We start from the raw sequence: 119,362 nt of genomic DNA, 5'->3' as shown, positions 1-119,362 counted from the left end.
GGGATGGGGGAGGGGCTGCGGGCTCTGGCCTGGGTAGGGTGACCCACTGCCCCGCTCTTGTGACCCGATATTTGGGGCTTTGTCTTATGTAGGCTCCTATTACCCCCCCACCCCCACCTTTCACCCTTGCTGTCTGGTCACCCCAGCAGGGGGTGCTGGAGCCAGGGCGGGGCCAGAAATGAGGGGTTCAGGGTGCAGGAAGTGGCTCCTGGCTGGGGCAGGGGATTGGGGTGCAGGAGCCAGTGAGGGCTCCAGGCAGCACTGACCTCAGGCAGCTCCCAGGAAGCGCGGGCATGTCCCTCCGGGCCCCGGCTCCTAGGCGGAGGGGCAACCAAGGAACTAGGCATGCTACCGCCACAGCTCCCAGCCAATGGGAGCTGCAGAGCCAGCACTCAGGGAGGCACCTGCAGGCAGGAGCAGCAAATGATGCTCCTGTGGCCACCCCTACATGTAGGAGCCAGAGGAACATGCCAGCCACTTCCCAGGAGCCCTGATGTGCCACCAGCTGGGCTTTTAACTTCCCGGTCAGCAGTGCTGACCAGAGTCACCAGGGTCCCTTTCTGACTAGGAGTTCCCGTTGAAAACCGGACACCTTGCAATCCTAGGGTGGGGCAGAGGGAGGGGCTGGGATGTGAGTGGAGTGGGAGCAGGGGGAGGGGTGTGGAAGCTGGGGTGCATTGGGCAGGGAGCTGATAGAAGTCTGGGGCAGAGGAAGGGGCAGAGGAAGGGGCTGGATAGAGCAGAGGGGAAGGGGCTGGTGGCAGGATGGGAGGGAGGTGAGGGCAGGGGATACATTGGAGAAGGCTGGGGTGATTGGATTGGGCTACAGTCTGTCTGGGAGGCAGGTTAAGTGGGGGTTGAAATGGGTCAAGGGGACAGGACTGCGTGGGGCTATGATGCAGGGGGTCTGGGGCAGGGAGAAGCAGGAGCTCAGTTGAGGTGGTGTGGAAAGCAGGAGGCTGGTTAGTGGGGGATGCTGAGTGGGGAAGGGGACAAGTTGAGGGGACTATGGGTCGGGCTAGGAAGCAGGAGCCCAGCGGCGAAATTTGTGTGGGAAGCCGGGGGCTGGGGAAGGGGACAAGCTGGGGCAGGGTGGGAAGGAGGAGCCCAATTGAGGAGATTCTGTGGGAAGCGGGGTGGGGGGGTTGGTAGTGGGGGGAAGGGGACAAGTTGGGGCAAGGCTATGGGGGTGGGGAGCTGCAGGAACCAAATGCTGTTATTGCAGGGTCACTGCTGGATCAAAATTGACACCCCCCTCCCCTGGTTCCTCTCGCCTCATGATCATTGCACCTGCCCAAGGGAGGGGCTTATAAACCCCATTTCCTCTCCCAAGTGGTCCCTGGGCCATATACACACTTGGGTCATCCCCTGGCTCTTCCCCCCACAGCCCTCTGAAGCATGTGGCTCCCTACCAGGTCCTGGCATCCCTCTGGGGCAGCCGTACTCCCACTCACCCAACCTAGCCCCTGGCTGCTACACAGCCTCATCCCAGGGCCCAGTGACAGCAGCAGTCACCAGGGCTCTGGATCCATAGGGCTAGAAGCCCCTCTGGGCAGGGACTGGGCCTTCCTTGCATCAGAACTGCACACACAAGCAGTACACCAGCCACAGCAATGCAAGGGCCGACCCCCATCTCCCCAGAGGCCACCCAGGGGAGCGGCGGCGTGAGAGCCTGGGCTGGCCAGCGATGGGACGAGATGATCACAACCATCCCGTCCAACCTTAGCACCCCTGGATCCTCAGCCCAGTGAGGACAAGGGGACAAGGGGCTGCCCAGTCAGGGCAGGGGGGGAAAAAATCACTTCATCTGCGAGCGGGGCTCCAGCACAAACAGCCCAGCGTGAGGGATAACAGGACAGCAAAGTGACACTTCCCTGCTCCTGGGCAGGAAACTGCCCTCACAGCCCCCACCCCTCCGCCTCATCCGCCAGCCCTGCTCCATGCAGAACCGAGCCCCCCGCCACCATGGCTCAGCCCCTGTGGGACATGGGGAGACAACATTTCACACTGCCTCAGGCCTGGCGACGAGGCCCGATCCCAGCTTCTTGGCAGCCTCCTTGCCACAGGGATCGCCACCCCCACCAAGTCACCCACACGGTGCTGGTTCGGCAAGGGGTCATGTCAGAGCTCAGTCCACACCCCACCAGAGAGGAGCAAAGGCAGCCCTCCAGGGTGCCTGGAAGGCGGGTCGGCAGCAGGGCCCAGAACCTGCAGGAAGCAGGTAAAGGAGCTTAGATTGCAAACATCCCCCAACCACCACCCCCTTAGTGCAGCTGGCTCCACTCTCTCCCCTCCGAGGGTGCACACAGGGGCAGAGGATCCCACAGAAGCTGCTGCAGCACCCAGGCTGCAGGTTACATGCAGACAGAACTGGCTACCACGAGCCAGGCAGCTGTAGGAACAGGCCACCCACCCGCCCTACACTTTCCTTCTGATGGGGAATTCTCCCTCCATGCTGAGCCCCAGGCAGCTCCGCAGCAGGGGAAGAGGCAACAGTGACTCAGCCAGAGGCTGGATACCCATCCCCCACTTCCAGGCAGCTGGGCCCCCTCTTGGCCACTTGAGTCTCACCCTGGCACCAGAGATCAGCCCTTCCCTTCCTAGCCAGGAGGGGGCAGCAGTTGCATCTCATGAGCCCATATTATGGCTTTACCCCTCCACCATTGCACATCTGTCCTTCTCTCAGGCCTGCTTGGGCAGCCCCGGGGCAGCGAACACCCACCAACAAGGCTTGGCGGTTTCTAAGCCAGCCGCAGAAGTGCGCAGAGAGGGAGGAGCTACCCGCTGTGCTGGGGAGCAGGGGGGGTCAACCCCACTTCTTACCCACTAGCCACTTCAAACAGCACAGCAGGCCAGAGGCCTGGGGCCCATCTTGCTGCTGGGGCTAAGTCAGCAGTGTGCCTTGGTTGCCAAGGCGGCTAACAGCATTTGGGGCTGTATAAGTAGGGGCACTGCCAGCAGATCGAGGGACGCGATCATTCCCCTCTATTCGACACTGGTGAGGCCTCATCTGGAGAACTGTGTCCAGTTTTGGGCCCCCCCACTACAAGAAGGATGTGGATAAATTGGAGAGAGTCCAGCGGAGGGCAACAAAAATGATTAGGGGGCTGGAGCACATGACTTATGAGGAGAGGCTGAGGGAACTGGGATTGTTTAGTCTGCAGAAGAGAAGAACGAGGGGGGATTTGATAGCTGCTTTCAACTACCTGAAAGGGGGTTCCAAAGAGGATGGATCTAGACTGTTCTCAGTGGTAGTAGATGACAGAACAAGGAGAAATGGTCTCAAGTTGCAGAGGGGGAGGTTTAGGTTGGATATTAGGAAAAACTTTTTCACTAGGAGGGTGGTGAAGCACTGGAATGGGTTACCTAGGGAGGTGGTGGAATCGCCTTCCCTAGAGGTTTTTAAGGTCAGGCCTGACAAAGCCCTGGCTGGGATGATTTAGTTGGGAATTGGTCCTGCTTTGAGCAGGGGGTTGGACTAGATACCTCCTGAGGTCCCTTCCAACCCCGATATTCTATGATTCTAAGCAGGGAGGGGAGGCTGGGGGGAGATATGGACTCCTGTGCCCCCTGCAGGGGCAGCTGGGTGGGCAGCCCCTCGAGGAGTGGGCGGCGGAGCAATAAGGCACAGACAGGCCCTGGGCAGTGAGGTGTGCTAACATTCCCCTTTAATAACCCGACACGCTAGAGTACAGTGGCTTCATGGCCCCGGGGCTGGCAGGAGGCCCCAGCGTGGCAAAGAACCAGTTCATTGGGGGGGTGAGGCCTGGGGCAGAAGGGGGCGGGGTTCGATCAGCCCCGGCCCCACCTCCAGCCCAGTCCCATTGGATAATCAGCCTTCGCTTTGCTGTAAGTGGGGCGCTTTGTTTTTAAAAACCAGACACAAGAGGGATGTAAAAGGGGAGGGGCGGGCCCGGCCCCCCCCACGGCAGGACTGCATGCACCCCCGGCCTGCCCTACACCCCTGCTGCAGCCCCCCGCCTAATAAATAGATGTGCTCTGCGAAGCCAGGGGGAGGAGCCAGTGCGCTCACGCTGGGCCACGGCTAGAGGGCGCTCTGCTCGGGGCCTGAGCGTGCTGGGAAACCAGCAGGAGAGCGACCAATAGGGAAGAGGGGGCTGTATGGGTGGGGCAGGGGATGCAAATGTAAGCCCTGCCCCATCCCTCAGCAGCCACCTCCCCTCCAGCGGGAGTGGGGGGAAGGCTGCCAGGGGCAGAGGCCGTGAGCAGCGAGGGGGGCCCTGCCGGTGCCAGGCTCCCATGCCCCCCGGTGGCTGAAGGCAGCGGTGTTGGCAGAGTCCCTCGTGGGAGGGGTGGGGGCGGCTGGTCAGTTCTATTTGAGGCAACGCTCGAAGTAGGTGGAGCCTATGTAGCCGCCTCGCATGGAGCGCTGCACGTTCTGCTCAAACAGGCGTCTGTTGTTCTGAAGGACCTCGGCAGCCTCTTTGTTCAGGGGGTCTTCAGGGTTTGGCTCCTGCGGGCGGGGAGGAGACAGAGTTAGAGGCTTGCCATGACCCTGATCACCACCCCCCCCTCAAGTCAGGGCTGCACCCCCCTGCCACACGCCAGCCCTACCGTCCTTCCCCGAGTTCAGCCGCAAAACAATCCTTAGTCTCACTTCCGTGGGCCCCTCGCTGCGTCCCTCACCTCCATTCACTTTAACCAAAGGAGACTCTGAGACACCTGGTTCTATTCCTGGTTCGCCATCGCCCCTGTCAGTGCCTCAGTTTCCCCACCTGTAAAATGGGGGTGGATACTGACCTCCTTTGTCAAGCTCTAGATCAGCGCTAGCGAACAACAGAAAGTTGTATCACCAACTACCCCGCTACAGTTAACGCAGTACATCACATGCAGCGGATGCCATTATAGTGGTATAGGACAGTATAACTGCAGCCAGGCTAAGGTCATACCACTGTCAGTGCGCGCATAACACGTCACTCCTCTAGCTGACGGAGTGACAGTGGTACAATCTCTGCATGTAGCCCAGGCCACAGTCAGCTTGTTTGAAATCCCTGCAGGGTTACCTCTAATTATGTTGTCAGAGACCATTCAAGGTGAAGTGGGCACTTAACACACCTCTGCAGGCGTAGGACAAAGGAGGGTTAGCGCGTCATCGGTTGCTGTAATAAGCCATAAATCCAGTGTCTTTATTGACTTTCCGTGTCTAACAAAGACACTCCTACGGCACACCCCTGGTTGTTCCTACCGCTCCAGGGTCCACACGGGATATCAGGTAACAATCACAACCCATACTGGATGGGGATCACATCCAGAAAGAAATCTTTCCCGAACCCCATCCCCTGGTCTGCAAACAGCCCCCCACATCCATCAGAAGCAGGCACCCCACCCACTCAAAGCAGCACCAGACCCTCTCAGAACAACTGATGCAAAACCTGCAGCTGTATCTTCACTGCTAGGAGGATAACTACCCCACGCAAGCACCCGCCAGTCACAGAATATCAGGGTTGGAAGGGACCTCAGCAGGTCATCTAGTCCAACCCCCTGCTCAAAGCAGGACCAATCCCCAATTAAATCATACAGGAGATGAATGTAACAATTAAGTAAGGAAACTGATGAGCAAACAAATAGGATGCCTCCCAAGGCAAATAAACCAAAACGCTTAACACACGGGCTCTTATTTGCCGGGGGGGGGGGGTGGGGGGAGGAAGGGACAGACCCCAACTAAGAAGCTGCTGAACAGAAGTGGTGGTGGTGGGGGGAATTGCCTGGCTTTTCCACAACTCCAGCACAGTACTGAGGTAAGATCGGTCCAGCTGGCGACATCAGACTGCAAGAGATGGTGACAGTGGGCCCCTCTCCCCTTCCGCCCACCTCCTTTTCCTCCAGACAGACCTGAGTAATTGCATTAGACAAAACCCGGGCGGGAGGGTGGGGGGATTTCACCCCAACCCTCCCAGCAGCAGGGACAGACATGACGGACTCAGGGGGCACCTGCAGCAGGGCCGTAGGTTCAATCGGGCCCTGGCTTGATATTCCCCCCTTCCCCTGCGCTGCCTTCCCGGTCCCCCTCGCCCACCACCAGGAGGAGCTGATGACCCAGCCCCCCTCAGCCCCGCCCCTCACCAGGTGGAGCTGGCTGATCTCGCCTTAGGAGAGGAAGCTGAGGATGCTCTCGATGGCCACGATGGGCGGCCCCACCAGCACGTTGCTCTGAGGGAGCCGCTCCAAGGGCGCCGGGGAGAGGCACGCCAAGCCCATGGCGCCTCCTTCCCCTCCGACAGGAGCCGCTCCTCCGCCACCGCCGCCATCTTGGGCCCTGTCCCATGGATTGTACACACGCCTATTACATGTGCTGTACCTCATCCAGTGCACTACACGCCCCAACAACAACTACATGGGCAAAACAGGACAATCACTATGATTGCTAATGAACTCGCACAGAAAAACGGTGAGACACAAGACCACCCTTATCTCTGAGCAAACACTTTTCACACAGCGATCACTCTGTATCTGCAGAAACAACAAGGAGTCCAGTGGCACCTTAAAGACTAAACAGATTTATTTGGGCATAAGCTTTTGTGGGTAAAAAACCCACTTCTTCAGATGCAACTGAAACCCACGAAAGCTTATGCCCAAATAAATCTGTTAGTCTTTAAGGTGCCACCGGACTCCTTGCTGTTTTTGTAGATACAGACTAACACAGCTACCTCCTGATACTTGACTCTGCATCTGGCCTCTCGATTCTCGTCCTCTAAGGAAACCTCTGCAACACCTTCAAAAGATGAGCCTGGGAGCTTAAATTCATAACTCTGCTAGACACGAAAAATCATGGACTCAAAGACACTGGATTTACGGCTCATTATAACAATCTGTTACCCACTAACCCACCTTTTTGGTCCTATAACTGCAGAGGTGTTAATAGACTACTTCACTATGAATGGGTCCCTTGTTAATTAATTCCTTATACTAAACAATCTGTTCCACCTTGTATTAAGCTGTTACACCTGAGAACCTTTCCCAGATCTGAAGAAGAGCTCTGTGTACGCTAGCAAGTTATCAGAATCATAAAATATCAGGGCTGGAAGGGACCTCAGGAGGTCATCCAGTCCAACCCCCTGCTCAAAGCAGGACCAATTCCCAGACAAATTTTTACCCCCGTTCCCTAGATGGCCCCCAACCCTGGATTTGGCAGGCCAATTTGTCTCTCTCACAGAGAAGTGGGTGCAATAAAACAATGGTTCTCAACGAGGGGTACGTGCACCCCTGGAAGTACACAGGGGTCTTCTGAGGGTACGTCAACTCATCTAGATATTTGCCTAGTTTTACAACACGCTACATAAAAAGCGCCAGCAAAGTCAGTACAAACTAAAATTTCATACAATGACTTGTTTATACTTCTCTATATACTATAAGTACAATATTTATATCCCAATTGATTTATTTTACTATGTGGTAAAAATGAAAATGAAGCAATTTGTCAGAACTATTGGCTGTGACACTTATATTTTTAGGTCTGATTCTGTAAGCAAGTCATTTTTAAGTGAGGTGAAACTTGGGGTACTCAAGACAAATCAGACTGCTGAAAGGGGTACAGTTGTCTGGAAAGGTTGAGAGCCACTGCAATAAAAGATATTACCTCACCTGCCTTGTCTCTCTGATACCCTGGACCACAACAAGGCAAACAACCCATAGTTATGTCAAATATTCAAGATCCATTTAACTCCAATGACTGAAGACCATTTTGGAGAAAGGTCAGCACTGTTAAAACATCAGCCCCCCCCACAGAAGAAACATCCCAAAAATCTTCCCATAGATTCTCCAGCCTACACCAGGAAAACCCAGATCTGACATTCCCAACCTTTTTAAGGTGGAAAAAACATGGAGAAAAATCTCCAAAATTCACTAGAAATGTGTGTGAGGGGACAAGCCCCATTTCTGGTTTTTAAACCCCTTTGTGGGTCACTTTGAAAGGGGAAGGCTCACACCCAGCCAGGCTCACACCCGGAATCAGGCTCCAAACAGCTGCTGAGGCCGAGGGGGTGCTGTGTGTGACCCATTGTGGTGCAGATTCAGAACCAAGGCCAAGCTCAGGGAAGGCTGGAGGCTGTTCCCATGGACCCCCTCCCCCAAACCATTGCACTGTGAAAAGACTAGATTCCAGCGCACACACTAAAAGGTTCTAATCTAGCAGGGAAAAGCAGAACAAGAAGGTTTGGAAGCTGAGGCCAGACAAATTCCAATTAGAAATAAAGGCACAAAACTTTAACAGTGTGAGAGCCATTAACCACTGGAACCAACTACCAAGGCAAGCGATGGATTCTCTGTCTCCTGATGGCTTCAGATCCAGCCCAGATCCCTTTCCTGGGAGATGCTTTAGCCAAACTCAGGTTATTGGGCTCAGTGCAGCAGTGAGAGGATGGAATTTAGCAGCTCGGCAGGATCACATCGCAATTGGCAAGTGTCAGTAAACGGCACTGTCGCCGCGCATCCACCAACCAATGAAAAACATTTCCATTGAGCATCAAAAATTACAGGAGGCAAAGAAAGAAAAATGTTGCTTAAGAACTCACTGGAGTTTGATTTCAGGCTATTTACTTTGTATCATTTGACATATGTGGACAACTAGGTTTTAACAGTGATAAAACTAACTTCAAATCTCAGCGTCTAAGGTCACTACATAATTGTCCGGCCCTCTCCAATCATTTTCTACACGTGTGAAAATTGTAAACAATAGAAACGCTTAAACCCCGTCATTTTGGAAAACTGTCAACACTGAAATGGATAAAAATTGAAAAAATGCGTAAAAGAAAAACCAACATGATCCATCAAAATTACAAAACACCAACAATCGAGGTCTGCCAAACCTCGCTGTATGGAGGTCAGCCCAGATTTAATGGTCTCTTCCTGGTCTTAAACTCAAGGAGAAGCATCGGTTTCTTTTTAAGGAAGTTAGAGGGTGTCTTTACAAGCTAGCACATCACGGGACTTTTATCCTGCAGCCTCCTTGGAATGCACGCGACAGGGCAGAGTTCAGACCTAATCCCCTTGCACTCTGCAGGGCCTTGGAAATCGTGCCATTGCTGTCCATTAAAGGGGCAGGATGGCCCAATGGTTAGAGAACTTGGGAGCTGCATCATCTCTTCCCTGCGCTGTCACTGCCCCTGTGTGACCAGCCATCCCCGTGCCTCACTGCCCCATCTGTACAATGGGTATAACGGCCCAGCCCTGCCCCACAAGGCTGTGTGAGGATAAATCCACGGAAGATTGTGAGGTGCTCAACTACCACAGTGATGGGGGGAGAGAGGAGGGATAGACGGGAATGTGTGTATTGATTTCCACCTGCAGGATGTATTTTAAGGTTACATTGGACTCCACTGATTCTGCCCCTGGGGATTTTAATCGACTGTAGAACTGCCTCAAGAAAGAGACAGATAAGAGGCTGTGGGGAGAAGCACATTTGCTGAACGCCTCTGCTCAAGAGAACGGCAGCGAAATATTTCACGATGCTACTATTTAAAGCTGCCTGTCATTAGGGTTCAGGGTTAACAGTCCACCAAGCTCACCCATTTCAGGCTGCTGGCAGATGCTGCTCAGCCCGTTGCCCCCTGTCCCCTTTTGGGCGGCTCTTTGCACCCATCAGGTTGACCAGAGTCTTTAGGGGAAGCTCCAGGACCCCCCAAAGCCTCCATCAATTGTGTCAGAGTCAGGCCAAGGCACCAGGGATGCAGCAGCTGAGCCAAAGGAGAGACCCCACATCCCAATGGTGCGCAATGGGCTCTTGGAAGGCTGCCCCAGGCTGGGTGGCAGCTCCGCCCCCCAAGGACACAGCAACCAGTCATGCCCGCGGGAAGAGCCACAGGGCACCCAGCCTGCGCCAGGGTGAGGGAGCCCTGGGCAGGGCCGAGCAGAGCACCAGGGACCTGAAGAGATGGAAACCCACAGGAGAGCCGGCCCCGGGGCCTTGCCAGGCAACAGGCCATGCGGAGTGGAGCATGGCACTGCAGGCAGCTCAGCACACAGCTACGCCAACCCCCCCAGCCCTGGCACAGAGTAACCTGCCAGTGCCTCCCTCGGCTCTCAGGGGACTGCCCCCACACACACACCATAGCCTGCCCAGAGACCCTAGGAAGAAATCACCCCACCGCTCCCCCAAACTGCAAGAGGACAGAGATCAGCACCCCACGACCAGCCTCCAAACACATTGCAGGAAGCAACCACGCCCCTTCCCAGCCCTGCTGAAATGCCAGGGCTACCTCCACCCCGAACAGTGCAGGGGACACCAGGTCCCTCCCGCCTCCTGCCCCACGGCCCCCACAACATGTCCCCCCCACACACACACCTGTCCCCCACCCTCCAGCGGTGCAGGTGAAACATTCACCCCCATCCGGTACTCACCAAGAAGAGGTACTGCAGACCATAAATTATAGAGTTTATTGTTAGTACGGGTTTCCAGTCCTCTCTGCGGGGCAGAAAAGAGCCATGAGTGAGGACCCTGCGGCCAAGCCCAGGAGAGGAGCGACACCACACTTGGGTGGCAGGGGATCATCCCAGGTTCTGACTGGGGAGGAGAGCCAGACAGGTGGCAAGTGGGGGGGAGGAGGTTTTGGGGTGGGGATCACATTGGAATCTGACTGGGGGGTGGGGATCATGGAGATTATGGGAGGAGGGGTTGCCCCAAAACCTGTATGTAAGGAGAAGGGCAGTACTGCTGGAGGGGAATCCCCCATATCCCTCCCCCCTCCCTGTGGGCAGACCACAGGGGATCCCCCATATCCCTCTCCCCCAGCTCCATGGGGGTGGGCCACAGGGGATTCCCCCCGTGATGCTGTAGGATTGAAGATGACCATTTGTAGCAGTTGCTACCACTGTTATACAATTGCAACAAATCTTATACCGAGTCTATCATGTGAGGTGTCAATGGAAAAGTCAAATACAATTATCCTGGTTAAATCCACGGATCACCACGGCATCTGAAGGTGTGAAGATTGGCTAGTTATCGGTATCCCACATGCGTTTGTCCTTCGGGTAACACCCACAAGGTAGTTAACATTCAGTCTCCCCAGCCCATTGTGAATGGACTACTCAGAAGAACCAACTCTCTTCCGGAGGACACCTCAGAGCGCAAGGAGCCAGTGGCCACCCCTGTGATTCAGTAAAACATGTAAGGGCAGGTGATGTGGACATGTGATCTCAGACTCCATCTTTGTCCATACACACAGGCTCTAGGCTTTGTTTGGGACAGTAACTTTCCATACACATGGCAGAGGATATAAAAGGCACCTGAGACATCTCCAGTTTGCCTCTTTCCTGTAAGAGGGAAGTGGGTAAACTACAGCCAACGGGCCACATCCGGCCCGTGGGATCGTCCTGCCCAGTCTTTGAGCTCCCGGCCGGGGAGGCTAGCCCCCAGCCCCTCTCCTGCTGTCCTCCCCCTTCCCCCACAGCCTCACCTCACCACACCACACTGCCAGCGCTCTGGCCCGCCGCAGGCTCCTGCGTGGCTGTCTCTGGCTGGGCAGCAGGGCTGCAAGCTCCTGCCGCTCTGAGCAGCATGGTAAGGGGGCAGGGAGGGGTTGGATAAGGGACAGGAAGTCCCAGGGGGCAGTCAGGGGACAGGGGCCGGTTGGGTGGGGCAGAGGTTCGGGGCGGGGGCAGGGGAGATCGGGGTGGGGGTTGATAGGCGTGAGAGTCCCAGGGGCCTCTCTGGGGGCGGGGGTGTGAATAAGAGGCAGGAAGCAAGCAGGGTTGGATGGGGGTGGGGGGGCTCCCAGGAGGGGGCAGTCAGGGGACAAGGAGCAGCAGGGGTTGGATGGGTCAGGAGTTCTGAGGGGGGCAGTCACAAGGCGAGAAGTGGGAGGGGGGCGGATGGGGGCAGGGGCCAGGCTGTTTGGGGGCACAGCCTTCCCTACCCGGCCCTCCGTACAGTTTCGCAACCCAATGTGGCCCTCGGGCCAAAAAGTTTGCCCTCCCCTGCTCTAAGAGGAGCATTTTCAACAACGGACTGAAGACCGTCCAATCTTTTGGATGTTACCAGAGAGACTTTCCAAGCCAGCCGTCTATTCCATCACTGCTACGAGCCTGTGGTCAGGACTTCGCAATCATTTGTATGTATACGATCGTTTAACCATTTATAACTATTATTTTTATTAATACATTCTCAGTTAGTTTACTAAGGATTGGCTGACAGAGTGATAGCCGGGTACGATCTGAGATACATTCTGACCCGGTGTGGGACTGGTGGAACCTCACACAGGGTGAATTGGGTTTTCAGTAACCTCTCACTATATCAGACCAGTTTGTTGGGATGGGAACCACTGGCTGGAACGCCTATAAGAGGGCTGTGTTGGGCTTCTTATTAACCGGTGTGGTATTGCAGCTCATTTGCTACTGGTTTGGTGAATCTACCTGTAGTTAAAACCACCAGTTTTTGGCGTGTGCCTGCCCTGTTTCTTGCAGTCTGCTCTGAGCGTGCACTCTCAGTGAGGTCCATTCTAGACACCGGGTCACACCCCATATCTCCCCACCCCCGATCTGTGTAGGTGGGGCAGGGAAGGATCCTGATGCTGGAGAGGGGCCACCCTCCTCCCCGATCTGCATGGATGGGGCAATCCCCCAGACCGGCCTGGGGGTAGCAGTGAGAGTGGGGCGGCCGGGTGCGCTCCCTACCTGAGGATATTTAGGCAGACGTTGCCCTCTAGGTCTATGTTGGGGTGGTACACCATGGTCTCACACTTCACCTTGGGAGGGTCATGAGGGTAGCCTTGGCCTACCTGCAGACAGACAGACAGATAGGAGAGTCATTCCCAAGGCCCCCCCACAATAGAGCAGCTGGGCCCAGACTCCCTGAACCCACCAACTCACAGGAGCTCTGAAATCCCCCCTACCCGTAGTGCTGCTCCCTCCGCAGCAGGAAGACACAAGCGGCCCGGACTCCTGGGTCCTCTTGCCAGCTCTGGGGGACTGTAGGCGTGTCCCCAGCTTCCTGAGCAGACATAGCACCTTCCTCCCTCCCAGAAGAGGGGACACCAGATTCGTGGGGCCGACACTCCCTCCTTGGCTCACACACAGCGCGAAGAGAGTCCAACACGGGGAAGCCCCAAGGGCCCCCCTTTTCCCCCCAGCCAGGCAAGGCTCCTGTGCAAATCAAGGCTCCTATGCAAATCCCCAGAGGCAGGGAAGGGACTTACCTTAAAACTGAAGACAAACTTCCCCCCTTTATAGAAACCCTGAAAGAGAAAAGACCTTCAGCAAGGGAGGATCCTCATGGGGGCCCCCCAGCACCCCAAGGGGCCTGGGCTCAGCCTGGCCCCATGGAGCCAAGTGCAGGGTAACAGAGATGCAGCAGCTAGGGGCTCTGATCACACTCCCTCCACGTGCCATTCAGCTCAGCTGGCATTGTGGGGCCTGATCCAGGGTGGGGTTGAGGGACACTGGCAGCGCTGTGGTAAGCGAGCTGGGATAGCAGTGGGGGGGGAAAGATAGTCAGGATTGAGGGACACCAGTAGGGCTGTGGTGGGCAAGCTGGGATAGCGGGGGGGTAACGGGAGGGAAATATTCAGGATTGAGGGGCGCCAGCAGCGCTGTGGTGAGCAAGCTGGGATAGCAGTGGCAGGGATAGTCAGGAATGAGGGGCACCAGCAGGGCTGGATCTGGGGCTGGGACAGCAGAGGCATGTGCAGAGCCATCGATCTTTTGCAGCCCCTGCTCCCATCTCACTCCCCGGAGTACTGGCTCGGGCTCCAGCACCCCATCACCTCATGCACACGGAGGTGCCGCCCAGCTGCCTCTCCCCCCTCCCAGGTCTGCTGTAGCACCAGCTGTGCCCCTGGCAGCCTGGGCCTGGGCCAGGGCCAGCAGGAAGCAGCAACCAGAGTCTGGGCACTGGCTGAGCCCATCAGCTGAGCAGCAGCTGGGGCTTCCCCGGGAGCAGGAAGAGAAAGTCAAGTCCCGGCATGCAGGACTCCCTGCTCCCCACCCACATGCTGGACCCCCTCACCTCGTCAGGGCAGATAACTAGCTTGAAGTTGAGGAGGTCGTCCTGGTCGGAGAAATCTATTTCGCATGTTTTCGGCAAATTCAGTTCGTTAATATCTGGGAGGCAGGAAGGAAGCAGGGAGAGATGGGTCAGTTCAGAGGATAACCCCAGATCCCTCCCGCCACGGAGGAGCCCCATGCCCACCGCACTCTCCATAGGGGGCAGATCTCTGGATCAGAAAGGGGCATTGCAACAGTGGGTGGGACAATCCTGACCTGCCCCCCAACCCGGGAGGGAGACAGACCTGGGGCCTCCTACTAACTCCTTTTCACTGGAGGTCCATGATACTCTGGCTGGGGTCAGGACACTGGCTCTCAGGGAGCAGACTGGGGGAAGTGCCATATTGAGAGCAGCCCCCGGGCACTCAGCCCTGCCCCACAGCCCTGCCCAGGCCCTACTCACACAACAGGACGAGCTAAGACTGTGTCCCAGCTCAGCCTGGCGCCGGGTCTCCAACTGCCCTCCCTCATGGGACGGGGCCCCAGCAGGATCAGGCCCATGGTGATGGGCAATGCACAGAAACGTGCCAGGGAGGGGTCACACGTTCCCAACAGGACATAGGCTGAACCTCACTGGGCACGTCCCCGGAGCACAGCCGGGATCCCCCATCAGCTCACGATGGGGCAGAGGGAGCCAAGGGCACTGACCTGCCCCCTCTGGAAGAGTGGATTGGAGCTCCAGACTGGGACACAAGCAAATGGGGATGGGCCCTGGTATCTTTCTGGGCACAGCCAGAAGTGGGGAGAACCCAGGTTTCTGCCCTTTGCAGACTCTTGCACAGCTGGCGCTGCCTGCAGGTGTGCCTGATTTGTTATGCGGTGGGGTTTGCATCAGAGACCCCCAGTGGGTTCACCCCTCCTCCCATGAACATGGGTTCCCATTGGGTGGGGCTCCCATCCCCGTCAGGGAAACCCCAGGAGACCCACACACACACAGGGGAGGTCCTCTTTCCCTGCTGAGGAACCCCGGGAGCCACACACACACACTGGGGGCCCCCGCCCCCACCGGGGAAACCCCATGAGACCCTCCATGTCTAAGGACCTCCACAAGAACGCCCCCATATTGAGTCCTGCCACACTGGCCATCCCCTCGCCTGTTCCCACCCCTCCAGTGAATATTCCTCTCCCTGTTGCATTGAGAAGCCCTCCCCAGCATGTGTGTAGGCAGGGGCATCTCAGTATGCATGTCTTGGGGAGGCTGTATGAACCCTCAGCAGTGAAGAGCATGGGCCCCATTGGGGAAGACCTCCATGGGGGGGTGGCTCTCAGAGAAAGTGGTGGAGTGGGGAGCAGAGCAGTGATCCCTTTAATTTTTCCCACCCCTGGCCGGTACCCGGGCAGATTCCCATAGTACCTGCCTGGTGCTAAATAGGCTGCTGCTCGGCCACACGGCTTACAGGGAACTTAGGAGCAGAGCCCCAGTGGGGGTAGATGAGCAGGAAGCCCTTTTGGAGGAGGAGGGATTTCCCCATTCCCCAGCAGGAGGATCACCGGGCTCATGGGATTCTGTAATGGGCAGGAGAACGTGGAGGTCTGCCCAAGATGTGAGCAGGGGATGCCGGGCCCCCACAGCATAGAGGGGCTTTCACCCATGGGGGGGGGGGGAGAGTAGCCACCTTCCAGTGTGCGTGTAGGATTGGGGGAATCTTCCCATTGTGCTCCCCCTCATTGCGAGGCATCTATGGGGTCTGAGCGCGGGTGCCTCCCAATGAGTGGATGGGGTCTCTCCCCACCAATACAGGCTCTAGGTGGGGGCACAGAGTGGAGGAAGGAGGCTGGCACCCCACTCCCAGCACCCACCTGAGCCAGGCAGTACCTTTTCGCTGAAGGTGGGGGGAATCTGTGGATTGCCCCAGGATTTGCACCAGCTAGTACGTTTCTGAGTGGGGTTTCCCTTGTGTCTGGGCGGGTCTCTCCCCTAGGAGCAGCATCAGCTGGGTTACACCTTTTGAGTTGAGGGGATCTGGGCTCATCCTAGTGGTACCAGTAGGTGGGTCTGGGCCAGATGGTGGTCAGGGAATCTGGACCAGGCCAGATGGTACCAGTGGGTTAGGGCCAGACAATATTGGGACCGGGTGGTACCAGGTCAGGTGGATAGAGAATTTGGGCCAGGGAGGGGGCTGGTACCAATCAAGATTTGGGCCAGGCCAGCCAGTACCATGCCAGGTATTGCCAGGGTCAGAGCATCCGGGCTGGATCTGAACTGGGCCGTACCGAAGTGGGGGGCGGGGCGGGGTCTAGGCCGGGCAGTTCCCCACGAGGGTCTGGTCTGGGCAGTATCGGGATGGGGGTAGAGAGATCCAGGCTGGGCGGTACCGGGGAGGAAGGAAGGGGATCTGGGCCAGTCGGTGCGGTACCGGACCGAAGTGGGAGAGGAGGGACCTGGGCCGGGCGGTACCAGGGAGGGGGGGCTGGGCTGGGCTGGGCCGGGCGGTACTGGGCCGGGCGGTACCGGGCCGGGGGGGGGGGAAGGGACCTGGGCCGGGCGGTACCAGGGACCTGGGCCGGGCGGTACCTTTCTGGATGCGGAGCTGCGCGGCCGACGCCTTCTTGCTGCTGCCCTTGGTGCCTCCGGCCGATTCCTCCTCCTTCTTCTGCTGCTTCAGCGAGAACAGCTTGATCATCCTGCCGGGCGGGCCGGGCCGGGAGCCCAGGCGGGCCCGGGGGGCGGGGCTCGGCGCGGCCTGTGCGGGGTCCCGGCGCTGGGCCGGGTCGGTCGCTCGCTGCTGCCGGGCCCGGGGGGAAGCGGAGCGGGGCCGCCCAGGCTGCTGCCGCTGCGGGTGCGTCGGCAACGGCCGGCCCGCTCGGCTCCTTCCGGAAGGGCTTCGGCACTTTCCGGAAGCGCTTCGGCTGCTTCCGCCGCCGACGGATTGGACCTGGCTGCATTCCGTCCCGGGTCTGGGCCCCGCCCACTCCCAGCCTCGCCGCTTTCCGCCACAGCATCGGCACTTTCCGCCGGACGCCCGGCATCCTACGTCAGACGCTCGGCACCGCCCACCCGGGGCTCGGCACTTTCCGCCACACGCTCGGCACTTTCCGCCAGGCCCTCGCCTTTCCGGTGCGGAGAAGACGCTGCGTTCCAAAAGGCTGGGGGCGGGGACCCGCGGGTCGGGTATGGTTCAGGGCGGAAGTCCGCGGGCCGCCATCTTTAGTGAGGGCAGAATGACTTCCGGTCCATGGGGTTTTTAGGGAGGCTGACGCTTCTGGGAGGGGAATTTGGAAGAATCCCGATCCCAAACGTGCCTCAGCCTGCTGGGAACCCAACCTCTGTATTATGGGGGATGGGGTCCTCTGGTCATTGTACTACCAAGGCTGGGGTCAGAGGTCACCAAACTCATGCCAACTGGCCGCCCATGCCAGGCCCACCGAGCTGTTACATGGCTGGAAGGCCCTGTGGCCGTCGGGGGAAGGGGGCGGCCACGGGGACGACACAGCCGGAAGGTCCTGTGGCCGTCAGGGGAAGGGGGCGGCTGGGGGGACGACACAGCCGGAAGGCCCTGTGGCCATCAGGGGAAGGGGGAGGCCACTGGGATGATACAGCCGGAAAGCCCTGTGGCTGTCGGGGGAAGGGGGCGGCCACGGGGATGACACTGCCAGAAGGCCCTGTGGCCGTCGGAAGGGGGCGGCCACGGGGACGATACAGCCAGAAGGCCCTTTGGCCGTCAGGGGAAGGGGGCGGCCATGGGGATGACACAGCCGGAAGGCCCTGTGGCCGTCGGGGGAAGGGGGCGGCCATGGGGACGATACAGCCGGAAGGCCCTGTGGCCGTCGGGGAAAGGGAGCGGCCATGGGGATGACACAGCCGGAAGACCCTGTGGTCGTCGGTGGAACGGGGTGGCCACGGGGACGATACAGCTGGAAGGCCCTGTGGCTGGCAGGGGGATGGGGAGAGAAGGGGGCAGCAGTGGGTGTCGCACAGCCACCTAGTGCCATGGCCTTTGGGGATGGCAGGAGGTGGCCACAGGGATGACCCAGGAACTGCTCTGTGCCCACTGGCAGAGGGCACAAGGGAGGCATAAAGTTTTACAGGTAAATACATAACCGTCCAACAAAGGGTGGCATGTGAAGTACCTATTGGGAGCCAGTAGGCTACTGGTCATCATAATCATTCCGAAATGTACACCAAGATGATAATTTCTGTATCTGTACTGGCAAAGATGTTCTTAAAGCCATGGAGATCAGGCAGGACACCCAGAGGTGACATCTCCCTCGCTGGGCCTTACGTCTGTTCACTTCAGAAGTGTGATCTGTTCACATTACAGAGCCTGATACCCAGCATAAGGTTGTGAGATCTGCAAGAGAGAAAATGTACAAGAGAAACAAGGGGGGTGGGGGAGTGTTTGACTAAGATGAAAAAACTAGTTGGGTATATCTGGGAATGCCGAGGTGTCCCCTAAATCCATTACCTCGTGGACAAGCTGGCAGCATATTTCATTCCATGAGAAATGCATGGCCTGGCAGAACAATGCTGGAAGGTCTTTGTGCTGCGTTGTGCTCCAAAAGACATGAAAGTATCTAGTTAAATAAGTCTAGGCTGGGGCAGATAATTATTTTTTCTCAAGGTTCACATTTCTTGGGCAAGGTATTGTCAGGGTCCGGTTCCAGAGAAACAGTTTTCACACCGCAGATGCCCCTATTCAATGAACACATACAATGCTGTGTAATATACCCAGGGTAGTCGATGGGTGGACTGCAGGCAGTGGGCAGTTAGTGCTACGGGGGTGGGGGCTAAAGCAGTGACGGGCCAGGTGCTGGCAGGTTTGGGGGAGCTGGCACCCAGGGCTGACAAATCAGGGTGGCAGGTTTACCCCATAAATGGAGCCCCACTCCTGAGAGACTGACAGTGAGAGCCCCTGCAGATGCCAGGGCTGACTTGTAACTCGGGGGGGAGGGGGGCAGATGTCCCCCCAGTCCTCCCTAAATGGAGCCCCGGCAGGTGCAGGCACACAGGGGCTCGGGGCTTCACCTCCACAGAGTGCACCAGATCTTGGGGCTTCAGCCCCATGGAGAACGGTGGGGTTCGGGCTTCAGTCCTGCAGGGCACACAGGGGCTTCAACCGTGACCCCAGCGTGCCTGGCAGGGGCTGAAGCCCCAGCACCTTCACATGCCTGACGAGGCAGCCTGGGCTCCATTTATGGAAGGCCGGGGGGACACCTTCCCCCCGGTTATGAGTTAGCCCCGGGCGCCAGCTCCCCCAAGCCTGTCAGCACGCAACTACCTGCACTAGACACCAACTTCCCTGTCCTCAGGCACTGCCCCAGCTATTGGTTCACGGCCTATAGGAGCTGCGGAGCCGGCACTGGGGGGTGGGGAGGCAGCGTGCGGAAACCCACTGACTACCCCTGTGCCTAGGAGCCGGAGGGATATGCCGGCCATTTCCAGGAGCTGCGCGGAGCCAGCCATTGCGGCCAACTGGACTTTTAACAGCCCGGTCGCCGGTGCTGACCGGAGCTGCCAGGGACCCTTTTCGACCAGGCGTTCTGGTAAAAAACCAGACACCTGGCAACCCTAGCTGTTGTCTGTGGTCGCTCAGCCCCGTTTCAATAAGAAGGCCTCGTTTAATTCCTTGTTTGTGGGTTTCAGAGTAGCAGCCGTGTTAGTCTGTATCCGCAAAAAAAAACAAGAGTACTTGTGGCACCTTAGAGACCATAACAGATTTATTTGAGCATAAGCTTTCGTGGGCTACAACCCCACTTCATCGGATGCATGCAGTGGATGTTTGTGGGTGTAACCCAAAAGCTTTGCCTTTGAACGGCTGCTGCTACTTTGCCCAGGAACAGAGTAAAACGAGGGGCTCGGTTTGAAACAAGCCCCCCGGCCTGTGTAACGCTGGTGAGGGGGAGAGTTTCCAACCCCCTTGAACCCTCTAGGCCTGTGAGATCCTCTGCAAAGTGTAGCGTTTGGGAGGACAAGCTGAGGGCGAGGCGGGAGGCGGATGGGGTTTGAGGAGAGATGGGCTGAGGCTGGGGCAGGGGGGTTGGGTAACAGGGCAGGAGCTGGGTGGGGACAGTGTTTGGAGAGGGAATGGGGTGGGGAGGGCTCCACTGTCACAGAGTCAGGGTCAGCAGATGGGGTGGGGGGTGGGTATTTGTGGTCCTGCCAAACCTCTGGCTGAGCTGGGGGTGGGGGAATGAGGAGCAGGCGCCGCCCCCCAGCACCACCCATAGCCATGGGGCAGATTCACCCTGAAATGCTCATGAGCGGGGTACCCAGGTGCTCCACAACCCCTTAGGGCAGCGTCCATTGTGCTCCTCTCCCCGCCCCGGGTCCTAACCCTTCAGCCTCAACCCCCCCGGCCCCCAATGTTCCCCCCATATTCTCCCACCCCCCATATTCCCCTGCTCCCTGCACTGCCCCCTCCATCCCAGCCCTAGTGGCCACCATTTTCCAGAGGGCAGCCTGGCACAAAGCCCGCTGGGGCCACTGAGAGATGACGGCCAACATAACTGAGGGGGGGGATGGGCATTTGAGAGGAAACAGGGCTGGGGATCAACCGATGGAGTTGTGAGGGGGGATGCTTGGGGGGGGTGAGATGGGATGGGTGGTGGTGGGGGGGGCAGGGTTTGAGGGGGTCTAGTCCAGCAGCCCCTTCCTTCCAGCCCATCACCCTATTTCACCTTCCCAACAGCCCCACCCTGGGCGGCACGGGAACCTCCTCTTCGGGGAGGCGCGTGAACCCCCCCTTTGGGGAGGCTCACCCCACCGGCCCCCACTTCCGCCTGAGGCCCCTCCGCCCTCCTCGCCCACTGGAGCCCGAGCTTCACTCCCCACCCTCCCACTATGGCTGGAGGAGCACCGCCCCCCCCCCCTCCCCAGCTGCCCTGACCCCTGGGCCGGCCCAAGCACCGGCCTGAGCTGAGCCACCGCCGGCCTCAGGGGGAGCAAGGGCGGAGCCTCAGGGCAGAGCATGGGTGGGGCCATAGCCTGGGTTAGGCCCATGATACCCTCCACCCGGAGCCCCTCCCCATCCTTTGTTCTCTCACTGGCTGGTCAGGCCACCGGGGTCCTCTCTTCTCAGCTCTTTGTCCAGAACCGGTGGCCTGCCAACCTTGGGTGGGCCGCCCCAGTCACCAGGCCATTGTCTGGGGTCCCAGCTCCTAGGCAAGCCCACACCTGGTCCTCTTCAACAACAAACTGGGAGGAGTGGTAGATATGCTGGAGGGTTGGGATAGGATCCAGAGGGGCCTAGACAAGTTAGAGGACTGGGCCAAAAGAAACCTGATGAGGTTCAACAAGGACAAGTGCAGAGTCCTGCACTTAGTACGGAAGAATCCCAGGCACTGCTACAGACTAGGGACCGAGTGGCTGGGCAGCAGTTCTGCAGAAAAGGACCTAGGGGTTACAGTGGACGAGAATCTGGATATGAGTCAACAGTGTGCCCTTGTTGCCAAGAAGGCTAACGGCATTTTGGGCTGTATAAGTAGGGGCACTGCCAGCAGATTGAGGGACGTGATCATTCCCCTCTATTCGACATTGGTGAGGCCTCATCTGGAGTACTGTGTCCAGTTTTGGGCCCCACACTACAAGAAGGATGTGGAAAAAATGTCCAGCAGAGGGCAACAAAAAGGATTAGGGGGCTGGAGCACATGACTTATGAGGAGAGGCTGAGGGAACTGGGATTGTTTAGTCTGCAGAAGAGAAGAATGAGGGGGGATTTGATAGCTGCTTTCAACTACCTGAAAGGGGGTTCCAAAGAGGATGGATCTAGACTGTTCTCAGTGGTAGAAGATGACAGAACAAGGAGTAATGGTCTCAAGTTGCAGAGGGGGAGGTTTAGGTTGGACATTAGGAAAAACTTTCACTAGTAGGGTGGTGAAGCACTGGAGTGGGTTACCTAGGGAGGTGGTGGAATCTCCTTCCTTAGAGGTTTTTAAGGTCAGGCTTGACAAAGCCCTGGCTGGGATGATTTAGTTGGGAATTGGTCCTGCTTTGAGCAGGGGATTGGACTAGATACCTCCTGAGGTCCCTTCCAATCCTGATATTCTATGATTCTATGAAACCCTCTTCCACCACCTCCTTACACACACAGCACACAGGGGAAACTGAGGCACACACCGTAGTCATGCAAACCATTAAGAAAATCCCCCCTACTTCATCACAGAGGATGACTCTGCTAGGCAGCAAATCTGCTGCTCGTCCCCCTCTTGTTCCGTGCAGCTGGACACAGCCTAGGGGGAAGGCTCCAGAGCGGTTGGGGAGCAGCAGGTGACCAGTGGGGTCAAGGATTTAAGAAGGTCCATTGGACTATCTGGCCAGGCAGCTGAAGCACCTTTAATGCTGCCCCCAAGTCGCGTTGTCCCTGGTGTTACCCAGCAGTGTGTTACCCTCACCTCCCCACTGCTCTAACCATTAGACCGCTACCTTGCCCAGGCCAGGAATAGAGTCCCCTGATCCACAGCTTTCTACTGCCCTCTAGTCATTGAATGTAAGGTACTGGGTTGTGGCGGCTCTGGTCCATACCGCGGACCAGGATGTTAAAAGTCCCATTGGTGGTGCTGCCCAGCTAAAGCAGGCTAGTTCCTACCTGTTCTGACACCGTGTTGTGCCCCGGAAGCGGCCAGCAGCAGGTCCGGCTCCTAGGCAGGGGGGCCACGGAGCTCCGCGTGCTGCCCCCAACCTGAGCACCGGCTCCGCACTCCCATTGGCTGGGAACCAGCCAATGGAAGCTGGGTGGGGGGCAGTGCATGCGGGTGAGAGCCGTGCAGAGCCGCTTGCGCACCTCTGCCTAGGAGCCGGACCTGCTGCTGGCTGCTTCTGGGGTGCAGCACGGTTCACGGTGCCAGGACAGGCAGGAAAAGACGGTTACTCACCGTAGTAACTGTTGTTCTTCGAGATGTGTTGCTCCTATCCATTCCAGTTAGGTGTGCGCGCCGCGTGTGCACGGCTCTTCGGAAGACTTTTACCCTAGCAACACTCGGTGGGTCGGCTGGGTGCCCCCTGGAGTGGCGCCGCTATAGCGCAGGATATATACCCCTGCCGACCCATCCGCTCCTCAGTTCCTTCTTGCCGGCTACTCCAACAGTGGGGAAGGAGGGCGGGTCTGGAATGGATAGGAGCAACACATCTCGAAGAACAACAGTTACTACGGTGAGTAACCATCTTTTCTTCTTCGAGTGATTGCTCCTATGCATTCCAGTTAGGTGATTCCCAAGCCTTATGTAGGCGGTGGGGTCGGAGTTAGATGCTGCAGAATGCAAACTTCTGTGCCAAAGGCTGCATCATCTCTGGACACTTGGGCCAATGAGGCAAAGGTGTGTACCAGCTGCACGACACATCCCCTGAAAGGGTATGTGGGCCAAGAAGGCAGCAGGGAAGCCTGAGCCCTGGTGGAATGTGCAGTAAGGTGGCTCCATGGAACATGGGCTAAACACAGGAGGCGCAGATGCACCAGTCATCGAAGATGAAATCCTCTAGGAGGAGACAGGTATGTCCCTCGTCCGGTATGCCAGTACGATGAAGATTCGGGGGCGTTACGCAAGGGCTTTGTCCGCTCGATATAGATTGCGGACGCCCTATGGACGTCTAGGGAGGGCAATTGTTGCTCTCCTTGCGGTGAGTGTGGCTTCGGAAAGAAGACCGGAAGGAAGCTATCCTGGATGATATGAGAGGCTGACACCACCTTTAGGGAGGAAGGCCGGACACGGTCACAACTACACTTGTCCTTGAGAGACACAGTATACCGTGGGTCCATCGCGAGCGCCTGAAGCTCGGAGACTCGTCTGGCCGATGGAAAGGCTACAAAGAAGACTGTCTTCCAGGACAGGTATGCCAGCGAGCATGTCGTCAGTGTCCCGAATGGGCAATCATAAAACTGACGAGAACCAGGTTGAAGACCCAGGTTGTGGCGGGGGCCAACCGGGGGGGGGGGGGTAATACCGCTCCAAGTCCTTGAGGAATCTAGAAACCACAAGGCGTAAGAATACGGAGTGGCCACTCCCCGCTGGGTGGAAGGGAGAGATGGCTGCCAAGAGTGCCCTTAATGAGGGCTGCGCCATGTGCTGCTGTTTGAGACCAGAGGTAGTCCAAGACGGACTGGATTGGGACCTCGGCGGGAGAAACATTGTGCGTTTCGTAGCAGCAGGAGAAACGCTTCCACTCTGCGAGATACGTTAACCGAGTGGAGGATCTCCTATCACGCAGGAGAATCCTGTAGAGCCGAGGCAGAACAATGTAATTCGGATCGGTTTAGCCACACAGCAGCCCTGCTGTGAGGTGCAGGGATTACCAGTCTGGGTGGTGAAGCTTGCTGCGATCCCGCGAAATGGGGTGTGGGCCAAGAGGTAGGGAAATAGGGTTGGCTACCGACAGGGGTAGCGACCTGCTGTACCAGTGCTGCCTGGGATACGCTGGAGCGATCATGATCAGGTGCGCTCTGCCCCTGCGGAGTTTTAGCAGGGCCCTGCAAGCCAGCAGGAACGGTGGAAATTGGACAGCCGATGGCTCATCCACGGCATCAGAAACCTCTCCAAGACTGAGCCCGGGGAGAGGTCTTGGAATGAGGAGGACTTCTCTCTGTTTTCGCTCTCGCGGGAGCGAAGAGGGCTATGCGGGGAAAGACCCACTTCCGAAAAACGGAATGGATACCGTCCGGAGGGAACGACCACTTGTGAGACCGGAAGGATCTGCTGAGGTGATCCGCCAGCTGAAAAGCCTGGCATACAAGGCAGACTGCTCCCAGCTCTCGGACACTGATGCGTAAGGCCAGCTCTTGGGCCGACCAAAGGCCGTGAGTGCGAAGCTGACCCAGGTGAGCACGCAGCCGAGAGATGGGGTGTCCGTCATGAGGACCCGAGGGGTGAATGGAACAGCATCCTGGATACACCAGGGAGGGCACTGACTCTCAGTCGAGGAGCCTAGGATGCTCAGGGGAACGAGACGACCAGGGTGGTATCTCTGCCCGGGTGGTACACCAAGGTGAGCCACGATTGGAGTGGACAGAGGCGAAGCCTGGCATGTTTCGAAACAAACGCGCAGACAGCCATGTGACTCAGGAAACCTAGGCCTGGGCGAGCCAAAGTTGTCGGGAAGGTCCGTAGACCTTGTACAATTGTTACCACCGCATGAAACCAAGGCTGAGGTAAGCAGGCTCTGGTGAGATTGGAGTCCAGGGTGGCTCCAATGAATTCTATTCCCTGTGTGGGAACCAGAGTGGATTTTATCATTGATGATCAGGCCTAGACACCGGAATAGGTCCGTGTCGATGCCCACAGGACTGGTACTTGGGCTCGGAGGTCCCTCGAACGAGCCAATGTGGAAGAGAAATGGGGACATGAAAATACGCGCCCGTCATATCGAGGGCGGCATACAATCTCCGGGATCCAAGGGTGGGATGACGGTCCCCCTGGGAACCATGCGGAACGTATCCGCAGCGTGAACTTGTTGAGGACCCGCAGGTCTAGGATAGGTCTGAGACCGCCCTTCGCCTAGGGGATTAGGTTTCGTCCCTAGGCACCTCCTGTATAGCTCCGATGAAGAGGAGCGTCCGCACCTGTTGCAAGAGGAATCGCTCATGAGAGGGGTCCCTAAGAGGGACGAGGATGGTTAGAAGGACCTTAACCTTGAGGGCCTGATTGATGCCCACGACCGCATAAGTGACGCCTGCTGGCAAAATCTTGTCTTTGTCTAGGCGCAGGGTAAGAGTGGTGAGGCTGGGGACGGAAAGGTCGGCGCTAAGCACCGGCGTGTGCATGCTAAGAGAGAGCGGAAAGTGACCCTGCTGCCCTTCAGGCTTTGCAGCCTAGGGCCAGCTTTCTCAGAGAACAGGCCTTTGCCAGTGCAGGGCAAGTCCTGTATAGTGGACAGCAGCTGCGAGGGAAGGCTCGATAACCGGAGCCAGGAAATGCGCCTCGAGGCCACACCCGAGGCCAGGGTCGTGGCAGCGAAGTCAGCTGCATCCAACTAGGCCTGGAGGGAAGCTCTATCCAGCTTCTTCCTTCGATCCAGGAGGGCATCGAACTCTTGACGTGAGTTCTGAAGAACCGACTCTGTAAAGTTGCCCACCGCCACCCGTAGTAGCGGCTAAGCAGGGCTTGCTAGTTTGCTACACAAAGTGGCAGGGCCCCCGCCGAGTACATCGTACGGCCCCGTAAGACCAGTCGCCTAGCCCCCTAGGATTTAGGAGCTGGTGCCTGCTGGCCATGGCGTTCCATCCCATTGAGGGACTGGACGACAAGGGAGCGGGGGGGGGGGGTTAGATGTACCTAGGTACTCGTACCCCCTGGATGATGCTATGCACTTGCATTCCGATCAGAGGAGGGCCCGAGGAGTATGTTCCTGCCCCCGCCTCAGCTGGGGAGGAGGAAGAAGAAAGGCCAGGGACAAGCGGGTCCTGTGTGGGCTCGCACTCCTGGACGACCTCCTGATCCGGTGGGATCTGGGAGCCCGGTGGCTGAACCGGGGCTTGCTCCGTACTGGTCGCAGGGGGACGGCTAATTGCCGCCTCTGGCACCCAGAGCTCCGACGGAACGGAGCGAGATGGGAGCACCGGTATGCCTCTGGCGTGGCAGTACGCCCATGGTGACTAGAAGGACCTCTGATAGGTCTCCTGGAAGACTCTGGAGGGCACATCGGAAAAGAGAGTACTGCGCATATGAAGTGTCCGCACGTGGCAACACTGATGCGTGACTGGGTGGCCCTGAAGGAGCTGAAGAGCCTTTGGTAGAGTCTCCTTCTCTAACTGACGTCGCTCGACTCGGCACCGGGGATCGGTACCGGGAGACATACCGGTACCGAGAACGAGACCTGCCACCGGAGCTGTGCTGGGCGGTCGACCGAGAGCGCGAGGCTCGACGTTCAGGAGTGGGTACGGGAGTCTCGGTGCCTGGGGCGGTGCCGGGAGCGGGATCGGTGCCGAATGTACCGGGCCAGCGAACGTGACGCTGGCCGGCGCCGCGAGTACTAAAGGTACTGCAATGGAGAACGGTGCCGAGACCACGAGCGGCGTCGGGACCTCGATCGGTGACGGGACCGAGAACGATTGCGGGACCGCGATCGGGGATGGTGCTGCTCTGCGGTGCCGACGCAGGGTGGCGTGAGCAAGACAGGCTCGCCAAAAGACCATATAACCCGCACCGGCGATGTCGGGGGTTAAGCAGCGCAGGCTCTGCCCTTGCCATCAACTCCCTCGCTGTGGAAATGTTCCCAGCGTGGAGGGAATAGTGAGCTCGACCACAGCTCGCACCGGGGAGCATTCAGGTGTTGGACTCGACGGCTCTTGCGAGGCCGTAGTCTATAGTGCTGATACTGTCGGTGCCGTAGCAGTCACCGGTGCCGGGCAGGCCGACGTAGTAGAGCGCTCGGGCTGCGGAGCGGGCCGCTCGGACGCAGCTTCATAACGAGCTCGACCACGGTCCATACCGGGGAGCTCTCCAGCACCGGACTCGACGGCTCTTGCCTGGCCGGAGTTAACGGCGCGGATATTGTCGGTGCCGCGGCAGACATCGGTGCCGGCGAACCGACTGAGCGTAGCGCTCGGCTGTGGAGCAGGCGGCTCGGACGCAGCGTCTTAGCGAGCTCGACCACGGTCCGTACCGGGGAGCTTTCCAGCACCGGACTCGACGGCTCTTGCCTGGCCGGAGTTAATGGTGCGGATATTGTCGGTGCCGCGGCAGACATCGGTGCCGGGCGATCCGACTGAGCATAGCGCTCGGCTGCGGAGCAGGCGGCTCGGACGCAGCGTCATAGCAAGCTCGACCACGGTCCGTACCGGGGAGCTTTCCGGCACCGGACTCGACGGCTCTTGCCTGGCTGGAGTTAATGGTGCGGATATTGTCGGTGCCGCGGCAGACATCGGTGCCGGGCGATCCGACTGAGCATAACGCTCGGCTGCGGAGCAGGTGGCTTGGACGCAGCAAGTATATTGTGCCTCTTCATCCTCCAGGAGAGGGAACCATGCCGAGTGGACGTCGGAGTCAGCGAGGGCCAGTGCCGGGAGGCCTTGGCGGCACCGGGGAACCGGTGCCGAGGGAGCGCTCCTTGAAGACTAACCAGCGCTCAGCGCCGAGAGCGGAGGAGCAAGAGCTGCCTCCCTCAGGAGCTGTTTGAGACGAAAGTCCCGCTCCCCTTTGTTCTAGGATCAAAGGCCCCGCGAATGCGGCACTTATCTGTCAGTTGAGAATCCTCGAGGCACTTAGGAGAGGATCTCTTGTCGGCAATGGCTTGTGGCCGACCGAGCATTGTAAAACCCTGTGGACCAGGCATCGGACCCGGCACCGGGTGAGGGGAAGGGGATAAACCCCGAACCCCTGAAAAGAAATCCTATACTACAAACAAACAAAGTTAACTACAACTATAAACTATACACTAAACGAGAGAAACTACGAGTAGCTAGGGAGGTGAAGGTCAGCTAAGCTGCGCTCCACTGTTCTAACGGCCGTCACGGGCGGAAAGAAGGAACTGAGGAGCGGATGGGTCGGCAGGGGTATATATCCTGCGCTATAGCGGCGCCACTCCAGGGGGCGCCCAGCCGACCCACCGAGTGTTGCTAGGGTAAAAGTCTTCCGAAGAGCAGTGCACGCGCGACGCGCGCATCTAACTGGAATGCATAGGAGCAATCACTCGAAGAAGAAGCCTGCTTTAGCACCCCCACTGCACAGCTGACCGGGAGCCACCCAAGGTAAGGCCATGCCCTAACCCTGAGCCCCAATCCCCTGCCTCAGCCCTGAGACCCCCCCAACCCCTCATCCCCAGCCCAGAGCCCCCCAAACCTGAAGCCCTTTCCTGCACCCCAAACCCCTCATCCCTGGTCTCACCCCAGGGCCTGAACCCCCAGCCCAGAGCCCTGACCCCCTCCTGCACTCCAAGCCCCTGCCCCAGCTCTGAGCCCCCACAACCCAGAGCCCCCCTCCTGCACCCCAAACTCCTCATTCCTGGCTCCACCCTGCAGCCCTCACCCCCACACCTCAACCTCTGCTCCATCCCTGAGCCACCTCCCACACCCCAAACCCCTCAGCCCCAGCTCCGTTGGGTCACGGGCATCAACCATTTTTTTCAACTGGGTCGCCAGAAAAAGAGTTTGAAAACCACTGCACTAGCCAATGGCTGTATAAACAAAGCCTGTGACATGTCCCTCTCTAGGGGCCTGGCCACATAACCACTAACAGTGTCTCCTTCAGCTCGGGGGACAGGGTCTCTGTGGGGGCATTAGAGGGTCCCTGGGTCTCTCCCGGCTGGTGACCCACTGGGGATACAGGATGGAATTCCTTTTCCTCGGCTTTTCTTTTGAACCTGATGTTGTATCCTTGGGGCAGCCGGTGTAGGAAGCAATCACTTGAGGCCAGAGAGCAGACAGCTAACCAAAACCTCCATTTTATTTTACAGAGACAGAGAGCTCACTCAGCCAGTTGAAACCGGCTGAGCTATCTCTTAATAGTCTAACTCAGTTGCCATAGTAACAAAACCCATGACAACCAAATACACAACATATTCCTCCCCCCCAATAAGAACATCCCCTAAATAAAACACACACTAAACTAGAGAAGGAGGGTAGACTGCCTCCATTCCCGGCTAAACCCTGGGGATTATTTTGCCCCATAACCGTGGGTTCGCCCTAACTAAAGATCCAGCCGATGAGGAGGCCTTCTGTCTCTAGGTAGATTACAGCGAACTTCTGGTGTTGTTGCACCCGAAAGTACTAGGGGCTCAGGGTCCGCAGCACGAATAGGTGAGGAGGTGGTATCAGCTCGTGCTGGGCAAAGGGGTATCTCAGCTGCCGGCAGTAATGGAGGAGAACAGTCAGGAACAGGCGACTCATGATTTGGTGTCTCACCAGGAGGGGTGAAGTCAGACCCCTCAACTGCAGATGGGTCCTGAAGACTGGCATGACCTGGCAACAGCTGATCTACATGTCGCCGCCAGGTAAGATTCTCTGCAGTCCGGACTGTATAGGAAACAGGTCCTGTTTGAGTGATGACTGTGGCCGGGACCCCTTTAGCTCTGGAAGTATAATTCCGAGCCAAAACTGGCTGCCCTGGGATAAAGGTTCGGTCTTTTGCTCTGGGTGCCCGTCTGATGACTTGATATTGCTGCTGATGTTGCACAGTTTGTCTGGGTTCAGACGGTTTCAGCAGATCAAAGCAAGTGCGCAGCTGTCGTCCCATCATTAGAAAGGCTGGGGAAGCCTGGGTCGTAGCATGAGGTGTGTTTCTATAGGAAAGTAAGAAGGTATCCAGACGCTTTTGAATGGAGTGTTGTCCCTTTGCTGATTTCAAAGCGTTTTTCATTGTCTGCACAAATCTTTCAGCTAATCCGTTGGTGGACGGATGATATGGTGCTGACGTGATGTGGTGTATCCCATTTGCCTTCATAAAATTTTGAAACTCCTGAGAGACGAACTGCGGTCCGTTGTCGCTCACAAGTTGTTCTGGCAGACCAAAACGACTAAAGAGTCCTCGTAGTTTTTGGATAGTACTCTCTGCAGTAGTGGACTGCATTATAGAGACTTCTGGCCATTTAGAATGGGCATCTACTGCCACCAAGAACATGCTTCCTTCAAGGGGGCCAGCAAAGTCAACGTGAATACGTTGCCACGGGTTTTCAGGCCAGTCCCATGGGTGTAGGGGTGCCCACTGGGGTGCATTTCTTACACCCTGACATGACATACAAGCTTTTGCCTTCTCTTCAATAGCACTGTCCAATCTAGGCCACCAAAAATAGCTTCGTGCAATTTCCTTCATGCGCACTATTCCACAGTGACCGGAATGTAGCTGTTCTAACATCTGTGATCTCAGGGGTGGAATAATGACACGCCTCCCCCACAACAAACAACCAGATTGGACCGATAACTCCGTCCGCCTGGACATGTAGGGAACAAGGTCGGGTGAGACCGGAGAGGTTTGTTGAGATTTTCCATGCATCACCAGGTCCATAACTTGGGATAATACTGGGTCAACGCGGGTTGCCTTCTTTATCTGAGCAGCAGTGATGGGTGTATTCTCTACCTGTTCAAAGTAGAAGATTTCCTTTTGGGCACTATCTTGATGTTTGACCGGCAAAGGCAACCTTGAGAGGCCATCTGCATTGCCGTGCAGAGTGGATTTCCGATATTTGATTTCATATGTGTGTGCAGAAAGTATCAATGCCCAACGTTGCATATGACTAGCAGCTAATGGGGGAATGCCTGTGTAGGGTCCAAAAATTGATGTCAGAGGTCGATGGTCTGTAAGAAGAGTAAACTTTCGCCCAAACAGGTACTGATGAAACTTCCTAATTCCAAAAACAATTCCTAATGCCTCACGTTCGATTTGGGCGTAGTTAGTTTCTGCTTTGCTTAGAGTGCGTGAAGCAAAAGCAATAGGTCTTTCTTCTCCCGAAGGCATAATGTGTGACACGACCGCTCCCACTCCATAAGGGGAAGCATCGCAGGCCAATTGCAGGGGTAAGGATGGATCAAAGTGCGTTAGAACTTCAGAATTTAACAATGCATCCTTAGCTTTGTTAAATGCAACATCACAGGCTTCAGTCCACTTCCAGGCCTTGTTCTGCCCAAGGAGCTCATGAAGTGGTTTTAGCAGTGTGGCTAACTGTGAGATGAACTTTCCATAATAGTTCAGTAGTCCTAGAAATGAGCGTAGCTGGCTTACATTTCGAGGTGGGGGAGCCTCCACAATAGCTTTAAATTTTGCAGGGGCCTTATGAAGACCTGCAGAATCGATGATGTGTCCCAAATATTCAACAGAGGGCTTGAAGAATTCACACTTGTCTTTGCGAACTCGTAGGCCATACTCTTCCAGTCTTTGTAGGGTAGCCTCTAAATTCTTTAAGTGATCCTCTTCATTTCTTCCAGTGACCAGGATATCATCCAGATAGCACTGAACTCCTGACAAGCCACACAAGATCTGGTCCATAGCCCTCTGGAACAGGGCGGGAGCCGATGTGATTCCGAAGGGTAGGCGACAGTATCGATAAAGCCCCTTATGAGTCACAATAGTCAACAGCTCTTGGGACTTTTCATCAACGTGCATCTGTAAATATGCTTGACTCAGATCAATCTTACTGAACTTTTGTCCCCCAGCCAGGCCTGCGAAGAGGTCATCGATGCGGGGAAGCGGGTATTGCTCTGCACACAACACTGGGTTGACAGTGACTTTAAAATCACCGCAAATCCGGAGAGAGCCATCTTTCTTCACTATTGGAACGATAGGAGTGGCCCATGAGCTATGGGTAACTGGTATTAGGACTCCATTGGTGACCAGGCGCTCCAGGTCTGCTTCAACTTTTGGCCTGATGGCATATGGCACAGTTCGGGCTTTCAGATATCTTGGTGGACTGCCAGGTTTAATGTTCAATGTCACAGTGATTCCCTTCATACTTCCCAAATCATCTCCAAAAACAGCAGCATGTTTCCTTAGTATAGGGGTTAGACTGGTTTCTTCTTTAGTCATCCGGTGCACTTCTGCCCAGTTCAGCTGAATCTTCCCAAGCCAAGACCTACCCATTAAGGCTGGGTAGTCACCTCTCACCACAAACAGTGGCAATTTAGCCGCCTGTCCATTGAGCTCCACCTTAACATCAATAGTGCCCAACATGGGCACAGCTTCACCTGTATACGTCTTCAGAACAGTTTTTGTTGCCTTAAGCGGAAGATGCTGTAGCTTTTCCTTATACACAGTCTCCGGAACCAGCGAGACAGCTGCACCGGTGTCTAGTTCCATGCGTATAGGTTTGCCCTCCAATAAGGGGGTTACCCAGTATTCATGTGAGCCCGCTGCCAAAGACAAAACATGCAGTGGCACTCCCTCTTGTGAGGAGGTGTCACCTTGATCATCCTGGGTCTGCTCTAGGGTATGCAAGGTTCCTCTTTTTGTCGGCCAGACCCCAGGCCTCTTTTTCTTTTGTTTACAGGCATACTCAATGTGTCCCTTTTTGCCACAGTGTCGACACACCAGGTCCTTACACCAGCATTCTGATGCCTGGTGACCCAGCTTACCACAGCAGTAACATTCTTGACTCTGCACCATTTTGTGGGTCAGTTCTTGTGACACTTTTTGCACCCTAGGGGATGCACCGATGTATTGTGCCTCCCTTGTAGCCAGTTCCATGGAGACAGCAATATCAACAGCCTTCTGTAATGTAAGCTGAGCCTGTCAGTAGGCGCTTCCGTATAGCTTCAGTGCAGAGGCCACACACTAACGTGTCACGCAGGGCATCATTTAACATCTCTTTAAATTCACAGTGTTCTGCTAGCTTTTTTAAAATGGCTACAAATTGTACAACTGTTTCATCTTCCTTTTGGTCTCTTTTGTGGAACCTATATCTTTCAGCAATTACCAGTGGTTTTGGGGAGAAATGAGACCCCAGGATTTCTACAATGTCACTGTAAGATTTAGTCTCAGGCTTAACAGGGTGTAGTAAGCTGCGTAGCAGAGAGTAGGTTTTAGCCCCTACAACAGTTAAGAATATTGGCACCTTCTTCGCTTCTGTAATGTCATTTGCAATACCAAAAAGCTCAAAACGCTCAGTATACACATGCCACTGCTCTGTATTCTCATCAAAAGGCTCCAGGGGCCTGGTCAGAGTAGCCATGATTTTTAGTTTCACTTTCACAGTCAGTGCAACAAGCAGCTTTTTTTCTTTGTTTGGTCTTTACCTTGACTTCTACTTCCTTCTGTTACTGGAGCAGCACCAGGATCCCACCCTCGTCGCCAGTGTTGTATCCTTGGGGCAGCCGGTGTAGGAAGCAATCACTTGAGGCCAGAGAGCAGAGAACTAACCAAAACCTCCATTTTATTTTACAGAGACAGAGAGCTCACTCAGCCGGTTGAAACCGGCTGAGCTATCCCTTAATAGTCTAACTCAGTTGCCATAGTAACAAAACCCATGACAACCAAATACACAACACCTGATTTATTCACATGCTAAGGAAAGACCCTTAAAACTTTATAGCATTAAGCCGTCATCACCACTCAGCTACAGCGCATGGGGCAGCAAACCCAGGTGTTCCCCATCGCGCCCGCGCCTCACATGGTGCAGGCTGAGCGGGAAGGCTGCAGAGTCAAAACCTCCAGCACCAGGAAATGCCACAGTTAAGGTTTCCTGAACAATCTTAACTCTGCCCCCTCGTGCACGTACATTGTGACTCCATTGTTCAATTGCATGATCACATATCAATGTTACCTCCATGGGTTGCCTGTAAAAGGTGGGGAGGGGGACTAGAATCTGCTGAAGATTGAAGACCAGACCCTGTGGCCTCTGGTGCACCTTCCCCAAGGCTGTAGGGTACATCAAGGGTGCCCAGTCTCCCCTCCCTACAGAGACACGGACAAGCTGTGAGCTGCATGATGCTTGACCAGGCTGATGGTCCCAGGGTTTTGCAGGGACCTCTGCTTACTTTGGCCATGTTGGATTTCACCTGCAGATTAGAGACATGGTGTGATGGACGCAGGAAGAGACGCGACATCATCAGCTTCCTGTAGCTGGAGCCACCAGCTGAGTTCCTTGCTCGGGGCTTGGTGGAACTGTACACCAGGGTGTTGGTGGCAGGGCTGAGGGGCCCCTTGCTGGCATCTACTCTCACCATCCTCTTCCTCAGTATCAGAGACAAATGGGGTGTGTCCATGGGAGGGGGGGTGACGATGTATCCCATAATGCTTTTTGGGACTATGGCATAACTGGAGTATGTTTTATGCTACATGTGCCATGTAACTTATCTCTGTAAAGGTTATGCTCTATCCTATTTGTACATATATATCATTTTGTACTTGAAGTTATGAATATTGGCTGCATACTGGCTTGATTTCTAGGTATGCTTTGTAAGGCATTTGGTCAGCTTCTTTAGAAAGGAATTTGCAGAAGTTAAGTGCCCAGTCAAGAAGCACTTAAGGAACAATAAAAAGAACAGGAGTACTTGTGGCACCTTAGAGACTAACAAATTTATTTGAGCATAAGCTTTTGTGGGCTACAGCTCACTTCATCGGATGCATAGAATGGAACATATATTGAGGAGCTATATATATACACATACAGAGAGCATGAAAAGGTGGGAGTTGTCTTACCAACTCTGAGAGGCCAATTAAGTAAGAGAAAAAAAACTTGCAATGGCTTCTGCCTGCAAAAACTGTGAGTCATGCATGGACATGTGACTTGCCCAGGTGACTCCAGAACTCCATCTTGGAGCTGCACTTTGCATAGGAGAGAGGGGGAGGACTCCACCCACAAGAGAAAGTCTATTTAAGCTTGTGGGAGACCTCTCCATTTGGTCTTCAGCTAGCTAAAGAGAGAGCCTCTCCACCCTAAGGATATCTGAAAGAAACTGGCACAAAGGACAGTAACTATGGGGGTGTGAGTGATTGCTGGACCCAGACTAGCAGGAGACTACTCTATTAAAAGGAAGCTTACTGGAACTGGTGAGGTGTTATCTGTATTCAGTTTCTTAGACATAGACTTACGTGTTCTATTTTATTTTACTTGGTAATTCTTTTTGTTCTGTCTGTTACTACTTGAAATCAGTTAAATCCTACTTTCTGTATTTAATAAAATCATTTTTTACTTATTAATTAACCCAGAGTATGTATTAATATCTGGGGGAGAAAACAGCTGTGCATCTCTCTCTATCAGTGTTACAGAGGGTGAACAATTTATGAGTTTAGCATTATACAGGGTAAAATGGATTTATTTGGGTTTAGACCCCCTTGGGAGCTGGGCATCTGAGTGTTAAAGAAAAGAACACTTCTGTAAGCTCCTTTCAGTCAAGCCTACAGCTGTTAGGGGACATGGCCCGGACCTGGGTCTGGGTTTGCAGCAGGCTAGCGTGTCTGGCTCAAATCAGGCAGGTCACTGAAGTCCCAAGCTGACGGGGCAGGAAAGCAGGGACAGAGGTAGTCTTGGCACATCGGTTGGTGGCTCACAAGTGGGTTTCTGTGATCTAACCCGTCACAGTGGCATAGTTGGCAGGATCTGTGCTCAAACCAGGCTGCTGGCTGGGTGGGTGGAGCAGGGTGTCGGGCCATGAATATCTGTGGGGCTGGGGAAACTTTACTGTTAAGGACAGGGTGGGTGGGAAGGAGGGGAAAAGAGGCACTGAGCCCTGAATCTTCACCCCAAAATTCACTTCAGTCTCCTGGTATTGCCTCCAGGGGGGGCTGAGATCAGAACCCAGCCCTGCCCCCAGTGCAGTCAGGGGTGACTCCGGAGTGACCCCAGGGGCTATCAGAACCCTGCGCACAGGTTCCCTGTGGATGCAGTGAGGTGTCTGTTAGCCCTGGGGCTGAGTGCTAAGGGCAGGTTACAGACACACGGGGAGGGGTTTGTGTTGCCCCAACTCACTCCTGTTTGTGTGTGAATGCAGAGCTCCCTGCGCCCGGACCCTCCATCTCCATCAGCCCCAGCAGTGTGGGGGGAGCTGTTACCCTCCGCTGTCAGCGCTGGTGCGAGGCCAGGAGGTTATTTCTGTATAAAGATGGAATCCAAATCCAGGAGCTGGATGCTGCTGGGGACAGGGGTGAATTCACCATCCCCAGCGCTAGATGTGGAGTCGGAGGGTTCTACAGCTGCCGATCTCGCTCCAGATCAGAGCCGCCCAACTGGTCGGATCCCAGTGATTCTGTGGAGATTATTGTAACAGATCTGGGGCCTGGCTCGGCATCCCCACTCCCAGCCCCACACACATCCAGACCCATAAAGGATCTCCATGCTGATGGGATACTCAGAGCCAGGCTCTGCCCTGAGCTCTGGGCCCAGCAGAGGGTTCACCCGGCCGGGAAGCAGGGATGGAGTCACTGGGGGGTTCCCAGCTGCTGGAGATTCAGGGATGGGGAGATCCCTGCTCCCAGGGGACCTTGTGGTGTCACTTAACCTGCCTGTGTCTCCATCTCCCCTTGTATGAACGGGGTATAATCATCCTCCCTGCTGCTTGTGTCTGGTTAGAGAGTCAGGGTTGGCTTTAGGCTGGAGGCTTTATCTCACCGTGTCTGTGCAGCATCCAGCACCTCTCACTCCCAGCCCCCTCTCCCCATGCTTTAACGACTAGACCCCAGTCCCATCCCAGAGCCAGAGATAGAACCCAGGAGTCCTGGCTCCCAGGCTGCAGGGTCCCATTAAGTAGATAGATGGGTACAGAGAGTGCTCTGGATTTAGGTCCTCGGGCAGTTTCGGTCATAGCTCCCAGGAATCTCTGGGATCTCAGAGAGGGTTCCTCTGGCTGGGTTTTCTCCCAGGGGCCACATCTCTGGGACCGTGCGGCAAGGACGGGGCGCAGTGACTGTGCCGGGGTCTGTCCCAGGGCCTGTCTCCTTCTCATTACAGAGCTCGGCTACCCCAAACCATGCCAGGGTATTTCTTTGGGGTACAATGTCACAACCCCCCATCCCTGGGGGATTGGGGCTGTCTGCTCAAGGGATCCCTGCCCAAGGAGCAGGGGAGGGGGGTTCTAGGGATGGGGAGGGGAACACTTGGGGGCTCTGGACCCAGTAAAACCCAGGCTGCCAGCTGGGAGCCGGGCTCGATGAGGGGCTGCCCTTGGGGACCCTGCCCACCCAGGGGATGACATCAGACCCCCGACGCACAGACGGAGATGGGAGACCTGGACGCATGGACAGAGACGTGAGGCCCCAAGATGCTCAGAAGCTTTACTGGCAGCAATTGCATGTCAGAGAAAAAAGCGTCACCCGCAGAATGGAACAACCCCAAAGCAGCCCCCACTGACAGAGCCCTGTGCTCCGAGATCCCCACTGCCCCACCGTGGCTATGGTCCATGCCTAGGAATCCTCCCACCCACCAATATCTGAGTAAGGGGCTCCCCCCTCTGATCCAGCCCCATGATACAGTCACCAGGCATAATGTGCCGTGCTCCCGTCCACTGTCCCCTCTCCGGCCTTGTGCAGGGATGGAAGCTGGGTTCTAGATCAGAATTCTGCTCTCACTGGGTGAATGTGGATTCTAGACTGCAGCTCCGAGACCACCCAGGGATGGGGGTCATGTTCTCAATTGGAGCTTGATGCACTGTGAGGGGTGAAGGTTTAGAACAGAGCTTGAGGCCCACTGTGGGGGTGGCAATTCTGGATTGGAGCACACTTGGGGAGAGGGACGGGCTTCTAGATCAAAGATTGGAGCACACCCAGGGATGGAGTTCTAGGCTGGAGCACAACCAGAGATGGGAATGGGGTACTGCATTGGAGCACACCCAGCAATGGGGCTCTAGACTGCAGATTTTAGCACATCCAGGGATGGGGTTCTAAATGGGAACACACTCTGGAAGGGGTTCTAGGTTGGCACGTACTGGGAATCATTCTAAATTGACACATGCCTGGGAATAGGGTTCTAGATTGGAGCACACATGTGGATTAGGGTTCTAGATCGGAGCGCACATCAGAGTGGGGTTCTGGATTGCAGCCTGGTTCCCGGTTGGGATGTGTTTCTGTTACACTTAGCGATGCAGAAGCGCATGGGCAGCGAGGGAGGCCAGTGGCACAAAGAGCCGCACGTGGTTCCTGGCTCCGCTCCATTGTCTACGCCTTCCCAGCCAGGCAGGGGTTGTTTCGGGGGTCCACCGGAGCACAGTCCTGGCAGCCGTTGTTGTCGCAGCGCAGCAGGGGCACGTGGCGCAGCGGTGCCAGGCCTGCAGCAGGGCCTGGCGGGTCACTTCAGGCTTCATGTCGTAGTCGAAGATCTTCTGGAACACGAAGGCCTTGAAGTTGTTGTTGATGGCCAAGAAGGCAGCGCTGGTCATGTTCACGATGTTGGAGCGCCCGGCCTCGCGCAGACACTTGCTGGAGCAGGGTGAATTGAAGGTAAATAAGATCAAGCAGCTGTTCTGGCCGTAGGTCCTGGCCGTGAGCTGGGCCACAAGGCTGTTTGGGCCGGAGAGCAGGCGCCACTCGCTGTGCTCCGTGTAATTCCCACGCGGTGTAATCACTGTCTTTGGCCGAGCAGCCACGATGTTCCCGTTGGGCGGGTTGTACAGGGCACCAAACGGGCCAATCTTCCTTCTCATGTCTGCGAGCTGGGCCATGGGCAGGTAGGTGGCCACATCCTGGGGGTTGCTGCAGGTGGCATGGGGCAGTGCGGTGGCGAAGGCGTATTGCTTGTTAACTCCGCCGTTACTGAAAGAGGGCAGGACACAGAGGGGTCAGGGGGCACCGGGCTCCTGGGACTGAGCCAGGAGATGCCAAGTAAAAGGGAGAGAAAGGGGAATAGGCCCTGAAAAAAACATCCCAGCTCTGGACTCCACCTACCCCTGCAGCCCCAGAATTACCCCTCCCAACTGTGGGCTCCACCTACCCCCAAACCTCCAGAATCATCACTCCCAGCTGTGGGCTCCATCTCCCCTCGAACTCCATCACGCCTCCCAGCTGTGGGCTCCATCTCCCCTCGAACTCCATCACCCCTCCCAGCTGTGGGCTCCATCTTCCCCCGAACCGCCAGAATCACCTCTCCCAGCTGTGGGCTCTGTCGCCTCCTGCACCTCCAGAATCACTCTTAGAATCGAGACTGTGCGTAATCTAATGCAGGGGTCAGTACATCCCTGGCATGCTGGGTGCTCTCTGCCCTCGGTTAGGTGTCTCTAGTGCCTGGCACAATGACAGCCCCTGCTCTCAGGTGGGGTCTGGGCAGAGCTGGGCACAGTGGGGCCCCCTGACCTTCCTAGGCATCCCTACAAGCCAGTGGGATCCAACCAGGGACATTCTCTACTGCTCTTCGCAGCTGGGCTACAGGGGTAGGGAAGGACAGAGACAAACCCCAGGCCGATCACTCACTTGTTCACGTGATCCACGATTTTTTTGAGCGCAGCCGGGTTGATGCTCCCGACAGTCTCTGGCCCGAAGCAGAGGAGAAGTGGCAGCAGCAGGAGTCCAGCCCTGGGCATCCGTCCTGGCACCTGCACAGGACCCCACAGTGTCAGCACCCCTGAGCCTGGGCACAACCCAGAGCCACCAACCCACATCCCCTAGCCCCTGGTGTGCTACTGACAGGAGGGGGGCAGGGGACCCCCTCTCCCGTGGGCAGGGCTGGCGCAACCCATTAGGTGACCGCGCAGACATTTGCGGGGCGGCGACCGTGGCAGCCAAACATCTGGCCGCTGTGGTCATCGGCGGTATTTCGAGGGCAGGACTTTCTGCCACCTCTGTCGGGGGTGCCATTTTGGGGGGCGGGATCTTCCACTGCCTAGGGCGTCAAAAAGGCTGCCGGTGCTCCTGCCCATGGGGCTCCATAGGTCAGCAGGCAGTGGGGCACAGAGGGGAGTCATCAGGGTTTCCATGGGCAGGAGGAGGTGGGGGGAGGGAGGATTCCCCAGGGGCTCCATAGGGCAGGGAAGAGGGGACTTCCCTGGGGCTCCATGGGGCAGGGGTAGGTGGGGAGCAGAGGGGACTCCCCTGGGCTCCATGGGGCAGGGGTGGTGGGGGAAAGGTGGGGCTCACCTGGGGCTCCATGGTGGGTGGTGGAAGGGTCCGTGTCTCTGCTGACAGATGCTCACACTCACTCCTGGTGCGACCGGCTCCCAGTCCTGCTCGGTGTGGCCCCTGGCAGACCGGGAGGGGCTCTAGGGTGGGGGCTGCTGGCCAGAGACACTGGGATCTAGGGGCAGGGAACAGGGTGAGGAGCTGAACAGGGGCTCTGAGAACTTCCTCCTGCTCCCGGCCAGACAGCAGCGCGGGGCTGGTGAGTCACTGCTCAGATCAAAGCTTGGCAAGTTACCTCCCTGGGCTGGCACGTCCCGCACGCCATGAGGAACCTTCATGGGGCCTCAGCAGTCAGCGCCCAGACAAAGACACGTCCCCACCAAGGAAGTGTGGGGCCAGACCCCCAGCTGGTGTAAAGCAGGATCGCTGCCTTGCAGTCATCCACAGCTGATTCAATTGGCCCAGCTCTATTGGGGAGGGAATTTTGGTAATAGGTGTAGGCGTGCCTCAGTTTCCCTCTTTGCTTTACATTGCTCTGCACGGCGTATAAACAGTTCTTGGGGCAGAGCAAGAGACTGGGGGTGTAAGGTGACGCTGCTGTCTGGGGTGGAACAAATGGGTCAGTAAAGGCCTGGCACAAATTGACCCAGATCAATGAAGAAGCTGGAAAGACCCCAGGCTAGCAACCAACAAGCAAGACGATGAGGATTTTCCCACCTCTCTGCAGGGAAGCCGGGCAAAGGCCCCAGCTGGAGAACTGAGGGGAAAGGCAGGGCTGCCCAGAGGGGGGGCAAGTGGGGCAATTTGCCCCGGGCCCTGCAGGGGCCCCGTGAGCCCTGGCCCGGTAGCGGTCTGGGTCTTCGGTGGCATTTTGGCGGCAGGGGGCCCTTCAGTGCTGCCAAAGACGCAGAGCGACTGAAGGGCCCCCGCTGCCGAAATGCCGCCGAAGACCCGGATCGCCGCCAGGTGAGTACAAGCGCTGCAGCTCCCCTGCTTCGCCCCAGGTCCCCCCTGAATCCTCTGGGCGGCCCTGGGGAAAGGTGCCAGCTGGCGGGGGGAAGAACCGGCCTTTGCAGAGAGAGAGACACACACACACACACACACGGAACTCGGGGCAAAGGGACAGAGACAGCGCCACAGTGGTTTCCAGGGTCGTTAGGTTCAAGGCAGCATCGGCTTGGCAGACCCTCTCTTATCTCTGCCTCTGACAGCCTGAACGCTGATTACGCAGGTTGCGAGTTGGGGGGTGACCTGCCCCAATCACAGATAACAGGTTCTTTTCCTAGGCGGCTACTTTACAGTCAGGGCCGGCTCCAGGCACCAGCGAAGGAAGCTGGAGCCGGCCGTATTTACAGTTAACTGAGAAGCTGATGAAACACATCCAGAAACGGTATTTAATACAGACAATATCCTGGGCAAGGATCAATACACAGAATGGGTAGAATAAGCACAGTAAAGTAGATTCTGGCATAGTTCATACTTCCCATCCTGCATTGCACATACTTACAGCTTACGGAGCCCGCTGGAAGCAGAGATGGAGGGGGAAAGAGAGCGGTGCCAACCAGAAGGGAGCTCCTGATTCCATATGAGGCTTTTGGGAAGTCCACAATATTAAGTATTAATATTCATGATTTGCATCACTTATTTCTTAGTTCCTGTATGTAAATGTGGTCTAACGGCTCAGCCATTGCATGGCAACCTAATTGCTAAAGGTCCCCAGCACTCCCATCTTGCAGAATCCTGTGGTGGGCTGGAGCAGTTCATGGCTACCTGTTTGTCTCTTAGGAGGAGTGTGGAAAATATCTGACCTGGGGCAGGTCATCTCTTTAGATCTATAGTATTCAGCTACCTCCCACCCTTCAGCATAACTCCCCCACTGGGCCTCGTGCTAAGGCGACAGGTCATTAATCCCAGCAAGTTTAAGAATCGTTTCCTCGAATCAGCCCCCGCGCCAGGACCCTGTTGTGCTTGGCGCTGTACATTAGGCTCTAGAACAGGGGTGGGCAAACTTTTTGGCTCAAGGGCCATGAATGCTCACAAAATTGGGGTTTGGGTGCAGGGGGGGTGGGGGTGAGGGCTCTGGCTGGGGGTGTGGGCTCTGGGGGTGGGGCCAGAAATGAGTTCAGGGTGTGGGAGTGGGCTCTGGGCTGAGGCAGGGGATTGAGTTGGGGGAGGTGGTCAGGGGTGCAGGCTCCGGGCGGCGCTTACCTCAAGCAGCTCCTGGAAGCAACAGCAGGTTCCCTCTCCGGCTCCTATGCGGAGGTGTGGCCAGGCAGCTCTGCACACTGCCCCGTCCACAGGTGCTGCCCTGCAGCTCCCAGCCAATGGGAGCTGCAGGGGTGGCGCTTGAGGCAGGAGCAGCACGCGGAGCCCCCTGGCTGTCCCTCAGTGTAGGAGCCGGAGGGAGGACCTGCCGCTGCTTCCGGGAGCCTCGGCATGCGCTCGCGGAGTGGCATCCGATCCCGCTCCCCGGCTGGAGCGCAGGAGCAAGGCAAGCCCCAGACCCCGCTCCCCAGCAGGAACTCAAGGGCCGGTTTACACCTGCTGGAGGATCGGATGTGGCCTGTGGGCCGTACTTTGCCCATCCCTACTCTAGAATGTGTGTATTGATTTGAGATGTAACCCTTTGTTTCCAGTATTTCTACTTGCCATTGTCTGAGTCTCCTCTCTTTGTCCAGCAAACTTTCCCTTGCTTTCACTGTGAACGTACCCAAGTGGGGTGTGTTAGGTGGAGCAGTGAGCTGAGGGGGAACTGGTAAGCTGAGGTGCCCTGCTTCTTTGGGGGGCCCCAAATCTGTAAATACGGTAACAAGGGGCTGGTTCCTCCCTGGGCTTGGGGGTTGGAGTGTGTCTAACACTAAGGGGACAACGGAACGGTGTAGGCTGAGAGGGGAGGGCTAGCGCTGCCCATGGCCATTGGAGCTGTGGGACCGTCTCCCGGCAGGCACAGACCAAGCTTCCTCGCGTGAAAGGCAACTGCTAGCAACATGCCTCACAACCTTGGGTAGCATCACAGGCCTTTTATCTCTTGAAATTCTTCCTCCCAGTGCCTAGTTCTTTTCAGTTTGGTGAAATTGGCCCTGTATTGTTTGCACATCACACACGTGATCAAGTCATGCTCATTTGTACCTCAGAGACCATCCACGTTTTGTTCTGTGATCAAGCCCTCTTGATGTGTCAAGAGAAGATCTAATACCGAGAGGTGCCCCAGGTTGGAGCTAGGAAATGGTCATCTACAATGAGGCTTTGAAGGATTAGTTTTGTGTCAGTAAATGGAGATTTCACTAACCCGGGACGGGGGAATGAAAAAAAAAATTCCATCAACAATCATCAAAATTTAGCTGGGCAACGTAAGCAAGATGCCGCTTGAGATCTTCTTAAAGTCAAAAAAATCCAGCAATCCAGACTTCTGAAGTAAGCTTGCTAGAGAACGGTAAGAACCATTAGAGAGACGAGATGGGTGATGTAATATCTTTTACTGGACCAACTGCTGGTGAGAGACGAGCTTTCGAGCCACACAGAGCTCTGCCTCAGCTCTGGGAAAGGTGCTCCCAGCTCCACAATAAAAAGACATGACCTCGGCAACCTTGTCTCTCTGATATCCTGGCACTGACATGGCCACAACTACCCAACAGGCGGGAACTATTAGGAATGGGATCAAAATTATCGTGCCACTCTGTAAATCCATGGTACACTCACACCTTGAATTCTGTGACCAGTTCTGGTCACCTCTTCTGAAAAAGGATGTAGGGGAACTGGACTAGGTTCAGAGAAGAGCAAGAAAGATGATCAAGGGTCTGGAACAGCTTCCATATGAGGAGAGACCAAAAAAGATTAGGACTGTTCATCTTCAGGGTTTTTGCAGCCCCAAGCAGCGAATAATGAAAAAAAAAAAAAAGCCACGATCGGCGGCAGCTCCACCGTGCCACTTTCTTCTTTGGCGGCAATTGGGCAGCAGGTCCTTCCCTCCGAGAGGGACCGAGGGACCTGCCGCCGAATTGCCGCCGAAGAGCCCGACGTGCCGCCCCTTCCCCTTGGCTGCCCCAAGCACTTGCTTGCTGAGCTGGTGCCTGGAGCCAGCCCTGTTCATCTTAGAAAAGAGACGACTAAGTGGGGATAGGCTAGAGGTCCATAAAATCATGAATGGTGTGGAAAAGTGAATAGAAAAGTGTTATTTATCCTTCCCCACAATACAAAATCCAGGAGACACCCAGTGAAATTAATAGGCCGCAGGTTTAAGACAGACAAGAGGAAGTACTTTTTTACTCAATGCACAATTAACCCGTGGAACTCATTGCCACTGGATGTGGTGATGGCGAAAAGTATAACTGGGTTGAAAAAAGAATGAGAAGTTCCTGGAGGATAGGTCCAGCCATGGCCATTAGCCATTATGGGCATAGACACATCCATAAACCTCTGACTGCTAGAAGCTGGGAATGGAAGACAGGGTGGAGCACTCCATAATTACCCTGTTCTGTACTCTCTCCCTGAAGCTCTGGTACAGGCTCCTGTCAGAAGACAGGACACTGGGCTAGATGGACTATTGGTCCCACCCAGTATGGCCGCGCTTATATTCTTATAAATAGACTAGTGAATGAATAGTGAGGTATGAGTTGTTTGAAAGATAGTTACTTTGTACATTTTGACCGGTGATGTTGACAACTTGTGTTTTAATGGTTTTTAAAGCGTTAACTTTTTTAATCTTAGCGTGCACTGATGTGAAGTAATTGTCTGACTCTCCCCCACATAATTTCCTGCAACTCTGCACATTCAAACAAATAAAAATCTAAAACTAGCTTAAAATAAACAAGGATATCTGTCAAAACTGTAACAAAAAAAATCAAATGGTTTTGGGAGAGAGAGGGCATCTCCAGCCAACCCCAATAGCAGCCCGCTGGTGTGTTACCTTTTAGGACATTGAGCCGTAAGCATTTAAGATCATTTGCTTCCGAGTTGCCAGTGACTCGGAAACAAGTAATGCCATTTTTGACATTCCTTCCCCCTTTGCGCTCCTGATCCTTCCTCGGATGGGATGGGGGCAAGGGCCTCACGCATGCCCAGTGCTCCGGGGGGCCACCTGCCCGGTGCTCTGGAGCTGGGGGGCTTGCGGCTGCAGAGGAGTCTGGGTTTGGAGGGGAGGAGCCTCAGGATGAAGGGGTGGGCTGGGCGGGGGGCTAGCCTCCCTGAGCCGGTGGTTCACCCACTGCCCATGCCCCCAGCACCTCCTGTACGCCGCTGAACATCTGTGCACAGTGGGTGGGAGACACTGGGAGGGAGGAGGAGAAGGAGGAGCTGATTGGTGGGTGGGAGGAGCTAGGGAGGAGGAGGAGCTGATCAGTGCAGCTGCTGGTTAAAATCATAGAATCTCAGGGTTGGAAGGGACCTCAGGAGGTATCTAGTCCAACCCCCTGCTCAAAGCAGGACCAAACCCAACTAAATCATCCCAGCCAGGGCTTTGTCAAGCCTGACCTTAAAAACCTCTAAGGAAGGAGATTGCACCACCTCCCTAGGTAACTATTTTTTTCCCGTGGGTGCTCCAGCCCCAGAGCACCGACGGAGGCGGCGCCCGTGCCTCGTGCAGGAGGCTTTTTTGGCACCACCCAGTGAGGTGCTGGCAGCAAACTTAGTTAATGGTCCCAAGGAAACAAACAAAAGATCTTTTACCTTTCCTGGGCTCCAGGGTCAGTTCTCTCCCACTCTCCTGCAGAGGCCACTGACACTCTGGGACTCTCCCTTCTTCCAGGGCCAGGCACAGGGGCCAGTGGGACTCCCTGCACCCTCCTCAGCCCTCCTCTGGGCCAGCTGCCGGGGGGCTCCCCTTCTCCAGAGTCTACCGGAGAAACAAGGCCGCCGGGTTCCTAGCTGATCAGGATCAGCCGGGAGAGCCGCTCATCTGTCACAGGTGAGGCTGGGCCCAAGTCCCCGTGAAGGGCCAGCGAGCCTGTGATGAGCTCCCATAGGTCGTCTCCGGGTGCCTGTTTTGGTTTCGAGTTCTCTGGGATGCTGATCTCAGTTGGATAAAACATGAGAGATTCTGTGTAACTGGACATGTGGCCCAGCTCTGCAGCGTGACTCTCTGGCTCCCTCCGGAGGCCTGATCAGAGGTTGCAGACAGTGTGCGGAAGAAGTTAGGCCCATGGGTCATGCACTAGCATTGTGCTTTTAGACCTGGGGGGCACCAGGGCACGACCCTACAGCCAGCACTGGTGGCTGTGCCGAAGGAGCGAGAGCAGAGGGACCTTGTGGGGCCTCGGCTCGCTCTGTGACACTATGGACACTGCCTCTCGGTGACCCCTAGCTTTAGAGTTTTGCTCATGGGTGCTGCCCACCGGCACAGGGCAGGGGCAGGGGCGAGGGGCACAGCCGCCAGCTCCCAGATTGTTTGGGTTCTTGATTCAATATTGCCCCTGGGTGGGGGTAGCAGGAGGTGAGAGCAGACGTGGGTGTGTGTGTGGGGGGGGGGGCTGTGTAAATGCAGGGGCGGGGAGGAGATAAAGGAAGCAGCAGGCCAAGGGAAGAGAGAATTATTACTTGTATTACAGAGCCCCATGGTGCTAGGCACTGTACTTTATTAGGTGTATTACAGTAGCGTGAGGTGCCCCACTCACGGCTGAGGAACAGGGGCACCGGAACCGGGAGGGTGTGACGGGGCAGGGTTAACCCTACATTGTGGGTTGAGGAAGCCACTCCCTCTTTTAGTCTAGTGGGATGCTCCAGATGCACTGGTTTAAACGGGAGCAGCACAGCTCAGTTGGGGCTGACCGCCCGGGAGGAAGAACGTGCTCCATTGGCTCCAGCTCAGCCAAAGCCCTGGAGAATGGAGACACTGTAACCCAAGCCGATGCTAAGGTATCCACTGAGCCCCCTCTGCGTCAGGAGTTGCCAGGGTCAGCACAGACGAGGGAACCCGGAGACAGCAGCGATGGGAAATACCGTAGGAAGAAGCCCAGGGGAATTAGATAGTGGCCTGGTGGCTGCCAGTGCAGGTTCATAGACTATGAGACCAGAAGAGATGTTTGGGGAGTGGGGAGGCGTTGTGGAGACCACCCCCATCCATCGTGCACTGTCTCCTTGTTCTCCCCCGGATGTTTGTCTGTCTGTAGCATCACTGCTTGCGTGTTTCACTTAGATTGGAAGCTGGTTGGGGCAGGGGCTGTCGTTTTGGTCAGGGTTTGAACAGCGCCCAGCACAATGAGGTCCTGCAACAGGACAGGGGCTCCCAGTGCTGTCGTAATACACCTAATAAATGTACAGCACCCAGCACAATGTACAGCACCTAGCACAGTGGCATCCTGGCGCGGTATAAGGGACGCTGTGTGCTCCCCCCAAACTCAGTTCCTTCTTGCCAGACAACTCCAACAGAAGGTGGGATGTGGAATGAGCAACACACCTCAAAGAACATCAGTTACGGAAAAGGTAACTCTTTTCTTCTTCAAGTGATTGCTCATGTGTATTCCCCAATAGGTGATTCCAAGCTATATCTGTTGGAGGTAGATGATAGTTCACAAACTCTTGTGACGGAGCACAGGCCCAGCGAACCTGGCATCCTCCCTGGTCTGAGAGACGGTCACATAATGCGAGGTGAATGGAAGACCATGTGGCAGCCCTGCAAACATCCTGAATGGGGATATGGCTAAAAAGGCAGCCGACGAGCCTTGCACCCTCACAATTGACGGCGGAGGAATTCCTGCCAGCTTGTAACAGGTACGGCTGCACGAGGTGATCGGGTTGGAGAGCCACTGAGTGGAGATCGGCCGCCCCCTCCTGCACTCAGCCAAGGCAATGAACAGCTGCAAAGACGTCCTGAACAGCTTAGTCTGCTCCAGGTAAAAAGCCAGAGTCTGTCTCACATCCAGCGTGTGGAGGCGCTGCTCCTCGCTGGATACATGGGGCTTGGGGCAGAGGAGTAGCAGGAAAATGTCCTGACCCAGGTGGTAGGCGGAGACAACCTTTGGGAGGAACAAAGGATTGAGCGGAGCTGGACCTTATTCTGGGCCAGCACCAAGTTCAGGTCCCACTGTGGGACTGGGGGCGTAACGTACAGGAAGAGACGATCCAATGCCTTGAGGAATCAGCCAGTTGCAGCATGAGAGAATACCGAGTGCCCCTGCACCGGCAGGTGGAAGGCCAATATGGCCACCAAGTGCACCTTGACGGCCAAGGGCACCAGGCCATGGGGACTAAGGCAAAGGAGGTGGTCCAAGATGAGCTGGATGGGGGCAGCCGCTCATTGGCAAAACCGAGACCACTTTGCCAAGTGAGCTCGGTGCGCAGAGGGTTGCCTGCTTTCCAAGAGGACACACTGAACCCCTTCCAAGGGCATCCTTTCCTCCCGGCCTAACCATTGAGCAGCCACACCGTGAGGTGGAGAGCCGCTAGACTGGGCTGGAGGAGGTCCCGGTCCTGGGAGAGCAGATCCGTGCGGGATGGTAACAGCCACGGTGGGGCGACCGCCAGGCTCGTGAGTGTCCCGTACCAATGTTGCCTGGGCCATGCCGGGGCAATCAGGAGGACCTGGGCCATGTCCGTCTATCTTTTCCAGGACCTTGTCGATCAGCGGGAACAGGGGGAAGGCACAGAGGAACCAGCCTGACCAGGACAGGAGAAAGGCATCAAAGATAGCGCCCTGTCCCAGCCTCCCCGGCACAGAACTGGGGACAGCGAGGGTTCTGCCGAGTCACTATCAGGTCCACCACTCTTGGAAATGTCTGTGCACCACCTCATGCTGAGAGAAGTCCCTGCTCAAGTGATCCGTCTGCAAGTTCCGGGTGCCTGGTAGGCCTGTAGGCAATGTTGTGGGCTGTACCGAAGTCCCACAGCTTGAGGGCTTCCATGCAGAGGAGTGGGCCCCGCCTTGCCTGTTGATGTAAAACATCGAGGCCGTGTTGTCCGTGAGAACCATGACCACCCTGCCCTCCAGGTGCGAACGGAAGGCCAAGTATGCCAGCTGGACCACCCTGGTGGGGAGGGATAGCTCAGTGGTTTGAGCATTGGCCTGCTAAACCCAGGGTTGTGAGTTGAATCCTTGAGGGGGGCCACTTAGGAATCTGGGGCAAAAATCAGTACTTGATCCTGCTAGTGAAGGCAGGGGGCTGGACTCGATGACCTTTCAAGGTCCCTTCCAGTTCTAGGAGATGGGATATCTCCTATTATTATAGCTCCTCTATGTTTATGTGGAGGGCCAGGTAACGTGAAGACCACAGACCTTGAGTCTGAACATCTCCCACATGGGCTCCCCACCCCAGGTCCGAAGCATCGGACACCAGTTCCATCAACAGGGGCCTGCCTCTGAACGGGACCCCATGGAGCACGTTCCTTGGACCACCATCATAGGGAGATGCTCACCAGTTCGGGCACAGTGAGGACCTTGTCCAGCCTGTCTCTGGCCTGGGAGAACACCGAGGCCAACCAGAGCTGGAGGAGCCTCATCCTGAGTCTGGCGTGATGAACCATGTATGTGCACACCGACATGTGACCCAAGAGCTGGAGACACTCTCTGGCTGTTGTCATGGGAAACCTTGTGACTGTGTTGATGAGCCCTTTCAGGGTCTTGAACCTGTCCCTGGGGGAGGGAGGCTCTGGCCCACATGGCATCCAGGACTGCCCTGATCAACTCTATACACTGTACCAGGACTAATGTGAATTTGGGGTCTTTTACCAACAGGCCCAGAGACGTGCACGTGAACAGAAGGAGCGCCACATGGTCCCACACCTGTGACCGGGAGCTGCCCTTGATCAGCCAGTCGTCCAGATAGGGGAAGATCTGGACCCCCATGGCACCTGAGGTAGGCCGCCACCACAGACATACACTTTGTAAATACCCCGGGGGAAGTGGACAGGCCAAACGGGAGGACCATAAATTGGTAGTGTTCCTGCCCAACCGTGAAATGGAGGAAGCACGTGTTCCCCTCAAATATATGGATGTGGAAATACACGTCCTGCAGATCGAGGGCGGCGTACCAGTCCCCGGGGTCCAGGAAGGGGATGATGGAGACCATGTGGAACTTGAGCTTCACCGTGTACCAGTTCAGGCCTCGCACGCAGCTCCAGAATGGGCCTGAGCCCCCTTTGGCCTTCGGGATAAGGAAATAGCAGGAGTAGCACCCCTTGCGTTTGAACTCTGCTGGCATCATCTCCACTGCTTGTGAGAGGGGTCCCCCAGGAGAGACGGGGGCGGAGGGTGGTTGGGCAGGGTAGAGGTAAACTGGAGGGTGTAACTCCGAGAGATGGTGCTGAGGACCCATCAGACTGAGGTCAGCCGTGACCTCTCCGGGAGAAAAACACACAACCTGATGAGAACTGGTAGGTTGCCCCTGGGCGTCCTGTCAAAACTGCCATTTCCCTGCCCGTTTGCCCTTGGAGGACCCAGGCTGGGGGGCAGACCGAGACTATCTCTGCGGGAATTTCCTATAGTCCCACAACTTTTTATAAGAGGGCTCATATTTAGAGTGGGTGGCCTGAGGGAGAGCCTGCTGCGGCTTAAACTTAGGTCTAGCCGGAGCCGGAACACAGAGGCCATGAGTCTTGAGCGTAGTGTGGGAGTCCTTCAGGCCATGCAGTTTTATGTCCATCTGTTTTGCAAACAGAGCCTTGCCATGAAACAGGAGGTGCTGCAGAGAGGTCTGCGCCTCACTGGACAGCCCAGAGCAGGATCCACAACGCCCTCCTCATGGACACTGCGGAGACCATGGATCACATGGCCGTGGTCACCGCATTCGATGCTGCCTGCAGGGTTGCCCTGGCAGCCGCTGTGCCCTCCTCCTTCCTGTCATGCTCCTGGAGGGAGTCCTCGAAATTGGGCAGAGAGCCCTGTAGATTGAACTCATACGGGCCCAGGAGAGCCTGATGGTTTGCCACCCATAACTGGAAGCTCAAGGACGGATACATTTTTCTCCCAAATGAATCCAGCCTCCTTGAATCTTTAATATTTCTGAGTAGGGGCTGTTTGACCCTGCCGTTCCCTGTTGTTGACCAACTCGACCACCAGGGAGTTAGGAGCAGGGAGGGTGTACAGGTATTCGTGTCCCCTTGCATTCCACTCTCAGAGATGGGGGCCAGCGAGACAGAGGTTTGCCACAAGTCATTTGAAATTTTCGCCACCTCTTCATGGAGTGGCAAGTCCACCTTGCCCGGTACCGAGGCGGACAGGACGTTAGAAAGGGAGTCCAAGGGCTCCTCCACCTCCTCTGCCTGAAAATTGAGGTTTGATGCCACTCTTTTCAATAGCTCCTGGTGGGCTTTAGAGTCCTCCTGCAGGATGGAGGGGCTGTAATCACCTCATGAGGTGAGGGTGAGGAGGTGGGCGTGGTACTTTGCGTGTCCACCAGCACTGGAGGATCCACCACCTGGTCGTTCGCCGAGCACAGCACCGAAGATGCATGTCCCACCGACTCCTTCCTCGGAGGCCAATGGCTGTTCTGAGGCTCCTGCCACCAGGTGAACCCCACCAGGAGCTGCGTCGGGGGCCACAGTGCCCACTGGTACCACTGTGCTGGCCACGGGGCCCAGTGTCACTGCACCTTCTGTGGCACTGGCGGAACAGACTGTTCGGCTTGGCTGGACTGACCCATCGATGGACGACTACGAAGGGAGGCTGGGGGCTGACGTACAGCCTGCCGCTGTCCCTGGACTGGGAGGAGGGGCAGTGTTGGGAATGGTGCCGACCGCGAGACCGTGACCCCAACGTGGAGGAACAGTACCGCTGGTAGCAGCTGCTCTGTGATTGGCTCTGGCAGGCGGATCCGTGGCAGCGATGCGCTGGCGATCGACGCTGGAGCAGTACCGAAGCAGGGTCCCGGAGCGAGACGATGAACAGGAACAGCGTTGAAGTTCGTGTTGCGACAGGCTACAATAGCCCCTCTGAGACAAGGACCTTCGGTGGCGTCTGCCTCGGTCCCGTCTGCGTCCACTCCTCAAGGTGGAGCGGTACCTGGAGTCTGTCAGACGGAACCCAGCCAGACAACCTGGTGGGGGTTGACAGCTACCTACATGGACTACGCACAGGACGGACGCTGAGCAGTGAATGGTGTCGGGAACATTCCCTCGACCGTGACCGGTACCGAGTTGGGGGCGACTGCAGAGATCCCAGCAGCCTCTGGACTCCTGGTACCGGCATGGACATAACATGCAGGGCCTCTGGCGTGGAGGGTATCGGGACAAGCCTGCTCAGAATGGGCTGGGCTACTCCGCTCGACCCGAGTCGGAGGCCTAGAGGCCGATGGGGACCAAGGGCTGCCCAGCATGGGTCTAGCCTCTCCCCCAGTCTTGCTCCGGTGCTGCAGCGGAGAAGGCCTCAGCCTTCTTGGCGTGCCCCGCGGACGGGGAGCAGTGCCGACTGGTAGATGGTGCCACGCATCGACAATGCAGTACCCAGTGCCAACTCAGAGCAGCGTGCCAGAGTCGGGATCAATGCCGACTCCATCAGGATGGCCCGGATCCTAATGTCTCTCTTTCTTGGTCAGAGGCTTGAACAACTTGCAAATCTTGCAGCAATCACGGAGATGGATTTCACCCAAACAGCATAAACAGTCCGTGTGCGGATCACTCACTGGCATTGGCTGTCTACAAGTGTAACAACTTAAATCCCAGGGCACGGGGCATGCCCTGGCCTGGGCACACTAAAGAAACTAAACTAAACTAGTAACTACAGGTACCATACACTGAAGGAAGAGTTCTAGGGACAGAGCAGTTCAGAAGCACCTTCACTGGCGGCACGAAGGAATTGAGTATTGGGGAGGAGGGGGAGAAGCGTGCAGTGCCCCTTATGCCATGGGGCGCTACTCCAGGGGTGCTCCCCTACAGATACTGCTAGGGGAAAAACTTGCCACCAGTGCACATGGCAGGCATGTACACCTATTGTGGAACACACATGTGCAATCACTCAAAGAACAATAGGTCTTTGAATATGCTAATCTCAGCTTCCTGTGGATGCTCCATATAATAACCTTGAGTTATGGCTGCAGGCTCCTGTGATCAAGTCACCTGGTACTGGAATCCATCTTGGAATACCACTGTTTTTCCACTGATTTGCTTTCAAACATAGTTCCCATACCAAAAGATTCCCGCCACATGCAAAACCTATTTGAAGGTGGGGAGTGATATAAGCAGGATAGTTCTTCACTGAATCCACACCCACGACGACTGGAAAAATCAGAAACAAAGACCAGGGGGTGGAGAGAGAGAAGAGAGGCACTCAGCCCAGGCTGGAAGTGTCTTGACTGTGAAAGAAATACCTGGAGTTTTAAGCTGCGAGCAAAAGCAGCTTGCTTCCACGAATCTCTGCAATCTGCCTAAAACAGCATTTAGGCTGAGAATTTGCTACTTGTATCGGTTTCTATAGTACCTTAAGCTTAGTTTGGGTGTTTTATTTGCTCACTAATCTAATTGGATTGTTTACTATCCCTTATAGCTACAATCTAGCTTCTGTAGTTAAATTTTTTTGTTCTCTCTCAAACCAGGTTGTGGAATTCATAACTAGGGGCAGAAAGCTGTGCAGATCTTCCTGCACACTGAGGGAGGGAGCAAATTTCATGCACTTATGCTGTAATTCTCTGTGCAGCACAGCTGATCCAATTTTGGGTGTACAGTCCTGGGGGTGCACTGGCAATTGCTTAGCTGAGCTCTCCCACATAAAGCTGATGTGTGAGAAACTGGAGCTGCGTATGGCCCTACCTGTGTGTGTGCTGGAAGGGGGCTTGAGAGCTTATCATAACAGCTGGATAAAGGAAACCCAGGCTGGTGGGTCAGGCGAGCTCAGTGATATCCCAGTTCTTGGTGGCAACCTGGGGGGAACCGATCACAATGGTGTCTGACGCTCAGAGCCACACAGGATAAAAGAGGGAGCTGGTGATGCAGCAGGGTGCTTGGTCCAAGCCAAGGCCTGGATGAACGTGTAACCACAGAAAAAACTCCCTGGTGGGGGTTGGTGGACTGACCCCGCCCTGACAGAGCCCTTGCTGATCTCTGGTAAGAGGTCTGGTTGTCCTTTGGTTTAAAAGGGTTTCTGTGCAATGCTTTCACCTTAAGAATAAATATATTGGCTTAGAAAGAGCTGCAGGGTAGCTAACCTTGTTTACAGCCTCTGAGGAGAAAGCAAAGTGCAGGTACTGGGGAATTCACACTGGAGGCAGGTAACTGCAGCCTAGAAACACTCTGGCCAGGAGGGAGAGATCCCATGGTCTGGTGAAAAGAGCAGCTGGCCTAAACTGAGATACACGCCCCCTTGGAAGCTCTCTGGAGCAGGCTCCAGCTCTTTGCTATACAGACAGCAGCAAGAAGCAGGGATTGCAGTACAGCTGATTACAGCACCAAAGCCCAATTTGAAATTCTGGCCTGAAGCATGAGTATGGGGCCCTGCCTTTCCCATCAGTAGCAGGGGGCATCCATTTGCCCACCTGCAGCAGCTGTAGGAAACCACCATTAAACCTGCACAGGTTGGAACTAGACATTCACACGCTTTGTTGTGCCATCAGCCACCCTGACCCCTGAGTATCATGCAGCTGGTGGGGTAGATGCAGGCAAAGCAGGGACAGCTGCTGAGGGGGAAGGTGGTGGAGGGGAAATTGGGGCCAAGGCAGGATCTCCCATGCCCCAAGACCCAGAACTATGCCAGGGAGATTGGAACATAGTAGATGCTCCAGAGGCTACTTGGAAATTCCTCGAGGGGATCATACAAATTCAGGGGACCAGGCTCCTGGGAGGAGCCGGTTTACATCCTCTTCAAATCCTGTCTGCAAGTTTGTCCTTTCTGCTACCTGTAACTCCTAAAACTAAAATCCCTGAGTTACTTATTTCTACACCAGCCCGGTCTTAAGTCAGTTCACTCTTTCCCCCACTACAGAATTACTTGTTTTGGGGAGGGGAGGGGGTCTGTCCCACAACAGCTCAGGGGTTTGAAACACTTGGACTAGAGCACGCCAACCCCACTTAGGAGGGATTTCAGCCCTTCACACCATGTTGTGGTAGAGCTGGCTGCAAAATTAAAAATCCTCCCCTCCATTTCTATCAGTGTCTAAATATCCCATGGATTTTTGTTTTTTTAAGCAAATTGTTTCAGCAGAAGACTGGACTATAACTCCCATGATGCCAGTCTCCAATGCCTCTCAGAGAGGGACTGAGGTGCGTGATGGTAGATGTAAACCCACTAGGGAGCCTGGGACGCTTGCCACATAGAGCCAGATGGGAGTTGTACATTGGTTGGCATTTTCCACTACATTTCTGTTCCGAGGTGACTGAAGTTCTGGACTTCAACAGAACACTGTGGACCAGTTTCAGCTGCTGCACAACTGGGGGTCAGAGGAGGAGTGGGTTTAAAAATGGTATTTGGGTGCTGCAACTCCAGCCCCAGAGCAGGCTCCAGTGCAAACCATTACTAGTTCTTTGCAGCCAATTTCTGACCACTTCACCAAGGTCCTCACTGCACAGATGGGGAAACTGAGGCAGGGGGCTGGACACAGCAGGTAAAGGAGACCCCAGCATTCTACCCACTAGATCAGCAGTCCCCCTTAATCCTGTCTGTGACCCCCTCCCCCCAGCCATCGTTGGGAGCCAAGGTCACAGTTGAGGCCAGGAGCAGAGCTGCGGCCACAGGTGGGACTGGGAGCAGAGCCATGGTTGCGGGCCCAAGGAACAGAAGTGGAGCCACAGCCAGAGCTGGGGGCAGAGGCCTGGATGAGATTCCCTCCCCACCCCCCTGCGGGGGCTGGCCTGGCCCCGGGAAGGACGAGGCACCAGGCAGAGCAGTACATAAAACCCAAGATTTATTCCGTTCTCAGAGAAACAAGTTTCCATCGCACAGGTCGCAAACAGTTATTGGGGACATGAAAGAAGCCATCTAAAATATACAAGCGAAGCCCAGCCTGGGATCCCCTTGCACGCTGGAGAGAGACAAAGAACCAGGCCAGAAAGCGGCTGCCCTGCCAGGACAGGTACAGGAGTCGGAATGGCCCTGCCTCGGGCGTCAGTTACAAAATCACTGAACCGCAGCTTCCCCTGGCGTGGGCGAGGGAGGGAGTGCACCGGCACCGCAAGCAGGGGGAGGGGAGAGAAGGGACGCAGCTACAGCTGACAGTGGCTTGGAATAGCTTGGAAGGGGAGCACTTGTGCCAGGGATGTTGAGATGAACATGGGGGCAAACCCAGGGAGCTTCCCAGCAGGACAAGCTGTTGGGAACCAACCCCGCCAGCCTTTTTCCTCACTGACCCACCTGCCCCCACAGTCACCCCAAGATCCCATGCGCATGGCAGCAGAGAGCAGCACTTCAGCCCAGGACCCCACCATCAGGGCAGGTGAGCCCAGGCGCTGGGCTAGGTCCCCAGCGCGGAAAGGGACGAGGGCCCAATGCCTAGCGCTCCACTAAACCCAGCCACAACCCCTTGGCCTGACTCTGCCTGCAGATAGCGCCCCCCACCCACCCTGCACTGAAATCCCAGAGGAAAGATGGGGGGAGCCTGTGTGCGCGCCGCCCACTTGCAATCAAGGCAGAGAGCAGCACCGGAGGGGGAGGTGGGGGTGTGACCTCAATGCAAACCGTGTGTGAAGACTTCATGGCAAAGGAACGGGCATGGGGAGGAGAGGGCTCCCCATCAACAAAATTTCAATTCGAGTGGGGGGCAGGCTGTCCCGCTGCCGCCACGCGACCCGGGGCAAGAGGCGAGTCCCAGGCGCTTTTGGTCATTGCCTGTGGGACGCCGGGCGGCTGCGCCGGTCGATGCGGGCCAGCCCCTCACTCCTCCTCCCCAGTGCCCGCCGAGGCAGCTGGGGCCTCGCCCAGGGAGCCGGCAGGGGAGCTGCGGTGGGTGAAGCTGCTGCTGCTCTCGCTCCGCTGCTCGTCTAAGGGGATGGGCTCCACCAGTGCCGAGGAGAACTTCCGGTCGCCGAAGGACGCACTCCACTTGGCCTCGAAGAAGCGCTGCAGCCCGATGATGGACTGGACATCCTCCTTGTCCTGGCGAAGGGGAGCACAGAGAGGCCGGGGTCAGGAGCCACAGCCGGAGACACCCACCATTATCTCCAAATCTGGGATATGCCCCCACATCATCCAAAATGGACCATGGCCTGCTCCCAGAGCAGCCAGAGTCTCCCCACTCCTGCCAGGACAGAACCAGGACACTCCTCTACTGACACCCAGGAACCTGCTAATGCTAACTAGCGGAGAGCACTGTTTGACAGGACCCCCTGGGGCACATACACCATTCACCCAAGGGTGGGGTCTCTAGCAGGAGGCAGTAGCCCCAGCAGTCTGCTGGCCGCTAGTCACAGCGAGTTGTATGTAGGGAGTTGTGCCTATGGTGGAAACTGTGCACTCAAGGTTTGGGGGTGAAGGCAGATCACCAGAAGAAGGTGAACATGCTCCTCTCAGGTAGATGCTGCGTCTCCCCCACCCAACGGCTGGCCATGAGCTTTACAGCTGAGGCCCAGCTACCATCTGGGCTGAAAGCAAATGGAGATAGAGAAAGTTACAGGAAGAAACAAAACAGCAGGAAGGGAGGCGGTGTCGGGGAAAAGGTGCCAGCAGCAGATCTGAGAACTGGCCTGAAGAGAGACAGCAGAGCCCACATAGGCAGAGAGAAGAGGCGCTGGGGTGTTGGGAGCTGAGCCTCATTCAGGCGGTAGCGAGGTGCCTCAGCTCTGGTCACCCCTGGGGTGCACCCTATACCTGCCCTGGCCAATTCATTACGATCAGGATATACCCCTGCCTGCCCCAGCCCCAGAAGGATCATGCCTCTCTCCCCACTGCCACCAGGGGAATGAGGGTCCCAGGTGACCTCTCACCTCTGTCAGCTTATTGAATTGCTTGATCATCCGCCAGACATCCTGGGCAAACTCCTCGGAGGAGCCATAGGGTGGAGAGAGCTTCTCCTGCAGCCTGGCTCGGATCAGGGTCAGGTCGATAGTGTCCTGACCCTCCTGGGGGGAAATGACAGGGGTCAGGCCTGGCCCCACTGACCAGAGAGGCCCGTGCCCTCCCTGAGCCCCACCCTGTCTCTTATGACCCCTCTCCCTGGCAACCCACATGCCAGAAACCTTCTCCCCAGAACAGGGTCCCAGCACTCAAGTACTAGTGAGACTGCCTCATGCCTGGGGCTCTCCACAACCCATGCATCAAGGGTAGCCCCCCCCCCACCTTTAGCATCCCCCACATGCCCCATGAAGTGAGCACACCCCCACACAGCATCAAGTACCCCCCAGCGAATCAAGCACAGCCCCCCTCCCCAACTCACCGTGGCGGTCGAAAGTCGGTGGAGAGGCCGGCACGGCTCATGGCACAGCAGCTCCAGCAGGACACGCTCACACTTCTGCCAGGCCAAGGGGGACACAGCAGGGTTAGGAGCAGGGACCCCATAAACTCCCCTCCCACTCAGGGCCAGGCCAGACCCCCCCAGCACCCCAACACTGGCTGTGGCTCCAAGGAATCACACAAGAGCAAGGCCAGGCCCTGAGGCACCAGGCCAGACCCAGTCATGTGCCCCCACTGACAGATGGCCAGCCCAGAGAGCAGAGGATGAGCACTCTGCCCATACGCCCACCCCCTGCCTGGTGTGCCGAGGCAGAGAGACACTTGCTCTCCAAACAGATCCCTGTCACTTGGCCCCCAGCCCGATACACGAACCCTCTGCTCCAAGGGGGAGAGTTTATTGGGGCCCTCGTCATCTTCGGAGGCGGAGAAGTTGGTGCCGTCCTCCTCACCAGGCGCTGGCAGTTCCTGGCACAGCAGGCACTTCCACTCCTGACTGGGGAGGCAAATGAGAGGAGTGAGCATCACCCCCACACTCCCAGCCACACAGCAGGGGACTCCAGTTCTGAGAGGACATCTGCTCTCTCAGTACATCAGTAGTACAGCTGGGGATAGAACCCCGGAGTCCTGGCTCCCAGCACCCCCACCAGACACCCCCCCCCCCCGAGCTGGGGACAGAACCCCCGCCAGCCCCTCCCTTCCCCAACCGTTAGACCCCAGGGCTGGGGAAGGGGATAGGTACCTGGGGATCTCCTGCAGCACCGGGAGGTGGCAGTCCAAATGGTAGCACTGCTCACCCTGGTTACACATCACAACGGAGCCTGTCTTCCGGCACACTCTGCAGTGAGCAGCACTGGCCGCCTCCATGGCCCCCTCCTGGCTCTGGCCTGGCGTCACATCCAGACTGGAGCCGATGCTGCCACTGGGGGAGATGAGGCGGGACACAGAGTCCTCGGTGGCCAGGACGTCCTGGGGCAGGACAACGGGCTTGGTGTCTCTGGGATCCTCTGCCGGATAATCGATTGCTGCCTCCATCTGCTCCTCCTGGGGGGACAGCACAGGGTTAGTGTTGGCTCCCAGCAGCCCAGCAACGCACTCCCAGTGGGACAGGGACACCCCCGGGGCTGGTTTCCACATGGCCAGGACCCCAGCACCATCCACCAGGACATAGCCCCACACTGGCCCCCTAGAGCAGGCCAACCGGGTACCCCAAAGCAGCACCAACCTTGACTATGGTGCTGGGGGGCTGGGCGGCAGCCTGCTGGGCCCCACGCTCAATGACGATCAGGTTGTAGTCCTCGTTACTGTTGCCGGGGAAGACCTTGAAGACAGGCGGCTGGCTGTCGGCCGTCAGGTCCAGGTCCAGCCGCTCCAGGCTCACCCGCGGCACCTTGCGCATGACATTGCCGTCCGAGGGCCTGGGCCTGCAATGCAGCACGGGGGGCTCAAGGCATGACCCCTGCCCCACACCCAGGTGGAGGAGGTCACAGCAACAGGGGATCCACAGGAGGAAGGGGGACAGACAGCATGCAGCAGGCTGACAAATACAGCCCCACACCATGACAAGGACCCCACTCCTTCCCCAGACACCAGGGCAAGGATTCAGCTGACTTACCTCTTCATTCCTGACACGTGGGCCTCAGTGCTGTCTGCTGGGGAGAGAGAAGCCAGACATGAGTCAGGCAGCTTTCTCCCCCCTCTTCCCCCGCCAAAGCCTGGTTGTCCCCACCTCCCCCATCTCCAGCCATGCTGCCACGGGAAATCCCAAAGCAGCCAGAAGAGGCAGCCTGTTTCTAGCCCTGGCATGGGCGGGAAGGCAGCCTTCCAGCAGCCTGCCTGAGTCTACAGGGAATGATGGCTGGTGGGTCTCCTCAATTAATCTCAGTGGGGCATCAATGCTCAGCCCTGATGAGACACAAAGTACGTCCCTGCGGAGGATGTGGGCCGCTGGAAGGGCAATAGGACAGGGGAGCTACTCCCACACGGTGCCATGCCACCCTCTGACAAGCCCCAACACCTCGCTCTGGGGCCAGCCAGGAGCTCCAAGGACAGGGTGATACTCTGCTCCCCCCCAGGCTCCCCACAGTCTTACCCAGGTCTCCAATGCCTTCCTCCTGGGTGTCCATGGGCTGCAAAGGAATGAAAAGGAGGACACGTCAAGGAGAACTCAACCAGATCCCCCAACCCTGGGAGACCCCAATCTCCCCCATTCCCAGTTGCCGGCCCGCCTCTACCCAAGAACCTCTTAATGCCAACTGACAAAGGGGTGCAGAGGGGTGGCGTGATTCTGGTACATGCATCTGAGGCCTCAAATGAAAACTGGTGTCCGCACTGATGCTCGATATCTCAGTGAACGAATGCACAAGTGCTATGAATGCCTGCTGAAAATATATTCCTGAAGTCTGTACTGAGGTATCAGCCAGCAGCAAAAACTGACAAACAGGTTATCTCAGTTAAGTAGTGTATCTAGCTGTCTGTTTAAACGTAAATTAAGTATTGTGTATTTCACAACAGTCTGGACTGGATGCAAGTGAAGGCTTGTGAGAATTTCAAAGACAGAAACTAAACAGGAAGGAAGCAGCTGCCCGGGTTTCCCCTGTCTGCAGGCGAACATCAAAAGGTTGTGATCTCTGGGAGGCAGAGAAGACACTTCCCCAAGAGGCGGGTAGCTACCTCAGCAGGAGAAGCCCTCTCACAGCGCCCTGTCTACATGGAAGGATTAGGTTGGTATAACCATATCACTCAGTTGTGTGCATTTTTCACACCCCTGAGTGATGTAGTTATACTGATACAGGTCTGTAGTGTAGACCTGGCCTACATGCCGTGGTGGTAAGCGAAAGGCTGGCCCTGAGAGCTGCTTCCTACAAGCTGGTGGATGGTACTAGCAGGCCTGGTGATTTGATGAGTGTTCAGTGGATAAGGGGCTGAACTTGCCCAGTGTCTGGGGACTGGTGTGAGCCCATCACTATCTGTCTGGACAGCAGTAGGTTGCCAAAGGCTAGTGGTTTCAGGGGGGATGACCCATAGCAATCAACTCCACCAGAGAGGTCCTTTGGGGCCATCTGCCTGTCCCAAGTCAGGGTAAAGGAGGAGGGTTGGGTGTGGGGCTAGCAACTCCACCCCGTAAAAAATCTACTTGCTACAGAAACGCCAACAATAGAGATAACAGACTTTTAGCCTGGAAAAAGAAGGCTCTTCAACTCGAAGACGCATGATGCTGGGTGGTGAAAGCCGCGAGGAAGCCACAAAGCCGATTACCCTTCTTGCAACCAGGAGGATTACCATCGGCACATGGAACGTGAGGACCATGTACAAGTCAGGAAAGACGGCGCAGGCTGCAGCAGAGATGAGGAGCAACAACCTGACCCTACCAGGCATTAGCAAGACAAAATGGACGCAAGATGGACAGAGACGACTGTTGCCGTCAACTCCCAGCAGAGGAAGAAATCAGAAGGTGGGGCTGGATAGGCACCAGACAGGCACTGTGGTGGAACCCCCAAGGCAAGCGGAAAAGAGGCCGTCTAAGAAACACCTGGCGACGTGACCTTCAGGCTGATAGCAAAAAAATGGGCTATACCTGGAACCAGCTAGCGCGAATGGCCCACGATAGAGGACTATGGATATCTGTTGTTGGCGGCCCATACCCCGATTGGGATGATGGGCATGAGTGAGAGAGACCCATAGCAATCAGACAAAATTCCCTCATGCTCTCGGCAAGCAGTGCTGAGGGGCCACACAACCCTGGGTACTGGCATATACCCATCCTAAGCACCCTACAAGGAGTAGACAAGTTACAGGAATCTCCTGGATCTGGTACCTATACACTAACTTGCCAGAATCATGTCAGGTTAATACTGGAAGCCTGACTCCCACTGCTCTACTTGTCGTATGCAGTGCTGCTATAGCAGTGTTGGTGTCCCAGGATATCTGAGACTGAAGCTGGGTGAGGTCATATCTTTGACTGGACAAACTTCTGTTAGAGACAGACAAGCTTACAAGAAGCGTAGTTTACTGGACAAAGATTACCTCTACCATCTTGTCTCATTTTAATTATGATATGCGTGTGTGTGTACACACAAGGGTTGTCTGTAGACTGAAAATTACTACTCCCTGGGGGAAATTCTGCACATCGGAGGACGTGCAGAATTTGTATTTTCCCGCCTAAAATTTTTTGCCTAAGTGCTGCAGTTCTGCCGTTTGCCCACCAGAGGCCGATGTGGCACCAGAACAGCCAGCTGCTTAGCACTACAGTGGCCTCTGGTGGGCAAAAGGCAGAACTGCAGCACTTAGGCAAAATTTATGCAGGAAAATACGAAATTCTATGCCCAGTGCCGCAGAATTCCCCAGGAGAAGTTCATCACAGCACCCTGTCCATGGAGCCAGTTTAGGACAGAGTGGGGAACACAGAGCTGCTTGGGGGTGTCACAGACTGGGGTTCAGAATGGCTAGTGGGGGGGGACGGGGACGACAGACTGGAGCATGGTCTCAGGAGCTAGTGGGATGACAGCATGGAGCCTGGGGACAGGAGCTGCAGAGACCTATGAGGATGAGGGGTATGGGGACAGGGGCAGAGGTGCCTGACAATGGGAAAGGCTTGGGGTCAACCAGGGACTGCCTGAGGGAGGCCTCCCAATACCCTAACAATCCCCCCCTCGTCCCCAAAGAAAAGCCTCCCACCCACACCCAACACCTTCCAGGTTCGCTCCTAGGCTCCTTCCCTCTCTCAGCTCTTCTGTTACCCCTGACTTCCCCAAGCCCTTACACTGCTTCTCACAGGTGCAGGAAGAGGTTACTCACCTTGTGCAGTAACTGAGGTTCTTCGAGATGGCTGTCCCTGTGGGTGCTCCACTTTAGCAGTTTGTGCACCCCCACACTTCTAGTCTGAGATTTGTAGTAGCAGTGCCCTAGTTGGCCATGCACACACAGCAATCTCATGTCACTCTGAGTGACTACCCAGCGGGCGCAGCCAACCGCCCCCCAATTCCTTCTCTACCCGAGAGGATCAAAGAGAAACCCCAAAGCACAGGGGAGGAGAGGGGTAGTGAAGCACCCACAGGAACAACCATCTCAAAGAACCTCAGTTACTGCCTTCTCTTCGAGGAGTGTCCCTGGAAGTGCTCCACTATAGGTGACCGGAGAGCAGTGCCCCTCTCTGGAGAGGAGTTCCTGAATGCCAAAGCGAGCGTCAGCAGCTGAATGTTGCTCTAAAGCATCATGTTTGGAAAATGTATGGACTGATGCCCAGGTAGCTGCTTTACAAATGTCAATGATGGTACGGCTGAGAAAAGCTACTCATGTGGATATAGCTCTGGTAGAGCGCCCGCGAAGTCTGTAAGGAGGTTCCAGATCATGTTTTCGATAGGATAATCTGATAAAGCCAGAGATCCATTTCAACAGTCGCTGTCTGGAAATGGTTTGACCTTGGGAATGTTCTGTTATGGATATAAACTGAGATGATTTTTGAATGTAGAACGCAAGCGCGCTACAACATCCAGTTTGAGGAGGAACGCTTCCCTGCTGTTGGCGCGCGAATGGGAGCACTCTGTACTGGTAGTGGAGGTTCCCAAGTGTGAATTGAAAGAACCTTCTGGGCACTGGATGAATAGTGACGTGAAAATAGGCATCTTGTAGGTCGACGGCCGACAGCCCATCTCCCTTCTTCAATGCTGGAATTATGGTTGCTAGGGTTATCTTGAAGTGCTGTGTTCTGACAAATAGTTTAACTTGTGCAAGTCCAACATGGGCCTCCATCCGCCTGTTTTCTTCTGGGTGAGAATAAAACTTGCTCCCCCTGTACTTGGTAAGTACGGGATCTACAGCACCTAGTTGCAGGAGGTGGTTTACTTCCTGCTTTAACAAGTGCTCATGAGATGGATCCCTGAAGAGGGACGGGGAAGGGGGGTGGGTAGGCGGGATAGAGGAAAAGGGATAGAATAGCCCTTGCATATAATTTCCAGAACCCACTTGTCTGATGTAATGGTTGCCCAGACTGGATAGAAGGGTGTTGGGTAGTTCCCAAATGGGCAGGAGGTTATGAGGGACTTCGACAGTGGAGTATGTGGGGCTCTCGTGCCCTCGACCAATACTTCAAAATGCTTGTCTGGAAGTGGATGGCTGAGACATTGCTGACTGCTTTGGGGCTTGGCAGCGTCTTGTCTGATGTTGGTTGTGGTGCTGGTCATGTTGTCTGAGGTTGGGCATACAGGGCAGTGCAGAAGCATTGGGTATAAAATCTGCCCTGTTTCTTTCTGTTCACAGGGGCATATATTCCTAGGGTTTTCAATGTGTCAAAGGAATTCTTGAGTGTGTGTAAGGTTGTATCTGCGCCTTCTGCGAACTGTTTTTGACCTTTGAAAGGCAAGTCCTCTTCTGTTGCCTCAACTTCCTTGGGGAAGTCTGAAAGGTGGAGCCAGGATGCCCTCCGCATGACTATGGAGGTGGCGATGGAGTCGGCCACCATGTCAGTGGACTCTAAGGAAGCCTGTAAGGCCATTCTGGCAATGAGGGAGCCTTCTGTTATGCAGCTTTTTATTGTTCTTTACCTGTTGGAAGATGTTCAATAAAAGTTGCCATTGTGCAAAAAATACTGTGTGTACTTTGCCAGTAATGCAGAATAGTTTGTTATGAGAAACTGGAGGGTCGTTGAGGAATAGGCCTTTCTGCCAAAGAGGTCTAGGCACTTCCAATCTTTATCATAACCTAGTCAGACATTGCTCTCCCCTTTGATTAACTGCCTCCACCACCAATGAATTAGGAGTGGGAGCGAACAGAAACTTGTCTCCCTTAGCTGGGACATAGTACTTCTTGTCTGATCTTTTACAAGAAGGTGGAGCTGTAGCTGGCGTCTGCCAGGCAGTTTTGGCTGGGTCCATGATGGCAGCATTGATGGGTAGCGCAATCTTGGCAGAAGATGTATGGAGAATCTGTCAGCTTATGCTGCATCTTCAGCAGCTCTGCCAAGGAAATGTTGAGGGAGTCAGCCACTCATTTACATAATTCCTGGAAGGATTTAAAGTCATTGCCTGATGTCGGAGGCGGCGGCATTAGTATTTTATCCAGAGACGAAGAGATGTGGGTGGATGGGATGGTGCCACCCTGTGGTGGCTCTTCAATTGCTTCTGCTTCCTCTTCAAGAGCTTCTGGGGGTACCGTCAGTACTGAAGAGAAGCGCTCCTGGAGTGGACGTGATGTGAAAAGGTCTGCCTGGCTAACAAACTGCTGCCGCACAGGCAAAGCTTGGCGTCAACGGAGGAGGCAGGATTTGATTAGAAATCATTGTGATTGCTGCCAGTGCCGTAGACTTGCTGAAATGTATTGGTGCAGCAGGTGGCACCCTCGTGCTGCTCCGTGGCTCTGGGTGCTGATGGTACCCAGAGGCGATTCTTGCTGAGGCAAGGAGGGAGACCGCTTTTTTGTGGCTTTCTGCGGGATTGGGTCCTTAGCTGTTTTGGAAGAGGATCCCATGTCCAATGCCACCGTGGGTGAGTGTTGGTGGGAAGGGGTCCTGTGCTCAGGATCAGACACAGGTCAAAGGGATTTCTCCAGCATCGTACGTTTTAACTGGAGATCCCTAGCTTTTCTAGTTCTTGCTGTCAGCTTTCTGCAGTGGTGGCACTTCTGGGCAATGTGAGTCTCTCCCAGACAGACACACTGAGTGACTGTCTGAGACTGGTATTGACAATCTACAGCTGAGACAGCATTTAAAACCTGGAGAACCAGGCATGTCAGAGAGGCTGTTCACAAAGAAGGAGTGGGAATAGTCCCTTCCCTTACAAGTCTGACTAGAAGCGCAGGGGTGCACAAACACCTGAAGTGGAGCACCCACAGGGACACTGCTTGAAGAATAAATACTTCTGTATTGTAATTTAAATTAATTACACAAAGTTCTGTATTAATATGCCTAGTAAGGAATCTATTTGTCAAAAAACATTTACCGAATCTTTTTTTCTCTGTATAATTACAGACATACTTGCTCACAGATATTTTGAAATAGGTTACCAAAATAATTGCAACTGGAATGATTATACTGTTTTATTTTGACAAATATGCACAATTCTGCAGACTTTTCAAAGATTATGTGCAGAATTTTATTCTTTGGTGCAGATTTTCCCCAGGAGTAAAATTATGGTCTGAGCGGGGGCCTGTCACCAGAAGTTGATAAACAAGCTGAAAATGTTTGTCTCCATCTGCCTACACTGTTAACTGTTCGTTGCACACTTCACAATGAATGCTTATTTACCATCTGAGCAAAATGTTAATTAATTGCAAACTTGGGGGGAGATTTTAGATAGGAAAATACAAGCAGCTGGGGTTACCCGGTTTGCAAGGGACGACAATGGATTTTTGTACTGCAAGACTCACTTTGCATCCTACACCCAGGAAGTAAGCAAGCCCACTGCCAGCTTCTGGGAAAACAAAGATCACAGCACCAAGCTGTTAAATGCTGGGAGAAGAACTTGAGTCAGAAACCCCCTCCTGCCTAAAACTTCATCTTGTTAAGTTTAGGCCCTAGAATGTGTGTTGTGATTTTTACCTCATATGTAACCCTTCAATTCCCACAGTTCTCTAGCATTTGAATCACTTGTGTTAAATGAACTGGTACTTGCTTTCTCTAAACACAAATTTAGTTGCTGTGTGAAGCGGAGCTGCCTTCGAAGCGGTGGTGTACTGTGCCTTTGGGAATAGAGGATCCAGGAATTCTGTGAGTGTCCAATGGACCAGGGAAAGGACACCAAAGGGGGACCCTCTGGGTAGATCTGTCTACACAGTCAAGAAAAACCCACAGCTGGCCAGGGCCAGCGGACTTGGGCTCACAGGGCTGTTTCATTGCAGTGTAATGGGCAGGCTTGGGACAGAGCCTGAGCTCTGGGACCCTCCCAACCCAGAAGGTCCTAGAATTCAGGCTCCAGCCCAAACCTGGAAGTCTACACAGCAATGAAACAGCCCAAGCTGACTGCCATGGGCCAGCTGCGGGGTTTACTTTACTGTCTAGACACCCTTCCAAGAACCTTGGAGAGCCTGTCTGCTCACCTGCACAGCAGAGGATGCCGGGGTGCTACCCTCACTGATGAAGCAGTCTGCCTGGCTATTGGGAGAGACGATGGGCTGCAGTAGGGCTCCTGGGGCCAGCTGTCCCTTGCTGATGATGGTGGATTGCACTGAGACTTGCTGCACGCCCTGCAGGGAGAGGGAGAAGTGCCTGTTAACCCATGGGAAGGGTGGAGCCTGGTGCATGGGCCACCCCACTGCCGCTACCATTGGAGAGAGGCTCCCCTACCATCTGCCAGGTAGCTGCTGGAGCGTGGCACCCACCTGAGTCCCATTGACCTGGGGCAGGAGTAACAGCTGGCCGTTCATCTGTAGGAGGCCGTGGGGCTGCACCAACTGGAGCTGCATGGGCTGTACGTAGGTGCTGCCGGCACCACTCTTAACCATGGGGGCCGTGGGGATCCGGGCAGGCTGCACTGGAGGCTGCAGAGGCGGAGGCTGGCTCTGGGAGACAGCAGCCTCGGGCCGGTTCGGGACCATGAGAGGGACATTCGTAAGAGAAGCCAGTACCTGGGGAGTGCCGGAGACCTGTTTCACCCCTCCTCCTGCCGCCGCCGGGCCAGTGGCATTGGCACGCTGGATCTGCGCGTTGGGGGCCGCGGCTTGCAGTGCACCGCTCCGCTCCGAGACTATTGTTCCTGGGGAGAGGATGGGCATGTTAGGGTGCGTTTAAACAGAAGCACCCGATAAGGGAACAGGGCACCAAGGCCTGAGTTAAGTCCACCTCTGGGTTTCCACAGCCCTTTGTGTACCCAGTCCCAGCCGCACATGTCTAAGCTGCAACAAGCAGGGTGTGTCCCATGACAGCTCCTGGAAATAAAAATAGCACAAGGAGCCGCTGAGGCAGGCTGGCCATTTGGGATCTGCTCCTGTGGCACAGTGGTTTAATGCCCACATTGCACTACAGCACTCCCCACCCTTGGCTGGCCCTGCTGCGGGGGAGTGAAGATTTCAGGTGGAGCCTAATGATCAGAAAGCAGCTGCAGGACTGGGCCCCACAGTCCAACTACAAGGAGTGTGGCCAAGAGCTGCTCTGCCTGACTCCCCTCCACACGGGATCCACTCGGCTGTGCCCAATGGGGCAGGGGTAGTACCTGGGTGTTGGTTGAACCCTGATGTCAGGCTCTCCAGGTGCAGTGGCGCCCCCCCGCCCCCCATCTGCACCATCCCTGGCTCTGACATTATGGTATGGGCTGGGGACCTGCGTACACAGGACAGCAGGGGACCACTGCCACAAGTCACTCAACAGCCAAGACCCAGCCCCCGGGGAGGAGGGACAGCTAGAGCACTGGGCTCCCAGCACAGACAGCACAACTCTTTTGGGGGGTGGGGGTGGGGGGGGGGGAGAGGAATACAGGGGCCAACACAGTCTGGGATCTCTGCAATCCCCTTCCCTCCACCACAAATGCCTGCACCTTCTCAAAGCCAGTGAGTTTCCCAGATACCCACAGACCCACGGCTCACCGAAGGTCTCCGCACTCTTGGTCCAGGCATTAAGATCCCACTGGAACTTCATATCTCCCTGGGGCTCCACGGGGTCTACGATCATCTTGAGGGCACGATGCAGCTGGAAGTAGATCTGGGGTGGGGGGAGAAGGAGGGGAACAGATGGTCACAGCCAGGGTAACGATGCTGCTGAAGCTCGGAGGGGGGGGGGGGAGGAATATGCTGGTCTCAGCCTCCCCCCAATTGTCACAGGTTGGTTCACCAATGAGACAATGTTATGGAAACAGGGAAGCTTCAAAGCTAGCCATGTTAGTCTGGATCTGTAAAAAGCGACAGAGTCCTGTAGCACCTTATAGATTAACAGAAGTATTGGAGCATAAGCTTTTGTGGGTGAATACCCACTTCAGATGTTTCCTCCCAGAGGAGGAGTCAACAAGGATAATTAATGCCAGCCCCATCCCCGCAACAATGCTTGGTCTGACCTGGCTCAGAACTGCTCAGCTATCAGCTCTGTGCTGGGGAGAGGGTTACCCACTCAATCCAAGAACTGACAGAAGACTAGCAGGCCAGGGTGCATTTAAACAGAAGCACCTAAAACAGCCACCCCCAGCCTGCACCCACCCTCCCACAGCAGCTCGGAGCTCCAGAGCCACTGCCCCAGTGGCTGAAGCAGAAAATGTCCGAGATTTCTATAAGTCCCAGTTCCCATGCCTTCCATGACCTCTGAGACACAATCTTAGCCTTAGTAATAAGCTTCAAGGGGCTCAATGTAAATCCCACTCCTGCAGTTATGCAAATACCCAGCCTTCTGAACATAAGGGCCAGAGTGGGTCAGACCAATGGCCCATCTAGCCCAGTAGCCTGCCTTCTGCCAGTGGTCAATGCCAGGTGCTTCACAATGAAGAGAACAGGCAACTAACGAGTGCGTCTACTGTCATCCAGTCCCAGTTTCTGGCAATCAGAGGCTAGGGACACCCAGTGCATGGGGTTACATCCCTGACCATCTTGGCTAAATAAATAGTCATTGATGGACTTACATGAACTTCGAATCACAGGGCTGGAAGGGGCGAGAGGTCTTCAGTCAAGTCCCCTGCACTCATGGCAGAACTAAATATTATCTAGACCATCCGTGATATGGGTTTGTCTAACTTGCTCTTAAAAATCTCCAATGATGGGAGATTCCACAACCTCCCTAGGCAATTTATTCCAGTGGTTAAATCACCCTGACAACTTATCTAGCTATGCCCTGAGGAAAGTGCAAGTCTACTGATTGTCTGCTCATGGAATCTCAGGGTCAAAGACCACAGCTGTATAAAGGACTGCAAATTATTCAAAGGGGTGCCTGTTCTCAGCAGAAGCAGTTATGAACTTGTAACCCCAGAAAAAACCCTTTGCTGAGGTATGAAGGACTGATCACCAGTAAGAACCCTTCCTGGGTGATCTCTACTAAGCTTATCAGCACACATGCATGTTTTTTTATTGCTTTCATGTTTTCTACAATGCTTTCACCTTAGGAATAAGTGCTGAGTGGTAACTAACCAGGGACAACCACACTGAGGATAAAGTGCAGGGGTTGGCCTGCTTAGGGCATTGACTTGCCAGGGGGATTTACAGTGTAGTCAGGGAATTGCACAGCCTGGCAATACCCCAAGCAGGAGGAAGAGACATGGGTCTCCGCTCAAAAGAGCGGACAGCTGTGGAGCCTGGAGTGGGTGTCCTTGCTGGACCATGGAGGAGGAATGCAGGTGCAGTCGCCTGAGCCATGACATGTTGCCCAACACCTGCAGGAGCCTCATCCATTTCAGAAAGCCAAGTGGAGAGATGATCTCCACCGGAACCGAGCCTGGAGAGCACCCTGCAGCGAGTACAGCTGAGCCAAAGATCAAGGTCTGGGACCTGGCACTAGATGGGCCCCACTGTGCTGCACCCCATCCCCCTGCCCGTCTAGTCACTCACCAGTTTCTTGGAAAGCAGCAGGGCAGTGTTGTTGTCACTCTCCAGGGCCCAGGAGGCAAAACGCAAAATGTGCTCCTGATGGTGCTGCAGCTTGGTCATGGCCCAGTGCTGGCGCTCCAGCTTCTCCTGCTGCCCCTCAGTCACTTTCTGCAACACAGCCAGGTGCCGGCACCCCATCAGCAACAGCACAGAGACCTGCCCCCTCCCCCGAAGCAGGATGCTGCCACATGCCCCAGGCTGCAGTGCAGACTGTGTGGACGAGTGAGAACTGCCTACTATTTTAACAAATGATAGGCACGGTTGTGAACCGAGTAGGGATTGGTGCCGATGCAGGACAGACTCCTGCTTGGAAACTTCTCAGCTGGATCGCTGGGCACAGCTCCTGGGGTGGGCGGAGGCGAGAGTCAGACCCCTTGGAGGCTGGCACAAAGGAAGGTTCCTCCAAAGGACTGTTTAAAAGCTGAGATGGAGCAGAGATCCTGTTGATCCACGACAATGGCCAGGGGAGCCAAGGGGGACAGCTCCCTTACTCCCTAGGAGTAGGGAGAGAGCAGGTTTCAGTGCTAAGATCCACGTGTGCTCAGAAGAACTCCTTGCACACCTGTGTTCAAGGCCCCTGCCAGGGCAGCAGGGGGGCGAGTCAGGGGTCTGCTCCACAGGTGGGCTGGGAGGGCCTTTCACAACGTGCACTCACCTGTGCATCATTGACCAGCACCTTGCCCCGCTTATTGAGCTCCTTCATAATCTGCAGGATGGCCATCTTCACATCCACCTGCACCCGCTTCTGCACATCCGTCACCTGCCGGATCCTGAGTAGCCAGCCAGAGCCACATGCTGAGTATACCATGCACCCACACCCGCTGCCCTCCCCAGGGCTTTCTGCATCTCAGCCAGCCAAGACGCGAGTCTGGGAGAGGTTCTGCAGTAGCACAGCTCCCCGTCCCATCCCTTTGGCTGGTTAGGGACAGATGTGCTCCCATGCAGCTGCTGCTAAGACAGGAGTGCCTCTGACAAGCCCGGACCCAAACTGCCCTCTGGAAGGGGGCACCCTTCTGCCAATCCCAACTTCCTCCCCAGCTAACAGCAGCCCTGGAGGCCTCTGTCTTGACCGACCATGCTCGCCAGTTAGGACCCCCTCTTTGGCTCACAGGGAATGCAGGAAGCCAACAAGAGTCTGTTTGGCGACACAGGCATGGACATTGCTGGCAAAGATACTCTGGCCCTAGGCACATGCATACACACAGGGACCAGCACTCAAAGCAAAGATCTCTCAATCCCCTCCCCCCGTCACAAGAAATGGTTTCCCTGCACATCTTTGGGGGTGGGAGAAATCCTTCCTTGGGGCTCAGCAGCGTGGGCAGGGACCCCTCCCCAAGGTTGGGACGCTCAGTAGGGCTACATACGAGGTGCGCACTTCCTTGGTGGATTTCTGCAGGTTGGCATGCTTGTCCCCCAGGCGCTTCACCAGTGCGGCCAGCATCTTGCGCTGATTCCTGACAGCATCCTCCAAGAACTGGTATCTGTGGGGATGAAAGTGGAGAGCGATGCTCAGAGCTGGCCGGGCAGAGAATAGGTGCAGGGGTTGTGACCCATGAACCCCTCAATGCCAGCTGGACAGGTTGCAACAATCTCCTGGTTCTGGTGTGCACATTTTGGCTCGCTTAAGTATACCACAGGAAGTCTCAAAGGAAAGCCAGGGCCACACTGGTTATTAATGTTGTGAAATGTACATGCACACACTTAAAAATATGTTCTTAGATTCTGTATCACAGCAACAGCAGAGAAGCAGGTTTCCTGCTAGAAAAGGGACCTTAATTGGCTGTCTTTTGACCAGCAAGTAAATTAAGCACTATAAGCTAAAAACACAGGCATGCTTACATAGGCAGTCAACAGGGAAGAAAACAGCAGGGGAAGAGAACCTCATCTTGAGATACACAAAGGTTTGCTGGACTACATTTGAGAAACAGAAGACAACCACACACACCCTGACCCCCAAATCTTGTCTTCCCACAGGAAGTAAGCGGGCACTGTGTTCACTTTCATGAAAACGGACACCCAGCCCACCTCGATTGGAAGGGATGTCTGAACGTTAAGACAGGAAGTTAGCCTGTTAAGCCAATGCTCCAGGAAGTGTGTTTGTATTTTGCTGGGTGTGTAACCGTGTGTGTTCATTTCCTCACTATCTCCTGACGCTGATAATAAATTTGTTTTAACTAGAAACATCTCAGGGCTGCAGAACTATGTAAGGCACTGATCCTGCGTTGTTGAATCACACAAGCCGGGGTACCCCTACTGCACTAAGTGCCGGTGGGTACAGCCCAGAGGAGATTTCTTGGGTGGCTGACAGGCTGGTGGTAACAGATGAGGCAGGGGTGTAAAACGACTGTTCTGGCTACTCTGAGAACCATCACAGGGGCCCAGGTGAGAACAGGTCAAGGAACACCAGGACCCAACCGACCCACAGCACAAAGGGCTGGTCTAAGCTGCCTCAGCCCCACCAGCAGCCAGGAAATGTGGTGGAGGTCAGCAGTGCCTAGCAGAGAGGTCTGGCACAGCCATCCCAGCCATGCCATCCAAGAGAAAGGATGCACAGGCTGGCAGAGAGGTCTGCTACAGCCATCCTATCTGGAAGAAAGGATGGCACAGACTGGCAGTGGGTGCCCACATCTCCAGCCCAGCTGGGGAGAGAGCGCCTGGCCCAGGCCAGCCACACCATTAGCATCCCAGGCAGAGGTAGGGGCAGTGCAACCCTGCTCCAGAGTGGATGGGGAAGGGGTAGCAGAGAGCAGCCTAGTCCCTCATGGCAGAGTACAGCCAGCGGGTGTGCATGCTTACTGGTGATCCTTGTGGGCGTTGAGCTGGCAGTCCCGACAGGTCAGAGTGTCACAGGTATCACAGAACAGCACCAGGGGCTCATGCTTGTGCACGGAGCAGTAGACTGTGCGATCACCCTCCTTTGACTTTGACGGGCCTAGAACAGAAGGCGAACATTACCCTTCTCCTCCGACCAGGGCCCCAGGGGCACCCCAACCACAGCAGCCAGCCTAGAGCGGACTGCAGGTTGGGAGTGAGGGGCACTAGCAGAGCAGGACAGTGGGAGGGGGTGATGGGGGGGACTGAGGGATAATGGCAGATCTGTGCATTGGAGTGGATCCAGGGGGAGCTGCAGGTCTAGGTTGGGGCAGAGCTGAAGGGGAAGCCTGCTCAGCCATCACGTGCAACATGCCCAACTACAGCCTGCATGTCCAGATCTCTCCTGTTTCCCAGATCCCCTCTTCAAGGCTTCCAATGCTGGCCATGGGCAGCAGAGCCCATGCTGTCAGGGGGTGGGCACTGCATGAGTCTATCACACTAAAGTCCTTCCCTCACCAGTGGGAACCTCGCTTTCTGCTTCTGGAACCTTGTCTACATGAGGAAGTTGCACACTGCCCAAAGGGGAGAATTCAAACTGATTCAGTTAAAGCAGTACAATCCCAGAGAAAACGCTTTCATTCCATCTGAAGAATGGACTGTATCACCCAAGAACAGGTTAAGTTGAACAGAACATAGATAGCATAAACAAGGGTTTACAATGATTTAGCCAAATCTGTTTCAAACTGGTTTAAACCAGCTCTCTTGCGTAGACACCCAAATGCAGCACTCCGGGTGGGCAAGGAGAAGTAGTTACTGCCTGCCCCTTGAAAAGGGGATTGGGGTCATGGAGTGTACCAGGCTAGCTCAGCATTCCCCTGCCATGAGTGGGGCAGGGTGGCGGGTCACTGACCTGTGGATCTGACCGTGTGGTCCTTGGTATACTTCACCCTCTGGTGGGCTTCCACACAGGTCTCACACAGCGGCTCTGAGCACTCCACACAGTAGCTGGTAGCAGGAGCATTGTCATCACAGCTGGTGCAGCACTGGGGGACAGGAGAAAGGGTGAGCACCAAGGAGCACACCAGCACCACAAATTACACCACAACCTTAGCGAGACAAGCCTAGGCACAGGGCAAGGAGAGACACTGGGGCTCGTTTCCAAGGGTGTTCAGCGTCCCTGGCTCTCAGTGCAGTTATGGGCACCTGTGGTATTGCACGGAGAAGATGACCCTGGGAGCACAGCTCCGGAGTCCTCCAACTCAGACTGAATAGAAGGAGATGGGCTGCAGATGTGCAGTACTCTTAAGGCAGAGAATAAGTTATAGTAAAGGCTAGCGCCAAACCTTTCTACACTACATCATTCATAGAGGCAAAGCTGCACCAATGCAGCTGTGCCACTGTTGTGCTTCTGGTGTGAAGATGCTGTAAGCTGACAGGAGAGCGCTCTCCCATCTGCAAAGGGCTGAGATAGCACTGTCTACACTGGCCCTTCTGTTGGTATAACTTACATCACTCAGGGATGTGGACATTTGTAGCGTAGACAAAGCTTAAGGGGATGACTGTATGAACACAAGGGCTTCATTCAAGCAGGCAGCCCTTGTAATGACAGAACTGAACTTAACTGCAGACATTTTGCGTGGCTTTCGTTGAAAAGCAAATACACCACATAGGTAGAACTTGGAGACAAGGCCAAACAGCTGCATGTTTGCAGGTTTGCTCATCAGAATGGGAGGATGCGACAAGAGTTAATGGACTATGAAAACGGAAGGAATAACCAACCTCAGTTTTGAGTGTCCCAGACAATTTTTATTGTTATGATTAGAAGAAATGCTTTGCTGATAAGGGATAATGAGCAATTTACTGAAGCTAGAAGAACTGGTGACTACAAGGGGTTACTATGGTGACCCATTAGGTTTGTGCTTTGTTTAAGTTAGCAGCTATATAAGGTTCACCAAGATAACATACTTTGGTGCAGTTCGAAGGAGCTTTTCTTTGAGCATTGACTGACATCTTCTCCCTAGCAGCTGGACTAGACTTGCCAACCCTTTAGGATTGTCCTGGAGTTTAAGAATTAAAGATTACGTCAGGTAATGAAACCTCCAGGAATATGTCCAGCCAAAACTGGCAACCCTAAGCTGGATGGAAGGAAGGCCCCCAGAACCCTGGCTACTGATCACTCAAAACCATCTCAGACTTTGGGTAAACTACTTGGTGTGCTCCAAAACTAGTGCTATGGTATATGCGTGAGTGCCTGAGACACAGAAAGAGAGCTTTGGATGAAAGCACTCTTTTGTGCCAATCATTCAGCAGACAGAGGAGCTGTGTCCCCATCAATTTAATCCTGACACCGCCTGGAGAAAACCAATTAAGTTACCACAGTTTTGAGTTCTGAAAACCCTGGGTAATGGCCTGACAACTGCTCCAGGTAACGCCTAGGCTATTTACCTTGAAGTTCTGTTTTCCCCAACCTGAGGAGCTTCAGCTGGATAAAAAGACAGGCCCTCAATGACAGGGGCAGACAGGCACTCAGAGAGCAGAGGTCAGGGTAAGACAGGCCTGGCCTGAGCTTTTAAGACAGACATGCACTTAAACAGCCTCTCTTATGCTTTGCCGTGTTTCCACTGTTGCACTTTGTTCAAAAGCAACTGTTTGCATCGGGTCACTATTTGCTGCGCAAACTGAAGAACCGCAGGCACTGGTCTGTTTGGATCTGCTGGGTAAGCACAGATGGTACACAGGGAGACGGTCTAGGAGTGGGAAAGTCAGGGAGATAAGTCCTGAGGCTGGACATCCGAGGGGGTGCTCTCAGAAAGGGGACCCAGGGGCAGCTAGACAGGTAACAGTGATCATGGGTCATCTCAGAGGGAGAAAGCATCAAAGAATCAAGGCCAGGACCAAGGGCTCTGCTCACAGCCAAGTTCTGCTGTGACACATCAAGAGTCTCCTCCCGTCCCCTCCTTACCCCGTCTGGTCTATTTATAATGAAACGCTGAGGGCCGAGCTTGTGTCTTTACTGTGTCTGCATAGCACCCAGCACAGCAGAGCCTATAAGTGCTACTGTAACGAACTGCCACCTCCGAAAGTGGCCTGACAAAGCACCCATGAGTGCACTGCCTGCCCTGGGCAGGGCGTACACTGGGGATAACTCAACATCCCCGATGAGATAGCCCCTCCCGACCCCAGCAGCCAGGAGCAGCATGGAACACAGTGTCAGGAAAGGAAGGGCCAGGTGCTCTGCACCCCTTCCTTTTACCAGGAGAACTGAGCTGAATTATGGCCAGAAGGACTGCAAGCTACCCCCACCACAGCCTGGTCTGCATGGCAAGTTGGGAATAAGAGGGTGGGGAGCAGAATTGTGTTCTGCTGAGGGGGGGAGGGGGGGTCAGTCAGAGCCCTTCTGGGAAGGAAGGGGTAGGAAGGTTGCACCCCTACCTGGTTGGCATCCCTGCTGTCTGTGGCTGCCTCCGTTCCGCTGTCTCTCAGGAAGTAATTCTCCACAATGTCCTTGAGGTAACACTGGTGTTTGCACACAGGGCAGTCCACCACTGCAAGGTAAGGGGAGCAGAAGAAAGCGTCACGCACCCAGGAAGCAGCAGCAGATATGTAGCTAATCCTAGGTGTGCCACTCCTGGTGTGGAGGGGAGAGAAGCCCTCCTGTCAACATAGTGCTGTCTACACTGGGAGTTTGGTTGATATAACTGAGTCACCCCTGAAAATCCACACCCTTGAGTGACCTAGTTATGTACCAATACATGTCTGTACAGTAGACCAGGTCTAGATACCAAAACTTAGCATCATCTCTGAATGGCAACTGCAGGCATGGATGTGGGATGTAAGGGCTGTCTGGTAGGGTTTCAATCATGCACTGAAAATCTTCTGCAGCTGCTCACGCTCCATGAGCATAATAGTCACTAGGCTCTCCTCCCTCTCCCCCCACCAGTTAGGTTCCTCCAGCCTAAAAGCGCAGCAACATTAGGGGCCTCCATACTCGCCAAACACCAGCCACAGGGACCTTGCACATCTTACAGCCAGAATACGTGGAGATGGAGCCATTTCCCTTCCCCCAAAAGAATCCCCCAACTGTCATGTCAGAGAGCACAGTCTCTGTGCCCACAGCACCTGAGCAGAAGACTGCAGGGGGAGCACAATGTGACAGGTAGAGGCAGCCCAGCCTCCTTTCAAGTGCCCAGAACTCAGCAGAATTTGCCCCCAGTGAGCAAGACGACCCCACACGAGTCCCCACCTCTCCACGGGGGAGCAGCCATTAAAATGGAGAGGTTATATAGGGTTACTCGTGAGGAATTGGCAAGCTGGTACTTTTGGTTCTGCCTGGAGTTTGGGCTCATGGAACATCAAGGTGCTTCTGTATTGAGGGCTCAGTTCCTTTATCGAGTTGATGTCGATAACCAGGCTCAGTTTATTAACTGAAGATAAATCAGCACAGAAAGCGGACTACATTACCAGTCTGGGAAACAGTCTTGCAGCTGTTATATGCTCACTGTTGCTCATATTTATATTACCCTTCCTTAAATTTCACAGTCCTTACACACCTTCTTTTATCTATCGCTGCAGAAAAAACACTCCAAATATTAGTAGACCAGAGACATCTATTTAGTGCACAATACATTTGGCAAACCTCACCAGACTATACATCTGATATATTCTGCATGTACAAAACAGGTTACAGCAATATAATTACAAGTAAGTTTCCACAACATTAATACTTTGTACTCATGCTAATCAGCAATTTAGATGCCTGGAGGCAAGCACGTTTTTAAATCTGCAGAGGCACAAAAAACTTGTCTACACTATGGCACTGTTTTCCACAGCACCCATCGTCACAGCATCTAAGCACCTATAGTGAGTTATGAACAGCGTTGACCTGCTTATTGGAATGCTTATCGTACAAAGATGTTTAATGTAACGGGGGTTGTCAGGAAAACAAGCAGGAACGTGTTAGCCAAACCATACTCCCAGATTTATGCAAACAGATTTCTCACAATACAGCTAATAGATAAACTCTCAAATGCTACAGGTTTCCAGTCTAAGCAGGTTCTAATCCCTTTTAGCTAGGAAATCCTGCATCTTTCATGTGTGGGCTGAAAAACCAGCTCTCAACACCTCCACCATGCTGCAATGGGGCACCTGGCCAGACCCTACTGCCAAACAAAGTATTTAGAGCATAGTTAAGTTAGTCATCTGCAAGATTCTAATCTCAGCCCTCTCCATTGACCGCATCCACATAGCAAGCCAAGTGGCCCAGGCAGGTTTCCATGGGAACAGGCAGCCAGCCAAAATGCTCCTGTGCCTGGATCTACTATGGGCCACTCCACAACCAGGGCCGGCTCTGCAGTTTTTGCCGCCCCAAGCAGCGTGCGGTGCCGCCGCAGGCGGCGGGGCAGTCGTGTGCCCTTAGGGCGGCACGCGGGTTTCCGTGGCGGCAGTAATTCAGCAGCAGCTTCTATGTTTAGCTGAGGCCGCCGAGGACAGCTAAACATAGAAGCTGCGCTGAATTGCCATCATCGCGAAACACGCGCCGCCCTAAGGGCACATGGACTGCCCCGCCGTCCGTGGCGGCAATTCGATGCGCTGCTTGGGGCAAACCACCACAGACTGCCGCCCTTGCAGATTGCTGCCCCAAGCACCAGCTTGGAATGCTGGTGCCTAGAGGCCCTATCCACAACCAAACCCAACTTGCTACACAGACAACCCCACAATCAGCCATTCTGCTACTTTGCCCGGTAAAGGCTCCATAGCTTCCTCGCATACCTCAGCATGCCCTTTGAAGCCCATCCACAGCAGGATTTACAGGTGAACATTAGAACATGTTAGCTAGAAGCAGGTGTTAACATGCCTGAAGAGTCTACACATTTCAGTTGGTGCAGGCTTAGCATGTGTTAAAGGCACCTGGCCTCAACCTGTCAACATCACACCTTGTCCTATAACGGAGTTCCTCCACTGAGCAGCATAACTTTCCTCCTTCGGGATATGACAGGAAGGCAGTGCCAAGATTAAGGAGAAAGGAGTGGTGAGAACTACCCAACAGCAGTGGCACGTCCATTACAACTATTTTCCAGCCTGCGCATTATCCTGCTTGGCTCTGCTGCATAGCCAGCCCGGTGTGGGTGGCTAAACTGGATGCAGAAGGAACAGCTCGTCTGCCACAATCAACTCAGTATCTGGCATGAATCCTATGCCTTGGGAAGTACCCATCCAGAACACTCAGTTCCTAGTTTATCTAGGAAAGTGCCCCTGATGGGAAAGGACACTGAGGAAGAGCCAAATAAAGAAATGCCGAGAGGCAGAATTCCTCAGTGCATTTATGTTCAAACTGTGAAGGCTACAGGTGCTGTGTAACCCAGACACAGCAATTGGAGTACATAATATAAGGTAACCTGGCTAATCCTTTCCCCATTTTATCTAGCTACCACAGCAGAAGGATAAATTTCAGCTTGGCACATCCTGGGTGGGATGGGCAACTTCCAGGAGACCTGTGCAGCTCAGCAAAACAAATGATGCTGTAGCCACCTGGGCATGAGCTGTGGCAGCCATGGAGACACAGCTCCAAAGAAATTCAGGTGGGAAGCGGCCTTCAATTCAGTCTCTAGATTCCGAAGGAATGATTGCTGCTGAGAATTATACAACAGCAGTAATGCCAACCAGGAACAAGACAAACCCTTCACTTCTGGTGCTTTGACTGCTCTGGTCATCACCTTGTCCCACGATAATCACAGCAGGCCAGAAACAGACTGAATGCGGCAATTTGTACAGGGCCCTTTGTACGTAGGGCAACCCAAAAAAGCTTCCTTTTCCTTACAAAGTTACATTCAAAAGTGTGGGCAGGTGTTAAAGCTGAAACATCTCCCCCACTATGGACCTGAAGTTCCCATTTCAAGACACTTCGAACTAAGTATTAAACTAGAGCAGAAAGTCTATACACGAGACTTCTGACAAAGCAATTTGGCAATCAATTTGTCAGCATAGCATTTTCAAGTCTGGGAGCTGCCAGTGATAACATGCCCAACTCCCATTCTGAAACACAGCATTCACTTGTCTTAGATTGCTGAGCATGGAACCAAAGCGAGTGCCATTCAGCTTTTCCATGATTTTAGTTCCATTTTTCACGTATGTCAGAACCAGTTGAAGTTTTATCCCCTGCTCATACAAGGAGCTGCCCCTACCATTGAGTTTCCCCCAGATCATTAGATCTTAGGATCGCATGGGGTCAGTGTGCGCAAAGCAAACAAACTCATTAACTTGCTAAACATAATGGCATAAGAGGAATTCAACTGCTTTTTAAAATCTGAATCCTACAACTTGTACAATGCTACACGAGTGTTTAGCCACTAACCAAGTTTGATGCAATGTTGCAGCCATGTGGGTCCCAGGATGTTAAGAGAAGGTGGGTGCAGAGCATCTTCTATTGTACCAACTTCTGTGGGTGAGAGACAAGCTTTGGGGTTTACTGAAGAAGAGCTGTGTAAGCTCATAAGTTTCTCTCACCAACAGAAGTTGGTCCAACAACAATTCTGAGAGTCAGCTGCCAGTACCGGTTGCAAGGCTAGCTGCACCCTACCCTTTTTCATTCATAGATTCTAAGGCCAGAAGGAACCTGAGACACCCAGCGCCCCGATATTCCCCACTGCCATGTAATTAGGATGTTTGTACAAAGTATGCCTTGAAGTATTCTAAAAGTCTTCATCTGCTAGACATTAATATCTTGTTGGATTGTATGTGCTATTGTCATATGAAGTTTGGCTATGTGCGTGTTACTGAAACATGTAGGATGAAAACACCCACAAGCAGCCTTTCAGGTACAACAGTAAAAAGGCCCAACAATGTTAATGGCTTATTGAGGAAATGCACACAAGCACAAGGATTACCCTTGGAACAGCGTACAATAGAAACTCTCAGACAGCACTACACAATGGGAACTGTACCCAGGTCACAGCAAGAGCTCTCCAGCAAGTGGGAAGATATAAAGGGAAATGACATGATGAGGACCTCACTCTCCCTGCAACACCACACCTGAGGAATAAAAACGGAACAGGGGAGAACTGATGGTTCTAGACTAAGGGGTTGCTAGCCTGTGTATGAAAACCTGGGAAACCCAAGCTGCAAAGCCAAGGCAGCTTGTGTCTTAAGAATCTGCCAGCCTGTTTATTACTCAGGTTGAGAATTTGTAAATTAATTTATATCTTACCTATCCAGTACGTTAAGCTCAGTTTCAGTAAATAAACACAACTTAAGTAATGTGCTTTGATCTGTTTGCTATCACTTAACCACTTAATTAACTACAAAAGGATAGATTTTAACTTACTTTGTTTTAAGACAACCCATCGTGGTTTGACTAAGGTATCTAGGGAAAAATCTCAGCTTGGTTACCACAAGCATGCGTGGTCCTCTTCACATTGAGGGAGAAGCAGACCAGGTGTTAGACCCAATATACTGGCCAGATTTGACCAAGGCAGGATAGTGCTGCTCTGGGACCCTAAGCTGGTGGTTAGAGAGCCTGCATGGGACTGCAGCTGGGGGTGCCCCTAACTGTGTGAATGCTGGTGAAAGCGCAAGCTTGGAGGGCTTTGTAACTTGTCACAACAGAACAGTCTGAGAGGGTGGGTCAGAGGGCTCAGTGGTACAACAGAGGGGGAACCAGTCTCAGAACCATTGTGATCTAGTCTGACCCCCTGTATGGCACCAGACAGAAATTCCCCAAAATAATTCCTCGAGCAGATTCTTCTGGCCTCATGCCTTTATCTCCTCTGAGTGGGATTACACAATTCTATCACTCAGTCCCTAGGCCACCACATCCTATACATCAACCATACTTTATCACATGTCCAACTGGGCTTGGACATCTGTACTACTTCCATTCTGGACACAGGGAACAGCAGCATCCAGTGAAGAAACATACCAACTGTTCATTTTAATAGCAGGAACTTCAGAGCAAGACCAAAAAGACATCTTACCCCAAGCCCCATTAACCCTCCATCCTGAGCTAGGCAGGCCTAACCTCTTCAGTCACTCCAGTGAGGTCCTGCTTGCCAGTCTAGTCTCCTCAAATTTCCCTCCCTCTCCAGTGCTGCTTTTTCAAACTGCTGCAGTCTTTTGGATTTCCCAGGCTTGACATCTCAAGTGTTTCCTGAGAAGTGGTTTATCTAGCGCAATTCTTCCCTTCCTGCTTGTTTACACTGACAATTCCTGCATTAAACTAAACCATGCAAGTACCAGGGTCATCAAATTACAGAGCAGTTCCACTTCTTCAGCACCAGCGCCTCGCATCTCGTCTTTCATCCAAAGATCTCTACATTCTTTAAAAAAAAATGTAGAATTAAGAGCCACTTTTGCTATATTAAGATGTGATCCATAGAAGAGATGACCAGATGGATTTGTGCCCTCTTGTTTCCTTGATGTATAAGAGTATGGGGCTTTGGGTTTTTTTAGTTAATTAAGATGGCCTCATCTGAAAAAATCTTAAATGTTTGGGAGGCACAAAGGCACTATGAGAGGAACCTCGTCTGCCTTCACAGGTCTCAAGGCTAAAATGGATCATCTAGTCTGACCCTTTGTGTAACAGTGTATTTCTCCCAGTGTTCACTAAACTGAGCTCATTCACATGGTTGAATGAGAGGCTTTTACTATTATTAAGACTTCTAGTTTCAAGGGACAGAATCCATCATATCCCTTAACGAACAGATTTCATTGAGACACACATATGCTAAGCATCCTCACACAGTTACAGGAGGAGAAAGTTATTTTAGTTCAGACACTAAAGGCGCTGGGAATAAAAGAACAAGCAGAAACTTGAACCACCCTTACAAAACAGGAGAAGAAAAATAAATCACTTCCTTCAATACAAGGTAGCAGACAGGGTTTAGCATTAAAATAGACTTGAAAGCTCAAGTATTTGAACAAATCCAGTTCTCCATTAGGAAAAAAAAGACTGCCATGCAGGCAGGAAGCCCCAGCATCACTAGTGCCCTAGGAATTTGTGCTGTTTCCTCTGCAACATTATCACTGTTTAAGGAGCATTTCCTGCTGCAAGCCCAAAGGCAGATGTTAAGATCTTGACAAAAAGGGCCCCAAGGCATTTGCTTGTTTAAGGGCACTACCCTGGGAGTACAATGGAACTGACAAGTAGGTGATCAAGGTAACCAGAGATGTGCCTCATTGCAACTCCCACTGCTAAGCAACAACTGTGGCTCTGGCCCAGATCAGACTGAGGGCTTGGCTACACTTGAAAGTTGCAGCGCTGGTGGAGGCTTTCCAGCGCTGCAATTAGTAACCGTCCACACCTACAAGGCACATCCAGCGCTGCAACTCCCTGGCTGCAGCGCTGGCTGAACACCTGGTCTGCTTGGGGTGTAGCGATTGCAGCACTGGTGATCCAGCGCTGCTCATCAGGTGTGAACACACACCAGCGCTGTAACTGGCCTCCAGGGTATTAGGAGATATCCCAGAATTCCTGTTCAGCCACTCTGCTCATCAGTTTGCACTCTACTGCTCTGGCCTCAGGTGACCCGCCCTTTAAATGCCCCGGGAATTTTAAAAATCCCCTTCCTGTTTGCTGCAGCCAGGTGTGGAGTGCAATCAGTTAATCTTTCCAGGTGACCGTGCCTCCACGCGGCAAACGAGCCCCAGCCTGGAGCAATGGCGAGTTGCTGGACCTCATTAGTGTTTGGGGGGAGGAAGCTGTGCAGGCACAGCTGCGCTCTAGCCGTAAGAATTATTATACCTTTGGGCAGGTATCAAAGTCCATGCTGGATAGGGGCCACGAGCGGGACGCGCTGCAATGCAGGGTTAAAAGTAAAGGAGCTGCGGAGTGCCTATTACAAAGCCCACGAGGGAAACCGCCGCTCCGGCGCTGCCCCCATGACCTGCCGTTTTTACAGGGAGATGGACGCGATACTTGGGGGTGACCCCACTGCCAATCTGACGACCACGATGGACACTTCTGAGCAGGATGGGGGAAAGAAGCAACCGGGGGGGGGGGTTGAGGAAACCGCGAGTGAAGCTACTGGGATGGGGGAAGACACCCCAGAGTCCCAGGAGGCATGCAGCCAGGAGCTCTTCTCAAGCCAGAAGGAAGGTAGCCAATTGCAGCAGCCAGCACTTGGTGAAGGACAAGCAGAGGAGCGGGTTACTGGTAAGCGGCTTTTATTTTCAGGGTGGAAATGTTTCGGGAGAGGAGGGGGGGTTAGGGCTGCATGCATGCATGCCTAGATGTGGTACAGCCCATTGATGTGGTCTATCACGTCGCGGTAATCGGCTGCAGTAATCTCCTCAAAAGTTTCAGCCAGAGCGTGGGCAATGTGCCTGCGCAGGTTTATAGGGAAAGCCACTGTGTTCCTTGTCCCAGTCAGGCTAACACGTCCGCGCCACTGTGCATGAGGGTGGGGTACCATTGCTGCACACAGGCAAGCTGCATAGGGGCCAGGGCGGAATCCGCATTGCTGTAGAAGACCTTCCTGCTCTTACCTGGTGACCCGCAGCAGCGAGATATCTTCCGGGAGTAACTCCTGTGGAAATGTTGCAAGACTGTTCAGTGCAGATCCCCCCTGTAGCTGTTTGCTGAAACCCCTGCACAGCCCTGAAGCAATCAGTACCCCTTACTCACCATTTCGTGGCTCCTGTTGTGTTATGTGCGCTCTTTTTTGGTAAGGGAAAAGTATGCTAAATTGAAGACTGTAAACTCCTTCAGTGTGTGGGAATTACTGTCTGGATGAGATAATGAACAATGCTACCCTGTTAACTGTTGCCATTTTTGCCTTTCAAAAAGCGACCTTGACTGCTGGACTGCCTGGCTCCACCACTGCACAGAGACTACAAAATCTGAGGAAGAAGCCGCGAAAAACCAAGGAAGACATGCTGAAAACAGTTATTGATCACTCTGCTAGAGAGAGTAAAAACCTGCAGGACTGGAGAGAAAGGGAAAGCAGGATCCGCCAGAGGGAAAGCAGGATCCGCCAGAGGGAAAGCAGTGGCCAAGAGGAAAAGCACAAAGCAGCTGCTAGGCATCCTGGCGCGCCAAGCGGACTCTATCCAGTCACTCGTAGCCATGCAGGCAGAGCACTACCGTGCTGCCCCCCCCAGCCCCCGTCCCAAAGCTTTTTCCCTTCTGCCCCAATGTCAGCTCCAAACCCCCTTCCCCAGCATCCAGGTTCTTACCTCCACCAGCTGACTCCAACACCTGTACGTTCACCAACCAGCCCTGAGAACTACGACCCTTACCCTCTGCACTCAACCCCCATCACCATGCAGTATATGCACCCTGAAGTGCAGCAGTCATTGCACAGCACTCCAGACAGGACATATGCAAACTTGTGACTGTACAGTTCACCAACCCACCACTCTGCCCTTGCAGGTTCCTGAAATGTGTGTCTGTCAAGGAAGTTTTTTTATTTTCAATAAAATAATTCTTGGCTTTGAAAACAGTCTTTATTATTGCAGATAGTGAAAGATACCTTAGCCCAGTAAAGAAACATGCACTGCAAATCATTTTAGGGATAATACAATCCTAACAGTGTAACCACTGCACTTCACTCCCATGCAAGGCAGCAAACATTACTGTTGGCTTTCAGCCTCAAATTCTTCCCTCAAGGCATCCCTAATCCTTGTAGCCCTGTGCTGGGCCTCTCTAGTAGCCCTGCTCTCTGGCTGTGAAAATTCAGCCTCCAGGACTTGAACCTCAGTGGTCCATGCCTGACTGAATGTTTCACCCTTCCCTTCACAAATATTATTAAGAGTACAGCACGCGGATATAACCGCAGGGATGCTGCTTTCCCCCAAGTCTAGCTTCCCATACAGAGACCTCCAGCGAGCTTTTAAACGGCCAAAAGCACAGTCATTCGGCACCGTCTCAGCCTGTAGTTGAACCGGTCCTTGCTCCTGTCAAGCTTCCCTGTATAGGGTTTCATGAGCCAAGGCAGTAACGGGTAAGTGGGGTCTCCAAGGATCACAATGGGCATTTCGACATCCCCTACTGTGATCTTCCTGTCTGGGAAATAAGTCCCTGCCTGCATCTTCCTGAACAGGCCACTGTTCCGAAAGATGCGTGCATCATGCACCTTTCCAGGCCAGCCTGTGTAAATGTCAATGAAACGCCCACGGTGATCCACAAGCGCCTGGAGAACCATAGAGAAATACCCCTTCCGATTAACATACTCGGATGCTAGGTCGGGGGGTGCCAGAATAGGAATATGCGTCCCATCTATCGCTCCTCCACAGTTAGGGAAACCCATTTGTGCAAAGCCATCCACAATGTCCTGCACGTTCCCCAGAGTCACAGTTCTTCTTAGCAGGATGCGATTAATGGCCCTGCAAACTTGCATCAACACGATTCCAACGGTCGACTTTCCCACTCCAAACTGGTTCCCGACCAACCGGTAGCTGTCTGGAGTTGCCAGCTTCCAGATTGCAATAGCCATCCGCTTTTCCACCGTCAGGGCAGCTCTCAATCTTGTGTCCTTGCGCCGCAGGGTGGGGGCGAGCTCAGCACACAATACCATGAAAGTGGCTTTTCTCATGCGAAAGTTCTGCAGCCACTGCTCGTCATCCCAGACTTCCATGACGATGTGATCCCACCACTCAGTGCTGGTTTCCCGAGCCCAAAAGCAGCGTTCAACGGTGCTGAGCATTTCCGTGAATGCCACAAGCAATGTAGTGTCACATGCGGCAGGCGACTCGATATCATCGGACTCCTCACTGTCACTTTGGAGCTGAAGGAAGAGCTCAACTGCCAAACGTGTTGTGCTGGCGACACTCATCAGCACAGTCCTCAGCAGCTCGGGCTCCATTTCCCACAGAAATCGCGATTCCCAGAGAGTAAAACGCAGCAAGAGACTCACAATGGCGCCAAACGTGGCCAGAAAAACTGACTGCTGGGATGTGAAGCGATGCACGACGGGGCGTTGGGACAGGAAGTGGAATGACCCGCACCCTTCCGGCCCCTTCCCACAACCCACAGCGCCAAAATGGGACAAGGTGCTCTGTGGGATAGTTGCCCACAATGCACCTCTCAATACAGCGCTGCAAATGCTACAAGTGTGGCCACACTGCAGCACTGTTAGCTGTCAGTGTGGCCACACACCAGCGCTGTCCCTACACAGCTGCACGACCAGCGCTGTAACTCCCAGCGCTGCAACTTTCAAGTGTAGCCAAGCCCTGAGACATAGCCAGCACCTCAGTGAAGGTCACATTCTTGCCCTCTGGTCAGTCCGGTGATAAGGGTGGGGGAAGCACTGGGGTTCAAGAATTGGGAGTCAGGAGACCCTGCCACAACTACCCCTCTGCAAAATATGGATATTTGTGTCCCCCTCACAGGTCAGCTTTGGCATTAACATGTGTGAAGGGTTTACATCTTACCCCTTTAGTACAAGCCAGGGGCTCACTGGAAATCCCCCACTCAGAATTAAACCTTCCACCATTAGGATCTAGGCCAGCATCTGCCTTGCCAGCATTCTCCAGGCCGCTGACTCACCTTCACTCCAGCTTCCTCACATTGCTACACATTCACCTGCATCTCCTCAGGTGTAATCAACTTGCAAACAGCCTACAGCCTGTTCATCTGCATCTGTGGCTGTCTCTTCACTGCCATAAAAAGGTGCATTTACAGCAGGATAATTAATTCCCATTAGCCATCTCACTGCATAGTCCTAGTGGAGACAAGCGCTGCAGCTAGCTGACAACACTGTACCAGCTCTTTGGGACAGGGACTCTTTGTTCTAGGTTTGTACAGTGCACAGCGGGGCCCTCGTCCATGACAGGGGCTCCTATGTGCTATTAGTAACACCGCAAGTTTAGCGACAGGCATGGGCATTAAGCGCTACAGTGCTGTCTCTCCACTGTGATTTTACAGGAACAGCTAACAGGTGTTACACTGCTGTAAACAGGGAGGGCAAGATGTGGCCTGGGTGCGTATCAACAGCTCCCTATGATCCCAAGATCAGCTGCAGCCTGACCAAGGCACCCCAGAGGAAATACACGGTGTCACAGCAGAACTGCCTGCCACACAGCTTCTCAATGCAAAGGGAGCATGGTTACCGGCAGACAATACAGAGCCAGGACGGAAAGGGAGCACGTGGACTGTGGCACTCAGCCAGCCGCCATGTAAGAAGTGCTCTGCACTGTAGGGAGGAGTTACCCTGAACTTCCCAGACACTGACATGCCAAACACTGCTCTTACCCTGATCAGTGTCCAACAGTAGCCAGTCAAGCTTGAACAGTAGATGCTGTACTGCCCTTTCCCTTCCTCCCCATCCCGCATTTTAGACTTGCAAGGAAGAAGCACAGCAACTGAACAGAAGTGTTACAATATCCTAGATCCTGAAGGAGCCAGACAGATTGTCTTACTGGGAAAGTGGGATTGGGAATTAAACACACATCAAGTTGCCGAGTTTGGAATTACTGTACACAGGGAGGATTTAACAGAAGAGACCGCGGGGAGGTTATGTGGAATGGCCAGTTTCCAGTGGTATGGCAAGTTTCCTGCATGCAGTCATGCAGAAATGCTGCTCAGCCACAGCAACTGAGTTACATGGACGGCGGCCCAGGCTAGCAGGTGGCTCAGTGAGCTAACAGATTTGTGAGTGCAGGCTGGACTAGAAGAATGGGGAAAGCTAGCTAGGGCTACTGAAGACAGATCCCTTCACACTTACAACTCTGCCAGAATTCCTGCTCTAGGTTCAGACAGAAGAGTGGATGCTTTCCATGGAGAAGAGGGATAGGGGGGAGAAAGGTTTATGGTTGTACTTAAAATGGCAGTTACCTCTGCGCTCTCTCCCCCGCCCTTCCCCCCAAACTACACCATGCAGCTTAGGAGCAAAACTCCTGGGGAGAGCCACCAAAAATATACAAGTTATAAATCTATATATACACACACACACAAGTTACAGGATACACTCAACTTCAGGTGTCCAGGTGACTGGACTTTTCATCCAAAAGACTTGTCTCTCCTAAATCCCCCTCAGAAGAGAATCCCGTTCTAGCCCATTAGCCAGGTTGTTCAATGGCATGGCTAAGCCAGGCACCAGGCTGCCATTTCAGCCCCCTGCATTGAATCAGAACTCCAGACTCTGCTTGTATCTGGAAGTCCCCCTCACTGCAGGGGAAGGATAGCTCAGAGGTTTGAGCATTGGCCTGCTAAACCCAGGGTTGAGAGTTCAATCCTTGAGGGGGCCATTTGGGGGATTTAGTTGGGGATTGGTCCTGCTTTGAGCAGGGGGTTGGATTAGATGACCTCCTGAGGAGGTCTTGAGGCCCAGCAGCAAATGGGAAAGAGTTGGCTTGAAATGCACTCCCCTCCTCAGGCCTTAAGCCTCATCTATAGTCAGTGCTGCATCAGTCTGATGACAGTGGTGGTTTTAAACAGACTTACTCACCCAGTGCAGAGTATGGTGTAGACACTTAATCCGATTTCAACCAGGCCTGTATTGAGTTAGTTTAAGTAGATCTTGAAGCTAAGTCAATATAAAAAGGTTTAAATCCGAATAAGAATGCCTACAGCGCTTTGTGCCAGTTTAACTAAATTGGTTTAGAATCACCCCCTTTAGTCTAACCGGTAGAACTGTGAATGAAGATAAGGCCGTAGGCTGGCCTATTTACCCCAAGGATACAAATTCATTCCAAAACTCAACACAAGGAAGCAGTCACAAAAGCTAGCCAGAAGAAACTGTGTTTGAGTGCTACAGTCAGTGCATTTAACAGATCTTTAGTGCAGAAAGCACCTTAAAACAGCCTCCCACCTCTCAGCAAGAACTCAGTATGTGCCCCGACTCTTCCAGTTTCAACACCACAAAACTATTTCCATCCCTGTAGGTAGCCAGATGAGCATCTATTACCCGCTCCAACCTGAAAAAAAGGTAAATTAAGCCAGGCTGAAAATCCATGAAGCATTTAGCTTACAGACCTTCCCCCGAGGAAATGCATCCAAGTAACAGCAGAGTACATCATTCATTCATTCATTCATGCCCGTCACCCCAACCGGGGTATGGGCCGCCAACAACAGATCTCCATAGTCTTCTATCCTGGGCCATTCGCTCTAGCTGGTTCCAGGTATAGCCCATTTTTTTGCTATCAACCTGAAGGTCGCGTCGCCAGGTATTTCTTGGGCGGCCTCTTTTCCGCTTGCCTTGGGGGTTCCACTGCAGTGCCTGTCTGGTGATGTTGGTTGGCTGCTTGCGTAAACAGCAGAGTACATCTCAGGGCATTTGTTCAACTGCATTGGAACAAGCCCCCTTCTTCCCCATGTACATGTGCAGCACCAGTGCAACTAGTGACTCAAGCCACAGTAAGCTGCATGGGTGCAAGCCTTTTACACTGATGCACCACGTCTAAATGAAGGGTTTCCACTAGTGCAGCTACAACAGTGCAAAAAACCCAATGCAACAAGCCCTTATATTTAAGTCACAGTAGGAAACCTGGGGCAACCCACACCAAACCAAGAAAGAGCCATGCATGCATGTGGTGTTCAGTTTGGCTGTCTGGAGCTGGAGGGATGAACCTCATCTGCAAACTCATTTATACAGATTAATCAACTGCAGGTGTTGGTGCCGCTCATTCAACTTATTTAACTTCACCAGCAACCCCCTACCTTATTCCTCAGGCAGCAGCTAAGGAGACATCAGCTGGCTGCTAACATGCTGACCTCAGGGAGTCACATGACTCGGCAGTTCTTTACCCCATCCTGCAGCACACTTAACTTTCCCTGAGTATACGCATGCCCTAAGTAGTCCTTTAATTCAGGCTACGATCGTGGAGTTAAAGCGGAGGGAAGGACCTAGGCCAGTGATACTCAGACTGAGGCTCACAAGCAGCTCTTTAATGTGTCTCCTGCAATTCTTTGCAGCACAATATTAAAACACTGATTTCATTATTAACCACTGTGATAAAAATAGTAATAATGTAAATGAAACAATGAATTCACACGACGTGGCTCTTTTGTGTAATTTGGCTCCTGAACCACTGAGGTCTGAGTATCAACTGATCTAGGCTATAATTTAACCATCCAAAATAGATGCAAAGGTAACTGTGCCCACACAGATATTAAACGGGATTTTCAATCAAGTAAATGCACTGTGGCAGGGCAAGGCCAGAGGGCTATAGAAAAGTAGTGGGAGATAGATATATTAGCCCCAGGTTAAACAAATCCCTGGCACCAGGATAAGTAAATGGCAGTTACTCCAGGTCAATTAAGACACCTGGGGCCAATGAAGAGCTTTCCAGAAGGCAGGGAGGATGCTAGGTTGATTAGGACACCTGAAGCCAATCAGGGGCTGGCTGAAACTAGTTAAAAGCCTCCCAGTTAGTCAGGTGGACACACATGTCAGGAGCTGTGAGAAGTTGCGCGATTGGAGAGACTGAGCTGAACACACCATATCAGGCACAAGGAAGGAGGCCCTGAGGTAAGGGTGAAGTGGAGCTTGAGAAAGTGGGGGCTGCTGTGGGGAAGTAGCCCAGGGAATTGTACATATCCTGTTCCTAAAAGGTCAGCTACCATAGCTGATACTATTAAGGTCCCTAGGCTGGAGCCTGGATTAGAGGGCAGGCCTGGGCTCTCCCTCCCCCCGCCCCCTTTTGCCCCCTGATTAATCAGGGAGACGGAGACTGTGCAAGGGAGGATAGCTTCTCCTCACTTCCCTCGCTGGCTTATGATGAAAATGGCTCAGTAGACTGTGACCAGGGGCGGCTCTAGAAAGTAGGCTGCCCCAAGCAGCGCGGTGCGCTGCGCCGCCCTTCCCCGGTCCCGCGGCGGGTCCCCTCTTGCCGCGACTCCGGTTGAGCTCCCGCCGGCATGCCTGTGGCAGGTCCACCGGATCCCGGGACGAGCGGACCTGCCGCAGTCATACCGGGCTCCGGTGGACCTGCCACAGGCATGCCTGCGGGAGCTCAACCGGAGCCGCGGGAAGAGGGGACCCGCCGCAGTCATGCCTGCGGCGGGTCCGCTCGTCCCAGGATCCGGTGGACCTGCCGCAGGCATGCCTGCGGGAGCTCAACCGGAGCCAAATGCCGCCCCCCCCGGGAAAGGGCCACCCCACGCGCCTGCTTGGCGCGCTGGGGTCTAGAGCCGGCCCTGACTGTGACCCTTGTCTCTAGAGAGAGAAGGGTTAAGTAGAGGGTCACAGTGAGCTTCTGAGGCTACTGAAATCCATCAGGAAACAAGACCCATGGAGACAAGGACAGAGCTTTGTCACAGCACACACACTTCCTAGCATACACAAGTTCTAAGAGATTCAATCTAGCCCAGGGGTCGGCAACCTTTCAGAAGTGGTTTGCAAAGTCTTCATTTACTCACTAATTTAAGGTTTTGCGTGCCAGTAACACATTTTAATGTTTTTAGAAGGTCTTTCTATAAGTCTAATATATATAACTAAACTATTGTTGTATTTAAAAGTAAATAAGGTTTTTAAAATGTTTAAGAAGCTTCATTTAAACTTAAAATGCAGAGCCCCCTGGACTGGTGGTCAGGACCTGGGCAGCGTGAGTGCCACTGAAAATCAGCTCGTGTGCTGCCTTTGGCATGTGTGCCATAGGTTGCCTACCCCTGATCTAGCCAATCACCCGTTACTGGGCTCAAAACCATAGAGAGGTTCTCCGTCCCGTTATGCAAGAGATCAGGCTAAGCCCAATTCTGTACTACAGACCTGTGTCAGTATGTCACTCGGGTGTGAAAGTGCCACACCTGACTTGCATAGTTATACCATCCTTAACCCCATGTAGACATGGGGGGGGTGTCATTAAGGAGCTCTCCCCCAATAGCACAGGAGCATATTCACTTAAGCACTACAGCACCTGATGCAGTGTTTTAAGTGTAGACTTGCCCTAAATGACGGTGATCCTTCCTTTCTGGCCTTGACACTGCCTTTTTGCACCCACACTCAAAATCTAGCTGTGCCCTGCTCCATGTGACTCATTTGGCACCTAAACCTAAGTCACCCATGTTACAAGACTGAAATTTTGTACAAAGGATGTCTTGTGAGATAATTTGAAAAACTCAATTTGCTGATTGTCCTGATAGTGTGGCAACATTGTAAAGTTACCATAAAATTCCCCTGTATGACAATTTCTATTCCCCATTGTGGCCCTTGGGCCAAAAATTTCGCCCACCCCGGCACAGAGCAATACAGCAGGACTGGGATCCTGCAGGTCCCACAGGACCAGCTGCCATAATAGCGGAAGCAGGTAAAACTCACTTTGTGGTACAGATTGGATGGACCAAAAAAAACCCAGACTGCAGTACTTGTGGGAAAACAAATCTCTCAGTTTATCAAGAAAAGCCTATCAGAAACTGTTATTTATTTATGACACGGTTTAAACAAGGTTTTATTTTTAGTGGTAAAAATTGTGCCTGAATTCCTTTTATGTATAAAATATACTAACCAATCTTTGTTTTTCAGTAGTGCAGGGGAACCTGTTGCGGGATCTAAAGTTTTTGAGGGTGGGAGCAGGATAAAAATGCAAGAAAAATGTAGGAGCAGGTATTGCAGGGTGGGATAGGAACAGGGTTAAAAAATAGTTCCCGGGCAAGACTCTATAAATGACGTTTTTTAGAGCTGCATTTATGGTGTTTGCAGAGTCGAGCAGACATCAAAGTGAAAAGGGCAGATTTTCAGCAGCTTGACAACAGTTGTTTGTAGTGTTGGGTCCCATGAAATGAGAGAGAAAAGGTGGGAGGTAACATCTTTTACTGGATGAACCTCTGTTGGTGAGAGAAGCTTTAGACCTTACACAGAGCTCTTCAGGTTTGGGAATGGTACTTGGGAGTGCCACAGCTAAACACAAAGGTGAACGGACTGTTACACCCTTGCAGTTGTAGGGCAAAGGGAGCGTTAGTAGTTCTCAACCAAGGGAACGTGTACCCCCGGGGGTACATCAACTCATCTAGATACATGCGTAGTTTTATAACAGGCTACATAAAATGCACTAGTGAAGTCAGCACAAACTAAAATTTCACATCTTGTTTATATGTCTCTATATACTATACATTGACATGTAAGTACAATATTTAAAGTCACCCATTTTTCAGTAAGTGTGCTATGACACTTATTTTTATTTCTGATATTGATCCAGAGTCTGAGCTCCTGATTGTCTAAAAGTTATGAATTTAAGCTCCCAGGTTGGTCTTCTGGAGATGTTGTGTGGGGTTTTCCTTTGAGCAGGATACAGATGTTATGCTTGTGGGGAAGTAGGGCATATAGCTGCCCAGAGCCCTAATGTGGAGGAACCCATGCAGTGCAACCTACGGGATCATGAAGATCTTCGGGGCTTGATAAAACTTGTGGAGTCACAATGGCCCCACATAGATACATGTGGGCAGTTAGGCTAAATGACATACAGACCACTGCATTAGTGGACTCTGGAAGTGCCGTCATGCTGGTCTCAAGGAAACTAGTGGGGTGAGACCAGCTGTAGCACCCCAGAATAACCTATACGTGGTGCTGTCTATTATCCGACCATCCCTTTACAAATTGAGGTCCAGAAGAGTAATACCACAAGGGTGACAGCAGGGGTGGTTCCGAACTCCAATAACTGGTCCTTATAAGACAAGACTTCACAGGGTTTGAAGGCCTACTCCCCAGAGATGAGTCAGGAGGGTAGTAACCCTGGGATTACTGATACAATGACCCCAGGAACTAGCCCTCTCCTGGTCTTCTGTGAATTAGCCGAGGACGAACAGCGATAGCGGAGTTGACGGGGGAGCTGCGGCCGTCGATCCCGCGCCATGAGGACAGGAGGTAAATTGAAATAAGATACGGCTACTTCAGATACGCTATTCCCGTAGGTGTAGTTGCATCTCTTACATTGACCTCTTCCCCCCTCCCAGTGTAGACCAGGCCTAGGTGAGAAGAGAGCAGACAAGAGGTTAGGTACCAGGATTCTGGCCCAGAACCAAAATGCTGCACTTGTAGGGAAGAAATCGTGTCCAGCTGGCAGGGGAATGATGCAGAGGGTTGATGAGCCAGAAGCTGTACCCAACCCAGAGGGAACCTTCCAGAGACCAACCCTGAGAGGGAAACAAAAGTAGGCCCCTTTGAGTTTGGGCATATTGGATCTTCATTTGAGAATTTTGGGCAAGATCAGGCCAATGACCTGCTATATGATAGTATTAGGAAGGAGGTCATTGAGGTGAATGGGGTCCCGGTGGAGGGGAAAACCGAAGGCCTAGGGCTATACTCCATGATAAAAAGGGACCTGTTATATAGCGTAGCTCAAATGGAAGAGCAAGAAGTGGAGCAACTCTTGGTACTGCGAAGGCACCAGAGGGCAGCGTTGGACCTAGATCAGTCATTTGTTTGGAGTACAGTTAGGGATAGATAAGACCCTCCATTAAATCTTATGGAGGATTGACAATATTGTGCCTCCTGCCCAAAGTGCCAGTTACATGGCCCCGACCACACTTAAGGACCCCAACAGTACCTCTGCCAATTACCAACATCCCATTTGAGAGGACAGCCATGAACCTGTTTCATCTGTTCACACTGGAGATGCCACCGCAAGAAAACAAACATCAGGGACAGGTGGGAATATTACCTGAATTGACCCTGAGCAGTAGATGTTATCAATATGAACGGAACCCCGATGTGTTCCCAGAGAAGCCAAGCAGGATCACAGAAGTTGATTATACCATCACATATCCTGGAGTAAAGGTGAACATTGAGCCCCTACCAGATCCCAGAGACAAAAAGAGGAGATCAGGACTAAAGTTAGGAGAATGCTAGAGCTAATAGTTGTTGAGGAGTCCCACAGTCAATAGTCCAGTACAATCATCCTCATACCTGAACCAGCTGGCAGCATGAGGTTCTGCAATGACTTCTGAAAATTAAACAAGATGTCCCAGTTCGATGCTTACCCCATACCTCGTACAGACAAGCTAATCGACCAATTGGGAAAAGCCAGATTTTTGTCCACCCTTAACCTGACCAAAGATTATTGGCAAATCCCTCTGGCCAAGGAAGCCGAAGAGAAGACTGCATTTTCTACACCAGAAGGATTGTACCAGTACATGGTCCTCCTTCCTTTTGGATTACATGGGGCTCCCGCAACCTTCCAGCAGGTCATGGAACACCTGTTGCATCCACATGCCAAGTATGCAGCTGCTTACCTGGATGATGTCATCATCCATAGCCCAGACTGGGGGATGCATCTAGAAAAGGTGGAAGCAGTATTGGATACCCTAAGGAAGGCAAGACTCACTTGAATCCCTCCAAATGTGCAATAGGACTAGCAGAAGCCAAATACATCAGGTACATCATGGGGAGGGGCATAGTGAAGCCCCAACTGAACAAGTTAGAGGTGATATAAAGTTGGCCCCAACTGATCTGGAAGGAACAGCTCAGAGCATACCTGGGAACAGTTGGGTACTATAGGCCATTCATTCCCTACTTTACTACCAGAGCATAGTCGATGATGGATCTGATGAAAGCCCAGGACCCAAACAGTGAAATGCACTGGTGCAGCTGAAGCAGCTTTTACAGACCTGAGGACCACCCTCTACAGTAACCCAGTGCTAGCAGCCCCAGACATTAAGGAGTTTATACACTGCAAACCGATGCCTCCGAGGTTGGGAGCTGTGCTTTCTCAAATGGTAGGAGAGGAAGAACACCCAATCCTGTTCCTTAGTAGGAAACTCCTGCCCATAAAGAACAAAAGTATGTTGTGGTAGAGAAAGAATGCCTTCCGGTAAAGTGGGCCATGGAAACCCTCTGTTACAACCTTCTCAGACAGAGGTTTGCCCTCATCACTGATCATGTCCCCCTGAAACAGATGCACCAAACAAAAAGAAATACAAGGGTAACGAGATGGTTCCTGTCATTACAACCCTTCCACTTCAGAGTGCAACAGGTCAGGGACCAGGTATAGCAACGCTGATGGCCTGTCAAGGGCGCACTGTTTTTCAACCCAAGTAGCCCAACCCCATGGGGTTGAACAAGAAGTGGGGATGTGACACAAAATCAGGCGGGGTAGCTGCAAGGTGGTCCTGGAAGGCCAATATATTAGCCCTAGAATGTTAAAGGCCCTTTTTCCTACAAGCTGAGAAGAGGTTACACACCTGAATCCAATTAAGGGCTGCCTGAGGCCTTTAAAAACCCCTCCCCTGGGGAGAGCAAATGACAGACTGACAGACAGGACAAGCTGCTGCCAGGCTAGTGGCAGCAGGGAAATAGGCTGTTCCAGACTGAGAGACTATTCCTTCCCATAAGGGCAACAGCCAAACCTGAGTGCCTGCTAGGGGAAGGACTGACACTCCAGGACAACCAACCAGATGACACCTTGCTCCAGTGAGGGCAGGAGGGAAAGGTACCTCCCTGCTTTTATGATACTGTTTCCTTTTTATTTGGTGGAGAATCACTCCTTCGACCGACCCTCAGGCCTACCCTGAAAATATGACCAAGGAAGTACAGAAGGGGGAAGGCAAACCCTGCCTGAGTGGGGCTGATTACCCCAGGCCCGTCATTGCCAGAGGGGGAAACAATAAGTCTGGCAAGAGAAAACAGGTGCCTTACCACAGTATGTTTACACTGCTATTAGACACCCACAGCTGGCTAGTGCCAGCTGACCGGGGCTATGGGGCTCTTTAATTGCACTTGCATCTGAAGAAGTGGGTGTTCACCCACGAAAGCTCATGCTACAAAACATCTGTTAGTCTATAAGGTGCCACAGGATTCTTTGCTGCTTTTAATTGCAGTGCAGATGTTTGGGCTCAAGAGCTCTGGGACTTGCCCACCTCGCCAGGTCCTAGAGCCTGGCTCCAGGCAAAGCCTGAATATCTACACCACAAACAGCCCCTTCAACCAAGTCAGCTGGCACATGCCAACTGCAGCGTAGACATACCTTTTGAGTACCTTTCCCAGACTTGAATTCTGTGTAAGCTCAAAAACATCTTTCACCAGCAGAAGTTGATCCAATAGAGATATTATCTCACTCGACTTGTCTGTCCAAACATGAAAGTTGGAATTTTCAGGCCTTCTGCCCTTAAGGCAACAGTAAGTTTGCAAGTTTAACATTTTTGCCTAAGTATTTAAGGGAGGAATCCGATTGCACACACTGCTGAGATCATATCACATGTATCTATTTCAGTGGAAGATGATATAGGTGCAGAGCTGAGACTGCACTACTGTAATAAGCAGATATTTACTATGATTTTTTTTTTTTTAGCAGGGGCGGCTCTAGGAGTGCGCCGCCCCAAGCACGCTCTTGCAGTCACCGGCCCCGCAGCTCCACTGGCCCTCCTGCTGGCACGCCTACGGGAGGTCCGCCAGAGCCACCTGCCGCCCTCCCGCGACACGCCGCCCCAAGCACGCACTTGGTGTGCTGGGGTCTGGAGCCGGCCCTGTTTTTTAGTATAAAATTGCAGAGCCCATGCATCTGGAAAGCCTGTTCAATGACAACGGAAGACCTCTATTATAGTGTCTCTGGGTGACCACATGCATGGGGGCCAATGACCTCTCTCCAGTGCCAAACGCACTGGGCCTATACAAGTAATTTTTAACTACTTCCAATCAGGAACCTTCCACATATATAGTGCAGCAGCAGCTACAGGAAAGCGAGACTAGACACCATTGGTAGGCGCAATGCAGAATCCTAGAGCTCTCATTGAGGCCAAAAACTTAGGCAAGAATGAAGAATACCAAGTTAGACTATTTAACATGTTTGTGTAGAGCTATTAAGCCTCATGCTTCAAGGTTTAAGCTCATCTCTATCAGGGATTAGTAGGTTTCACACCTTCCTCTGAAACATCTTCTGCCAACCACTGTTCAGAGACAGGAACTTGACAAAATGGACCATGGATCTGATCCAATCCAGCACTTCCTATGATCATACCGAGTTTCCAAACTAGACTAATACCTAGATTTTCTTCCCAAACTCAGCAAAGTGCACATTCCTCATTAAAGGTTATATATATCCACAAGGTAAGCTTTTTAAAAAAAACACACCTGTTAGGATGGGCAGGAGGAAATGTGGAGAGAGATGCCTGACATTTTTTAAAAGCAAAACCCTTTGCCTATTCATGCTCTAACAACTTAAAACGGTTCTAAGTCTGCTTCGCCCCTCAGCGCCAAGGACGACTTTACACACAGATAGTCTGAAGACAAATTGTACCACTGCAACACTAATTTAAAAAAATAGATCTACAGAACCCTGCAAATCTACAGATATCTGCTCTATATCCGTGGATATCCGCATCTTGTGGATAGCGCAGATGTAGGTACAAATTTTATATCTGCGCAGGACTCTGACTGTAAGAGACGGGAGGGCAGTTATGAGGAATCACACTGCAGACCCTCCACCTAGAATGGGTGGGTGACCTGGAGGGCAGGGAGCTGCTCCAGCCCCCCATCCAGGGGGAGTGGAGGGTCCAGCGCAGCTCCCCACAGCTGCCTGCCCAGCTCTTACTGTGGCTGGGCTGTGGCTCTAAAAACCACCCCTAGCTGGAGCTGGGTCACGGAGATCAGCACTGGCAGCGGTGGGGAGCCTGGGTCCTTCCCACCTGACCTGTGTGGGGAGCCTGGGGGGCAGAGACCCTGGCCTGTGGCTGCTCCCCCGCCCCCATCTAGGGCTGGTGTAGGGACTCAGGCTCCCCACAGCTGACAGTGCAGCTCCTGACCTGGGTTCCAGTGGGGCGAGGCCCAGTCACAGTAAGAGCCAGGCAGGCAGCTGTGGGGGACTCTCTACCTGTCCTGGGCAGGGATCCTGAGAAGCCCCTGGGCAGCTCCACAGGTTTCCCCCCACCACCCTCCCCAGGCCAGAGTGGAGCCCAGCCAGGAGCCGCAGCAGACCATCCACCTGACCAGGCGCCCGGTGGGGAGGGGCAGAACAGTGTGCCTCGAGCCTCAGCCCAGCCCCAGTGTACAGCCCTGCAAATGTGAATTGGATGCGGATATGCATTTTTGTATCTGCAAGGCTCTATACACCTAGATCAGTGTTTAGAATTTCCCCCACCAGGAACTGAAAAAAAAAACCTCTGGTTTTCTAATGGCAATTCACCCATATCCCATAATACTTCAAGGGCGCAAAGGTTTGTCGTCATGGTAGGACATCACAGGTAATTTCTGGATGACGGTGTTCCGAGTTTGACACTGCCTATATACGGGGTAGTTTCCCTTAGCACACCTATCTTGTCTCATATCAGTCTCTCATATCACATCACAGTTCAGGCTCTACAGCAGCAGTGCATGAGGACACCAAAACAAGCTCTACAACACAGATACTGTCCCCCAGGGCAGTAGAGCTTGCGGAGACATATTGCTCCTTTCCTAGCTCAGTACAACTGCATTTTCTTCCCCTACACGCATGGGATACAACACAGCCAGTGCCCCCCAAATGCTGCTCTAGGGTAGTCACCAGAACAGCTAATCTACACGGTTACAAAGCAAGTCACAATCCTAATTCTGGATCTAGGAGTGACCAGAATACACACTGACGCTTGCAGCTGGACAAGCAATTACATGCCAACATACAAGATCTTTAAAACTTACTCCACAGCTGCTACAGACTTGAGGGAGAGGTTTACATGTCACAAAACTGGACTAAAGGACTTTCCGCCAAGTCTAGCCCTTCCATGTTCCACTTCATGCAGGGAACCTTTGTCCTTCCCTCCTCCCCTACCTGCCACAAAATACAAATCAGGGGATTTCCTCTACAACTTGATCACCTGACTCTCAACATTTTTTCACTACTTGTTGTTACAACATTTTATTTACCAGGACTGGAAAGTTGGAAAAATGCAATACTTCCCTATTCTTCCCAGTGTGTAGACTTTGCGCATGACATCACTGTATAGCAGCTTTCAGAGTTTCCCATTTGTGTGGAACTGTCAAACCGCAACAAAGGGAACAAGAAGCATTTTTAACAAGTGTGATTCCAGAGTCACCAAAAAAAAAGTCAACAGGGGGGCTCAGAGGCCTTATCTATTTTGTATTCAAAGTTAAACCCATCTAATTAAACCAATGAAAATGGGACCAAAATAATCAATTTAAACTTGGCTTGCATTGATTTCTCTCAACTCAGGGCTAAACCAATGGAAAGCCAGGCAAATTAGGGATTTGCATTGTTTTAACTAAGGCCTTGTCTACACAATTTTCACCCAGCTTAATTGTTTGGGTGTGATTTTCCTACCAGTTAAGTCTGTATAGCCCTTAGTGTGGATACAGGTGTATCTGTATAAGAGTGCCTTACCCCCTGTAGAGCTTATTCTCTTTCCTTAAATGTGTAGTTATACTAGAATACTGTGCCTTTATGCGGATATAACTGCATCCACCTTAGGATAGTTGTGAGAGAAGTATGGTAATTTCCTGGACATACGTTACTGAATTCAGTTTAAGGGCACATCTATACTTAAAACACTGCATCAACGCAGTTGCCGAAGTGCTTTAATGAAGATGCTCTAAGCCAGTGATACTCAGATGTCAGTGGTTCAGGAGTCAAATTAACCATCAATATTACCCAAGAGTCCCAGTAGTGTGAATTCAGTTTCGTTTACTATAGTAATGATCATTATTTAAACAGTATGACAGGAAATATTTAGTTTTTATTTAGATATTATTCTCAGTAAATAAATTAACTTAACTGATTAACAGCTAAAGCATCCTGATTGGTTAATAATTAGTGTTTTAACGTGCTGCAAAGAGCTGCAGGAGACACAGAAAAGAGCTACTTGCCATGAGATGCAGTCTGAGTATCACTGCCTAAGCCAATGAGAGAGCTCTCCTGTTGGCTTAGTTAACACATCTTTGTCAGAAGCAGTAGCTATCAGTGGGAGAAGCACTTATGTCAGTACAACTGTACCACTCAAAGGCAAATTCACTGAAGTAATTCTGTAGTGTAGATCAGGGCTAAGTAATTTAGGAGCCCACTGTATTAACGCAGATGTTTGTGTGTTATTGTGGGACTGTATGCAACTGGTCTAGGAGACATGATTAATGTAAGCCATTGGAAAGTGTTGAGCTTCATAGATTGTTTCAAGGGGTCTTAAGAAAAGAATATACTGTTGAGTAGGTTTCCCAGGAAATACTTGGGAGGAATGCCAATGCCCACCTCCAGGCTTGATCTTTTCACTCTGTGGAAACCTGTGTCTATAAATTACCTACTCTCAAGATCAAAGGCCCAAACTGCATAAGGAGCAGCTCTCAGATTCATGGGAGGTTCTTGTGCTGAGCAAAAGAGTTCCCACTTTATGGACTTGTATACACAAAAACTACTGGTGGAGTCTCAGGGACTGCTCACTAGCCAGAGCCCCTGCTGGAATCAAGCTTTACAATCTCTAGCTATTTTCAAGCTTTACAATCTCTAGCTATTTTCCAGTGGGACGCTGACAGTTTCAATCTAAAGCGCCCTTTTGAGGGAGGGTGGACAAGGTTGCTAAACTCTCAAAAGAGGATTGTTAGTTCTTCCTCTTATCTTAGCCCATTCCACTCTGCCAGGTACATCAATCAGCCACTATCTCCTCCCCTCTACATCTCCAAAAACAGAGACATCTGCTCCCAAGTGAGGAATAAAGCCGGCCTCTCCTCCATAAAGGCAGGGAGGCCACAGGATATCAGAAGGGTTGGTTTGGGGACCTTGGAGGAATTGCATCACAGCTCAGGAGAGGCGGTCTATTAATCTCCTTCGTATAACGAAAATATGTTTGAATCCCTCTTATCTGTACCCAAGAAGCACATGCAGCACTGCCAGGAACTGCTGAATGTGAGCACAATCAAGTCACTGGGACTTGGTCAAATTCTGTTTTTCTTGTCCAGTTGAGCGCTACACATATCCCCTCACAGGGAACAAGATAGCAGGGCACTGTACATAAAAGTAATTGTAACCCAATAACAGTTTACTACTACTCCCTTTGCTCTGCCAGACCCTCTCAAATCCCCCTCCTCCACAAGCCCCCCACAAATGGTTTTATGATGCACAAAGGCCTCAAGATGTGGTGTTTTATTTTGAGTGTTTAGCCTACTTGTTCTGTTAGAAATAGCCAAGCTTCTCAACTCATGGATTCCTCAAGTGAGGCTCCTAAAACAAGAAATCTGAAATGCAAGAGACCATACCTCCCCCTGAAGCAGAAAGCTGAAGATGCTCAGCACCTCAAGGAAAGGGGGCAGACAAAACAGGCCACTTCTATCTAGCTGCAAGAATATGGTTTCAAAACATGGCGCTCCCTCAGCCCTGAGCTGAGAGTTTCTGTGAACCATTTGCTTATCGTTTACATTAAAAGGCAAAAAACTAAAAGTTGGGATGTTTAAGGGCACAGAAGTCCTACTGGTTATGGTTGAACAGGTTTAAATCCTGACTCAGTTAAAACAGTGCCACCTGCTGTGACAATAACTGTATTGATTGTGTGGCTGTAGTTTACCAAAACAAGCTAAACAACGTTTGACTAGATTTAAGTGTCCACATAGTTGCATAGGTTTAACTAAATTGATTTAAACATGCCTTTAGTTCAGGGGTCCTCAAACTGGGGGTTGTGACCCCTCAGGGGCTCATGAGGTTATTACATCGGGGGAACAAGCTCTCATTCTCCACCTCAAACCCTGCTTTGCCTCCAGCATTTATAATAGTGTTAAATATTTTTTAAAAGTTTTTAATTTATATGTGAGGAGTCACACTCAGAGGCTTGCTGTGTGAAAGGTCACCAGTACAGAAGTCTGAAAACTGCTTTAGTTATACTGGTGCAGGCCTTGAACAACTGGAAAGAGATCAGGGCTTTACTGGGTATAAATAGTGAGACAAAAGTAGACAAGATATCAGAATTTGTAGGGTTGGTTTTTTTTAAATGCATTCAAGGGTATTTTAATAACCAACAGAGAACAGCCATCCCAGTTTTCTTGGCATATATCAGCTTTAAAATATGGTGCCACTGTATTTAACTCCATGTGCCCATATGCCACCATCCCTCCTCCCCTTCAACCTTCACTCTCACTCAGTGTTCTACAGTTTATGTTGCAAAAGCCACTCCATGCACTAAAGCCACATTTCTCTAACTTCTCCTCAAGCCATTCTTTCTGCCTTATCTCCCTCAGGATTTCAACATGATCTTCACCCCACCAAAAAGCATTTCCTTTTGGCAAGTCTGAAGTCGCACAAAAAAACTCTCACCTCAGATAGCTTTAACCATGTTTAAAAGTTTCAAAAAAACATGGTAACATGCTGGACAACTGCAGGAATGTAATCAGAAACAGACAGTATTTCAGTAGCAGTACAGCTTCAGAGAGCTGCCAGGAGTGGAGAGACTCCCTGAGTCTGCACAATTTCCCTGTGAACCAAAGCAATATCCTGTTACCTTATCTCTTTTCTCCAAGCTTCTTTTGCTACTCATAGCTATGATCTCCGAAACAAAGCAAAACTGTAAGCCTGCCCTTCACTCACTTACCCACTTCCTACACATGATCGCTATTCATAGAATATCAGGGTTGGAAGGGACCTCAGAAGGTCATCTAGTCCAGATTTTTGCCCCAGATCCCTAAATGGCCCCCTCGAGGATTGAACTCACAACCCTGGGTTTAGCAGGCCAATGCTCGAACCACTGAGTTATCCCTCCCCCTATTCTTTCCTGTTAGCCCAAGGTTTGGATTTTCACCATAACTGGCTTAAATCTTGGGTTAGACTTGATATGATTACACCCTACTGGCCTCTTCTTAGGAAGGAGACTGCTACTCAATCTGACCACTGGATGGAAGAAATATGGACCAACCCTTGATTATTACAGGACACCCCTGAACATGCCCTGCTCAGACTGACACCCTGTCAGTATTAACCTTGAGACTTTTCTCCACATAAAGCATGATCTCTGTGCAGCAAGAAAGACTGGCCCATCATCCCCCTCACCTAGGGTGACCAGATAGTAAGGATGAAAAATTGGGATGGGGTGGGGGGTTATAAGCACCTATAATATAAGACAAAGCCCCAAATATCAGGACTGTCCCTATAAAATTGGGACATCTGATCACACTATCTCCACCTGCCTTCAGTAGAGAATGGAGGACTCAGATAGCTCACCATTACATTACACAGCTGCTTCTTCCCCTCCAAGCAATCCTTCCTTTACAGCCACTTTAAGTTAGAGTTTACCTTTGTGCCGGAGATCCCATGTTGAAGCCTTGTAACTTGTGCAGGAAGCACCAGTAAACAATTCGCATTTGCATCTTGTTCACCACATTTCAAGGGGAGAATCTTGCCAGAGCAGTACACAAATGCTTCAAACCATGCCAATGGGACACTACCAGTAGCTTACCTGGTCTGCACAGCAGCACGTGAATACTACAGGCAGGGTGAAAGTTGCACTAATGAAGCTTTCCCTATACAAAAAAAGCTGTACCAGACATGAATGGGTTGTTTAGGCATGAATCAGTCAACACCAGTTGCAGGACCGACACCAGCTATTTCTAAAAAGCACTAGTGTGCCCCCCCTCAACTAAATGAACATCTTGCCTTTGCACAAGTGCCTAAGAGGGCCTTTTGTTGAATGAATGCATAGTTGGAAACTCCACTTGCTATTCAGCATATGTCCTTTGACAACACCTACTCACCATTGGGCTGTAAATAGAGTTTAAAAAGAACCGTTTCAACTATTAAAATTATATTGTTAACCATTTAATCGTTAACATGACGGGGTCCTGGTTGGGGCTGCCATCAATCTGTTTTAAACATTAACTGCAATATATTAACAGTAAGACTAATACTTATTGGTTAACAGGTTAATATTTTACATCTCTACTCACCACCCAAGTGCCAATCAAGGATACATGCCATTAAATATAAGGGAGAGTTAAGATAGCATCATCCTTTATACAGTACAGAGAAAGAAGCCCTAATATTGTTGGTTTTGACTAACAGCTTGGGGGGGTTGCTACAATACCCACAAATCAATTCCCCTTCAAAGGACTCCATCCATAGCCTGTTAACAGTAAACACTCAATCTCTGTATACCCAGGACTTGAAACTTGCAAAGAAAACCAACTAAAAACAGACAGAAGAGGATAAGAACTATTAGTACTCCACTCAGCATAGCAATTGCAGAGTATTGGCACGTGCATATGCACAGCTCACTTGTGTTAAATGGAGGAGGAAATGGGTAAATGACCCCAAAATGATTCAGTAAAAGAATCTGATTTGTACTTTTGAAGGGCCACTTAAAGCCTGCATTTTCAAAAGCAACTAGCTGATTCATGATGCCTGTGAGCTCCTTTGGACACTTTAAAGGAGGCCTATTTTTTAGAAAGCCCTCACCCACCTTCTGGAAACCATGAACCTTCAGAAATGTGTCATCAAGTTAGGCACTCAAGATTTTAAAACATCTAAATCACTATTTTGCTTCTGAAAGCCTCAACCTTAGGTACCCAAATACAGACTTTGAGGCTAATCTATGGTCAAAAATGGGTGCCTAGGGATATTTAAGATCAAGGCTTCATCTGCACACAAGAGTGGTGCTGCTTTAGCTATTTGACGGACATGGAGCTGCTCTGTAATTATTTATGTACAGTGTATGCTAGACTGGTTATGGGACACTTTCTGAATGACTACATTAGTTTAACTCAACAGGAGTCTGTCTGGAAAAACAATCAGAAAAGAAATGCTCAAGATAAGCCACCTCTCAGCAAATGTTTCAGAGTTGTTAAGGACAATGCCAAAACAATTAGCACTGATGATTTTGCCTCCAGCCAACCTACAAAACTGGCTTTAAAAGGCCACTTAAGCTTTGCTGGCTCCTGGTATACTATGTTAAAAGAAAAACTGGTAAGAACTGGAACCTTGGGTACTCTGGATGGAGTGTTCTACCAATATGACACACACATACACAGATTTTGTGCTCACATTTTGGGACAGACTGAACACTTATATGAGAGACAAGATAGGTGAGGTAATATCTTTTATTGGACCAACTTCTGTTGAGAGAGAAACTTTTGAGTTTATACTCTTGTGTGACAGCTCAATCTTTTATTGGACCAGCTTCTGTTGGGGACAGAGAAAAGCTCACTTTGTCTCTCCAGTATCCAGGGACCAACACCATTACAACACCGCATGAATGCTTATAGGACTGTCTTCCAGGTTTGTTGGTAATGTCCTGGCCTTTCTGTATTGTGCTGATCTCTGATCAATAAACGAATTGAGCCTGGACTACTTAATGTACCAATAAAATAACTGAATCCTACTAAGGGTAAGAATGGTAGACACACACAGGGTTACTGCAGCCAGGGACCAATCCAGGAGGGGAGCATTGCAAAATTCCATCCCAAGATAAGTAACCTGAAAGGGGGTGTTGTAATAATCGGGGTCTCAGATCTACCCAAGTGTGAGCCTGACTGTGGAACGTAGAAATAGCTGATTGGAACAGTTTATAAACTTACAACAAATGTTGATGGGAAAAGGAACTAAAGGGAGATAGTCTACTGCTGTAACTCAAGGACTGTGTTAAAGATCACCTTTGATAAACAAGTAGTATGGACTGGAAATCAGACTAAAATTGGCATGTTGGAACTCAGGCCTAACTAGTGACAAAACAGAGAAGATAGGATATTACTTCCAACACTCCATTTTGGGATCCCTAAAAAAAGACTTTGGGGAGGGAGAAGTCAGCTGGCTAGCTGAGAGAGATGGAATGCAAGGGGCAAACTTTACCATCACAGCTGCTACTCCCACACTGTCTCCTGGGCCCCAGGATCCACTCTGATACCGTTGGACCTTCAATGTCCTCACCAGGCCACAGCGTGACCAAAATGACATCCCCACCTTCAACTATTTCAACACAAGCACCATTTGAGTTGTAAGACTGTGGTTATTGCTGTCCCTCTTCCCACTCATGTGTCCTTTTCCTTCCGCACCTTATTTTTTCCCTCTTTCCTTCTGCCTTCTGTTTAGTAAGTCTGGCTTAGCCAAGGTTACATATTTTGCAACACTGCTGTAGGCCTGTGACCACAGAGGCAGCCAAAAGCAATGCCATATCCCAACTAACTAGCATGATGCTGATACAAGTTCGCCTGTTCTCAAAGCGGCTGATCAGACTGCAGAGTGGGCCTGTGTTCCAGCAGTGAGGTTGCAAATAAAAGTCAGCCCCAAAGAGAAGCTGCATTTTCCATCTTCCCTGTTCTTCTCTCCCCTTTCCCATGTGTTTATCTTGTATTAAAGGAAGCAGGATCAGACTTTACCAACAGCTCCAACCTAGCAAACAATTGCCCCTAAGGACAGTTACCATCTTTAATACCATCTAAAAGATGGTCAAACAGAGGGTTTTCATTATAAAACTCTACAGCTTAAGGGAACAAGGAATTGTGTTAGTACAGACTTAATACTTTACATTTCAAATGCTTTAGTAGTTTTTCCTCCTCCTGCTTAAAAAGCGTTTAATGGAGTGTTTGCCATAGGAATAAGCAGTGCCAGGGTCTTTGTACACAAAACCCCAAACCATGCCTACTGTTGGACAGATATATGATCTTTTAACACCTTTAACACTCTGGGTCCATTTATTCTGTCCAAATTAATACAACAGGTGCACTCAGATGCCAAAAAGGGGCCAGAGACGTAACCATGACATCATGCCACTACAAAGCAATATAATCCCCCATGATGTGGATGCAGTTATACCCAGCGTGAAGATGCTTTATACCAGCACAGGTTATTCCCATTCATGAAAATGAATACACTGTGGCAGGATAAGGCACCATTATCCTTGTATAACTGGAACCAGACCAGGGAATCATGCCAGTGTTATTTCAGAATATCCACCCCAAGTTACCCTGATACAAAACATGTGCATATATCAGGCCTAAATCACCTCTTCTCATATTTACAGGCAATCTCCTTGGAGAACAGATTAAAAGAAAAGATGTAGAACTTTTCCTTTCCACTATTTCCAGTAGAGTGGCTAGCACATTTGGGTGCAATCTCCAATCCCACTGAGGCCACGTTCACACTAGAAGCCTTTACCAGTATAGTAATGTTGGTTAGGGGGTATGATTTCTGTACTGCCAAAACCCCTGGTGCAGTTATAGTTATAATGGGTATCAATTACATCTATATTAGGAGGGTTTGCCAATACAATAGAACCTCAGAGTCTCAAACACCTCGTTTGGAACCAGAAGTATGCAATCAGGAGGCAGCAGCAGAGACAAAAAAGCAAATACAGTACAGTACTGTGCTAAATGTAAACTTCCCCCCAAAAATGAAGTTTTTACAAAGATTTGACAAGGTAAGGAAGCTGTTTCTGTGCTGGTTTCACTTAAATTAACATGGCTAAAGTCAGCATTTTTCTTCTGCACAGTAAAGTTTCAAAGCTGTATTAAGTCAATGTTCAGGTGTAAGCTTTTGAAAGAACCATAATGTTTTGTTCAGAGTTAGGAACAACCTCCATTCCCCAGGTGTTTATAACCGAGGTTCTACTGTATAGCTATACTAGCCAACCCTTCCCAGTGTAGACTAGGCCTGAAAACCTATGGGGTTTGAGCTTCTAAATCTTTTTGGCATTTTGGAAACCATCTTCCTCCTTCATGGAAATCTACTTGAGTCACTGTGTGCTGCTGGAAGAAGTTCTCAGAGCACAATGGGAAGGGTAAGCCCTGGCTCCCTCCCCAAGAGCAGACAAGTGTGAACCCCTGTGGTGCTCTACTTTTTTCACCCAGCACTTACCTGAGGGCCCCTGGGCCCAAATGCCAAGGCCCAGCCACTTCACACTGACCATCCCCCATGTCCTTGCCCCACACTGTGTCTAGTATGAATCCTGTAAGTACTGGGATAAGGGACACAAGTGGGGCATGGTGGGGGGAAACAGGGGCTAGGAAGTCCAGAAGCAACAGTGGAAGCAGCTCAAACAGGCATAGGGTAGGGGTGGTGGAGCTGAGGGCCAGTTTGGAGGCACTGAGGGGGTGATTTGGGGGACAGGGCCACAGTTCAAGGGCACTGAGGGGGACTGGGAGTCAGTGTGGGGTCACGGAGGTAAAAAGGTTCAGAGGCACTCCTCTGTAGCACGAGGGGACAGGCTGGGGTGCTGTTCTACGGCTCTCTGGGGGCTGTCTGTGGTCAGCTTGGGGGCTCTGAGGGCACTTTGGTGGCATGGCTGGTGATAGACTGAGGGGGGCATGTGTTCTGGGGTCTGTTCAAACAGTGGTTTGAGGTAAGACACTGTCCTGGGAGGAAAATGAGAGTGGCCGGGTGGGGCTGCCACAGGCAGGCCCCTCTGGCAGGCCTCCCACTCACTACACAGGTCTTCTGCCCTCACTCCTCCATTCACACTCCCCACCAGCCTGGCCTCCCACTCCCACCCCCTTGCATGGGCTCCACACAGCCTAGGCCTTGACCCCAACGCACAGCCCCTCCCCTCCCAATAGATAAGCAGCGCCCCACCCCAACACACATCCAGCCTAGCCGCCTCGTGTACAAAACTGGTTTTGCTCTCCACGGCACCGCTCCCCACTTCGCCTACCCCCGCGGGCCTGGCGCCCCTCCTGACTCGCCCTGCGCCCCTCCCACCATTCCACAGCCCGCCCCGGCACCTCCCCATGCCCGCTGGCGCCAGCCCAGCACCCCATGCCCGCGCCAGCCCAGCACCTCCCCATGCCCGCTCCAGGCACAGCCCTCCCGCCATGGCACAGCCCCCACATGCCTGCTCCCGTCACCCCTCCCCTATAGCACAGCCCTCCATGCCCGCTCCCGGCACCCCCATGGCACAGCCCCCTCATGATCGCTCCCGCCGGCCCCCGCCCCCAGTGACCAAGGCATCCCATAAACGCCCCCGCCCCGCTCACCTTGTCCCTCTTTGTTGTTGGCGGCCTCCCCGTCGGCGGCGGGGGCCGGCTCGGCCCGCAGGCACTCCCGGCAGACGGAGTGGAGGCAGGGCAGCAGGCGGGGCTCCCGCTCGGCCCGCAGCCGCTCGCGGCACACGCCGCACTTCTCGAGCAGCTCCAGCGCCTCGGGCCGCTTCTCCCCGCCGGGGCCGCCCGCCTCGGCCGAGGCCGCCGAGCCCGACATGGCGGCCGCTCCCCCTTTCCCGCTTCCCGCCTCTCCCGGCTCCAGCCGCACGCGGGGCCCGCGCGCCGCTGCTGTGACGCTCCTCGGGAGGGCCGCGCGCGCCGCTGAGGCCGGAACGTTCGCCGGGAGGGCCGCGCGCGCGCCGCTGCTGCTAACGGCGATGGAGCGTTCGGGGCCCCGCTGCACAAAGCCTGAGAGACAAGGGGAGCTGCGCGCGCACACGCACGCTGCGAGAGGGAAAAGGCCCCCACCGGCTGCGCGTCCTTCGCCGTCGCTCCTCCTACGGGGGGGTGTGTGAAAAAGGCTGCAGCAGCCGAGCCAATCAGCGCTCAAAGAATCCCCGTGGGCGGTTCTGGGACGATCAGGGTCAGACAAACCGACCAATCCACCCGCGTTTGGGAGGTTAGGGGAGCGGAGGACGTCACCTTATGTTTCTGCGTAAGGCGGGAGAAAGGACGATCGACTGGGGGTTGCACCAATCGCGGGACTCGGATCGCCGGCGGGGCGGGGAGGCTTGGAAATGACAGGAAGACAGGCCAATCCGCTCCCTCGCTTGCCTGATAGAGGCGGGATAGGCAGAGACTGGTAGGAGATGGGAGCGAATCCGTTTTCAGCGGGGCCTGCCCGCCTAGGTAGAGCATGAAAGGCGCTTCAGAATGATCCGTTAATAAGGTTCCGCCCCTCCGCGTGCTAGGCAACACTCAGTGATTGACGGATCTGGATGCCAATCACCCACCGAAGCCTTCCCCGGGGGCGGGAATTTATTTGATTTACATAGGGCAGGCCCTGTAGGTTTCCAAGCTTCGAGAGGAGGCGGGAGGAATCCTGGGACGGACAGGAGAGAGAACCAATCAGCTCATGAATTACCTTAGCAGCTACTCAATGACTGGCAGGAGATGAAGCCAATTACCTCCTCCTAAATTCCCGCTGCCCTGCTCCTTTCTCCTTCGGGAGGGGCCCCCCCCCAAAAAAAAACCTTGACGTCTCCTTTGCTGGCTGGCTGTAACAGAAAGCAAAACCCAGTTCCCTCCAGGTGAAGACAAATAATGAGTCGATCCGGAGTGACTCCAGAGTGACTCTAATGAATCTGCTGAGCTCAGTGAAGTCACTCTGGATTCACTCCAGACTGCCCCAGCGCAGGGTCCTGCCCGCTGAGGTCAATGTAGTCACTCTGGAATCACTCCAGTCTGACCCAACACAGAGGTCTTGGCTACACTTGCAAATTTGCAGCACTGCAGCAGGGTGTGAAAACACACCCTCTCCAGCGCTGCAAATTGCGGCGCTGCAAAGCGCCAGTGTGGTCAAAGCCCCAGCGCTGGGAGCGCGGCTCCCAGCGCTGTACGTTATTCCCCACAGGGAGGTGGAGTACGGACAATGCTGGGAGAGCTCTCTCCCAGCGCTGGCGCTTTGACTATAATTAGCGCTTCAAAGCGCTGCCGCGGCAGCGCTTTGAAGTGCAAGTGTAGCCAAAGCCAGAGTCCCACTCCACTGAGCTCAGTGCAGTCACTATGGTTTTGTTGGGGACGCACTTGGCATATACCAGGTAACTCGAGAGGATGGGAGGCCATGAGAGCCGATGAAGCCCTCTTGCTCTGAGACATAGTGTACCAGCTCTCCTCCAGACTCCATGTTTGACCCCAAGTTGCCCTTGTTGGGTGGGGCTACTCCTACTCCTACTGTTCCTAGGCAAACTTGGCCCTGGGCAGGAAACTGGATGGTTACTAGGCAGACTTAGCCTCTGACGGGGACAGTGTGAGTGACAGATAATGTTGTAACATGTAACGGTTTTGGTTCTAGTATGAATAGTTAGGTAAGCTGTTTGTTTGGCGCGCTTGATTTGAGTCTTGCTTGGCTCCAGGCGTCTATTTGTGATCACAAATAAAGTTCATTTACTTCTACACCCTGGTGTGTTCTATTGGTTGCGAAGCACACCGGGCAACGGACCCAACCGTTGCCATCCTCGGGCACTGTGTGCCGGCAACAGTTTCACTTTGGTTTGACCCAGAGCAGGGTCTGGCCCTGTTGAGCTCAGTGGAGTCACTCCGTATTCACTCCAGATTCACCCAGACCAAAGTCTAGACCCCCCCTTGAATTCAACACTCTCCCCAAAACCAGAACTTTGGTTTCATAGACTCACAGAATATCAGGGTTGGAAGGGACCTCAGAAGGTCTTCTAGTCCAACCCCCTGCTCAAAGCAGGACCAATCCCCAACTAAATCATTCCAGCCAGGGCTTTGTCAAGCCTGATCTTAAAAACCTCTAAGGAAGGAGATTCCACCACCTTCCTAGGTAACCCATTCCAGTGCTTCACCACCCTCCTAGTGAAAAAGTTTTTCCTAATATCCAACCTAAACCTCCTCCACTGCAACTTGAGACCATTACTCCTTGTTCTGTCATCTGCTACCACTGAGAACAGTCTAGATCCATCCTCTTTGGAACCCCCTTTCAGGTAGTTGAAAGCAGCTATAAAATCCTTCCTCATTCTTCTCTTCTGCAGACTAAACAATCCCAGTTCCCTCAGCCTCTCCTCATAAGTCATGTGCTCCAGCTCCCTAATCATTTTTGTTGCCCTCCGCTGGACTCTCCAATTTTTCCACATCCTTCTTGTAGTTTGGGGCCCAAAACTGGACACAGTACTCCAGATGAGGCCCCACCAATGTCAAATAGAGGGGCAATGATCATGTCCCTCAATCTGCTGGCAATGCCCCTACTTATACAGCCCAAAATGCCGTTAGCCTTCTTGGCAACAAGGGCACACTGTTGACTCATATCCAGCTTCTCGTCCACTGTAACCCCTAAGTTCTTTTCTGCAGAACTGCTGCCCAGCCATTCGGTCCCTAGTCTGTAGCAAATAATGAAAGGGCGACTGTGAAGCATCGATGATCATTCAAAGAAAGCCACAAGAACAATTCTAGGTCTTTAAAACCTGTCTCACTGTAAGAGATTAAAGATGTTTGATCTTTTTAACTAACTTTAGGGAAGGGTACCAGGTGAGGGTGATTTGATCATGGCCTATAAGTACCTACCAGTATTGCCAACTCTCATGATTTTGTCATGAGTCTCAAGATAATAATTGTTTTCCTGGAGTCAAGTGGATACGTGATGATTTCAGCCTTCCTTCTTAAAGAAAAACGAAGTTTCTAGCCCTCATGGTTGTGGAGGAAGCTTCAAAATGTGACCCCAGTGCACCCTAAAGACTCAAAAAGCAGAAGGCAAATTAAAAGAACATCAATATTTATTATTTGTACATAATCTCATGATTTTAAAGCCAATCTCATGAGCCTGACTCATGATTTTTGAACATATTGGATTAGCAATACGGTCTACCTGGGAGATTTCGAGCGCTTCACAAAAGTTTAACAAGATCCAACAACTGGAAGAGAAAGCTAGATAAACTGAGACAAGAAATAATGCTTGGGTTTCTAACAGTGAGTGTCATTAACCACAGAAACGTCTCACGAGGGGGTGAGCATCCCTTGAGAGATGGGGTCTCCACCACTTGGCATCTTTAAACCCAGACCGGGTGTCTCTTTCTAACAGATCTGCTCTAGCTCAGCCAGAAAGCATGTGCTGGATGCGGGCACCACTGATTTGCTATACTGGAAGTCAGACTAGATGATCAGAAATGGTCCCCTCTGGCCTTGAAATCTAGGAGCAATCATATTTTTCAAAACAAAACTCTGTCCCTGGGTTCCCTACAGCCTCTGCAATTACTAAAGCTAATGTGGTGTTTTTAAATCTTGGTGATCCCCCCCTCCCCACAACACACACATAATTTCTGCCCTTTGATTTCTGTACAATGCAAAAAGATGAGTCAGTTTAACCTGTTTCACTCCCTGACTCCCAGGGTACATCACTGCAATAAAAGACACAGAGCTGGCCCAGGTCAGCTGACTCGGCCTGCAGGGCTATAAAATTGCTGTGTAACTGTAGACGCAGTGGGGCTTGGGCTGGGGTACGGGTTCCTCACTCTGAACATTTACATTGCAATTTTATAGCCCTGCAGCCCAAGATGCAAGCCTGAATCAGCTGACCTGGACTCAGGGTTTTTTATCGCAGTGTAGACGTACCACCAGCATCCAGGCTCTTAATACTGTAGGGGATGGTTACATCCAAATAAAGGTGTCCCACCTGCTAACACTAGTAGTGTCACAAATGCCAAACATTGAAAAATCAGGAGTACTTGTGGCACCTTAAAGACTAACAAATTTATTGTAGCATGAGCTTTCGTGAGCTAAAGCTCACTTCTTCGGATGCATAGAATGGAACACACAGACAGGAGATATTTATACATACAGAGAACATGAAAAGGTGGAAGTACGCATACCAACAGGCAGAGTCTAATCAATTGAGATGAGCTATCGTTAGCAGGAGGAAAAAAAACTTTTTGAAGTGATAATTAAGATGGCCCATAGAAGGTGTGAGGAGAACTTAACATAGGGAAATAGAATCAATTGGTGTAATGACCCAACCATTCCCAGTCTTTATTTAGACCACAGTTAATGGTATCTAGTTTGCATATTAATTCAAGTTCAGCAGTCTCTCTTTGGAGTCTGTTTTTGAAGTTTTTTTGTTGCAAAATTGCCACCTTCAAGTCTGTCCTGAAAAATCAGGAGTCAGGTCTCAAAGAAGTCATGGGACAGGCTTAAACTCATGATTTAAAAAAAAAAAAATCAGTTTGGGGCTCATTTTATTTGCTTCCTGGTCTGAGCCCTTAGTGGGCACTTTGGGTCATGTTTTTAAGCCTTTCTCAGCAACTCTAAGGGGTAAAAAATTGCTTTCTAAAAAAAATTCAAGTTGAGAGTCTGATCTAATCCCAGGACTCCAGGTGCTGGGACTTTCAGAAAAATATCCAGAGTGAGGGTCACTTATGCACGTGCTTAATTCAGGCTCACTCTCTCTCACACAGGCACACAGAGTCGTAAAATTAAGCATATTTCTCCAGGATTAGGGGCCTTGTGCTTTGTTGTTAATGCTTTGGCATGGAAGGTAGAAATGGGAGACCCTGGTAATGGGAGAATGAGGGGCACACACAGCTATTGCCATGGGGGAAGTATGGGCGACCCTGGTAGGGGAGACAAGGGAAATGGGGGACATACATAGCCATTGGAGGGTGGGGAGAATGGGGGACGCTGGTATGAGAGAAGAGGGGAATAAGGGGGCAAACGCAACCCCTGCCATGGGAGAATGGGGGAGACTGCTGCAGATAAGGGAAATGGGGGGCACACAGAGCTCCTGATGGGTAGGGACAATGGGGGATGCGGGTATGTGGGGACTAGGGGGCACACATGGCCCCTGCCATTGGGGAGAATGGGGACCCTGGTATGGGAGGAATGAGGGGCACGTAGAGCCCGGGGTGATGAGAGAAAGGTGGGAATGGGGGGCATACAGAGCTACTGGCAAGGGGTAAGGGGGATGCAGAGAGTCCCTGAAATCCCGGGAGCTGGGGGGGTGGCACCCAAGGTCTGGTGTGGGGGTGGATGGAGGATGGAAGGATGCAAGAAGCCACTGGGGCTGCAAGGAGCTTGGCCTGCACAAGCTATGAAGCATGTGCCTCCTGGTGTATGTGACTCCCCTGGCTTCCTAGCCCTTGGCCTTGCCAACTCAAGGCGCAGTACATCCAAAACTCATTAAAGTCAATGGGAGTTTCCCCATTGATTCCCAGACTCCCATTGACTTCTGGGATGGGATTGGATCATCTCAGCCCTATAGGGAACAATGGGCCCCATCCAGCTGAGAGAAATGCTAAGGGCACAGCCCATTTGGATGCTAACGCAGTTAAGTGGAGCAATCCCAGACAAAGGCATTCATCTGTCTCCACCCCAACCCCACTTCCCTCTCCACTGCCTCATGGCCCCAGGGTCTCTGGCCTGGCGTCCCTCTGCTCCTGCACCCCTCCCTGGCCGCCTCTCTTCTCTAGCCTGTGTAAACTCTCCTCTGAGGAAGGGAGGAGAGCAATCAGAAGTGGTATTTGCCATTATAAACAGACAGAGATAAGAGGGAAGGTCCTTTCATGGATCAGTAACTGGTTAAAAGACAGGAAGCAAAGGGTATGAATAAATGGTCATTTTTCACAGGGGAGAGGGGTAAATAGCAGAGTCCCCCAGGGATCTGTACTGGGGGGACCAGTGCAGTTCAACATATTCATCCACGATCTGGGGGAAGGGGTAAATAGTGAGATGGCAAAGTTTCCAGATAATACAGAATTAGTGTCAAGACAGCTAAGTCCAAAGCAGACTGCAAAGAGTTACAAAGGGATCTCACAAACAGGGGCGGCTCTACGTTTTTGGCCGCCCCAAGCAGTCATGCGCGGGAGGTGCCCCGGAGCCGCGGGAGCAGCGGACCTCCCGCGGGCATGACTGCAGAGGGACCGCTGGTCCCGCGTGGCTCGGCTGGACCTCCCGCGGCTGCGGACGGTTCGCGGGTCCAGCGGCTCCGCTTTAGCTGCCGAGCCGCGGGACGAGCGCCCCCTCCGCAGTCATGCCTGCGGGAGGTCCGGTCGTCCCGGGCCCGTGGACCTCCCGCAGGCATGACTGTGGCAGGTCCGCTGCCCAGCCTGCCGCCCCGCAGCAGGGGACGCCCCCTAGATTTTGCCGCCCTAGGCACCAGCTTGTTTTGCTGGTGCCTAGAGCCGCCCCTGCTCACAAATCTGGGTGACTGGGCAACAAAATAGCCGATGAAATTCAGTGTTGATAAATGCAAAGCACGGCACATTGGAAAACATAATCCCAACTATACATACAAAATGATGGGGCCTAAATTAGCTGTTACCAGACAAGAAGGAGATCTTGGAATCATCGTGGATAGTTCTCTGAAAACATCCATTCAATCTGCAGTGACAGTCAAAAAAGCTAACAAAATGTTAGGAACCATTAGGAAAGGGATAGATAATATAACAGAAAATATCATAATGCCACTATATTAATCTATGGTATGCTCACATTGTGAATACTGAGTGAAGATCTGGTTGCCCCATCTCAAAAAAGATATATTAGAATTGGAAAAGGTACAGAGAAGGTCAGGAAAAATGTTTAGGAGTGTGGAACAACATGTTTATAAGGAGAGATTAATCAGTCTGGGACTTTTCAGCTTGGAAAAGAGATGAATAAGGGGGCATATGATGGAGGTCTATAAAATCATGACTGGTGTGGAGAAAGTGAATAAGGAAGTGTTATTTACTCCTTCACATAACACAAGAACCAGGGGTCACCCAATGAAATTAATAGACAGCAGGTTTAAAATAAACAAAAGGAAATACTTCTTCACACAACGCACAGTCAACCTGTGGGACTCATTGGCAGGGGATGTTTTGAAGGCCAAAACTATAATGGAGAGCAATGGGTTTCACAAAAGAATTAGATAGGTTCATGGTGCTCCATCAGTAGCTATTAGCCAAGATGGACAGGGTACAACCCCATGCTCTGGGTGTCCCTAAAGTTTTGATGGCCAGAAGCCTGGACTGGACAACAGGGGATGTATCACTGGATAATTGCCCTGTTCTGTTCATTCCCTCTGAAGCACCTGGCACTGTTCACTGTCAGAAAACAGGATACT

At 52.9% G+C, this 119,362-nt stretch overlaps 3 protein-coding genes across 4 annotated transcripts; all 3 read right to left on the bottom strand.

The window, feature by feature from the left end:
* Positions 1 to 3,646: 3,646 nt before the first annotated feature.
* Positions 3,647 to 16,827, bottom strand: UBE2M (ubiquitin conjugating enzyme E2 M). Its single transcript, XM_039518584.1, has 6 exons — positions 16,511 to 16,827; positions 13,958 to 14,052; positions 13,149 to 13,187; positions 12,628 to 12,731; positions 10,357 to 10,420; positions 3,647 to 4,474 (listed from the first exon to the last, which is right to left on the bottom strand). Exons 1-6 carry the CDS (start codon positions 16,617 to 16,619, stop codon positions 4,334 to 4,336), a joined length of 552 nt encoding a protein of 183 aa, XP_039374518.1. The 5' UTR covers positions 16,620 to 16,827; the 3' UTR covers positions 3,647 to 4,333.
* A 21,527-nt stretch (positions 16,828 to 38,354) lies between these two features.
* Positions 38,355 to 40,359, bottom strand: LOC120394318. Its single transcript, XM_039518575.1, has 3 exons — positions 40,348 to 40,359; positions 39,685 to 39,806; positions 38,355 to 39,030 (listed from the first exon to the last, which is right to left on the bottom strand). The coding sequence occupies exons 1-3, from the start codon at positions 40,357 to 40,359 to the stop codon at positions 38,355 to 38,357; spliced, it is 810 nt and encodes a 269-aa protein (XP_039374509.1).
* A 15,711-nt stretch (positions 40,360 to 56,070) lies between these two features.
* LOC120394321 (transcription intermediary factor 1-beta-like) lies at positions 56,071 to 112,215 on the bottom strand. Of its 2 annotated transcripts, none has more exons than XM_039518582.1 (18): positions 111,586 to 112,215; positions 77,300 to 77,412; positions 74,778 to 74,910; positions 73,850 to 73,985; positions 72,418 to 72,534; positions 71,709 to 71,823; positions 71,015 to 71,161; positions 69,077 to 69,191; positions 68,123 to 68,250; positions 67,595 to 67,741; positions 60,657 to 60,693; positions 60,180 to 60,216; positions 59,790 to 59,988; positions 59,307 to 59,608; positions 58,940 to 59,060; positions 58,551 to 58,625; positions 58,102 to 58,236; positions 56,071 to 57,274 (listed from the first exon to the last, which is right to left on the bottom strand). In XM_039518582.1, exons 1-18 carry the CDS (start codon positions 111,806 to 111,808, stop codon positions 57,053 to 57,055), a joined length of 2,502 nt encoding a protein of 833 aa, XP_039374516.1. In that variant the 5' UTR covers positions 111,809 to 112,215; the 3' UTR covers positions 56,071 to 57,052. The 2 variants fall into 2 exon arrangements, with proteins under 2 accessions (XP_039374516.1, XP_039374517.1); XM_039518583.1 differs by having other exon boundaries at positions 60,180 to 60,213.
* Positions 112,216 to 119,362: the final 7,147 nt, after the last annotated feature.

This window comes from Mauremys reevesii, unplaced genomic scaffold, assembly GCF_016161935.1.
Source record: "Mauremys reevesii isolate NIE-2019 unplaced genomic scaffold, ASM1616193v1 Contig50, whole genome shotgun sequence".
Lineage (NCBI taxonomy): Eukaryota > Metazoa > Chordata > Testudines > Geoemydidae > Mauremys > Mauremys reevesii.
This window is presented reverse-complemented; position numbering and strand designations above follow the sequence as displayed.

What these genes read in the sequence shown, in the direction of transcription:
- LOC120394321 (XM_039518582.1), bottom strand. Translation starts at nt 111,808, where the DNA reads ATGTCGGGCTCGGCGGCCTCGGCCGAGGCGGGCGGCCCCGGCGGGGAG. An exon ending in AGGTCTCCGGCACTCCCCAG is followed by an intron (nt 67,742 to 68,122) that starts GTACTGGCTTCT and finishes CTCTCCCTGCAG; the next exon opens with GGCGTGCAGCAAGTCTCAGT. An exon ending in GGAAGGCATTGGAGACCTGG is followed by an intron (nt 60,217 to 60,656) that starts GTAAGACTGTGG and finishes CTCTCTCCCCAG; the next exon opens with CAGACAGCACTGAGGCCCAC.
- UBE2M (XM_039518584.1), bottom strand. Translation starts at nt 16,619, where the DNA reads ATGATCAAGCTGTTCTCGCTGAAGCAGCAGAAGAAGGAGGAGGAATCG. An exon ending in TAGTTATCTGCCCTGACGAG is followed by an intron (nt 13,188 to 13,957) that starts GTGAGGGGGTCC and finishes TTTCTCTTTCAG; the next exon opens with GGTTTCTATAAAGGGGGGAA. An exon ending in AGTTTGTCTTCAGTTTTAAG is followed by an intron (nt 12,732 to 13,148) that starts GTAAGTCCCTTC and finishes GTCTGTCTGCAG; the next exon opens with GTAGGCCAAGGCTACCCTCA.
- LOC120394318 (XM_039518575.1), bottom strand. An exon ending in ATCGTGGATCACGTGAACAA is followed by an intron (nt 39,031 to 39,684) that starts GTGAGTGATCGG and finishes GCCCTCTTTCAG; the next exon opens with TAACGGCGGAGTTAACAAGC.